The sequence below is a fragment of the Canis lupus genome, chromosome 23 (genome assembly GCF_003254725.2).
Source record: "Canis lupus dingo isolate Sandy chromosome 23, ASM325472v2, whole genome shotgun sequence".
Classification (NCBI taxonomy): domain Eukaryota; kingdom Metazoa; phylum Chordata; class Mammalia; order Carnivora; family Canidae; genus Canis; species Canis lupus.
Window position 1 is genome coordinate 4,633,579 of NC_064265.1, and position 144,179 is coordinate 4,777,757.

The 144,179-nt window shown below is 39.7% G+C and overlaps 2 long non-coding RNA genes across 7 annotated transcripts; one reads left to right on the plus strand and one right to left on the minus strand.

Annotated features, from left to right (window-relative positions):
• Positions 1 to 14,860: 14,860 nt before the first annotated feature.
• Positions 14,861 to 27,689, minus strand: LOC112668794 (uncharacterized). Of its 3 annotated transcripts, none has more exons than XR_003141880.3 (4): positions 27,631 to 27,689; positions 18,035 to 18,148; positions 15,732 to 16,410; positions 14,861 to 15,079 (listed from the first exon to the last, which is right to left on the minus strand). It is a non-coding gene; the product is annotated as an uncharacterized LOC112668794 (long non-coding RNA). The 3 variants fall into 3 exon arrangements; XR_007405162.1 differs by lacking the exon at positions 27,631 to 27,689 and adding an exon at positions 19,801 to 19,857; XR_007405163.1 differs by lacking the exon at positions 27,631 to 27,689 and adding an exon at positions 19,435 to 19,794.
• LOC112668795 (uncharacterized) lies at positions 19,815 to 105,294 on the plus strand. 4 transcript variants are annotated; one of them, XR_004808641.2, is made up of 7 exons: positions 19,815 to 20,288; positions 50,818 to 50,891; positions 51,583 to 51,645; positions 56,623 to 56,694; positions 65,799 to 66,015; positions 101,515 to 101,608; positions 102,895 to 105,294. It is a non-coding gene; the product is annotated as an uncharacterized LOC112668795 (long non-coding RNA). The 4 variants fall into 4 exon arrangements; XR_007405164.1 differs by having other exon boundaries at positions 19,819 to 20,288; positions 65,799 to 65,890; XR_004808642.2 differs by lacking the exon at positions 19,815 to 20,288 and adding an exon at positions 45,679 to 46,067.
• The last annotated feature ends 38,885 nt before the right edge of the window (positions 105,295 to 144,179 follow it).

Genomic DNA, 144,179 nt, shown 5'->3' on the forward strand with positions numbered 1-144,179 from the left:
GAAACCCTGCGCCTTTTGATGGGGTCATTAAGCCCGTTCACGTTCAGAGTTACTATTGAGAGATATGAATTTAGTTCATATCAATTCCCCATCATGATAACTATTCAGTCCTTGTTTTTGTGGAATGTTCCAGTGAACTTTTTCTTAAAGGGGAATTTTAAGAGTCCCCCTTAAAATTTCTTGCAGAGCTGGTTTGGAGGTCACATATTCTTTTAGTTGCTGCCTGTCTTGGAAGCTCTTTATCTCTCCTTCCATTTTGAATGAGAGCCTTGCTGGATAAAGTATTCTTGGTTGCATGTTCTTCTCATTTAGGACCCTGAATATATCCTGCCAGCCCTTTCTGGCCTGCCAGGTCTCTGTGGAGAGGTCTGTTGTTACCCTAATACTCCTCCCCATAAAAGTCAGGGATTTCTTGTCTCTTGCTGCTTTAAGGATCTTCTCTTTATCTTTGGAATTTGCAAGCTTCACTATTAAATGTCGAGGTGTTGAACGGTTTTTATTGATTTTAGGGGGGGATCTCTCTATTTCCTCGATCTGAATGCCTGTTTCCCTTCCCAGATTAGGAAAGTTTTCAGCTAGAATTTGTTCAAATACATATTCTGGACCTCTGTCCCTTTTGGCGCCCTTGGGAACCCCAATTAAACGTAGGTTTTTCTTCCTCAAGTTGTCGTTTATTTCCCTTAATCTATCTTCATGGTCTTTTAATTGTTTGTCTCTTTTTTCCTCAGTTTCCCTCTTTGCCATCAACTTGTCTTCTATGTCACTCACTCGTTCTTCCACCTCGTTAACCCTCGTCGTTAGGACTTCTAGTTTGGATTGCATCTCATTCAATTGATTTTTAATTTCTGCCTGATTGGATCTAAATTCTGCAGTCATGAAGTCTCTTGAGTCCTTTATGCTTTTTTCTAGAGCCACCAGTAGCTGTATAATAGTGCTTCTGAATTGGCTCTCTGACATTGAATGTAATCCAGATTTTGTAACTCTGTGGGAGAGAGGACTGTTTCTGATTCTTTCTTTTGAGGTGAGGTTTTCCTTCTAGTCATTTTGCTCAGTGCAGAGTGGCCAAAAGCAAGTTGTACTGGGAAAAGGAGAAAAAGAGGAGAGAAAGAAGGAAAGAAAAGAGAAAGAGAAAAAAAAAGGAAGAAAAAAAAAAAAGAAGAAAAAGAGAAAGAAAAAGAAAGAAAGGAGAAAAAAGGGGGGTGGGGGAAGGAAACAAATCAAAAAGCAAAAAAAAAAAAAGTACCACGGGGGAGAATCTTCTGATTCTGTGTACTTTAAGTCCCCTTGGCTTCCCCTGGAAGTTGTCAGTCTGTCTAGCTGGTCTTCTGGGGGAGGGGCCTGCTGTGCTGATTTTCAGGTGTTAGCACTTGGGGGAGCTGCTCTGCCCCTGCCTGGTGCAGGGCTCAGTGGGGGTTGTTTACCCCGTGAGGCCGCAGGAGCAACAGCCCCAGTGGCGGGGCCGCTCTGGAAACCTGCATTCAGCCCCCGCAGGAACTCCGGAGCTCTCGGTCTGCAGGGCCTGGAGGCTCCGGGGCGGGGCCGCTGATCTGCTCAGCTCGGGGCAGGAGCGTCCTTGCTGTCCTGGGCCCTCCCGGCCTCTGCCTGTCCCGAGGAGGCCGCATCCTGGGCTGTGTCCCGGCGCCCTGAGCTCCGGGGCCTGCGCTGTTGGATTCGCTCCCGCCCCGCAGCCCCCTCCGCGGAGCCGCCCCCGAGCCCCCCAAGCTGCTCCGGGTCCCCCGTGCGCGCTGCAGCCCTTAGGGAGCTCGGCGCACTCTCCCGGGGCGCAGGTGTCTGTTAGTGTCCCCGGGAGCCCGAGGGCATCCCCGCCCTCCTGGGTCCTGCTCCACCTCCCTGGAGCCCCTTTCTGCCCGGGAAGGTCGGTGCAGCTCCTGCTTCTCCGGGACGGGGCTCTCCTGTCCTGGGGACACTCGCCCCGGCCTCAGCCCGGCTCCTCGCGGGCCCCTCCCCCTTGGAGGCCTTTTGCTTCTTTATTTCTTTTTCCCCGTCTTCCTACCGTGATAGAAGCGCGAGGTCTTCTCACCTTAGCATTCCAGCTGGTCTCTCTTTAAATCTCAGGCCGAATTCGTAGATTTTCAGGATAGTTTGAAGGTTTTCTAGGTAATTTGGTGGAGACAGGTGATTTGGGGACCCTACTCTTGCGCCATCCTGCCCCTCCCTCCTACCTTTCCTCTTTAATAGCAGCACCATTTGTGAAGACTGATAGGGACTGTTCATACATCTTGAAGGCCATAACCAAGAGAAATGGGAAGAGAAAGGAGGCTTTCATTGCAGAAAAAGAGAATGAGAGGGAGGGTCTGGGAGGTACCATCTGCTCTTGAGAGGGATGGCTACCTCAGTCTCATGGAGTCTGAGATCTTGTATCAGATGAGTTAATTTGGCACCAAGGGATAGAAATCCCCAACACAAATGATGAGGGAAGAAGGAACACTTATTTCATGTAGATGCAGTTTGTGATGCATTTGAGATTGGCTCCAGCTTCCCCAGACTTCCTAGTTTATGCCTCCCTCCATGTGTCAGCTTTGTTCTAGGATGAGCGGCTTAGCGGCCTCAGTAGCTTCAGGTTATCTAGACATTAAAGCAACAGAGGGAGAAGAAGAATGGCCTTTTCTGTGGGTTTCTCTTTACTTTAAGACTTTTCCCATTACATTATTTCTTTTTTTTTAATATTTTTTTTCAATTTTTATTTATTTATGATAGTCACAGAGAGAGAGAGAGAGAGAGAGAGAGAGAGAGAGAGAGAGGCAGAGACACAGGCCGAGGGAGAAGCAGGCTCCATGCACCGGGAGCCCGACGTGGGACTCGATCCCGGGTCTCCAGGATCGCGCCCTGGGCCAAAGGCAGGCGCCAAACCGCTGCGCCACCCAGGGATTCCGCCATTACATTATTTCTTATTGGTTACTTGCCCATTCCTCAACCAATAACCTTTAAGAGGTGGAATTACCATGATTGGCTTTGACTATTTGGAGTAAAGACAATACTGGGGGATTTGTCACCATGACATCAAAGATTCCCTACTTGTCATGGTATAAGACTGCAATCTCTTACTTTATTATCTCTTATATATTATCTTAATAATTAGATTAATAATACTAAGATATTTAAAGCATTTAATAACTGGTATGTAATATAAAATAGAAGTCTAACTGGTCACTTTTATTTCTAGAACTACACTATATATACTGTATATATAAAATATTATATTGATATATACTATACAGGTATATTTATATTACATATTAATATACTTATGTACTATGGTGTATATTATATATGCTATACTGTTACTATATATAGAATGTGTGTGTGTGTGTATATATGTATATATGTGTGTGTATACACATATATACACTATATATAAACTACACTTATACATGGAATATAAGAAATAGTGAGACGGATTATAAGGGAAAGGAGGGGAACTGAGTGGGAAAAATTAGAGAGGGAGACAAACCATGAGAGACTCCTAACTCTGGGAAACAAACAAAGGGTTGCAGAAGGGGAGATGGATGGGGGGTTGGGGTAGCCGGGTGATGGGCATTGAGGCGGGCACTTGATGGGATGCGCACTGGGTGTTATACTGTATGTTGGCAAATCAAACTTAAATAAAAACAAATGTAAAATAAATAAATAAAACTGGTGCTATAAAAGGAAAAAAATAAACTGTAAACAATCTAAAAACTTCTTTCAAAGTGCTATATCTTATAATACAAATCCTTCATCACATCAGTCTAATAATTTACTAGTTGTTTGTTAATGTTTGAAGCTGTGGTTATGTTCTTTTGGAGGATCCAGCATTCACTTGCTAAATGGTGCTCTGTCAGAGCCGTGGTTTGACAAGTGCATCAAACTCTTGCAACACCTTTCCCATTACACTGATAGCCACTGGGGGCTGGTCTTGTTAGAACCTGAGCAGGGTTCATGACTTTGCCCCATCTTACCATAGAGCTCTCTAATGGTCTCCAGGCCTCGACTCCTGTCCTTCCATCCTCTCTTCCCTGCAATTAGCCAGGTCGCTACCTGGGTGCTGCCTCTGGGGAAGAGTCCAAAGGGACAGGCAGAGGACAAGGCAGGAGTAGGGGATGGCAGGCAAGGGGCAAATTGGCCCCTCCTGGCTGCCCAGGACTTGGATCTTTGGTTTATCTTTCTGTTGGTGGGAAATAAGTATAGGCCCTGCCCAAGCCAGTTCCTGGAGAGGGTGCTCTGTTGAGAAGGAGGTGGCTGGTCCGATTGCTCTCCAGGGAGTGGAACAAAGGCAGAGGGGGAGAGACAAGAAGGGAACAGGAACAAAGAAGAAGGATGAATTGTGGCTGTCAACAGCCTGTTTGGGTGGGTTCAGCCATCTGGGAAGCATGTGGTATGAAAGGTGAGGGGTACATGATGCAAGACTCCTCTTTCCAGAGGTCACTTGAGGAAGCACAGGTGATATATAAAGACACTTACTGGGATATTTGGGCAGAATTCTCCTTAAAACTTGTTCAGCTCTCTCCTGGGGTACAGCTTGTCAAATACAGCAGAGCTCCTCAAGCTCACCCTGGGGGCCCCGGCTCTGATATCCAGGTAGATCCATTGGCCCTGACTGTTATTCAGCCCCTCCCTGAGCCTAGTAGAGTTAGATATGTCTTTGGGATGCCTGCAGATGATCCTTACCAGCTTGGCTGAGTGGCCTCTTTTTTCTACCCAAAGGCTTTTAAACCCGGCAACAAATTTTCAACTCATTAAAAAAGTAACAGTGGACTATAGCAGATCCAGTATCCAAAGTAGAAAAGCATCTTGACATTGCAGAGATGTGTGGTTTCTGAGATAAACCACATGCACTAGAATTTACATTATTAATTAATCCTACTATTTATGGCAATTTTGCTGTTTACTGGCCAATATGGAGGTATCTAAATATTTGAATAGCTTATAATGGTGTGTACCCGCTGAATATTAGCTGTGGTTACATTTCTCCCTGTCCCTAAAAGGTGGCTTCTGGAAGGGATTGCTGAATTATGTTACAGCATAATTATGTTCAAACCTGAATAAAAACCGTATTGATTCTTTTGGGGGCTGTGTGGTTTTTTTGTTTGAGGGAGGGGATAGGCCACCTTCTCAGTGTTTAGGAATGTAGCCTCTCAGTTGTTTCGGGTGTGGAAGGTGAATGCGGAGCTTGACCTCTGACCAGTAAACAGATGTTTCCTGAGGGTCCCACTCCCTTCCCCTCCATACTGAGGGGAGCACAGGGAACATATCATTCATCATTTGGTTACACTTTTTTTTTTTTTTTTTTTTAAGTAACATACTCTCCTCCGCTAGGGAACTCAGAAGTAGATGCTCTGTAGAAATGTGAACTGTAAAAGTGTATCCCGTAATTTATGGTCAATGTGCTTTGAAGGTGAAAAATACCCTCTAGTCATACAACATAACTTGTAGCTTCTGTCTGTCCTTTTATCCATTTTCCCCCTACTTTGCTAGCTGACTTTAGTAACCTGTAAAAGAGATCTGAAGAAGGAAGGAGAAATGAAGAAGCACACTGGAAAAATTCTTCATTTATTATTAAGTTAAAACTCCAATTGACTTGCTTCCCCCAGGCCTGGAGACTACAATGAGAGCACGGAATTGGTCCAGTTAGCCTCAAAAATTCAGAGAAATATGGGTGTTGTGGAAAGATCAGTGAACTGGGAGAGAAGAGCTGAATGCCAGCTATGGTTTTCTGAGTCCCTTCAGTTCTCGGTGACTCAGTTCATACTCTGAACACAGTTCTTTCTCCCTGCTGGCTCCTATTTCTACTCCATTCTGTGGGTTTCTTTTCTACTTCCTAGATAGCTTAGAAACATCACAGAAAATGCCTTAGGACTGTGTATAGGTTAACTTTTCTTGCATAAGAAATCATCCCATAAAAAAAAATCATCCCATAATATTGTGGCTTGAAACAGAAACCATTTTATTTAGTTTATAATTCCCAAGTTCTGGCTTGGCGTGGGCCAGCTGGTCAGCTGGCAGGTCTGCGGGATGATCTAGAATGGCCTCCCCGCAGGTCTAGTAGTTGGTAGGTTGGCAGCAGGGTCTTCCATCCTTCGGCAGGTTAGGTTGTGCTGAATCATATGGTGGTGTCAGGGCTCTCAGCTCAGCAGGTGGGCAGACCAGAATGCTGAAGCGATTTCAAGCCTCTGACTGCGTCACATTTGCTGATGTCCAATTGGTCAATGCAAATCAAATGGCCAATTAAGATTCTTAGTGGGAGGAGAGGAATTTATTGCCATTTTTTGCTGTCTAGCACAGACTGCATTTGGAGATGCCTAAAAAAGAAATAAATGATCGTGTAGATAACAATTTTGGGTATTGACTAAGTGCTGGATATTATACTAATCATTGAATTTACATGAAGTCATAACACATAATCTCATGGGTCCTACATCTTTGGTGCTTTTGTTAAAAAGGGAAAATGGCTATGTGAGAACTCTGTTCTGCTTTATCCAGCAGATATAGAGAAGTGTTTCTTGTAAATAGAAATTTTGTAGCTTAAATTATATTTTCAGCAGGATAGGGGAGTTGGCTATTTCAAGGAACCCTTTTGTGAATCCTTTTGTAACATCCCAAATCACATCCTGGTTTAGCTGCTTGGCAAGTCAAAGCACAGGGATTTCAAATTTTAGATGATGTAGAAAGGGCTCCAATCTTGGATTTGAACTTCATGGGTTCAAATCTTACTGGCTGTGTTATCTTGGGAAAGTTGCTTAATTTTCCTAAGCCTTAGTTTCTTTTTATGTTTATAAAATAAATTAATAGCTATTTCCACTGCTTTGTTGGAAGGATTATATGAACCTATACGTAAGGGGTCTAATATTTCACAGAAGTTCAATAAGTGAATACAATGTATTCTTCCAATTTTCAGATACTAGATTTTGTAACTACCTGTTCTGTCATTTTCCACCATGGACAAGAACCTTATGAAATATTTGTTTCCAGTTTGGGAATTAACTTGGCTTGGGTCCCTTTGTTTGTTCTTATAAAGTCTTGCAATAAAGCTTTACAGCCATTTTCACTCCTTGATCAAATTCAAGAGGATAGACGAGGAAATGAATTCATAGCTCTGTAGACATTACTGGCTAAACAGTCTGTACTAAGCCAATTTAAAATAAATTAGTTGCGAATAAGGCAGGTGCTGCCTAACACAGTCTACAAAGTTATCTTTTAACCCAATCAGCAGAGAACAGGAAAACAATGAAATCAGAAGCCATTGTAGGGTGTGAGGGCCACCCAGCACAAGGTGGCCGAGAGATTGCTACTGATTTACGGTCACTGGGTGGATGAACCTGCAGTGTCAACACAAAACCTTGACTTGGGGTGGCCAATCTCCCAGTGCTGGGAGAGCATTGGAAGGAATTTATAGCTGGTGAATTACAAAAGCAGCTCTAATTAGCCCCAAGTGACAATTGCATAAGAACTACAGAGAACATTGCAGCCTCATATTTGCTTCCTTCTCAGGATTTCATATGAGAGCCTGGTAATGAATGTTCCTTAACAATAGGAGCAGAGAGACCTTAGCTCTAATAGTACTCCTGAGGATACAGCCTCCTTTATTTGCAATCCTGCAAAGATCAGTTGGATACTATTGCTAAACCTTGAAATTGCCCACCATTTTGCATTGTGGTTTAAATCAGAAGGGAGGACCACGGAGGAAGAATTTTTTCTTGAATGCCACCCCTTCTCCCTATGCAATAATGAACAGTAAATAATCTAGCACTAAAATAGATTCCTGGACCCAATTTCAATGTGTGTGTGTGTGTGTGTGTGTGTGTGTGTGTGTGTGTGTGTAGGGGCTCAGCGCTGCTGTTTTCAAGACCAATAATCAACTCTTGGACACCAGCAGGGTGTCCTATGATTCAACTCAATTCAATTTAGTTCTGATACTATCTATCCAGAGATGGTGTCAGATCCTTCAGGTTAAGAGCTCAGTCTACAAGACTGCTCCCCATCCTTCAGAGACCAGTTGCCAGGTTGTTACCTGTGCTTCTGACCCACTGACTATAAATCAGAGGTTCCCACAACCCTCTCCTTGGGGTTAATTAATTTGCTAGAATGGCTCACAGAACTCAGAGAAATATCTTACTTACTAGATCACTGTTTTATCATAAAAGGATATAAGTCAGAAACAATCACATGGAAAAGAGCCATAGGGCAAGGTATGTGGAAAGGAGCTCAGGGCTTCCATGCTCTTCTTTTTTTTTTTTTTTTAAAGATTTTTTTATTTTTATTTATTTATGATAGTCACAGAGAGAGAGAGAGAGAGAGAGAGAGAGAGGGGCAGAGACACAGGCAGAGGGAGAAGCAGGCTCCATGCACCGGGAGCCCGACATGGGATTCGATCCCGGGTCTCCAGGATCGTGCCCTGGGCCAAAGGCAGGCGCCAAACCACTGCGCCACCCAGGGATCCCCCATGCTCTTCTAAATCTATTTTCACCAACACAGAAGTTCTCCAAATCCGGTCCTTTTGAGTTTTTATAGTGGCTTCAATACATAGGCACCATTGATTAAATAAATCACTGGCCATGGGTGATCAATTCAACCTCCTGCCCATCCTTAGGTGACGTCTAATGGCGTTAGGAAAACTCATTAGCATAATAAAAACACCTTTATCTCTCTTACCACTTAAGAAATTCCAGTGGTTTTTGAAGGTGAGAAATGAGGGTGAAGACCTAATATGTGTTTCTCATATAATTCACAAATATCACAAGCCCTCAAAGGTTTTAGAATTATTTTTTAAAGAACTAGCACATTTTTAAAAGTTTTAGGCACGAAGAGTTTTTTTTAATTTGTTAATTTGTTTATAATGCTAAAGAGTAATAGCACCTCTCTGGAATCCACACGTTAAAATATTGTTTCTCAAGTAAGTAGCTAATTTGGCCAATTGTAGTCATTGGTTCCCTTGATCCGCAATCCCTAGGTCTCAGTGAAAAGGTACTCAGTAGATTAATTCTCTAGTCAGATTTTGGAGGGTGGCTCAGAAAATTCCTACCTTCCTCCTTCCCTCCATTCAACGAATACATGGAGAACCTAATGTCCTGTTCTAGGTGCTGGACATACAACAGGAAACCCAATAGGTTTGGGTGCAAGATTATTCCTGGGTCTTCCCTGAAATCAGAGCTCTCTGGTGTTCCTGGTTATGGCTAGAAATCCAGCTGGGTAGCTGTCAGGATTTTCATAGGTAACAGTGGAGAGTCAGCCATATTCCCGATGCTGAATCAAGAGACATACTAGAATGAGGCAAATACAGAGATAAATTCGGCCCTGTTTTCCTTGAGTCTTACAATATTTTTATTATAGATTTAAATATAGGCATTTAAAAAAAGATAGAAGGAAGTACCTGGCTGGCTTAGTTGGTAGAGCATGTAGCTCTTGATCTTGGGGCTGTAAGTTCAAGCTCCATGTAGGGGATGGAGATTACTTAAAAATAAAGTCTTTAAAGAGAAAAGATAGAAAAAATTATCTTTTTCAAGGCAATTTTTAAGCCCATCTTAAATTTTTTCAGCCCATGGTGGCTGATATGGAACTTGAATGGCAGATCTCATCCAGGAGGTGGTCCAGCTCCACTGACCTTCTCTTGGTAGAGCCACTTAGGAGCTTATTAAGATACTGATTCCAGAGCTCCAGCCAGGGACTTCTGAGTCATTGTATCCAGGGAAGAGGGCGAATTTCTGCCTTTTTAATGAGAAGTACTCTGATGGAGCTCTTGGCTAAAAATCTCAGGCAGGCCCATGTGGCTTATGGGCCCCATATTGGGACCTGAGGACCCATTGTTCCTCCATTCCTCTGGCAAGAGTGTCTCACTTTCTTTTACAGAACTACTTTGCTCATCCTGTGGAGTAGAGACCTGTGCAATAGTTGATCTGATGCCCTTAGCTCATCCAATCAGATGCTATTTTTCCCAGAGTGAAGTAAGAATAGGAAAAATCTGTTGGAGCGCATTGGTTCTACAGTGGTATTCTGACCCGCTGCTATTAACGTCTGCTATCTAAACCCTTGAAGAAGCTCTTGTCCCAGCTTTTAACCAAGTTCAAACCTTCAGCCATTCCTTAGATTCTGTGAAACATCACAGACTCTTCAAAGAGATTATTTTTTGGCCTCAGCAAACCAGAATTATTCTGTTGATACAACCAAAGAAGCAGAGAAGGACATGAAATCTCATCAAGTGGTTGGTGTTTGGCTTTGGGTGGATATTGTGTCTAGGAAGGAGATGAGGGTCTTTCAAAGTCTACCATGCCCTCTACCTCCACCCCCAGAGGGTACAGCATGTCTCTGCACTCTTCTTGAGTTTGGGTAACTCTGTTATCTTTGCCCAATCTTTTTCTGTCTTTATGTCCTTCTTTGTAGGTTCTTAGGACAAGAACTTTGTCTTAATTCTATCATTCTGTAGACTAGGGAGGAGTTTGTAATCTTGAAGGTTACATGGGTGGCTGTGAAATGGATTATATTCTAAACTTGAGCAGTGATGTAGAAGCTGGTCCTTGCTTGAGACCCATCCTATATTGTGAGCCCCACCTATTTCTTTCTACCTTTGACCATCTCTGTGTTTCCTAAGTAAAGATAACCACTTTTCAGCTGCTTTCGACATGGTCTTTGAAGTCCAGAGGTCTCTAATTTGTTTAAGGATTGGTGTATTTCTTAGGATTATTTTCTCCTATTTAGGACCACATTTTATTTCCTGTCCCTCTTGAGTTTATTCTGTGCTAATGGCATGATAGACAAAAGAAACATATCCATCTCTAAACTCCCCAGGACCTCGAGTCTTAAAAGTTTCCAATTAGCATTGTTTCCTTGGCAGACCAACTTCCTGATTAAAGGGCTTCATTGGCTTTGGAAAGTTTGAGAATTTAAAACTGACTTCTAACAGAGACCCAGGGGCAAGACCTTATGAATAGAGGCCAGAAAGCAGGAAAGCAGATGGAGCCAATGAAAAGGGCGAGGGAGGCCACTGTTTCTGGAAAGGCGAAGAAGGACAAAAATAGCCTGTGGAGATAATTTGCTCTCCCACAAGCAGAGTCTGTGGTGAGTTCCATAGAAGTAATGTGGTCTGAGAATCAGGAAATTCCAGGGGGCTCGTCTTTGTTCCTGCTTTGTGAAATGCCAGTGAATAAATCAAGGAATCTTGCTTTGTAACTTCTTCCTCTTTAAACTTACTTCATGGCCTAGATGTGCTCTGAAATATCACATTTAAAGAAGCCATGGAGGATATCAGAGTTCAGCTTAATAGTATGGAGAGGTGATCGGCTAGATGGCAGGAGATGGGATTCTGTCCCCAGTCTGCCTACATAGTTTATATCATACCATACTATGGTCACCCCTCTGCTCCATTCCAATAGAATACAGCTATTCTGTATTGTACTGTGCTTTCTCACATTTATACCTTTACACACATTATTCTGTCTGCCTAGAACATCCTTCCTCTTTGGCTTAGGTAGGATTCCCAGAAAACAAAGAGGAAGATGAGATTCCTATGATTTCTTAAAGGAATAGTCTCAGGAGAAGGGAAGAAAAAGAAACACAATAGGGTAGGGGAAGGAACTAAGCAAGAATGTAATCTCAACTGATCCAACAGGGAGCTCTGAATGTTAATTGCACCATAGAGATTGTCCCAATTTCAGGAAGAGCCTCTGATGCCCTGGTTTCAGTCAGTCATTGGAAAGGGGCTATTCCTGTGGATACGGCATATAACCTCTCGATTAGGTGTCTCCCAATGGCCCAGGAGTAATTGTTTCAATAAGGGGGCAGGTGTGAAACACACAGCTGGGCAATGGGGATGCTACCCTGGTAAAGGAGATCTTGGTGGAGCACCAACAGCATCCCTCTTCCCCTATTCTTCACTTTGGTAAATTCTAGTCACTGGGATCCCTGGGTGGCTCAGCGGTTGAGCATCTGCCTTTGGCCCAGGGTATGATCCCGGACTTCCGGAATCGAGTCCCATGTCAGGTTCCCCTGCATGGAGCCTGCTTCTCCCTCTGTGTCTCTGCCATTCTCTCTCTGTCATAAATAAATAAATAAATAAATAAATAAATAAATAAATAAATAAATCTAGTCACTAATTTTTCAAGACTTGGCTTTGGCCACATGTTCTTTGAGGACTTATTTCCTTTCGAGCAGGTTAGGAGTCCCTTATCTCTGTACAATAGCCTCCTGGACTTATCAACCTCTGTCTTATCTCACTGTATTAATGGGCCTACATGAATATCTCTTCCTCCATTCTTTGTCGTTGGTGACATGGGATTACTTTTCTAACCTCTATTTACCATGCTTACCACAGTATGCACAACAAAATAGTGTTCCATAACATTGTGTTGAGTGGGTAAATGAAATCTTGGATCCTCCATTAGTTTGCTGTGTGATCAAGATCACCTACCTAACTTCTGTGAGCCTAAAGTTCCACTTTTTAAATTAGTCCACTGGTCCCTTACTGTTGTTGACGAGGTGAGGCTACCCAGCACTGTTGTAGCCATAAGCATGAGGCATGGTAGGAAAAGCAGATCTAGTTTTATCTTGCTCACCTCGTGCAGAATCTGGGTGAAATTGCCCATAAGAAAGTGATATGTAACCTAGACAGGAGTGTCCCTCCTGCCCTTTCCCTCAGTTGGCACTTTGGACAGCTCCCAAAGATGTTTTCAGTGGGCTGAAATCTGTCTACCAGTAACTTTTTCTTTTGAGTCTTAATTCTGCCTGCTGGAACCACTCAGAACAAGTCTGCTCTGCATTTCACATGACAGTCCTTACAGATTGATTATTTCAGGGAGTGTTGCTGTCTCATCTGCTGTTCTCACCTCTTGCTGACAACTGTATCCAAACCTTTGAAGTTTGAGTATTGCTTTCTCCCTCCTTCCCTCCTCAGTTGTCATCAGCTCCCTCCTGTTACCCAGATGAGATGGAGAGAGTTGGAGGTTCACTGTTTGCTAAGTTCCCAGGAGACTGGTCCTCAGGAAGGTCTTTTCAGGACACACTTGGAATCTTATTTCCGTTTTTCTAAACCTGCAAACTCAAGCACATTCCTGCGTAAGGGATCTTACATGCCCCTATTCTTCCTCAACAATATCTTGATGACAGATGATATAGATCCATAATTAATGTCTGGCTCTTCTGGATAAAGTATGGTTGTATTAGGGTGACAAGGAAACACCAGTGCACCAGGGTCCAGCATGTCTGGTGGTCATTAATTTGCCTATGTCATCTTAGGCAAATTCTTTCTTTGTTCTGCAGATGGCTCCTGCAACTCTCCACAAGTTAAAGACATAATTCCAGCAGTGGACAGAATAATCAAATATCACAGGGCCCAAATGAACCTATTTAGTCATGTTTTTGATGGGGGTAAGGGAGAGAGAATAATCAAGAGTGATCCTCAGAGCTTGTAGGAACTCTAGCATGTTGGTTGGGGAGGAGGAGCTTACAAAGGAAATAGAGGAGCCAAGGAGGTGGGAGGAAAACCAGGTGACAGAGTCCTGAGATTCCAGATGATTCCAGGTAAGGGGAGTAGTCCTCACTATGAGGTGCAAATAAGATGAGGACTGAAAATTGTCCTTGGATTTCAGCAACAGAGAGGTCACCTGATAATCACAGAGGCTATTTTAAGCCTGCAATAGGGGGTGGAAAACAGAGTGGAATGAATTGAGGAGTAAGTGGGAGGGAAGCATATGGAGACTACAAGGATAGACAACTTTCTGGAAAACTGTGTGTGAGGAGGAGGAGAGAGGGCTATAGCTGCAGGAAACATGGAGTGGAAGGAAGATATTTTTAAGGTGGGAGAGACTTGATTTGGGGAAAATGTGATTGAGAGGGTAGGGTTGACTCCATAGAAGAAGGATTGATGCCTTGGTACCCTGAAAAGACTAGGGAGGAGAGCCAGCATGTAGGAAGAGGGACCTTGCAGAGAACAGCTCTGCCTTGAATGTCAATCAGGGATCTCTGTGTTGCTGTGGACATCATGTTCTAATTTGCCAGGCCACTGCTATTTCTCCTTCCCTCACCTGAGGCCAAACCACTTGCTCAATACCTGTTACCCAGACAGCAGCCTGAACTCCAGATGCGTGTATCAGATGGGGGGAGGAGAACGTCTCAGGACTTCATAGGCTCATCCTTAGTGCTTAGACCAGCAGGACATAATGGTCTCATTTCCCCTGGTCTGGCCCAACTCCTCTGCGCCTGGGTCCAGACTGAGTCAGCATCCTCTAAAGTTCTTGGCCAAGTCTATTCTTATAAATGAAGTGATTGGCCCCATTTGCCTAGTATATAGAGAAGACTAAGGAGTCCATTGGCCTCACCTGTGTGGCTAAATGGCTTGGGTGTCATTTAATCTAACTTCAAGATGTGTGACTAATTTCTATAAGTGTTAATAAAATGCTGGCCATATAAAAAAATATCCAAGTGGGACATTTAAAAAAAATCCAAGAAGCAAGTATTAGAAACGCCAATTAACTAAGAGCTTTAATATGCTTATATGTGTTTGTGCATAACTAGCTTTCTAAAGGCCTTGAGACAGAACCACAGGCTTTTTTAAAGCACCAAGAAACTGCAAGTCAATAAACATTCTATCCCCATGCCACCCTATACTCATCCAACCCAATGATGATGAAATGCACATGGACAAGAGCAATAAGAAAAATAATAACATTATCACAGGATCAATGTCTATTGCTGGCTTCATAAATAAAGGACTTGGCTTCCCATTGAAGTTTAATTTTTGTAAATGCCTCTGGAAATTTAAGTAGCAGTAGGAAAACATTATCCTGAGATAATGTTCAATTTCTCCTAACATAAGCTCTTAAACCTTGGACGTGTGCAGTTTTCAGTCTGGGACAAATTCAGGAGAACAAATCTCTTTTGAACAGACTGTGGGAGATTTATTTTAAATAGGCTGGCTTTAGGGGTACAGGTCTAGGGGACATGAGAGTAGATGGTGGTTAGAACAACAGAGGCAGAGAAATCCCAGAAGCCTGCTTTTTCTGTGACTCGTTCTGAGGTATCCCTCTGCAAAACAGGGAATCTCTTTCTCCTCTTTCCATGTCCCATGGCTGGTGCTATATAGCATGTCCCGCATCTGTATTAGGGGACAAGTGTGGAGGCTCAGAAGGGTTCACCTGTTTCTGTAGGACATTACGATATCTTAATGTTTTGTTATCCCTTCTTGTCTCTCAACTGCTCTGGCAATGACTCAAATAAATCCCTGGGGCTGTATAATCAGCACCTGGCTTGAATAACAAATGAACTCTTGCTAGCTGTACCCTAGGAGAAGCATTAGAGTACTTTGAAGCTCTAGAATCACAGATATTAAAGCTGAAAGAGAGCCTCCTCCAGAGATCTAATCTAGGATTCCTCAGCCCCCATTACTCAGAAGAAATTCTGAAGATCCAGCTCAGAGGAGTGGGAAGTAACATCCAAGTCTACTCTTTGATAAGTGTTCCTCTGACTTAAGCTTGCACAGAACCATCTGGGGCTCATTAAAACAGAGATTGCCTGACCCCATCCCTAGTTTCTGATTCTGTAAATCTAGGGGTGAGGACCAGAAATTTGCATTTCTAATAAACTCCAAGGTCATGTCTAAGCTTTTGATCTTAGTCCGGAGACTACACTTTGAAAGTCGCTGAGCTGGAGTTCACTTCTTTTGATTTCATGATCCATAAGGTGGGTTGTTTTGAGCTAACAGTGAGTCTCTACAACCTATGGGGCCAAAGAGGGGCAGAAATACCCACATTTCCGAAGAGAAGCTTATTCCTTTATAGGAGATTCTGCATAGTTTTTGCCCAAGTAAGAGAAAGCTGCATTCCTTGCCACAACCTCAGGGCCTGGTTCCAGCTACTCCAAAGCCAACATGGGCCTGGAAAAAGACAAGGATTTCTCATGTGTCCTGGCTTCTGACCTGAAGTGTTTTAACTTGGGAGAAGAACTATCACCTTTCTGGGAATCTGAAATGAAGACAACTTGCCTATCTGATGTCTGAACAGTGGATTTGCACTTGCTGTGGCGATCTCTCAGTGCAACAGAGACCTGACAATGATGAACGATGCTGGATTGCACTAAAATTCCGTCAGAGCTCACAGGGTGGAGACCCCAGCCACTGAGCCCAGGGCCTCTGGCCTTTCCTGTGAAGGCATTTGTGGGACAGGGAGACAGTTGAAAAACTGATGGTTAAGCAGCAAGGAGGGAGGTGGAGGGAAAGAGGCAGCCAGGTGGGCATGGCAAGGTGGATATTTAGCAGACTGAGGCAGTAATGAGGTAAGGGGTCAGTGGGAGAGGAGGGAATGGCGGAGAACAGTGGGAGGATTTCCTTCGGTTCTGAGAATTTTAGACTCTTATTTGACCTCTCTCCTTTCCTGATTGAAGAATCTCAGGAAAAACTCCATTTGCCTCAGAATGTAGTACCAGCTCCACCTGAAACAAGCAGAGAGAACAATTAAGATCTTTGTAGGGCTAAGCATTCTAAATATTCTTGATTACACTCTTTCTCACATGAAATTTAGAAAACAAAAATGCTATGATTGTCAAGTCACTGTCCTGCTTCTCTCAGTCCATTTCTAGTCTGCAGCCTTTCTAAGTATTTTTTCCCCTTTGTTTTAATTCTTACATCATTTTCCTTTTGTATTCTTTCTCACTGACTTGTCTTTGTTCCTTTTTGAGGAATTCAGACTTCTGCTCCTCCATTCACCTTTCTTTCTAGTCTTTGGCTTTTAAAAGCAGACTGTATAGGTGATTATGAAATACAAGGTTTGTGGAGCCAACTTCTCTCCATGCAACTTTCATTTCAGGCAAAATGAACCCCCCTTGCTTCTCTTTTGCTTAATGTAAATGTTACTGAGGTGTAATCTGCATACAGGAAAACATACAAATTATATATTTTCAGCTTGATGGATCTTCACAGAATGAACCCATGTAGTGACCAGCACCCAGATCAAGAAACAGAACAAGGCCAGCCCCCTTCAAAATCCCTAGAGCCCCCTTTCAGTAATCCCCTGCCCCCAGAATATCTGACATTCTGATTTATAACATCATACATTAACTGTGACTGGTTTTTAACTTTATGTAAAGGGAATCTGATGTAGGAAAAACGTAAGGGTTTGAAGCCAACAGCCAAGAAAGAATTCTTGACGTCTTTGGTGCAAAAAGGTGATTTTATTAAAGCACGAGGACTGGACCCATGGGCAGAAAGAGCTGTACTGAGATCATGAGGAGGGGCCTATTATATACTTTCCAGTTGGGAGGGGGTTAGGGATAACAAAGTCTCTAGGGGATGTTGGAAACAAGGTTTCCAGGACCTTGAGGGGGCTAGCTATTGTTAGGAAAGTCACTTATTACTGTATAACAAAACCTGAGTCATGAGACCCTTCAGATGTCTATCAGTGGGTCATATGCTTGGGGGATGATCACCAACGTGTATCCTGGGGAGGGTAGAGATAAAGGAAGTTTCCAAATGAATTTTTATATGTTGAAGTAGACTTACAGGATCCTGGGTGTTGGGCTAAGATTACCTGTTTTCCTTAGGAAAGTATTAACATCGAGGCAGCTGAGTCCTTAGAGAAAGGTCACTCTGCCTGTTTCAAGGACTTGTCACTGGGCTGTAGGTAGTAAGGGAATTTAATAATTTTTCTTCGGCATCTGTTTCCCATGTCACAATAATTCAATACATACTATTTATGGCTGTCTATTTTTCTCATATGATGTTTGTGAAATTTATTTATATTGTGACATGTCCTTGTAGTCAATTCCTGTTTTTATTGTTTTCTCTCTCTTGCCCTCTCTGTATAATTAATGTATCACACTTTTATTCATTCTACTCTTGATGGACATTAGGTTTTCCAATTTGGGACTATTAGGAATTTTGTTGCTGTTAACATTTTTTTCATGTTTTTTTTTTTTTTCATGTTTTTCTGTAAACACACATTCTCCTTTGGATTTGTATGACTAGAACTGCTGCCACAGATTGGCATTTAACAGTTTTAGTAGATACTACTAAATGGTTTTCTAGGGCAGCCCTAATGGCTCAGCGGTTTAGTGCTACCTGCAGCCTGGGGTGTGATCCTGGAGACCTGGGATGGAGTCCCACGTTGGGCTCCCTGCATGGGGCCTGCTTCTCCCTCTGCCTGTGTCTCTGCCTCTCTCTCTCTCTCTCTGCCTGTCATGAATAAATAAATGAAATCTTTGAAAAAAATTTAAAAAATAAATGGTTTTCTACAGTTGCTTTACCAATTTATAGTCCCACTAGAAAAGTTTAAGAGTTCTGTTTGCTCTGCAGCCCCATTTGAGACTTTTAATTTTAGTCATTCTGGTGGGTGTGTGTTGATGGAGGATTGTGGACTTAATTTGCATTTCTTCAATAGCTAGTACAATTGAGCACCTTTTAATGTCTTTGCTGGCCATTTAAGTACCTTTTTGGTGAAGTACCTGTTAAGTATTTCATCCATTTACAGAATCAGATTATTTGCTTTTCCTTATTGCTTTGTAGGAGTTCTTTATAATCAGTGGATATGAATTCTTAGATGGATGTTCTAGAGAAAGTGTCTTCTCCCAGCCAGTGGCTTACCTTCCCATTCTCTTCATTAAACTTCCTACTTTACAACTGTCAAACTCATACTTTAAACTATAGCTCAAATGTGACATTTCTGGTGACTGTTTCCCCATCCTCTACCTCCCAGGGTCATTGCCTACCCCTCGGCCTCCTACAGTAACTGCCTAAAACCCTCTCATAGCAATCGTCATTTTAGCTACAAACAATCCATTTTCTTACTTCTTTCCTTCCAGCCCATGAACCCCTCAGGGACAGACTACTCTAAATGGAACAGTGGCTGCTATTTCATTGAACATCTGGGTATTTTGTTTGTTTTTTTGCTTTTTAATTATCTGTGTTCCAACTTTCTACTATGTGTATTACCTTCATAATGATTAAAAATATATATTTTATCTTGAAGAACAGAAATAAATATAATATTGTACCCTTAACCCTGCCTCATTTCCAACACTGTGTGTTCAACATCTGTCTAACAGAAATTTCAACCAGCAGAGTAAAAAATGAGTTCTCCATGTTGTCTTTCCAACCCAGCTCAGTTTCTTTACTGTCCTTTATGCCAGGAGTGAGATGGCAGTATTAGAGCCTAGAAGCTAAGGATAGTGGAGATTTGCTTTAACTTTTAAATTTGCTTTTACTCTCTTCTCCAACATCCAAACCATGCTTTCTAGCTCTACTGTCTTTGCTTTTTTCTGTTCTCTTGGAAAATTATAACAGCTTCTAAATGGCTTCTTTGCCCACCTTTGTCAGGGAAAAGAAAGAATCACACTTGATGAAGTTAAACAGGTCAGGAAGATTTCATTCAGGACTACTGTAATAAAGATCAAAATTATTGCCATAGGGGAGAAAGATTAAATTCAATTTCACAGATACGAAAGATGGAAGTTTTTAAGTACCGGGTAGAAAAATACTGGAGGACATTAGGTGGCAGTTTGGTCAATGTGATTAGGCTGTCTGTATTTGCTAATTGGTGTTTATCAGAGTTAGGCTTCTATCCTGCCAGCAGAGACTGGGAGATGACTTTAATCTTCTCTTGAGGATTGCATTTCAAAGAGATGACTTCCAGGTCCTTCAGAAGAACAATATCCCTGGTTGTAATTGGCTGGGAGAAGAGTTAGCTCTCAAAGGAGCAGAGAAAGAATTTCCAGTCACAAATGTTCTAAAAATAAATGCTCTAAGGAAAGGGAGATCAGGGCCAATAGTCAGAAGTCTGTCTAAAGTTTAGTCAAACTAAGGGGAGTGTTAATCTTGGTTATACTCACTCCAATTTAAGTCAGAATTTAAACTTGGTCTTAACGTTCTATTTCTTTGTTTAAAAACCTTCCATGGCTCCATAGTAACAACCAATGGAGCTCTAAACTCATGCGTGCTTAGGAGAGTCTCTATGATCTCACCCCAACCTTCCCTGAGTCTCACTCCTGCCATACCAGATGTGGCACTAGTGTGAGCATTCTGGGAATGGTCACAGCTCCGTGTGCTGAGGAAGAGTCTCTCCCTGGGTCACTAGACCAGCCCCTAGGAGCCCAGAGGAGGATCATAAATGAGCAACATTCTCTGGGGCTGGGGCAAGAGGTCCCTGCATCTCTCTGTAAACTCTGCCTGGTGGTGGGAGCTGTGGTAGACGCAGTCATTGCTCCTGGTCTTCTCCCCACCTCTCTGAAGATAGGGAGGGAGAGGTGAGGCAAAGCCATGAGGGTCAAGTCAGTAAAGACTGCTGCACATGCCACCTGGACCCTCAGCCTGCTTTCTGGTAAGTGAGGGCAAAGATACAATTAGTTGTACTTAGTGATCTTTTTAAAAATTAAAAAAATTAATCTTTAAATATAAGATTACGACTAACCATTTTACATTGTCTTAGTATTTTATAGATACTGTATTTAATACTCTCACTCTGTTAGATACAATGACCCAGTGGGATGATATGACTCTGAGGTTGGTTGAGGGTGGAGTGAGAGAAACAAGACCAGATAAATTCTAAAGTCCTTAGACTGCTGGCCAGATGTGTTTCCAGGAAGATAGGCATCTCCCCTCAGGCAGGTGCTCAGAGAGTGACCTGCCCCAATGTCTAATTAGTGACCTGGCTGTTCCTTAAGGGCTATCTGACAGCTGCATGTCAGGGTCAGTTTGGCAAAATTACGGGACTTTTCCTCATTTGGAAACCATCTGTGCCCCATCAGGATCAAGGCTGTGAGCCAATCATGTCCTGTGCTTTTCCTGTGAAGGTCAAGGATTGGATATGGTTCTCTTTAATGTCTCCTGAACGACAAGGAAAATCTAAGATTCTCTACTTTCCTGTTCCACTGAAGATACAGAACTCAATTGAAAGGCCGTAACATATTAAAGTGTCTGAAATTCGATCTGGAGTTGAAGCAGCAGCATCTAATGCACTTTTGGAGTAGTCACTGTTTTACCTCTGCGTGTGGAGGGCAGAACTGCCTCCCTACTTCCTCCAGACCCTGGAAAATGACAAGGACTTTTCACTCTGCCTGCCCATCAGACTTGGGGCTGCCTTCAACTTCTACTGTATCTAGAGCGTGGGTCATATTTAATTCTTCGGGCTGCTTTTTTTTTTTTTTTGGTCCCACTGTTCATGGCTCTCAGCTGTACTTTTCTTAATAAAGGGACAAGAGGCTGAGAGATTAGTAACTATAGTTACCATTTATTAAGGACTTTATCAGTTAAGACTTTTAATAGCAAACAATCAAAACTGGCTTGAGCAGAAAGGTAATTTATTAAAAGATATTAGCTTATGCACAGAATCTCCAGCGAGGCTAAAGAACAGTTTGGAAGCTGTGTAGCCAGGAACAATACCCCAAATCTCACTATAGAATTTGAGGTAATGAGGATGTTGCAGCTGCCACCCCTGACCACAGCACCACAGCTTGAACTAATGCTGAATACTAGAAGCTGCATCTAATTTTCCCTGCAACAACAATGAAAGATAAATATCATTATTGTCATTTTACAGGGAGAAGTGATGTTCAGAAATGTTAGCTAGCTTGTTTCCAAAGTCAGCTAGACTCTCTCAACTGTAAGTTCAGTGTGGGTGGGGACTATATTGAATTTGTTCATCATTGCAAGCTTGGAGCCTAGTACCATGCCTGGTCCATAGAAGGTACTGAATATACTTATAGAATGAATATGTGGGGAAATTGGTAGAGATAGATGTGGTTACTTTCTCTTCTTCCTTTGGTATCCCATGTTCCTGGTCAAAGAAAGGGTTGGGCAAATCACTCAGCTTCAGGCAACCATAATGTTGTATGTTCCTGGCTGTGGTGATTGGTTCCAAGGTTTGAAGGATGTGAATTTGGCCAGATGCCCCATTATATGGGGCAAGACTGAAAGCCAACATTCAGACAGAAGTGAAAACAGGATTTATGATTAAATTATCTTGTATGACGTTAATATTGACTCTTTTATGAGTAAGTACTATTGCTCTAGTCAAGAAGGGCAGGTTGAAAGGTGATTGGAAGGTCATAGGAAGAGAGTTTTATTTTGAATGTTAACTCCATTGCCCCCATTAGATGTTGTGCTATAAGAAATATTCCAGAACGGTCAAAATGTCTGTCTGTCTTTTCAGTCTATCTCTCTCCTTGGCAAGCCCCCAGTCATCTTAACTTACCTATGTTTAAATGGAGTCTTTATTACTTGCAGTTTTTCTATTTCCAAACCCTTGCTCAATGAATATCTCTGAGATCTGTTTTTTGGGACACCTGATGGGTCAAGGATGTGATGGTGATGACGGATAGAGGAAAGCAACCTTCAAGGTAGAGGGTGCAGGTTCTGGTGGCCATGGCTGGTTTCATGCCATGTAAGAACCCTTCTATTGGAAGCAATCTGTTGTGAAGCGTTCTTACATGGCCAGGAAAAGAGCCCTCATTCCGGCTACCTCTAGTACTGGGACTGTTGTGAAGTTGTCTGTGAGTTGCCCTGAAGGCCTCTTGCAGAAGCAGGGCAATAGCATGGAGGTCTGTGAATACTAGAATGTAATTTGGGAATTAGATGCTTGCTCTACCCAAGGCAGCTCTTGCCTCAGACCATCTTGATACATCCTTGTAGTACGGAGGCTCCTTCATTATCAGGACTCAATCATTCTCCTTTTGTTTCTACTCTAGCTCCAGCATTGACAGCATAACTCTGTCCCTCATTGCTGCCATGGTCTAGTGGCTAGCCTACGGATTAGCTTCTTAGGGAATGGTATCATTCCTAATCCAAACAGTTCTTGCAAGGGGATGGATGTTGTATGGTGTGGGCCTAGTTTTGCAAATAACCCTTGGGCTGATTCCTCTGTAGGGTAGACCTGGGTGGGAAAGGAAAATATTCTAAAGCTTGAATTCTGCCTTAGAAATTATTTGTTTATGATTTTACTCCAAAAAGCAGCTTAAGATACTATATAAAGAATTGCTCTAAAAGCTCATGAATATAGTGGCTGAGTTGGTTAAACATTTGCTTTGGCTCAGGTCATGATGCTGGAGTTGTGGGATTGAGCTTCATGTTGGGCTCCCTGCTCAGCATGGAGTCTACTTCTCTCTTTCCCTCTACCTGCTGCTCCACCTGCTTGTGCTCTCTCTTTCCTACCCACAAAAAAAAAAAAAAAATCTTAAAAAGAGGATTCATGAATGGACCAGGTACTAGTCATACACCAAACCACTTCCTCTCTCTAACCCCTCTGATGCTTGTATGTTTCTGGCACTTTGCATTAAGCTTACACCTCTGTGTCTCTCTGCTTTGTTGCTTCAGGAATTTCTCTGAAGCCAAGGACACTCCTCAGTTACAACCAGAGTGGTGGAGGAATTAGTGAGTCACTTCCCCAGAGCAACCTTTAACCAATTGGGGAGGAGGATGAGTGGAGGAGTTCCTTGACCTCCCCGTCTTTGCAGATGTGTTCTCTGTGGTTCTTTCACACATCCCTAGCAGTACTGACCCTTAGTTGCCACAGAGATAACCAGAAATTACTGCATTCTATATCAGCTTTTCTCTCTTCTCTGTCTCAATCCTTACTTTTTCTTCTTGCCTCCTAATAAATTGCCTGCACCCACACTTTTGTCTTAACCTTCTCTGTTTTGATACCAATTCTCTGATACCAACTGGGTTCAATTCAGACTCCAACTACCTGGTATTAACATAGATCCCACAAGTTAAGGACAAAGTCCTTCACCATACTGCTCCCCTTAGATGTCACCTGCAAGCCTCAGGGTCACCTGCTTCTGACCTACTGGCTGTAAATTCAGAGACTTCCATGACCCCCTCGGTTTTGATAATTTACTAGAAAATCCCATTAGAACTCACGGAATGCACTATAGTTATGATTATAGTTTTACTATAAAGGATATAACTCAGGAACAGCCATATATGGAAGAGATGGATAGGGCAACTTCTAAAAGGAGGACCAGAGCTTCCATGTCTTCTTGTGTAATCTGGGTGCATCATTTATCCTGCACATCAGTGTGTTCAACCAGGCCTTAACTGAGCCTTGGTATCCAGAGTTATTACTGGAGTTTCATTACATATGCATGATTATTATTATGGATTAACAATTATTATTGATTAACTCATGATTGAATTTAATCTCCAGCTTGGTTCCCTTCCCCAGGGGTTGGGCTGGTTCATAATTCCAATTCTCTAATTATGTGGCTAGTCTTTCTGGTGACTAGCTCCCATCTTGAAGTCATATAGGGACTTCTGCCATGAGTCACCTCATTAGCATACCAAAGACACTCCTGTCACTAAGAAAGATCCAAGAGTTTTTGAAAATCTGCCAAGAACTGGGGACAATGACCAAATATATTAATTATGCTCTAGCTTTACTTTGGGAGTAATTCGAACTGAGACAAAAAGTTTTTATATTCACACCCAATACCTGGAAAAAGCACTTGTTAGCAGGTTCCAACTTTCCCTCATAGGGTGAGGGAGAGGAAGTCACAGAAGTTTGATGGGACAATATCATGGGAATCCTTATGTGCCATGCTTGTAGTGAAAACAAATGACAAGCACTTCAATTTCCTGAGTAAAGAGTACGTGAATGAGTAGATTGGCCTTGTAGGCCAATGAGAATCATATGCAAAGCTGGGCATCCTGAAGAAGACTTTTTGGAGTACTGTGTGGGCATCTGTCATTCAGAACAGCAGTCATGACTGAGACCCAGGTCGCTGGGGGCTTTGCGAGCCCCATCCATGTTAATCAGCAAAAGATTCAACTTAACATCTGTTTGTAGGGAAAGCTCACTCCTAAGACTTGTGATCCTGCCCATTCCAGCATGCTTCGTAGCCTCTGAAACACTCCGGCTCCATGTATCTCCATGTAGACCCCACTGGTTTCAGAGCCTTTCTCATCTCTGTACTTGATTGATAGAGCTGCTTGTCCCACAGGCATTCCCCATCCACCACTGGACCCAGCTCCTTACCAGCCCTCTCACCTCCAGAGTTTTCATCAGTTTCCATTTCCCGGGCTCAAGTATATTCCCTGAGGATCTCTTCTACTTTCCCAGGATGCCCAGTCTCTGGGCTTTTGTCGTTCTCCCTGTGATGCTGGCCTTTCTTTCCTTCCAAATCATAAAGAAAGCAGTCTGCTGCTGCTCTGGCCCATCCCTGCTTATCTTAGTAACTTTACTTTTCATAATGAGGCTTAATTGCAAGTTTTATTGACAGACTTCTGTTATGCCACAGGAACCCATCTTGAATCAATTAAAATCAATTAATCACACTGTGATTAACTTTAATGGTTGAATGTTTCCTACACATGGCAAATAACCATTCACATATGTTTCAATTAATATTTTTACCCCCGTTTGTTGACAAATGATCTATTGTACTTAAAATTAATTAAATGTTAGCGTGGTCCCAATTAACACTGCATTAACAATAAAAAATGCCTTGATTGTCAATACTGAGCAAAATCTGTGACAATCTGCTACTTATATTGTGCAGCTTATATTATTTAAACACACGGGGCTTAACCTTTGACCAAATATAGCAGATGATATGGTCAAAATGTGAGGCCATTTTTAAAGCCATTGAAAATCTTGACGGTTTTGGCTCTGACTTGAGATAATCAGGAAAAATAAAACCTTGTTCGCCTATCCTCTTATGTCTCTATTTTGCTAAACCAAGATTTAATGTCTTTCAATTGGCATTGCTTCATAGTCTCTTTTTATCTTATTCAATATTTTATATTTGTTTCTAATACTCTTATCTCCTAATACTGTCTCAGTCTCCTCTATCTTGAGTGTTTCTTTACCTAAATGATACTGTACTATAAATTCCAAGCTGTATTTTTCATTTTTCCCTCAACCTTTTGTCTTTGAGACCCATCTAAGTAGGTACACGGGTCCTTTTCATATGGAAACATTATTGATCTATGCCCACATTTATAAGCTTATTTTTTTAAAAGATTTTATTTATTCATGAGAGACAGACACAGAGGGAGAGAGGCAGAGACACAGGCAGAGAGAGAAGCAGGCTCCATACAGAGAGCCTGATGTGGGACTTGATCCTGGGACCCCAGGATCATGCCCTGGGATAAAGGCAGGTGCCAAACCACTGAGCCACTCCCCATTTATAAGCTTTCAAATTATTTCCAGGTCTCTGCTTTTATAATGGTGGGCATATATGATGCTGGGGTGAATATCTTTGTGTGTCTTAAGCTGGGTACCTGTCTGAGATATATTCCTTGGAGAAAGCAATAATTAGGTCATAGAGTACACTGTACCGCAGAATCAATTCACTTTTTGTATAGGAAGAAATGAAGGTCTCAAGATGGTAAGCAATTTTTCAAGGTAGATTTGAAGCTAGGCTTGATTTCAGATCTTCTAAATCTTAGTGAAATATTTATTTCATAGTGTGTAACTCCACCTCAATTTCTCAATGTTCCCTGGAAATATCTAGAAAAAAAATCTTTGGTATGATAATTTCATTGTGTTATAGCCTGGAGTCTTCCTCATTTTGGTTACCTTAAGTAGAGACAAAATTCAAATATGTAAGTTTCAGTTCACACAGAGACATTGTTATCAGGTAGTAGCACTGGGAATGTAAGCCCAAAACTGTTTTCTTAAAAAGATTGGCCACTTTTTGGCAAAGGCCTATAAAACCAGCCAAATATTTTAGAATTGGTGATAGAGATATAACAGTTTTCAATCTATCTACTGTCAAAATTCATCTTACGAGGCTTGACTGCTAAAATGCCATCCTGAGATACAGTATTCTCCCTCCCTATTTCCCTTGCCTCAGTTCACATTCATTCCTTAAGGGTTAATTGAGCAACTATGAATTCAAGCAGCAGAGGACAAGAATGATACACATTCCTTGTCCTTGTAATACAAGGCAGAGGGAAATAAGTGACAGATTTGTGTGCTAAGCCAAGTGCTGTGGGTGCCCTGAGGGGGAAGCCATGAATCAGTGAGAGTGAGTGGTGAGCAGGGAGATGGTACCTGAGCTGGACTTTAACAGGTGTGTAGGAGGTGGTCAGGCAGGGGAAGGAAGGTAGGCATCACAAGTACAGGAGACGGCAGAGCTCTTCTTCCACCCCCTGCACTGACACCCTCACCCCCTTCTCCTGTCCCTACAGTAGCCATGTTCAGAAATAATCCAGCATCCCTGAGGGAAGAGGAACAAATGTTCTACATTGCACCATGCTAAGCATACCCCTCCAGTACTTGTGCCTGTGAAATGCATTTCACGCCTCGTCTGTTCTCTAAATGAGATGTGAAGGCAGTTTACACCTCGTTTACATTTGTGCTGTTTTACCAAACAGCATAGATACAGCTCCATCCAAAGTAATGAAATGAGGTCAGTCACCCCTTTCTTTCCTTGGATTGAATCCATCCAGCTCTTCAGGTCCTTCCCAGGCTCCGGTGGCTCCTAGGCAACCAGGAATCTACTAAGTTTTGGGAGAGAAGGTGCTAGGCTTAGAGGTGTAGGCAGCCACTGGTGTTCCATCCCTTATAGGTGGGGTAAATGGCCTTTGTTCCAAGCCAACAATTTATAATTTCTTTAAGTAAAATGTAGAAATCATAAATGGAGAGTTAGAAGAATTTTAACTTTTGCATATACCTATGTAACCAACACTCAGATTAAGATATAGAACATTTCTCTTACCCATGAACATTTTCTCATGTCCCTTCCCAGGCAATAGCCCCCTCCACAAAGATATCCTCTATTTTGTCATTTATCACCATAGATACATTGTCCCTGTTCTAGAACTTCAAATACAAGAAAGCATGTAGTGTGTACTCTTCTGTTCAAATTATGTCTGTGACGTTCACATGTGTTTTTATATCAGTGATTTGTTCCTTTGCATTTTTGAGTGGTATCCCATTACCTGCATGAACCAGTTTAGTTACGTTCCTATTGATATTTAGGTTGTGTTCTGTTTTTGTTTATTATACCTAAAACTGCTGTGAATATTCCTGTACAAGATTTTATGGACATTGAGTTCTTTCAGGTACATAATTAGGAGTGGAATTTCTGGGGTATAGTGTCAATGTATTTTAACTTTATTAGAAACTCCCAAACAGTTCTTCAAAGTGATTGTACTGTTTCATACACCCACTAGTAGTGGATGAAAAATTCTGGTTGCTTTTGGTGATTCAAAGTAATGAGATTTTGTTGGAAATTACTGTAAAGTAATACAAATTCATTTAAGGAACTTGAGAGAAGAGACAAGATTAAAAATTTGGGAAGAGAACTAGAACATGAAAAGAATTCTATCCATAGAATATGTATTACCCCCACTCATATCTCTTCATTGTCCTGATTCAATATAGTAAAACTCACTATATTGAAAAAAGCACAGTACATTTTGTCTCCTCCAAACTGCATGCCTGTAGAGTATAAGGAGTCCTAGGAGCCATTCACCAAACATAGACTGATAATGTTTCTCATTTGTGTCAATCTGATAAATGAATATTTATATTTTATTTCCATCTAATTTTTGTGCTTGAAAATTAATGAAGTAGAGCATTTTGTTCATTTGCTTACCAATATTTGTATTTTTTCTTCGTGAATTGACTTCATGTCCTGTGCCAATATCCTATAGTGTTTTCTTCCTCCTGGTGATGTTTATATAGCTGTGTATCGGCTATTGCTTGTCATATATGTTGCAAATATTTCTCTCATTTTGTTATCATTCTTTGAGAAAAATGACTTTTGTTATTTAAAAATGCTACTTACTCATCATAAAACATTCAAGCAATGGAGAAAGGATTATGGAAAGATAAAAATTCTTCCAAATTCCACTCTCCAGAGACAAAACAAAAAACAAAACCCAGAGATAATCAATAAAGTTTTGGTGAAAATCACTTCAGATATCTCTCTATGCACATGATAGAGAAAAAACTGGGTATGTAAGGTAGAAGTTTAGAAAAATTGCCTAAGGATACAACATAAATTGTAATTACAATGGTTATACTTAAGATAAGTGTGTCTTTATTAAAAATGTATTAGTCTTCAAAGATTCTTTAGTATGAAAAAATTTATGAGTTTGGAATAATATTTGAACCATATAATTTAATTTTGTAATATAGTTTTGGAAATCTTTGCCATAAAAGTTGAAGAAATAGCAAACATACTTTTTTCTCTTATTTCCTTAACACTGCTGATTTTATTAGTTATCTTATTTTAATGTTGCCAAGTTTTATAACATTTACAGCCTTTTCTTTGTGGTCAATTTTTTTCCTATTTTTAAAACACACCATCAGCATTTCTTTTACCTTGGCATTGCATTTATATTTTCTTTACCTTGGTTTATTGCTATTTATGTTCATTTTATTATTCTAATAATTTTCTTCATGAAAGACTCACAGTGTTAGATTTCCTGAGTTCTTTCATCTTTTGGAATATTTCTCAGTTGCATTTGTACTTGGAAAGTGACTTGGCTAGGTATCTAATTAATGTATATGTCTTCTTTTTACTCAGAGCTTTATGGAAATTGCACCATTGTCTACTGGTATTAAATGTTGCTTGGATAATGCTGAGCTCGACAAGAACCTCACCAAATTCCTCCCCAACACACAATTACACCCTCCATAATCCTGTTGATGATTTTCTTTTTCTGCCTTGATGCCCACCTGATTTTTCTCTTTTTAAATACTTACATTTTGTTATTTTATACAGGAAGCACTCATTTTGGTTGACTTACATATTTGCCTTTTTGTTGCTTTTCATTCCTTCCTGCATCTCCAAGCTCTCACGAGCTTTCATGTGGGGTCATTTTTTTTCTGCCTGCAGAAGATTCTTTGTTCTTTCCCTAAGTGTGGTTTGGATATGCAGCTTATAATTCTTTCCATTTTTTATTTGTATTTGTTTCATCTCCATTCTCCAGGTGTATTTTGCTGAGTATTGAATTCTAGATTGATACTATTGTGCTTTCTGCACATTGAAGGTACGAGTTCACTGTCTTCTGTTTGATTCCATTGTTTCTGAAGGGAAGTCAGTCACCAAACAGTCTGATTGTTCTTTGTAATGAGAAGTCTGACTTCAGACAGCTTTTGAGACTTCCCATACCCTCTTCCTTCTGCCCACATCTGGAGAAGCTGATAAGAAAGCCTTTGTGTTCCTTCCTTTGGTGCCAGTTGGAGATTCAAACCACAGGAATTCAAACCTACCTGCAGGAGGGGACCCTCACTCTGGCCCTACCCCTTAGCCACAGTGACAGCCAGGAGGGTTTGCTTTCCTTGCCCTCTGACGTCATTTCAGACCTGCTGGAGACACCTGCCCTGCTCTCCCCAGAGACCTCCGTTAGGTAAGTAATCAACCATTCCACAGCCTCTGGTTATCTTCAACTTTGGCTGGGGATCCACCTGCCTCTTTAGAGGACCATAACACTTATTTCATTAATTTTACCCTGAAGTGTTTAATTGTTCTTTGTTTTATTTTGTTTTGTTTTCTAACTCTGCTTAGGCCTTTTTGGACCTATAGCTCGATGCTTTTATCATCAGTTTTGAAAAATTCTCAGCCATAATCTTGCCAAGTATTGCTCCAGTGCAGTTCTCTGTGACCTCTCTTTTTGGGATTCCATTAAATACATGTCAGTCTTTCTCACTTTTTTCTGACTCTTTTTCTATATTTTTATCCTTTTCTCTCTCATGTTTCACTTTGGATATTTTCTTCTGTTCTTGCTTCCAGTTCAATAATTCTTTTTCATCAGTGTCTAAGCCTTAAGTTCTTGATTTTACCAATTAAAATTTTCAGTTTAAGAATTTTGACTTAGTTCTATTTTATACTTTCTAGTTTTCTTCTCAAATCCTCAATCTTGTATTTTATCTCCTTGAATATATTAGGATGGTTATTTTGAAGTTTGTGTTTGGGAACTCAATGATCTTAAACCCTTCTAGGCTGTTCAAGTACTTCTTATTTCTCTAGGCTTAGGTTTCTTCCTTCTTCACTTCCGTATGCTTTAAGTTCTTGTGTGCCCTGTGGAAGAATTGGCTTGAATTACCTAATCTATAAAAGTGGAAGACTGAGTCTCTGATGATTATTTTATCTTCATCCCTAATGTTCAGTGACTCCATTGGAATAGAATTTACTGATGAATATTTTGCAATCAACTCCTCCCTAGCCCAATATTCCTCAGGGCATAGTATTTCTTTATTCCAGGCAAGTTTACTTTTACTATTGTTATATACTATTCTACCATTGTGAGTGTGTGTGCATATATATATTCAATACACACACTTGTACATACATATAAAAAGGTTCTATTCTGTGTTACCTATATTATAATTATTACTAATATTAACCTGTATAATAACAGTGGCAGAAGTGAACTCTCTTTATATAAAATATACACAGAAAGTAAATAGATACATATTTGGCTCATTTTTTTCTCTCTCAGAATATTAATTATGTATATATTGATTCTTACTTGTTTTTTATTTTATCATCCCCTTCATCATCCTTTAAATATCTATTTTCTTTTTAAAAGATTTTATTTATTTGACAGAGAGAGAGAGAGTGAGCACAAGCAGGGGAAGTGGCAGGCAGGGGGAGAGGGAGAATCAGACTCCGTGCTAAGTAGGGAGCCTGATGTAGGGCTCGATTCCAGGACCCTGGACTCATGACCTGAGTGGAAGTGGTACGTTTAACTAAGCCACCCTATTGCCCCTATCTGTTGTCTTTCTTACTGCTTGAGCAATTACCCAAGCTTTGCCATCCAGAGACTTGGCTATATTTTAGTTATAGATATTCAATAGTTTTCTACTTCTGATATGACTTGAATTCTGTACTGTTTTCATTTTCTTCTTCCATTTCTACCTTGCTAGCTCACTTTATTGCTCCTATTATAATCTCTTTTGATGCTTTTTGAGCACTTAGTTTTTTATATGAGGTCTTATTTATTTTTTTTATGAAGTCTTTTTTAAAAGAAAGTTACCTGCAATTCTTTGCGACTGAAGAAACATTTGCATTTTTATGTATGCTTTTCATCTTGTGTTGTTCGCCCCCTTTTTTTGGTTTGTTTGTTTTATGTATGAAATTGGTCCCTTTTCATTTATGGATCATCTTTACATGAAGTCATCTAATTCTTGTATAGGGAGAGACTTGCAGTAAGGGTTGAGCCAAATATATCTATGGCTTAGATTTGCGAATTTTGACTTTAAACATGCTGCAATTTAATCTGTCCTCTGCCTCATCCTGGGCTTAATTCTCCCCAGGGTTGTTGATGGTCAATGGCTAGTGTGGCACAGAGCTAATCCTATTACTTCACTGATTTTCTGAGATACCATCTGGCCTTTGTTTTCTTCCTACTTGTCTTCTCTCTTTCTCTCCCTCAATTAATTAATTAATTAGTTACTGAAATATATAGTTGACATACAGTGTTATATTAGTTTTAGGTGTACAACATAGTGATTCAACAATTCTATACATTACTCAGTGCTCACCAGGATAAGTGTAGTCACCATCTGTCACCGTACAATGTTATTACAATGTTATTGACTGTATTCTCTATGCTGTACTTTTCATTCCTGGGATTTATTCATTTTACAACTGGAAGTTGGTATCTCTTAATCCTCTTTATCCATTCATCAGCCAGTGGATGCTTGATCTGCTTCTATGCCTTGGCTATTGTAAATAATGCTGCAATAAACATAGGGGTGCATGTATACATCTGAGTTAGTGTTTTTGTTTTGAGTAAATAACCAGTGGTGTGATTGCTGGATTGTAGAATAATCCTATATTTAAGTTTTTGGGGAAACTCGATTCTGTTTTCCACAATGGCTGCACCACTTTACATATCCAACAAGAGTGCAAGAGGGTTCCTTTCTCTCCACATCCTTGCCATCACCTATTGTTTCTTGTGGTTTTGATTTTAGCCATTCTGATAGATGTGAGGTGATATCTCATTGCTGTTTTGATTTGCATTTTCCTGATGATGAATGATATTGAGTATCTCTCTATGTATCTGTTCGCCATCTTTATGTTTTCTTTGAAAAAATGTCTGTTCAGGTCCTCTGCTCATGTGTTAATTGGATTATTTGTGGTTTTGGTTTTTGAGTTTTATCAATTCTTTATGTATTTTGGATATTAACCCCTTACTGGATGTATCATTTGCATATATCATCTAATCATAGATTGCCTTTTGTTTTTGTTGGTGGTTACACCTCCCTTTTCTTTGCTTTATGTCTGGATGTCTCATTGCATTAGGAATCTTAGGAAGCACAGACTTGAAAAAAAGAAAATTAGTTTGCTGTTTCTGCAACAGCATACCAATTAGGATTACAATTTAGGCAGGGCCTAGGTAGGAGCATAGTGCAGACCTAAAGGCAGAGTTGTTTCCTGGGCTGGTGACCAGGTGCAAGTGATGGGCATTCCATCACAGGCCTCAACCAGTGTCTCAAGGTTGGGTTTATTTTGGAGTCCTGCATGTCACAGGAACTTTACTGAGGGTTGAGGACCCTTGGAAAGTTTCTTCTTCTTCAGGCCCAAATTGGCAACTTGAGCTGACTTTTTAAAATCCAATCCCTCAAAGATCTATCCAGATTTTTTTTCATCAATAATAGCCACTTCCTACTGCAACTCTGGGGTTTTGTATTCCAGAGACTGTGGCTGTCCTGAACAAATGCTCAAACCTTTCTGTTTTAAGAGTTTAATTATTTACTCTTTTAGGCAGAAGGTACCTCAGTGCTAAGAGAATAGGAGAGCAATAAAGCCTATAGAGCTGTGAGATTCTTTTTTTGTGTGTGTGTACTTTTTTATTTTTAAATTTATATTTATAATGTATTTAAATTCAATTTGCCAACGTATAGTATAATACTTTGTGCTCATCACATCACGTGCCCTCCTAATGCCCATCCTCTAGTTACCCCATCCCCCCACCCAACTCCCCTTCAGCTACCCTCAGTTTGTTTCCTGGAGTTAGGAGCCTCTCATGGTTTGTCTTCCTCTCTAATTTTTCCCTACTAAGTTTCCCCTCCTTATGGTCCCTTTCACTATTTCTCATATTCCATATATGAGTGAAACCATATGATAATTGTCTTTCTCTGATTGACTTATTTCACTTAACATAATACTCTCCAGTTCCATCCATGTGGCTGAGTAATATTCTGTCATATATATATATGCCACATCTTCTTTATCCATTCATCTGTCAGAGGACACTGAGGCTCCTTCCACCGTTTTGTCTATTGTGGACAATGCTGCTATAGACATTGGGGTGCAGGTGTCCTGGCATTTCACTGCATCTGTATCTTTGGGGTAAAGCCCCAGCAGTGCAATTGCTGGGTCGTTGGGCAGATCTATTTTTAACTCTTTGAGGAACCTCCACACAATTTTCCAGAGTGGCTGTACCAGTTCACATTCCCCCCAACAGTGCAAGAGGGTTCCTCTTTCTCCACAGCCTCTCCAACATTGGTTGTTTCCTGCCTTGTTCATTTTCACCATTCTTACTGGTGTGAGGTGGTATTTCATTGTGGTTTTGGTTTGTATTTCCCTGATGGCCAGTGATGCGGAGCATTTTGTCATATGCTTGTTGGCCATGTGTATGTCTTCTTTGGAGAAATGTCTGTTCATGTCTTCTGCCCATTTCTTGACTGGCTTGTTTGTTTTTTGGGTGTTGAGTTTGATAAGTTCTTTATAGATTTTGGATACTAGCCCTTTATCTGATATATCATTTGCAAATATCTTCTCCCATTCTGTAGGTTGCCTTTTAGTTTTGTTGATTGTTTCCTTTGCTGTGCAGATGCTTTTTATCTTGATGAAGTCCCAATAGTTCATTATTGTTTTTATTTCTCTTGCCTTTATAGTCTATGGCTATACCACCCTGAACGTGCCTGATCTTGTCTGATCTTGGAAGCTATGCAGAGTCAGGCTTGTTTAGTCCTTTGATGGGAGAACTGTTGGGTTTTTTTTTTTTTTTGATGTCTACTCTTTTTTTTTAATTTTTTTTTATTTATTTATGATAGTCAGAGAGAGAGAGAGAGAGAGAGAGAGAGAGAGAGAGAGAGAGGCAGAGAGAGAAGCAGGCTCCATGCACCGGGAGCCTGACGTGGGATTCGATCCCGGGTCTCCAGGATCGTGCTCTGGGCCAAAGGCAGGCACCAAACCGCTGCGCCACCCAGGGATCCCTTGATTTCAGGTTTATAATCCCTGACTTCTTTCTGCGGTAGAGTAATATAAGGCCTTTGACATTACTGTAGATTAGTATATTGGGCAAGAAGCTGGGTTTTAGATTCAAACTCTAGTTCTACTACTTACCAATTTTTATGATTCAGGCAGGGTACTTTGCCTTGTTTTTTAGTTTCATCCCTGTTAAATGTATATGATAATTCACCTACCTCCTGGGATTTTTGTAAGGATTAAATTAGCTAGTATTGTAAAGGGAGTCAGGCTTGCTTGGTACATAGTACCAATGTACATTTGCTATTATTAGGTTCCTTGCTTTTATTCTTATGCATGGAATCCTCACATCTCCCACTCTTCTTAGAAAGGTCATATGAAGAAGAGTTCTGGTAGAGGAATAGTCATTAGCCTAGGAAACAAAACTCATATAGGCTTTTCACTGAGGGAACTCTCCCTCATGAGTATTCTTCTCCTGTAAGGATCCTAAAACAGGGAGAACTCTTTCTCCAATTAAAATCCTTCCCTATGAAGACTTTTGTTCATGAGGACATTTTCCCTTTAAGGACCCTTATTTCATGAAGATCCTTCACTAGAACCTTTCTTCCATTAGGATCCTACCCCTAAAAAGGTCTTTTTCCCTTGAAGACCAATACTAATCCTCCCGAGAGTACATATTTCCTATTAAATATTCCTCTATGCATACCTTTCTACATGAAGATCTTTACCTTAATAGGACTACTCCTTTTTCAGACCTCTTGCTTCTCAAGGATTCTTACTCTTAGAAGTAGCCTCAGGAGACCCCAGAAAAATTAGCACTAAATTTTTGGACAATTTCTCTTCCTGAGACCCTTCAGCCAGGTTATTAGAACTTAATCCTAAGACAAGCATAGCCTCTCTTGGCATTGTGCATAACTGGTTGAGGGCCTTCTCTTTATTTTGGATATATATCTGGCTTTTGGGAGATGACCCGTGGTGGAAGGTTGACATGGACCAGATTCTCATTGTATTGATGACTCTGATTATTTCCCTCCAGCTGAATATGCAGTGACTGGAAAATGAGGTGTGTGGGCCACATGCCCATTAGCTCAGGGGGCTCTGACAGCAGACTTGTTTATGGGATATCACAGTACAGGGGGCGTAACAGGGTAAGCATTCTTCTAAAGGAAGATATTTGACATAGATGTGGTGTTCTATGGTTTCTGGAACTAATCATCTAGAGGAATTAGAAGAATAAATTTTGGAATATAAACAAAGTGGAGAGAATAGGTATTGAATTCAACATTGTTTTGTTCACTTGCACTCAATTAACTATGTTGCTTCAAATTATGATAATTTAAAAAGAAAAGCATAGTATTCTGAAGAGAGGAATCGGTATCTATTAAGATCTAGGGCATTAAAAGGAGAACAACAGGCATGGCTTTTTTTTTTTTTTTTCTGGAAAAGTCTGGCAGGCCCTAGTGCCAGCAGTACATACTTGGCAAAACAAATCATAGGAGATGAGGCTAGAGAAGCATTTTACATTCATATCCTAAGAGCCTAAGGATTTTTAATGAGATTCTGTAAGCAATGAGAATCTAGAATAGTATTCAGGAAGAGAGTGATCCAAATCACTTGGGAGGAAGATAAACCTAATGGGAGCATACAGAATTGGAAAAGTGAGAGTCTGAGAGAAAGGAGTGCATTAAGGTGCCATGGTAGGAAACCAGATACCAAATGCTGAAGGCCTGAACTTGGTTAATCCCTCCTCAGTGGTCAGAGGAATGAGATAGAGCCAAATCAAAGAAGGCTCAAAGATTTCTAGCATAGGAGATTTGGAAATTAAATATCAGTCTTATGAAATGAAGTCTCACATGCCTACCAAAACCATCATGGGCAAACATCTTTGATTGTAGAGTAATGTGGAGAAGGATATAAGGTGAGGATGAGGACACTGGGTGGAAATTGGAACACACATGTCCAACGTCTACCCCTTCCATGAACTGGTTACCTAACTGAGAATAGAGAGATTAGACTCTTTAGGCTTTAATCTCTTCAGTATTAACATGCATGACTTGCTGATTTTTTTGAGTAAGGATAGGCTGTTTTGAAGGACTACACACTTCTGCTTCCTACTGAAAATGCAAATTACACTTTGCTTTTCTTCTGATTTCTTGTATGTCCAAAATAGAAGAAAGACACCTGGATGAAGCATTTTCCCAGACTTTGCAATTTTCTTAAAGGGATCCCAGAGACCTTAAGCTTCTCTTAGGTTCCTTTGAGGTCTCTCAGTCCAAGGACTGTCACCACATGTCCTCCCTCTTGTCCACACTTTCAGCAGGTGTGTGTAGGTGGAGCTCAAAGTTAAAAGTAACTCAAGTAAACTCACACATCTTTTTTTGAAGCTTGCTGTTCAGTTGAAGCTCTTAAATTGTCAGTATTTTTCTTAGTAGTTAAACAGAACTAAAAATAAAGGCAATAGCCACTAATAACCATACTATGCCTCCTATTTGCACCCCTAAACCAACTGCCTCAACAGACATAGCAGCAATGTGATAAGAATTGCTACATAAAGTACTCCAAGGATAATGTTCATGATATAATCCTCATTGACAGTGATTCCAAAGTTGAATCACAGGCAAACAAAGGGTTATAACACAAACGAGTTGTTTAGAGCACACATTCAAACAATTGTGGCTTCAGTACCTTAAATAAAAGGGCACTTGCTTCCAGTGCCAGGGTAAAATTTAGAGGGGAGTACTCAGTACTGCCACATTGGGAACGCCAATTCAGTTACTTAGTGTTGTCTACTTATTGATTCCATAGTGATTGAATTGTTGGTGACCTTGGAGATATGAGACAGAGCTCTAGAAAGAAGGAATGTCTGCCAAAAGTCTCAAATAAGAGACCATTTTGTCATCTCATGTGATTGAGGAAGTTTCCATTGGGTTGCTTTGGAACTCACTGAAATATCTGCATGCTGTAGTGGATTGAACCTATGATAATGGAATAGAATAATGAATTTCTCCCAACTTCTGTTCCAAATAGCCATCTTAGCCCACAGGACCAGTTCTTTGTAGTTTTCCACATCTCTATGGATATGACCTAATAACAAAGAAATCCCTATGTCATGGCTATGAATTAGCAAGTGGTGTCATTTTAGAATTTCAAGGATTTTTGAATGTAGAGACAAGAAGGAGGGACTGATAAGTTCCCATTCTTTCTATTGAGGGAATAACTTACCTAAGAGATTAAGAAGACCTCTGGCAAACAAAACAAATAACTCAGTAAATTCCTCTTAACTGAATTGAGAATGAGAACTGGTTATCAGCAATGGATATGTGTGTATGGGTGGGGGTGGGCAAATTTATGATCATATTAGACTTACCAACCAGGCTTTGCAAGGATCTACACAGAATGGGAATATCCCAAGATGGCACCCCAAATGGCTTGGAATGTAGATGATAAGCTAAGGGTCATGCGGGCTTCCTTCTGTTGGATTAGGGGGACTGTGTGTGTGCAGAGAGAAAGGATTCAAGAGGTGGAGAGAATGTTTAGCCCAAAAAGATTTTTCTGCCCAAGCCTGCCTTGTTTTGCCTGTATTTACTAAAATACCCCATGCTCTGAAGACTATTGTTTTTTCAATAAATTAAAACCTTTCCTTTTTCTCTTGATACTTTCCTAAAGATTTGAACACTAATATATTTGAGCCATAGAAACTTCAGTAGCACCTGGGTTAACTCCTAAAACTGAACATAGACTTCCTACTACCATGAAGGAACAAGTAAACATTTAAAAACTTTCCCAATATATGTATATATAGAATCTGCAACTATTTCTAAATTTCTGTCTTTCCATCTATCTACCTATAAAATCAGTAATAAAAAATTTAGAATGCCAATATGGACCTGTAGTTCCTTTTCAACAAATTTACTGCTATTAATAGATAAATAATAATAGAATACAATGAAATCAGAGGGGGTGTTACATCAATAAAATGTAAGTAGAGAATCATGAAAGAATTATCTTTCATGGAAACAAAAGAGTTCTTAGAAATAAAAAAATGATAGAAATATTTTTAAAAATCCTTAATGAAGGATATCACAGTATGACTTCTAGACTAACCCAAATAATTTACTGACTGCATATTTCACTTTCCACAAACATTCCTGGAAGTTTATCCAGATAACATAGATAAAATATAAACTCAGCAAAAGAAAAAAGAATCCCGATTGTTCACTGTTGTGAACATAGAAGGAAGATGTGTCCCAGTTTCTGGCTAGACAAATACCACAGAATGCAAATACTTTCTCTACTGATGCAATGGATATGGTTTGGTGATGGATATGCTCCATTAGAACCCTACTTTTCCCCATCTTCAGAAACCAGCAAAGTGTGGATGCATTAATCAAATGCAGCAATCCAATTCTTTGCCTGTAGATTAGCTTTTCTTGTAATACTTCTCTTCTCTGCTCTTATTCATCGAAACAGGTCCAGATCTGCACTGGTTAATTGTCTTCGAGGATGTAACATCAGAAGCGAGAGATTGTTTTTTAATGACTTAGATCCTCCTAAGGATAGTCAGAGGGGTGGGGCCTAATTATTCTTAATATCTTTGTCTTTATAAGGAGACAAAAGTTGATTAATGATTAGGGTAATAATATAATTTCTATTCCAAACCACGATCCTTCTGGGAATGAAAATAGGAGCTATTGATAATTGTCCTAGAAAAATGGACAAAATGGGATTAAAGGGCCCCTACTTGTAATCAAAATAAAAACATATATTAGCTGGGTTTCAGTGATTTGTTGCACATTTAAAACTAGGGCAGCCCCGGGGGGATCAGTGGTTTAGCGCCGCCTTCCGCCCAGGGCATGATCCTGGAGTCCCGGGATCAAGTCCCATGTTGGGCTCCCTATATGGAGCCTGCTTCTCCCTCTACCTGTGTCTCTGCATCTCTCTCTCTCTCTCTCTCTGTCTCTCTCTGGCTCTCATTAATAAATAAATAAAAATCTTAAAAAAACCCTAAACACACTTAATGGTTAACAGAGACATAATCACATGATTTTTATTTTAATTCCACCTTGAGGGGAAAAAATACAATAACTTATTGAAAAATGACTTATACAGTCTGACACCTGATTTCTTTATTTTTGATCATCTATTATATAAAACAGTGAACACTGCTGACCCTCACAGAAAGTAGATCTAGGAGTCTGGTAGCTATTGTAGTAATATTCTTAGAGCTCAGAGAAAAGTGAAGATATTCAAAGTTTGTAAGAAGAGATAAGCTAGGTGGGGAATAGACACAAGATATTAATTATACTTGTAATAAGACTTAACAGAAAGAACAAAGCAGAGTGTAAAAGCAAAAATAAGGAAAAGGATAGAAGTACATTTCCCTAAGATTGAAAACAAAACAAAACAAAAAAAATTCCACCAAAAACGTAAGAGATAAAATATTCACTAAGGACCAGACTAGATGACTGAATAGAGATATTAGATTCACAATCTAATGTTTTTGTTAAACTCCATCTTCAGATACAGTCTAATGATATACTGAATTTTTAGGAATAAAGAAAAAATCCAGTAGGGGTCCAGGCAGGGAGAAAAATAAAACAATTGTATTTATTCAACAAGTATTTGTCAAGTCCCATGATGTGTTATTGTTCTGAATTTGTTGTCCTGTCTATAAGAAGATTAATACATTCCTACTTGTTCTATGTGACCTGACATGCCTGCCTATGGAGGGAGCATACCTCCCTTTTGATGTCAGCCTTGGCCATGTAACTTCCTTTGGGTAATGGAATATAAGTTGAGGTTATGTGCTGCACTTTAGTAGAAGATTTAAAAGCAAGATTTATATGTAGTTCTGCCATTGTCCTTTCCTTTCTGTGAGGAAAAAATATCCAGATAGGATCTGCTCTATCAACCTGGATTGTGGGATAAAAAAGATGTAAGGAGAGCTATAGCTATGAGTGGAGCCTCAGCCTGCCTGCAGCTGACACATAATGTGATTGAGAAATAGACTTTCATTGTTTGGAACTATTAGACTTATCTGTTACAGCAGCAGAACTAAACAAAAGCTGACTAATGAAAGTGCCTATGACATTCCAGTTACTCTGCTTTGTGCTTGAAAGGTAGCCAATGTAGATCCATGCCCTCATGGAACTTACAGTCTAGTAAGACATCCTCTGAAACTTTAGATACCCAAAGATAATGGGTCAATATTTATTGGGTTTTAAGACAAAGGCAAAACAAGTATATTATCAAATATGTAATAACTGAGACAACATAGCGTTCATATGTTCTTATGGAAAAATTACTTGGAGACATTAATAAGACAACTGAAATATGAATTAAATGTGCTCTAAAGAATGAAGAAATTTGGTTTAAATAGGACTAGTGAAAAGCATTGAAAATATAGGGGCAACTCAGTTCACTCATTCATTCAATAAATATTTATTAAATGCAGGTAACATTTTCCTAAAAAATTCAAGAAAATCAGCTACAAAGTTATTAGAACTAATAAAGGAGTTTCCTACAGTGGCCAGTTACAAAAATATACAAAAAAGACATCATCAACTTTTTTGGTATACTTCTGAATACAGTTAGGAACAAGATATCTGGCATCAAAGTAACAAAATTATATAATACCCAGGAATGCAGTTAACAAGAAATGTGATGCAAAGAAAACTTCACTGAGGTGTATAAAATGAATGAGAAGATTTAGTACTAAGGAGGTATTCATTTTCTCCAAATTAACTTATACATTTAATGTAAGGAAGAAATTGAAGTTCAGAGATCCCAAATAACTTGCCAGAGGCAGCAGTGCCAGCAGAAGGGAAATCAGAATGTGAAACTTAGTCTCTCAAACTGTGTTCCCCTTATGATTTTATATAGAAGCAAACTACTAAGAAGCAAAACATGTATAGTTTTGACTAAATATAACTTTGGACAGTCAAATTCTATGAGGATAGCTGGTGTATGCATCCTGGCTATGTAGGAGAATCATTAGCACAATTCAGGCTTTCCAAGTGGTTTCTTCTCCATCAGTGGCTTCTCCTACTGATAATCCTAAGTTTATCCATCCACACCATTTAGGTGTTGGTAGCACCGCTGAAATAAATGCATAAATAAAAGGACCCTTAATCAAAGTTTCAAGCAGTACCCTGACTGGATCTCCAGACTTGAATGCCTTCCCTGATAGATCCCAGGGCAACCACTGCTTCCTTGAGGGATGTTGCTGATTTTTTGCCCTTGTTCTTGGCATTAGCTTTTATTATACAGCTTCAGCAACCCCACCCTCCCTCTTCTATGGTTGGCTCTTGATCTTGTAGGATAATCTTGTCTTAATTCACATGCTTATTTAGCCTCACTCTTTGCATTGTCCCCAGTATTTATGTGACCTGGGTTACTTTTAGGCCCAAAAGATGAGAGATTTTGATGCCTGGCATTCTAAATATATTTTGTACATCTCAAACTGGAGAGTTTAGTTTTCACTGGCTTAATCTTGACTTGAATATAGCTTTCCCCTCACTAAATGTGGAGGCTGAGTTAAAAGAATATGTAAGTGATATCCTTCTCTCTCCCCTTCTACAATAATTTTTAATTAGACACATTTCCTCACTTCCCTTGTGTCTAGGTTTGTGTATGTAATTAAGATCTGGACAATGGGTTGTGTGCCATTTCTGAGATATGTCATTGAAGTGAGGGGTATATTCCCCTTTCTTTCTTCTTCTATGCTGCTGCTTAGAGTATGGATTTAATGATAAGCCATCTTTTATTATGTGAACAAAACATCCTAGGAATGTGGGAGCAATAAGATAGTAGGAGCCTGGGTCACCGATGGATTTGCAAGAACAGAAATTTCTTACCAGCTTGGGCTTTTATATAAAAGAAAAATAAACTGTTTAGTTTAAGCCTCTGTTATTTTTGTTGCTACATGTAGGCACATTTGTATGTAAACATAACCTCTCTTTCATGTGCATTATGCAGACCTAGCTCATTCACCCCTCAACACTAAGATTCTTTCCCTTCTGGAATACTGCCTTGAAGTATATGTTTGGTTTACTTGATATTCTTGGTTTGGAGAGCTAGCACATCAGTTTCCATCCATCCGTTCTTCACTGACATGCCTAGTCTGCATTTCCAAGATGAGCATGTGCAGAAGATGCTTCCTTATCTCTCTGGGACTTGTGCTACAGGAGTATCTTCCCTCTCCTACACTGTAAGTGCACCCTCTTTCTTCCTATTGCTGTAGCTTTGTGTCTACCACACTGCCCGACTTATGACAGACACTCAAGAAGTGTGTGCTGATATATGAACACCATAGAGGACAAATAAGCAAAACTTGTAATTATGACTCCCATCTCTTTTCTTCATATTTTACTGGTCCACAGAAACCTGCATGGGAGTATAGTCCTCTGGGGTCAGGGCAAGTGTCACTGCTACTTGTTGGGTGGCTTGAAAAACCCTCAATGTTGTAACTAATGATGGAGGAAGTGTCAGAATTCATCTTTGGACAAGAGAAGAAAAGCAGCAACGGCCACATTCTGACCAGTTAGCATTGGGCTCAATAAATGAGCTTTTTATTATGGCTTCATTAACATAGAATCTAGTCTTATGATTAGTAAATCACTCTCTGTATAATCTCATGCCATGCTGAATCCAATACAGTGTGTCCCACACTGAATAATAATAATTGAGTTAGTTCTAAATTTTGAGACCTTTTAGAACATATGGTTTATTCATGAAGCAACATAACCAAAGCTTACTTAATAATTAAAAGCAGGCATCTGTATTTCAAATAAAAATTTAGCTATTTTTAAGTATATCTAGATCAATGATTTCTCACTGGGTGAAACCCTAAATCTTTAGAAGCACTTAGAATACTATTCCCTATAATCTACCAAATCTAGTTAAATGTAAAAGCCCAAGTCTCAGTCACTCTTGGACACAACCTGGGCACTAAAATTTGTGTTTACATAATTTCTGAGTTAAAAGATCCATGGCTTTAATCAGATTTTAGAAGTTCCTGAGTCACTGACTTAAGATAGTTTAGCAGCCCTAGATGTGAATCCACATGTGATGTTTACCAGAGCCATAGATGTGAACAAAGCCTCCCTGCTGCCCTACCAGAGCTCGTTGTCTGAGAAGAGGTCCCAGAAATTATAAAATTGAAATTTGGAGTCAGATGATTTGGGCTTAATGCCTTTTGAAGTTAGTCATTTGCATGGACAAGTCCTACCAAGAGAGAATTGAACCAAAAAAGCCAGGTCCAAGGAAGAAGGAGTTCAAACCCTCATCGTTTTTCACTGGGTGTATGTGGACACTTTCTAACTGCTTCTATGCCTTTAGTCTCTTCCCTTACTGTTCATACTCTGCAGTCTTTTCAGAGTGAACATTTCAAAAGGCAACACTGAAAATGTTCCTGGGGTTTATAATTTGATTTTCTCTGCCTTTGTCAGGTGCTTGTACCCTGTGGTCAAGGCTGGCTGTATTTTGCCTTTCAAACTCTTGAGCATAGTCTTGAGTGCCCTTCTGACCTTGCCTGCCTGAGAAATTCATTCATCCTTCAACTTCCTGCCCAGTTCCTATCTTCCTTGGGTGCATTTCAGAATGCCCACAGATAGATATAGGATGCATCAGTGTGGATCCCACAGTGCCTTGTACAAATCTTAATTAGAGCTGTAATCAGATTTCTGTTATGGTTCATTCTGTCTCCCTTGGATTCTATGACTGTTTTCTGTTCATCATTGTATCTTCAGCACATGAGTGAATGGAAAGATCACTGGATAGGGAACTACAGCTAAGTTATTTTGATTTTATTAAATCAGGATTTGTGGAACTTTTGTGGATTGACTATATGGAGCTCCAGAAGGGATGGGGCACATTAAAGCCTTTCTCCTTTTCCCCAGGTACAGTTGCTGTGCTTGAAACATCATAGATACCTAAAAAGAGCATGATTCTTTGTCAGAATTGATGGAAGACATAAAGTTGCAGGAAGGTTCTTTAACTACTAAAGACAAAAGTGGTTTTAAACACTTCTGTCCTTCTGAAACTTTTTCTTAGTTAAATCACTATTTTGATTATGTACAATACATACCAGTTTGTTACAGTATGTCTACAAGGCTTTATCGACATTCTTTTGACCATTCTTCATAATTTGAAGTGATGCTTCATTATGTCTTGAAAAATGGTCTATATTTCAGAGGTTTTTTTTCTTATTCAGTTTTCTTTCATTTTCTTATTCAGAAATGATAAGGGCCTATGCTCCCTTGAGAGAAATTTTAAGTCTAGGACTTTGAGTTTAACATGGCATAGGAAGGAGTCACAACGGTAATTCACATTTTTTCCTAAGTATTTTCTCCTACCCTCTTTCATTATCATAATGAATAATATGCATAGGCTGTGGAGCAGTATCCACCAATCTGCTGCAAAATGAGAAAACAATTGTCATTTATTCTGAAGGTGCTTATACTTAATTGAGGAACTGCTAGCAAATTTTAAGCAAGGGAATGAGAAAAATCAGAGTTACATTTTTGGAAAGGTTATCTGGCAGTGCTGTTCAGGTGGAATCCCATCAGGCCTAGAGTCTGTTATGCCTCCACAACCTGGCCCAGGTCTTGCTCTGGCCTATGGGCCACGACTACAACCTCTATCTTCTCTCTTCATTTAGTGAACAGTTAGACATTTCCCCACACATGTCATACTCTCTCTTCCTGGAGTACCTTTTTCTGTACTTGGCAATCATCTGTCAGGTTTATTTCACCTCTTGGGGGAGCACCACCCCCAGGCTTCCCCAGACTGGACAATGCCCACTATGAGGGTGATTGCTTTCCGCTCTTCTATCACACTGTGTCATAAACATCTCTTGCTGACTCTTCTTGTGGGACTGTAGCCCGGCTGATGCCAGGAGATTCATTCACATGGCCAGCTCTGTGCCCTCTCATGGTAGATTCCATAAGCGAACTAAAAAAATGAATGTGTTGAGATTCCAGGTAAGACAGCCAGTGTGGATGCTAGAGAATCCAGACTTGACTTTAGTGACAATAGGAATGTATGCATTGGAGGCTACCCGATTTTTCAGAGGTAGAGTCATGATAGACACCCCTGACTGGATGTCATGCACAATGCAGAAAAGAACAAAAGTACCAGAAGTTCTGGCCTGCTTCAGAAGACTGCATTTGTTAGGAGTGGAAATATGGGGGACGAAATAACTTTAGAGTGGCATTATAGAAGTGGAATTTAATAAAGTAAATAGTACTGCAACCATTTTAAGATAGGTTTGATTTCTTTTTATCTGAAGCTTCTTTCTTCTGTTGAACCTAAATTTTCAATGTGTAATTTAAACCCAGCTTGATACAAAATTTTCTTCTTTTCTTATTTTAGACTCCTGAATAAATATGTTTGCTTTAAAGGGAGAAATAAAAATTTAAAAGAGTAAACAGTTGAAAAATTAAAATATGAATAATTTACATGCTGACTGTCAGTTATTTTGTTGATTGCTAAATTATGTGTTTATCGAATGCTATGTTTAAATATATCCTTCAGTGTTGCTAAGGGAAACATACTTTCTTAACTGACTTGTGTGTAGAGACTTTATTTTTGTTTATATTGTTCCCACTTTATTTTTTATTTTTTGAAAGAATAATTGTTATTTTTAATAAACATAAAAGTTCATTTTTTAAAATAAAAATGCAGTAAAATGGAGCATGCACAAAGGAAAAAATAATGACCCGAAACCCCATTACCAAGAACAACTGTTTTTAACACTTGGCAAACATAATTTCAGATATCCTTTGATAGATAGATAGATAGATAGATAGATAGATAGAAGGAGAGATAGATACAGAGATGGAGAGAGAGAGAGAGAAAGACAGAAATAAAAGATTAGGTTCATAGAACACATGCTATTTTTACTGACAATATTAAACATAATCCTTCTCTAATATAGTAGAGATAAATTCACAGTGAAATTAAAGGAGGCAGTTATCTTTTAATTCTCAAGTTGCTTAGACTAAGTTTTATATATAAATGAATACAGTGCCAACTATTGGTCCTTGTTTTACTCTCTTCTCCTTTCATTTTGTGTATAGCTGTCTTTGCTACCAGAAATTCATCCTATAATAATTTTTGTAAGAGAGGCTCACAGGCCCTGGATTTTCTAAGTTACTGTGTACTAAAGAATGTCTATTTATTGCTTTTATACTTTCTACTTGAAGGTATGCTTGTGGAGTATTTTTCTTTCAGAACATTTGAACTACTTGTCTACAGTTTTCTCACTTTGTATTGCTTTGGCTAAATCTGAAATCAACTCTTGTTTTTTTGTTGTTGTTTTCCTGTTGCAATGCTGGTTTGATATTTCCATTTTAACCATTGTATTTTGAGCTACAACTCACATATAGAAAATTCCAGAATACACAAAAGGAGTTCTAATACATCCCTTACCTGGATCAAGAAATAGAACATAGCCAGCGCTCTCCATTGTCTTCTCTGTATTTGCAAAATTCTTACATGGAAAGTGGCTTCTCATGGAAGGCTTACCTCCATGTATTTTTTTCACTTTTCTCAGATCTTGTGATAGTAATTCTTTTTTCTTTTTTTCTTTTTTTTAGATTTTATTTATTTTATTCATGAGAGACACACAGAGAGAGGCAGATACATAGGCAGAGGGAAAAGCAGGCTCCCTGTGGAGAGCCTATTTTGCTTTATTGTACTCAACAGTACATAAATGAATTCTATCCATGTTGCCATTATGTGGTTGTTTATGTAGTATGGATACAGCATGATACTCCTCTGTATATTACAATTTATTAACTTCTGTTTGATGGATTGAGAAGTGTTTCTAGTTGGGGCTATTGTGAATGATGGTGCTGTCATAAACATTCTAGTACATGTCTTTTAGTGAACATTTTATATATTTATTTGGTATACTTTCCTATGAGTGGGATTGCTGGGTCATAGAATAGACACGTGTGCAACTTTACAGCTATTGTGAAGCAGTTTTCAGAAGTGGTTACACCTACAAGCAGCATATGCTATGAAGGTTTCAGTTTTCCCACAATGTTATCTTTATTTGGTGATAGTTCTGTTTTTCATTTTAGCCATGTTGGTGAATGGGTTTTTAACTAATTTTATTAATTTATTTCCAGTTTCTAAGGGTTTTAAGTCTGGATTTCTAAGGGCTTTAAGTCTGTATCCCTTAGTATAAGACCTCTTTTTTTTCTGGACCTTGGTATCCCATCCTGAATGTTGAAATAGTAGCAAACACATTTCAAGTGGCATATTTCCACTTTTCACTATACATCTAAAATTCTCTTTATATGTTTCTCTAATAGCATGAGTGCATGTGTGTGTCATTAAGGATCATGATGCAACTTCCCTTCCAAGGAAACTCAACCTTTAGTCTCTGACTTCTTTCTCAAGACAACATGGGGAAGATGGCAAGCAGCACTGCAGGTGGCACAGAACACAGAGCATTTTGTTGGATCATTCTAGAAACACTGATTACTCAGTATCATTAAACAAACTTTAAGTGTGCTATTTTCTTTGATTCAAATTTGACCTAAAAAAATTGCTGGCAAGAGCAGAGTGTCAATGTTAGAGTTTGAATTCACACTATTGCAAATGCCTCCCATTTTCTTTCTGTGCCTTTTATAACACTGAGCATTTTGATTTCCTGAATACTGAGGTGCATAGGGCTATGTGTAGTATCATTTTATACCTTCTGGTTAACCCTCACAGAGGAGCTGTGTATATAAAATACAACTAAGCTATAGAGAGAGCCCATTTGAGGCTCCAAAGAACTGTGTAATGATTATCCTACAGATCCTTCTCAAACGGAAAGAATGCCTCCCAAAGGCAAGCAATCAATCTTCTCCTTGGCACATCCGGAAGCCCTGGGGTTGCACAATGTCAGAAGATTGTTGTTTGATTGTTTCTTGGCTGAAAATGACTCTGGCTATTTATATTTTCCTGCATTCACGTTACTTTCAATGCTCACTCATTGCTATACTGCTACTGACATAGTAACAATAAAGAAGAGTCTACTAAGTTTTTGCTTTTTTCCCCCTAAGTAGCAAAATTTATACAGTGATCTCTTTCATGCCTGAAACAAGGAATATTAGTGACTATAGTGACTCAAGATTTCATTCATGGAGGTTCCCTTCCAGAGGTAATTTTGAGTGATGGACTCTAACAATGGGGAGGGCCCAGATCATAAATGCTCACTATCTTGGTCTCTGTATGAAGGAAATGTTCCATCCTTCAAGACCAGAGGGGTAGTAAAACTTTTTATTAGCTGTTTTAGTTACCTGAATGCTAGTTCACTTTTATTTGACCTACCTATGTTGCTCCATCTTCGTCCCTTAGCCAACATGAAGAAATGGGCTACATGGAGAAATTGATGGGTTCATTGTAGGTGTGCACATTGGTAGTGTCCTATTGCAGGGACATTGATGTTGAAGTATTTGAATCCTCTGACTGATTTAGGAATGTTCTCCTGAAGTTTCTATGCTAAATACCCATATGAAAAATTTTTACAAGTCTTAGGCACCTGAACCAGCAGTCTCTCTTGACATTCCTCAGAGGTGGGGATGGAGGTACTATTGACCCCTTTGGCCTGGTCCTCTAATGAACCAGAGGTGGCAGAATGGATGAGAGAAATGGCTATGTGTATTTCCTATGGGGGCCCAGCTTTCTCATGCGATCTCTATGTGTCATATTGACCCCCCTCATGTATTTTTAAAGATGCACTTATTTATTTGAGAGGAGAGAGAGAGGGACAGAGAGCACCTGCAAGCAGAGGGAGGGGCAAAGGTAGAGGGAGACAAACAGACTCCCTGCTGAGAAAGGACCCTGACATGGGGCTCCATTTCAGAATCCTGAGATCATGACTTGAGTCGGATGCTTAACCAACTGAGCCACTCAGGTGCCCCTCAAACTGACCTCTATGTTTCAAAGCTGAGACAAAGCTACATGTCAGGATTGTCCAGGAGCTGGGGTACAAGGAAGCAAGGAAGGCTTTGTCTAGCTCTGAGTGGGCTCTGTGTGACTTCAGAAGAGGGATGAGAATACAAACACATGCAGCTAATTAGGCTTTGTGTGAAACATTTGGCTGTGTCATTGTCTGCACTTTTAATATATGGAGTTGCTACTCATGACCTCGCTGGAGAAAGCACAAAAGAGAGTGTCTCTTTGGCTACTTTCCTGGAAAAGCACAAGCCCTTCTTTCTCCGGGGCCTGTTAACCAGGCAGCATTAGGGAACACACATGTGACTTCTCATTCCTTTCTATTTTGTGAATGTGGGTGTAGGGGAGCCATAAAAATCTGCTGAGGGAGAAAGTAATGCATCTAAACCTCTTTAATGGGTTGGTTTTATTGTGCTTTGATGAGACCTGCATTGAACACCTGTGCCTCATTCAGTCTTTGTTTATCATATTTCTTAGTTTTCATATTGACTGCATTGTGTATATAATAAACAATTAAGAAAAAAGAGACTGGTATGTAAAATAGTTCTTGATAGAGTATATTGGGGACCTTTTGGAGCTGGACCATAGTAGGATGATAACGCCCTTTGGCTGCCAAGAACATGAAGCAGGTGAGATGGACCAGTGCCAATGTGGGTCCACCCTTAGATTGCCAGGTCACCTGTCAAGAAGTTCACAGTGTACTCCAGGGGAGGAATTGCCCTCAGGAGGCCACAGGTGTGTGAGGATGGCTCTTTATTCATGATGCTCTCTCCCTAGATGCCCATTTCCATCTGAAATGTATTGAAGCATTTTTTCTTCCTGATACCCATGACTACAGGCTGATTGAGCAGGTGAGCCCAACTTACAGACCATAAAAAGCAGAAGAGAGGATGCCTAAGAAATGCAAATGATTTCTAATGAGGGCAGTGGATTAAAGTCACTTTCAAAAACCTGTGTGAATATCCCAAGGCTGTATTAAAATGTCATCCTTTAAAAGAGACATATTTTTAAACTTTGCTGGAGAAAAAAAAATCATAGTTCTTTTGGATCTATTTTTGAATAAATGAGTAAAGAGCAAGTGTGTTCTAGCTTCTAATCTCTCTACGGTTATGGGTAACTGGCCTCCTTCTCTCAGGAAGGGGAGAAAATTCCTCCATGGAATAGTGAATTCCCAAACAACATTTTTCAGTAACACATTCCAGAGAACCAGATTTTGCCTCTTCTCTTTGGTAGGCCATGATCTTTGCCACTTTTGCTAAAAACAGAAGATTGATCCAGCCCAGTCATAAGGTGCAGGCAGTGGGCCAAGACCCTCTTGGGTCTCCACCTCTGATGAATTAGGTAGCTCACTTGGAACAGGTGAGAGGAATACTTGGAGGGGAGGGTACTACGGGGCTCAGGCAGTCCAGAGAGGTAGCCAGCATGAGCCTCTAAATGTAGGCAAATTATTCTGAGATTCTGAAAGGAGTTGATAGAAATATCACAGCACTGCTATAAATTTGATTATTCAAAGACTCAGGCAAATTGTAATTGTTTCCTCAGATACTACCATAGAGACTGATATAGACAAGGATATAAAGCAACATTCTGCCGTTCCTGGAAGAGGTACCCTGTCATTAAGTCCCAATTTCATCCTTTTATTTAAATTAGCTTTCACCTGTCCTCCTGAATCTTTTGAGCTTGTCTCCCCATGCTGCCCAGATGTCTCTGCCATCAGAGGAAATATGACAGTGCACCATGTTTTATGGTTTCTGGCTACAGCTGCTATGTGGGGCTGCAATTTTGAGATCCAGTTCAGTTTTTTTTACTGGACTTTGTTAGTCTGTTGTGGTCATCTTTTGGTCTCTTCAGCTTCAGATGAACACATGTTACATGAATGCACACATATACACACATATACACAACTGCACACATACATGTATGTGCTTTCCCATTCTCATTTTAATTGGCATTTCCCACATTTAAAGATTGTCTTGCAAGATAAGAAAGGAAAGAGATAGTTAGGAACATTAGACCTACTTGTTATGTAAATGAGAAAAACACTAGAGTAACATGAAATCCAGCTAACATGCATTTATCAGTAGGCACCCCTAAACAAAATTAAAGAATAAAGCTTGCATACCTGTCAGAATAGCTAACATAAAAAAGATAAGAAACAACAAGTATTGGTGAGGTTGTGGAGAAAAAGGAACCCCTGTGCAGTGTGGGTGGGAATGTAAATTGGTGCAGCCACTGTGGAAGAACTTTCATACTTGAAAGTTCCTCAAAAAATTAAGAGAAATACCCTATGATTCAGTACTTCCACTACTGAGTATTTACTCAAAGAAAATGGAAACACTAATTAGAAAAGATACATACACCTCTATGTTTATTTACAATAGCCAAGACATGGAAGCAAGTGAAGTGTCTGCCAATGAATGAATGAAGATGTGATATCTATTTATCTATCTATCATCTATCTATCTATCTATCTATCTATCTATCTATCATCTATCTATCTATCATCTATCAATAGAGAGGGAGAGAGAGAGAGAACGGAATATTGCTCAGATATAAAAAATAATGAAAAAAATAATGAAATCTTGCCATTTTCTACAACATAGGTGGAGCTAGAGGATATTATGCTAAGTGAAGTAAGTCAGAGAAAGACATAATACCATACAATTTCACTTATAAGGGGAACCTGTAAAGCAAACAAACAGAAACAGACTCATAAATACAGAAAACAAACTGGTGGTTGCCTGAGTGGAGGGTGGGGAGATGAGCAAAATAGGTGAAGAGGATTAAGAGTTACAAACTTCCAGTTATAAAATAAATAAACCACAGAGAGGGAAAGTTCAGCATAGGAAATGTCATCAAGAACACTGTAATAAAGTTGTATGGTGACAGATTGTAACTATACTTTTCATGGTGAGCATTGTATGATGTATAGAATTGTCAAACCACTAGTCCTATATCTGAAACTAATATTAAATTGCATGTCAACTATAATTCAATTAAAAACAAAACAAAACAAAAACTTGAAAATGAGGGGATGAAGGTGTACTTACATGTGATTTTAAACAGAAGAAATCAGGGTTGATGCCAAGAGAAGTAAAATTACATGAAAATATTAAAGGTGCAAAAGGGAACAGTTTAAATGCTAATGGTAAAATACAAAGAAAAATGTAATCAAAATTTTAGGTATAAAATTACAAAAATGTACAAATTAAAAAACAGGGAAGTCAAAAACTCAAATAGCAGGAAGCAATATTTTAAATATTAAGTAGGTAACAGAAGGTAGAGAAATCAATAATATCCTTGGACTTTATTTATGGTTGTATGTGGAATTGTGTCCTATCCAAGGAAGAGTGAATGAAAATATGAATAGAAATTAATATGTATGAAAATAATATAAATTGGGCAGCCTGGGTGGCTCAGCTGTTTAGCGCCACCTTCAGCCCAGGGCCTGCTCCTGGAGACCTGGGATCGAGTCCCATGTCGGGCTCCCTGCATGGAGCCTGCTTCTCCCTCTGCCTGTGTCTCTGCCTCTCTCTTTCTGTGTGTCTCTCATGAATAAATAAATAAAATCTTAAAAAAAAATATAAATGATAAACACTGGAGATCTCTTTCTTCTTTCTTTCTTTCTTTCTTTCTTTCTTTCTTTCTTTCTTTCTTTCTTTCTTTCTTCTTTCTTTCTTCTTTCTTCCGTTTGAATTAAAGCCAATAAAAGGGACAAAACTTTCAGAAAGGTGACTAGAGAAATAAAAAGAAATAGCTATATACTTTATTAAGAATGATCAAGGGAGTGTAATTAAATAGTTATTTATATATGCTTATATACAAATATCAGAAAAAGTAGAATTCAATATCCATACATGCCAATACAGATACATACGTGGATGAAAAAATAATTTTATAAAATAAATAAAATAATTTTGTAAAAAACAACTGAGTGTAGGAGAAATATGGAAAACTGAATAGAACCTGAAAGAAATTATGAAAAACATCTAAAAATAACCTCTGGAAAGATGTCAGACCCATATGGTTTGAGGAATGAGTTCTTTCAAACCATTTTAGAACACGCAATTTTTGTGCCATCTGAAATATTTAAGCACAAAAAGGCAAGTTTCCCATTCTTTTACTTATAACTAGCATAACCGTAGAGAACTGCAGACCAATCTTTCTTAGAAATGTAAAATTCTAAATGCATGATGGCTGCAAGAAATCAAGTATAATAAAGAAATTATGTACTATGAATAAGTAGGTTTAGTCCAGGAATTTGATGATGGCTCATTGATAAAAATATGTATTATGATAACCCATTATGTCAGTAACAGAAAAAGGAATGACTATTCCTGATGTAAAGTTATAGTAAAATAGGACTTGAAGAATAGCTCTTGTATGTAATGAAAACATATGTGACTGAAACATGTGCATTATGCTTAAAAGGCAAACATTAGAACCATTCTAGCTAAGACAAGCTAAGATTGTCTGCTCTCCCCATTATACCACAGCTGATCCTACATATATAATAAAGTGCTTTAAATCAACAGGATAAAGCATAGATATTTGTTAATATTATTGGGAAACTGAAAAATAAAAACACTTAGGAAAATGAAATTAAGGAGGATGCAAAGTCTTTTGTAAGCATAACTCTTAAGCAGACAAAGGATGTCAAGGTAAAATAAATGAAAGTATTAGCATACATGGGAAAAATAATCACATATTTATGTTAGTTTGGAGTAAACAAGAACTTTACAACCATGATGGAAATAAGAATGGAAATTTTGTTTCTTAAATATTTTATTTACTTATTCATGAGAGACACACCGAGAGAGGCAGAGACATAGGCAGAAGGAGAAACAGGCCCTGCAGGGAACCTGATCTGGGACTCCATCCCAGGATCCCAGGATCACGACCTGAACTATAGGCAGATGCTCAACCACTGAGCCACCCAGGTTCCCTATAAAGGAAAATTTTGAAGGAAATGAAGTCACCTTAAATTAAAAGAAAAATGAAGACTGAATAAATATTTGTGAACAAATAGGACAGGTGCAAGGTTAATATCTTTTAAGATATTTTAAATTTAAATTAATTTGAAGAGCTCTTACAAATCAATAAATAGATAAAAAATATCCTTAAAGAAACCAGGCAGCCACAGAAAATGAAACACAAGTTGTCAGGAAACAAAACGACATCATATCACTAATCTTAGTGAAACGTTTGGTTTTGGAAAAGGTGACTGAGTGAATGGAAGATAATCAATTAAGGCAGTAGACAGAGTGCTAAATCAGATGCAGACTCTGGAATAGGACTATTTGAGTTAAAACACTTTCTAACTGCTAATTTCAGTCTACCTTTCAGTATCCAATGCCAACATTTATAAATCGTCAAGGGTGGCCTTTCCACTCAATCACTGGTTGAAGTAAATGTGGAAGCCACACCCACCTGCAACTTTTAGGAGTCCATCTAAGCATTATATCTGGCTGTTCCTCTATTTATCTGTATCTGTCACTCACCATTTATATCTTTCTTTCTAATTATATTTTTATGTTTCTATGTTCAGGAAGTAGAGGTAGGTGGAGAGAAAGAGACAGAATTATGTTCTAAGATAGTGCAGTAGTTAAAACTTGTGCAATTTTAAGTCTACATTTTTACAAAGATAGTTAACCCAAAATATAAAACATCTATAATCAGATTGATAAAACTTAATTTAAAAAATGACAAATGGCGTGGTGGAGGCACTTTGTTAGCCAGTGTATTATTCATCCAGGCAATCAATACTCACTCTCACACTAGGTAAACCCCAAAATCTCAGTGGCTTAGCAAGATTAAACTTTATTTTTCGCTCATGTCATGGCTAGATGTAGCCATGCCATCTGGAACATATGGCCTCTTACGTTGCCATAGCAAGGGAAGAAAGTTATGTTGGAGGGTTGCTTTGGACATTTTAATGGCTTATATTATTTTTTGTCTCCATTCCTTTGGTTAGAACTTAGTCATATAGCCTAACTTCACTGCAAAGGAGATTGAAAAATAGAGAAGCCCATGAAGATCTGATGAGCATGATTTGTCCCTGCCTTTGATAGAGTATGGATAGGACCAAGGTCTTCAAGATGATAAGGTGCACTATGAACTTTTTAGAACCGTTACAGAGTTTCAGAGTTTGTTCCATTGCAGTAATATCTTTGCAGTAATACCTTTATCTGGGAGTTGGTTGGAGAGTATCAAACTTATTCCACCCTTCTCATAAAAAGTTGTCAATCTGGAATAATAATAATACCCAAAGTAGAGCTGCATTCTAGAACAGAGAATTAAAAAAAAAAAAAGATGTCTGCTTTCCTTCTTTTTTTAAAAAAAAATTACTTAAATTCTAGTTAGTTAACATATAGTGTAATATTGCCTTCAAAAAGCCAGATTTCCAATTTCTTACCTAAAGGTTAGTTGAACTAAGGAATATATGGAAAGGGGTATGCAAGAGTTCTTGAAAATTTTATAATTCTTAGATCAAGCAAGACAAATATACATGCTCTGTAGATTTTCTATATTATTCCATCCTCTACCTATTCATTACTTCTCTCTCTTTTCCTACCCCTCCAGACTGCTTTGAGAGGACTGCCCTCTGGTTTCATGGCTGAGGGATCCTAATGAAACCCATCACTGCATTTGCAGGTGAGTTACTAGCACGCTATTGCTTAGTGGTTCGTATATGACCCTCCAAGTGAGAAATTTCTTTCAATACTGAGTTTTAAGGAAAGCTTGAGTTATTTTGAAGGATACTCTGTTGTATTCATTTATTTATTTGTTTGTGTTAGTGCTTTCTCCTTTGCTTTGACAAGCAGGAAGCTCAGTTAAATTGTTGGTTTGACCAGTACAATTAGGACTTTAAGGGTTGCAAATATGTACTGCACCACCCTCTCTCCTATGCTGATCTTTCATTTAGATTTATGTTTCTGAGTTCTCAATATTTGTTTCTATTTCTATTTAAGTATTGTAATATGTGTTTTAAATCACTTTAAATCCTATGTGCTAAATTTGTCCTGGGGAATTGGTCAGCACAGGAACTTCCAAGAATGATTATTGGAAGAAATTTTTGATATATGAAGTTGGGACACATTTGCTTCCAAGGCCAAACTTTACAGAAAAGCATCAATTTCTTGGGTGTTCTTGCATGCATATTTTGTTAAAGAGCAGGCTTGGAAGATAGGATGTTTATGGGAAGTAAAGAGAAATATGACAGCCAATTTAATAAGGAACAAAAATAAATTATAGAGAGTCCTTTTAGGATTCACAAAAGGTTTTTGCATTCTTCTGTTCTAGAGGACATACCTCCTATCTCATTTATGCATTGCTTCACTAATGGGTGGGGAGATGAAGTACCTAGACTAGACTGTTAATATCTATAAAGGTAATATTCCTGAGTGAATCAAATAGGATTTGCCCATTTCTCAGAATATTGAATGTGATAGAACAGTATTAGATTATAGACTATGATCTGGTTTCCAAGGCAACAGCATTCATTAGTTTATTCTTTCCTAAGTCACCCAGTTTAACTGCCCTATCCCTTTTATCACACCTCCCCCTCATTAAACACTTACCAGATCCTTTTCTGTTGCTACGTAGGCAGTATAATAGCTTTCACAGCTGCCTGCTGAATGAAATGGGAAAACACACACAAAGTTTGGGAGTGTATGTGGGGAGAGAAATTTCAGCAGTATTTCAGGATCAAGGGATGCAAGTGGCAGGTATGTGTTATACACACACACACACACACACACACACACACACACACGGGGCATCCCCTGGCACATTTTTGCACAGCAATATGCCCTATTTTGGCACCCAGAGCAGCCATGTGTGTCGATTTGATGGAGTCTGGGTTCTCCTGACAGTGTGACAGGCTATTAATCACATGTGACTAAAATAGCACACAGAAGAGGGCACTCCCCTTTCTTTCCTTCCCTGGGTGGGAATGGGTAATTTGCTGAAACTCCTTGTCTTTGTGCCATCCTTTATCCTTACTGGAGGACTTCTCATTTACAACTGTGTGTTGTCTTGGGCGAGTGAGGTCATGTGGACCAAGTCAGTGGAATAGAGACAGCTTAAAAAAATAGATACTTGTTTCACATTGACTTGTTTCCTCCTAAGACCCATTGAGAAAATCATGTAGCCTCATAATTAACATCATAATGGTTTTGTCTTACTTAGGAGAATAAAACAGGTAATATTTAAGTTTTAAAACATTTTTAATGGCTGGGTCATGCTGATAGTTAATACTTATCTTTGTATGGTTTACAGTTATATAATATTGACATACTTATCATGTTTTTACATGTTCTATTTTGAAGTGAGGTGATTGTGTATTCTTCTGTGGGAAATTTCTAATATGAGACAGTGAGACTTTAGTGTCAGAGTCTGCTGTCACATGACTTGCCTTGGACAGAAATGTATCCAGTTTTCTTGGGTATTCATCTGTGTCCAGATGGCCAACAAAGAAGAGTTGAACTTATTGTTCCCTCTAGCCCAAGGACTTATGTTGGCTTCACCAGTCACTGTGCCTGAGGTTGGAGTACAGATATCTAGAAATGAGTCTGTAATAGGGAGGTTATGGAAGCAGGGGGCAAGATCAAAGCCAGAAGAGCAGAGTTCAACCATATTCTTAAGCAGGAGTCAGCAAACAATTTTTTTTTTTTTTTTTTTTTTTATAAAAGGCCAGATAGCCTTTGCAGGAAATACAGCTTGAGTTGCAACTATGCCGCTCTGTTGTTGCACAGTGGCAATCACAGATCATAGAGAAATGCATGGACATGGCTCTTCTCCAATAATTTAGTTATAAAAATAGGCAGTTGTTCCTATTTGGCCCATGGGCCATAGTTTACTGATCCCTATTTTTAAGAATGGTACCAATTAGATAGTAGTCACTATAATATGGGTTCAAACAAGAAGGATGTGTTGATCAACAAATGTTGCAAGAAGAAAAATGAGAAGAAATGGTAAAAATTGACAGGGCAGCTGGGTGGCTCAGCTGATTGAGCATCTGATTCTTGGTTTCAGCTCAGGTCATGATCTCAGTGTCCTGGGATCTAGCCCTGCATTGGAATCTGTGCTGGGCGTAAAGTTGGCTTGAGGATTTTCTCTCTCCTTTTCCTTCTGCCCCCATCCCCACCCCACCCTTTGTCTAAAATAAATAAATAAATCTTCAAGTAAATGGTAAAAATTGACAATTGACTAATATGTACTGTATGCTAGTCACTCTACTAAGTGTTTTATATGCATAACAATGTTGCGTCTTCATAATAATATCCCTTGAGGTAAGTACTAAATTACTGGCTGGAATACATGGAAGCTATATAATGTTCCACTATAACACAGATAATGAGTGGTAGGACTAGGATTCAAACCTGGGTTCTGAAGTTCAAATCAGGTTTCAAAATTCACATCAAAATAAAAAATCCATGCTCTAAGCCATCTTAGTTTGTTACTTTGTATTGTGGAGCTGACAAATGGTGGTCAGGAGGAATTCAGAGGATGGAGTTCATATGGCTGCAGTAAACTTTATGTTGTCTCAGAGCATGTATGAGGCTGCATTTGAAAGACCAGAGAGTGTTGGACAGGCCACACTGACTACCCTTAGTACAAAACAGTAGTTGGATGGGACTGCAGAAAGTCTGTGATGTCAACTTTCTTTGCATGTGAAGTAAGTCATATACATAAAAGAACATATATGACACATATTATGTAGTATAAGGTGTAACAATCAAATACCCTCGACCCCACTACCCCTCTTAGAAACAGATCATTTTCCAGATCATAGAAACTCCATTGAGCCTCCCATTGCATTCCATTCAAGTCTCCCTCTAAAAAAACCCATTATTTTCCATTTGAATTAATATTTATCTTACTTCTCTTTATAATTTTATGACATAATGCATGCATGCTGTATAGTATGTTATTTAGTTTTTGCCTTTTATAGGAATGCAATAATACTGCTTTGGTAACTTAATGTTTTCTGTCAGCATCAAAACTTTGAAGTTCATACATCTTGCTCAATCTAAGTGTGATTCATTTGTTTCTATTGCTCTATAATATTCCATTGAATGAATATAACCCAATTTATGTATTCATCCTGTTAATGGCCATTAGGTTTGCTTGAAGTGTTAGTTGGCTAAGGGCAGCATTCTACTGTAAACATTTCTATATGTGTTGCAGATTATGAGCACAGATTAATTTCTTTAAAAAATATTTTTATACTGAGTAGAATTTCTTGCTCATAAATTGTGAACACTCTTAACTTTCAGAGGTATTGGCAAGTTACTTTTCAAAATGGTTTTACCAATTACACATCCACCAACAGTATCTGAGAGGTGGAGAGGCTCTCCATCCTTGCCAACCCTTCCTGTTGCTGGACTGGTGGATGTAAAAGAGTATCTCAAAGTAGTTTTGACTTGTATTCCCCTGATAACACTTGAAAACTTTCAAGTTTTAATATTACAGCCTTAGATTCTTCCTAATTACTATGTGTGAACACCAAATAGACTCCTAACATAGAACCTCACTATTAGGCCTTACCTGTCTCATGCTGGCATCGTTGGTGGGTATGCAGCAATACATGCATAGAAAGTCCTCTCAAGATTCAGGTGGACAAAATTATGTCTCCATATCCATCAAAATTCCATTTATCCTCTTGGATTTTGGAGGAAGAGAGACTCGGGCTTATTCATATGCTGTTCTTACTGCAATCTGGCAGTGGGAACTTAGGCAAAATTATTCCACTTCTTGGAACTGCAGTTGCTTCAGTAATAACAAGAGCACAATAGTACCTCTCTTTGTAGGATGTTGCCTGTTGGTTACTTAGTTTTCTCTTGTTTTGTGGAGGCTTAAAGGCTGAAAACTACATTATCCAGATCCCTCTGATTTAGATCATGCCAGACATGCAAGGCATTCATGCAGACTTGAGGGCGGAGAGGAAGAGAATCATTTTTGCCCTCTGACCTGATGGTAGCCATGCAAACATAAAGTGGGTATGATGGTTTGCAGTGGCTTTCCAGGTGAGCTCTGGTATGCGGGTGAGGTCCCTGGCAGGGGCTTCCTATGATCCAAGTATTTTCTGATTTCTTCAAAGCTAGAAGTCGTTCTCACAGGTTTTTGCTCACCTGTCTCAGGTTTAGTAATCTCTGTATTAATACCCCCCTCTCTGCTGAAGTACCTATAGTGGTTTCTATGTTCCTGAGCAAACTTTGACAGACTCTACACTGCCTAACTACTTCAGAGTGTGTGAGGATTAAATGAAATACTTCATCTGGAGTATCTAGAATGAATCTGGAACATATAGTGGGTTCTCTCTAAGCATACACTTTTCCTACTTCCTTTAAGGAAGAGGATCATTTCTCATGTTGGAATATGGAAATGGATGGAGAAGAGTGAGCAACCTCACATCACACAGTAGGTTAGGAGACTGGATGAATCTTCCTATAAAACTATATCCATGACACCTGGGCCAGGGCTCTAATGCAGCTGCTATAGAAAACTGTGGGATCTGGGCAGCCCGGGTGGCTCGGCGGTTTAGTGCAGCCTTCAGCCCAGGGCCTGATCCTGGAGACCCAGAACCAAGTCCCATGTCGGGCTCCTTGCATGGGGCCTGCTTCTGCCTCTGCCTGTGCCTCTGCCACGTGTTCTCTTTCTCTCTGTGTCTCTCATGAATAAATAAATAAAATCTTAAAAAAATAAAAAGAACTGTGGGATCTTTGATGAGTCTCCCACATGGTGCAAGGCAGCTTTGTGTATTGCTGGCGAGGTTGAGTCTCCACCAGGTATGCTCGAATGCCAGCATCCCACCCCAGCTGTGGTGATGACTTTCTTTATGGTTTTTACTCTGAAGCTCATCAAGACATTCCTACCTAGAGTTATCCCTGGATCAAGCCATGAGATTTTCTAAAGTTTTAGAAAATTTTCTAAAGTTTTCTGAGTTAGTGAATAGAAACTACCTTGTTCCACACTGTGGAAGCTTCATCTGGAAGGTAACCAGTGGAGCTATGACTTTCTGTTAATTTCTCCAGTGGCCTCAAACAGCCTTCAAATAAACCACACCATGACTGGCTAAAAATCAGAAATGTTACCAGACTTGGGCTCATTTCTAAAGCTTCTTTGCTTTAGAGTGTTGACATTTTCAGAGGCCTTCGTGAACCACCTCAGAAAAGCTAGGCTACGAGTCCGATTCTGCCGGACTTCAAGGTTCTTAATTTTTGTAACTATAGGAAGAAATGCTCCAGAATGTGTCCTATTCTCTCCCTTCCTCAGTACTACCTAAGCAGATTTTGCTCTGTCCCTCTCTCTCCAGGCTAAGATATGTGAATTGAGCAAAGCATGTCTTTGCTGTACTCCTATTTCTCCTCCTCTGGGAGTCTCCTTCTTTTACACTTCAGAGACTCAATATTCTTGAGTGAATTTATATCACTGTATCCCCTTTCCAAGGGACATCTTCATGTTAAGGCCTATTGCCCCCTGGTGTGGAAAGATCTGTCTTATGTGTAATTGGCACTATAGCCAGCCGTGAGGACAGGAATGAACCAGCTTTCCTGTTTTCAAGAAGTCTGACAGGAAAGACATTGCCATGTGATGCCAGCTTGGTGTGGGGGTTCAGACTTGGGGAGGGTCATGGGTTATAGGGAATGGGCTTGAGGGGTGATATGGGCCAAGCAGGGAGATAGGCAGTCTGCATGAAAGGTGAGGAGCAATGTGCTTTCTGGTGAGATATTTGTGAGACTTTCCTGATCACTGGACATGTTGGCAGCAAATGTAGGGTGGCTCTGTCTGAGTCCAGCTGCAAGATGACCTTATCCTTCAGGAGCTAAGAGCTGGGCTCTATGGAACCACTTGGGTCATGGTGGGGACAGGGTCTAATGCAAGGAGGCTAAAAGAAGAGGAGCTGGGAACAGCTGGGTAAGGCAGCCATTTGTGGGTAATTTCTTTGCTCTAGAACAAAGAAGTTTCCTCTTAGACACACACCATACTGACAGAGGGTACCAGTGGCCAGAGGCCTATCAGTTTGTCTATCTGCTTGTTTGCAGTTACAGAAAAGCAGATTACCAGAGCCAGCTAGTGGGCTTCCCCAGGGGCTCCCAGACCCCAGGCCAGGCAGCTCCATAGCCTCTGAGATGTACTGGAGATATGTTGCTGGCTGAACACCTGTTTTGTTTCAGTGTTGCCCTGGATGTGTGACAGAATTCCTAGTGTAGGCCACCTGGGGACACAGAGAGTAGACAGATGAAGCACAGAGGAGGGAGCCATGATTTCCTCTGGAACTGGCTGGGAAACAGGGCCCAGGACATCTAATAAGACAGAGATGTTGGGGGCTGGAGACCTGGTTTGGAAGCATTAAAATTGGGAACTAGTTTGGGTCCCCTACTTGTATACCCTGAAATAGGGATTTGAGTGAGAAGTTTGCTTGGGCAATGACCTTGGGCAGCAGAGTAAGGGAGTGAGGGGGAGTCAGACAGGCCCTGAGTGGGAAGGCCAGTAAGGGTATATCGATTGGCAGACACTTGCCAGGGGTGACTAGGGCCCAGTCCTAAAGAGAGGTTGTGTAAAGTACACCCAGACCTTGTCTATCAGTGGGTGAAGAAGCTGACGTGTTTGTCCACGAGCTCCAACATATTCAGTGTTGAGGGCACTCTTAGGGCATCATCTCTCTGGAACTTCTGACCTTCCCTGAGCCTGGGATGAGCACACTCCCTTAACCTCCTATGTATGGCTTACATAGGAGCCGCCTGTAGATGACTGAAGAGGATATGCAGGGAAGAGGGCACTGGCACCTTCTGCTGTGGCACCCAATAGAAAAAATAGGGTGGGTCAGGAAGCTCATGGGTGTCAAGGGTGTTGGCCATGAAATGCAGTACACTCCAGGTCTCATTTCACTTTTTAACTCTTATTTACTGTCTTCAGTGGAGGGTGAGAGGGTCAGATTATCCAGAGAATCCTCCTTCTCACTTTCTGACTGGTGGCACCTGTGCTAGAACAAAATGTCTGGTCCTTGTTAATTGGGATATGTGTATGTGTGTAAATGTACGTGTTTATACGGATATAAATACATGCACATATGCGTGTTTGTACATCTTATGTATTTATATATGTATCAGTTATGTAATTTCGCAGAAAAAAAAAAACTAACCAAAAGGGAAAAGGGTTATTCTTTCAACATATGCCAGGGTCCTGTTATTTCACTTGGTATCAATGGGCCTAGTTTACTTCTCTTCAGTACAAGACAAAAGCAAATGACATCTGCTATGTCTTCTGTGTTTTATCTTTGGAATTGGTGTTTATGGCTTAGTGTTTTGAGAATACCTACTTTATGGGTTATTTACAGAGGAAACTAGTTATACAATTTTTTTTTAAAGAGCCATCTCATTTCCTGGCAAAATACCTACATCTTTCCCACTACTTTTTGATGCAGTAATTAAGGGTAGTCTGTTTTTTATACCAGGGAAAATATTAGAATTGTATTAAAAGAAATGGAATACATTTGGTCTCACCTTCCAAATCCCTTTGTGGTTTTCCTGATTTGTTAAATGGGGATAATACTGTCTATTTCAGAGGGTGATTGTCAATACATATTGAGATCATAGACATAAGAAGACTATTAGGCTCCAAGGTTAGGCTGACTTCAAGGAGAGACTCAGAGGTCCCCTGATTCCAGGAACAGGCAAGAACTTTGTGCAGTGGGTGTGCTGGAACAGGGAGTTAAGGCAGTGAGCAGCTTTACTCCAAATGACACAGCCCAAGGACACCCCAGTGCAAAGAAAAAGCACATTGCAAGTAATCCAAATCAGTCGATTGTGTGATCAAAGCCTGTTCTAGAAAGAAGGGGAAAGAAGTAAGCCTGATAGAGGGTGGAAGTTCTAGTGATGTTTGGAAAGCCTGCTGCCAGATGTCATTCTTATGTTCCTACACACAGCATTGTCCTTCATCTGCAGGCTGTTTCCTATGATAACCATTGTTATTCTCATTCTAGAGAAACTGTGGCTTCAAGAGCAACTTGCCCAGTACTGGTGGAATAAGCATTTGAGGCCCAGTGTATCTGATGCTCAAGCCCCCCACTTCTGTGTGGTGCTGAAACAGTGGCCATTGATATGATGCTCCCTTCTGTCATGAAAGCAGGAAACTAAGGAGGCCTTGCTTATTGGTTGAGGGTCACAAACACCTGGCTCACATCTCTGGCAACACCCTGGGGTACAGACTTCCTCCAGATGCCTGGCAAGGACTCTAGGTTCAAGTACACCATTATCGTAGCCCTCAAATTTCCCTTCTAGGGAAGCCCCGGTGGCCCAGTGGTTTAGTACCACCTTCGGCCTGGGGTGTGATCCTGGGGACCTGGGATTGAGTCCCATGTCGGGCTCCCTGCATGGATCCTGCTTCTCCCTCTGCCTGTGTCTCTGCCTCTCTCTCTCTCTCTTTATGAATAAATACATAAAATCTTAAAAAAAAATTTTCCCCCTAACCTCAAGATTAGGTCCCACTCACTCTAGTGTGCTGCTTCTAGGCCTGCACTTGAAATCATCCCACATGATCCATTCACCATCTTTCTGACCTTGAAGTTCATTGTAACTATAGTGTAACTATAGCATAAAGGAAGGCCACCTATCCTGTGTTTGGTTGTGGTGTGAGCACAAAATAAACTTGTATTAAATCACTGAAGTGTTGGGTCTGTGGGGGAATCTGGCATTAATTACTTTGATTAATATATCATCTGTTTTTTCCTGTTACTTGTGAGTTTCTTGCAGATAAGGACCATTTTTCTATATATCTTGAAATTCTTGACACCTAGTGAAGGTACAGTGGCCAAGAAGGACAAGTGAGGACATCACATGAAAGGGTAGGTCATCTACAGCTACAGCCTTCAAGGAGCATAGACCTTTTCACCTTCACTGACAGTGGGATGAGAAGCCCTTAGTGCCTGGTGCTTTATCACCCTGGTAGGCACCAAAGTCAAGTACTCAGGTATTGGCTGATAGTTTTCTGCTTTACTTTTCTACTCCCTTCCTGGAAGGTTTTTGTTTGTTTTGTTTTGTTTTGTTTTGCTATAGAAAGATATTGGCAGAACACTTGGCTTTTGTGTTCAAAGTTAAAATGTAATTATTCCTGCTTCCTGTTCCTTCATTAACTCCATCACTCTGATTCTGAGAAGGAAAAAGGGGGCAGGCGGGCCTGTCTTCCCACTGAAGAACAAGATCTTACCACAAACCTAATGCTAGGCATACAGCACAGTGTTTGTCATTATTTTACAGAGAGAATGAATAAATTCATGGATGTGTGGCTGGATGTTCACGTGGATTGCAAGTATCATAATTGACTGACTATATTTTTTGGCATAAACCTTGAGAAGTTCTCTAAAAATATTAATTTCCTAAGGCAATGGCCAAAGGGTATACTGTGGATTGGAGAGAGAACCAACAGTCATGTCAACTATGTGTCAAGTGTTTTATGAACATAATTTCATTTCATTCTAGAACAACCTTGAGGAGCTCTGAGTCCATTTGTCAGATGAAATAAAGAGACTCAGATAGGCTTGTTAAGTATGTACAAATCCTAGAGTTAGCACAAATCACAAACTGTCTCGCTGCCATGTCCTTATTCCTTCTTCTCTACCATGATCTGTAATCTGTCTCCTTGACCTCATTGAGTACCATTTAACTGCATGGTATCCCAGGGCATAGCCTTGGCTCCTCATTTCCTACTGGCAGGGGTGGGCACATCTTACTTTTCTTCTGTGATCTCCATGTCCTCCCTCATAGAAAGCTGATCCTATGAAACTGAAAGGGAAGATTGTGCCACAGAGAAAGCATATTATCTTTCTCCTCTCTTGATCTTCTCTCTTCCTCCTCTCTCACTGCAGCAGGGTCTGGTCACCCTAGGAATCATCTACTGCTCTTCTGGCTGGAAGGTGGGAAATAGGGGCTGCTGTGCACTTTTCATCCCACTGTGACCGAAAATAGTTATCTCAAGTTAACTGAAGCTCCACAATGATTGGTCATCCAGGAGGTCCTGGGCCACTCCCACAGCAGAGTCTTTACCTCTTGTCCTTGGAAAAGGAAAGTTTAAGTCTCTGGAGTTTTATTTAGGAAGAACAGTTTAGGCTTCTTTAAGGTGGTAAAACATTACTGTGAAGAGTCATGTTGTATCCTGCAACCTAAACAGATCCCATGTGAAGGAAAAGGTGGTAGTAAGAACCTACCCAAAGTGGGAGTGGGCTTTTATCTCCATACAGCTCCTTTCTAGCTTTCTGTCCACCAGATTCATGATTTTACTATAGTCAAAATTTCGACTTGGCATGATAGTGAAATAAAATAATAGGTTTTAGAATCTGGACAACTTGAATTCCCACTCCAGCTCAGTTATTCCTTAGCTTACTATTTGTATGTGTTGGGTAAGTCAGTTCACTTCTGTGGTCCCAGTTGTTTTACATGTACATAACCAGTACTTTGAAGAATCATGACACTTGGGGTGTGATAAAAAAGTGCTCCACTCCTTCTTTGTCTTCACCTTCATTTTCTTCTTATCTTCCATTGTCCTCTTAAACTTTACTCATTGGAGAAAACATTTTTTCCTACCACTTGATTAAAGCTCAGGAGTCCCCATGACTTTTCTGTTCATTCTTAGGAAACCTAACCTACTTAAGTACTTTAGAGAATAAGGGCAGCCCGGTGGCGCAGCAGTTTAGCCCCGTCTGCAGCCCGGGGCGTACATCAGGCTCCCTGCATGGGGCCTGCTTCTCCCTCTGCCTGTGTCTCTGCCTCTCTCTCTCTCTCTCTGTCTCTCATGAATAAATAAAAAATGAAATCTTAAAAAAAAGTACTTTAAAGAATAAAAACAAATTAAAAACTACAATTGTAATTCTGTGGGAAAAAATATGCAGTCCCAGGCATTAATTGATACTTCAATCTTCAAGAAAATGTAAGCCTTTTCCCATTTAGCTAAAACCTGTATTCAGTGGCCACCTGCCTTTTGGGGGAATAGGATATGATGGCTTGGTTCTTCTTTCCTGTATCAGCATTTACCCTTTCCCTAGGTTACACACAGGTTTTGCCGTTGCCTGGGTTAAAGTTCTTAAAGGGTGGAGGGGAAAAGAGGTCACAGGAAAATTCTTATATAACTGAAATGGGGTGGTCTTCTTTCTGACTCCTTGCTCTCTGAGACTTGCAGTTTTGAGCACACTCGCTCTCAAACGTCACGTTGATGAACTATTTGGAAATTCCTTTTGCTTGGATTCCTCTTTTCCAAAATTCTTGACCTCCAAAAGATGATTGTTAGCTACCTGGCACTCATTTTCATCTATCACCTGCCGGGTCCCCTTGCCCTTCTGGTTTTCGGACAGTATCTCTGGTAGACAGAATCCTAGGATGACTCTCAAGGATCTTCACCCTTGTGTAATTCCTTCCCCTTGAATGTGGGTGGAGTTTGAGAATGATAGGTAAAACTTCTGTGATTATTACATGAGAGATTTGCATATGCAGTTGATGTTTTTAATTAATCAGTTGACTTTTTTCTTAAGTACTAATTACTTAAGAAATTAGTGGATTCCGAGTTAATCAAAAGGGAGATTAGTCAGGTTGCCCTAAACTAATCACACATGTCCTTTAAATCTGGGTCAAGAGGTCAGAGACAGAAGCCACAGGCAACATGTTAGAGCAGTTCTTTATTGCTGGTTTTTGAGATGGATGAGGCCATGTAACAAGGAACGTGGGGAGCCTCTAGTTGATCAGAGTGGCCCCAGTAGACAACCAGCAAAAAAATGGGGGCCTGAGTCCTAGAGCATCAAGAAACTGAATTTGGCCAACAATCTGAATGAGCTTGGAAGCAAATCTTTCCCCAGAGCTTCTGGAAATGAATGCAGCCCTGAGTAGAGAACCCACTCACACCATGCCTGAATTTCTGCCTACAGAACTGTGAACTCTAATACATGGGCAATGTTTTAAGCCACTAAAACTTTGTTTCAGTTTATTACACAGCATTAGAAAATGAGTAGAGGTTCTAAGAAGAGATATGCTGGCTTTTTATGCAGGCCATATACCTTGGGCCCATGGAAAACATTCACATATCCTTTCTGCTGATAAAATCTGGGAATGCACCCCTAGACCAATGCAATCAACTTTAAAGGGCACTAAATCAGCTTGCTAGATCATGCTTCCTGCACTCCATAATTTGAGGGACAGGGGTCATATTTCAGTCCACTGAGTTTCACAAACCCCAGGAGATACATATTAGACTGAGCTGTCCAGACAAAGTCATTCCTCATCAGTGAACTTGAGTCTGCATGCTTGAGTGATGGAGGGAAACCAGGCTGTCAGTTTATTTTCTCAGGTCCTTTTAGGGACTTCCCCAAGAGGTCCCTTGTTTTTTCAGGGATTAGAAAAGCGTTAGTGTGGCTAACTCTATCAGGGCATAGAAATGAAGGGAGGTTGGCTCAGGGTCTTGACTTTTCCCCAGTCTAAGTGTCTTTAGTAAATTCAGAAATTTTCTCATAAACAACCTGGTCTTCCCTAAACTTTCTGCCTTGGGAAACAATGGCACCTAAGTGGCTTGGAAATTGGCTGACAATGAGGCATCTCCTGGTTAAATTGATTCTGATTCCCTGGATGGTCTCAAATAATGCTCCTAGCAGTCTAGGGAATTTTCCTGGGGTATTTAGAACATAGCTTTATCTGAACTAGTGGTTCTCAAACTCTGACCTGCATCAGAATCACCTGAAGGTTTATTAGAACAGAGATTATTGGACCCACTCCCAGAGGTTCTGATTCAGTGGGTCTGGGGCAGAGCCTGATAATTCATATTTCTAAGTTCGCAAGTTGCTGATGTGAGTCTGGAAACCAGATTTTGAATACTATTGCTCTGAAGACATATTTCTCATGAAATCCTCTTTTCTTTCCATATCTTTTTTTTTTTTTTTTTTAATCAGACAACTTTTTTTTTATTTATTTATGATAGCCACACACAGAGAGAGAGGCAGAGACACAGGCAGAGGGAGAAGCAGGCTCCATGCACCGGGAGCCCGACGTGGGACTCGATCCCGGGTCTCCAGGACCGCGCCCTGGGCCAAAGGCAGGCGCCAAACCGCTGCGCCACCCAGGGATCCCTTTCTTTCCATATCTTAACCTCTTTTCACATCTGTGATTCTCTGCCAGAGCCAAGCAATGTGGATATGGTTCTCAAACATTCCTTTTAAAAAATGTAGCATTTTGTCTGGTATCTAACTTTGACAGGCACACCTGTTATATCTTGGTGACTTACTCAAAATTTAATTTTAACATCTTGTTTTTTGTTAAAAAGCAGAAAACATTAACTACTGTTCAGGGATATTGTGATCACTACATAAGTCACTCTATGCAGAATAGAAAACAATGCACATGGGTGTTCTTCACTGTGCTCCCTGGCCCCACCACTTGTTACAGACATTTTGGGTGGGATCTGAGAAGTTAAAAACCTCTTGAAACACCAACTAAGAGAAATTTTTGAAAGAATTAATACTGGGGAGGTTAGATGATTGAATCTTTTGAGAAGGTGTTGAGAAGATATCAGAAGATATTTCAGTGATATTTCATGGCACTTAGCCTGTGCCATAACCAACCTGATTCTGAGAAATGACTGCAAAGTTCTAAAAGTTCTTTTGGATTATGTATCATTAACTCCAAAAAGATCTCCCAAGAGATACTCTCAAAGGGCCCTACTTAATGGCTTGTGCTGTCCTCCTCTGAGCTCATAAGATTTTTAGAGGGTAGATAAAAATCAAGCACTTATCTGAGACCCCAGAAGCCATGACATGGTTTCAAGGCAGTCAACCATCTGTAAAATGTCTAGAAAGGCAAGTGTGTGCCATCTTCTTTCTTTCTGGCCTCTAATTTATTGGCAGAGAAATGTTAAGTGGATTTTTTTAGAGAGTCACCATATTGCAGAAACAGATTGAAGCAAGATGGATTGGAGAGAATAAAGTTTGCTGTAGGATAGAATCAGGTCCAGAAAGGGAAGGCATATGGCTGATGCCACAGCCTAGACAGCCTCCCTGAGTGAAGTGAAAGCTTCTTAATTGTAAAGAGCCGCAACACTAGTAATATTTATTGAGCAATTACTTTGTGCTTGCTTTTTATGAATTGTTTCAATGATTTCTTAACAAACATATGAGTTAATTACTATAATTTCATTTTTTTTTCAAGTGAGAAAATCTAGGCAACCTTCCTGAGGTTGTATAGCTATTAAGTGGTAGAGTCAAAATTTGAACTCATGGTCAATCAGACTCCAAGTTATGGAAAAACTTAAAATGAAACTAGGCATTATTATTCAGAAAAATTCACCGACCCCGTGTTATAGATTTAATTTTGTCTACCCCGAAATCCAGATGTTGAAGCCCTAACCTCCAATGTGATATATTTAAAGACAGGGCCTTTAAAGAGGTAATTAAGTCAAATAAGGTCATGAAGGTGGGGCCCTTATAGAATAGGACAAGTGTCCTTAGAAGAAGAGGAAGAAACGCAAAGGGTAATGCACATGTACAGAGGAAAGGTCATGTGAGGATACAGTGAGAAGGTGGGTATCTACTAACCAAGGATAGAGGCCTCAGGAGAAATCAAACCAGCCAACACCTTGATCTTGAATTTCTAGCTTCCAGAACTGTGAGAAAAAATAAATTTCTGTTGCTTAAGCTACTCAATCTGTGGCATTTTGTTATGGCAGCCGATGCAAACCAATACACCTCACCACCTTTATGGGTGGAGAATACTTTGCCATCCCTTGATTTTGAGTTTATTGGTGTGATTTACTTTGGTCAATGGAATGTTAGCAGACCTGATATGAGTAGAGGCTTAAGCAACAGCTAGGGGTTTGGGCTTGCTGTCTTGTGCCTCTTCTAGTGTTGTGAGAAGGACACGCTCCATCCAGCTGGTCCAAGGAAGATGAGAGACAGTGGAATAGGGCCTTGCAGCTTGAAGCAGAGCCACCAGGCAGAACTTGGCCTAAGTCAGGCAATGCTAACCTGCTGTAGTTTGAAGTCAAGTCACCCTAACTCATCCCTATATTTGTGACAGTGAATGATAACTATTTTAAACTTCTGCATTTTTTTTTAGGCAGCACCACTGTAATGATAGCTAATGGATGCATTAATCAAAGGTTAGAATAGGGAACTTTACATAATTTGTGCACAATGCTATTCTCTGGCTGCTCACAAAGGGTAGGCATGGAGCAATATTTGGAGAAAAGGTAGACAAATGGTTGCTCTAATATTTTTCTCAAGTTTTAGGTTAGGAGGATAAACTTCATTCCTCTAAAAATATGTATAGGGTGGAATTGAACCAGTATTTTCTTTTAGGACAATACTTAAATGGAAAGAAAGAGACACAAATACAGAGACAGATGAACAGAGAACAGGCATTTTGGACTGAGTTATGCTGAGCTCAAATGTCCTGACTTTGTCATTAGCTATGTGTGATCTAGCACAAGTCATACAACCTCACTGAATTTCAGCTTTTCTATTGTAAAATGGGAATGCTAATAATATTATCCTTCACATCCACATACAATTTTATCTCCCCACACATGGGTTCTGCCTGCCTAACTGGAAACATCTGACTCAGAGCAGGTACTCTTTATTCTGCCTCTTTACAGTCAAGAAATCTTAAAGGGATGGGGCATGGTGGGGAAGATTTGAGAACCACAAATTTAGGTGGTTCTTAGGGGATTATTTTTGCTTCTTAGGTTCATGGAGATATTTAGCTCAGAGGGGCCAGCAGGATAGGATGAGGCTGCTTTCCTTGCTAACTTAGGTTGATTGTAAAGCCTTAAATCTTAAGTTTGTGGTCCAATGGAGGAAGATGTTGATTCTCAGACCACCAGAGCTGAAAGAGCCCATTGAGGTATTATAGTATGTAGCTTTCTCAGCCTTGAAAAATGTATAAACTCTGCTTTGACAAGCTGGACAAGCAAGAGTTACTTAGCCTTTTTGAGTCTTTGTTTCATTATCTATAAAAAGAGAGTAATAGTAGTGTATGTCCCTTTTTGTGTAAAGGTTTCTATTATTATGGAAATCACATTAAACCAAGGAAAGCTAAAGCTCATAGCACAGCAGATAAAGGCTCATAAATATGATCTTGGGATATTTAATTTATTAACTTCAGTCCCTTTCTTTTGCAGATAAATAAACTGAGGCTCCCTAAGGTGAGCTGAACTTTTCCAAAGTCACAAAGCTATGAAGTGCCAAAGTAGAACTAGACAGGGGAAAATTTTGCAAGTGACGGATATCTGAAGAGGAGCTATCCCCACTTGTTCAGATTTTAAGCTATAGGTGTAGTCTGGAGATGTAAGAGAGGAGGTTAAAACTATGAATTCTCACTATTGAAAACAATTCAGCATCTAGACTGTTACTGTTGTAAGAATACTCTCTAAAGTTACTAGCTTTGCTTAACCTGTTATACTGCCAGTGACAGGAAGCTCATTACCTACCATATTACTGCATTCCATCTTGAGCAATTTGTTAGAAAACTTTTCCTTATGATGTGTCTTAATGTAATTCCACTTCTGGAACTGCACAGAATGAATCAAATACTTTCTTCATAGCATAATCTTTAAATATTTGAAGACAGCTCTTGTGTCTCCTGCTCTGACTCTTCCATCCACACATACATTCAGCAAGCATGTATTGGAACTACATATCAGGATTCTTTAGTAGTAATATATAGAAAACTCAAACTGACTTAAGCTTTGCATTTTTTATTTATACATTCATTCACTCATCTATTTATCTGACAAATTTTTATTGAGTACATTTTTATGTTTCCGTCTCTGTTCTACATGTGGAGGATAGAACAGTAAATATAATAGTCCTAACTCACATGGAGCTTGCATTCTAGTGTGAGAAGGTAGACAATGAATAAATAAATATGTTTGTCTCAATAAATAAACATAGAGTTGTGGTACTTTGGGGGAAAGATGATGTGGGGACACTGAGTCATTTAACTGAAAACTATAGAGGCAGGGCACAATTCAGCTCTCTGTAATCTTTTATCGGTGGTTCTCTTAGATCTGCTTTGTGCTAGACCAACTTCTCCTATGTTAGCAATTCAGCTGCTGGTGGACCAGGGCTATGTGGTTTCTCATTTATATTCAGAAGGAAATGGGCATTAGTTTCCACAAGGCAATACAAATTGTGAGCTTCATTCAGGTAGAACCACTATGAATCCTGTGTCTAGGGAAATGCCATTTATTGATTATCCAAAGCCTTGGTATATTCCCATATGAACTTTTAGAGGGATATGCCACTAAAAATTAGAGTATGCTCATTGCCACCCAAAGCATATAATCACTATGCAGCAGGGGAGGATGGTCTTTATGATTGTGAGGCAATATAATATCCACTATAAATACTACGTGTAGGCACTGGGAGTTTAGAAAGCTAAAGAGAATACGGTCCCTGACTTTAAGGAGGTCATAGCTTTAATGGAAGAATACAGATGAACAGATAATTCCATAATGCAGTTAAACATTCCAATTGGCCTAAGATAATCATTAGCCTCAGGATGGCATATGAGAATGAGGGCTTAAAACGGTCTTTCTAAAATAGTCAATATTCAAAATTTCTGCTCATGTCTTCTCTCCCTTATCAGTAACAACCTTACCTGCATAACTTTGCACAGCTCTCTCATTTGAAGTGGATATATTTCTCCACTCCATGTGATTCACTTTTGCCAATGGGCTATTAACAGAGCTGAAGCTGGCAGAGGCATGAAACATTTGGGCTTTCTTTCTGTGCTCTTTCATTTCCTTTGGGAGAAGAATGTTAGCCTGTTTGTCCAGGAGAGGAGACAGAAACAAGTGGAGCAGAATCACCCCAGCTGAGCTATCTTGGTGGAACCTAGCCTCAACCAGCTGACCCCTAATCAACCTCCAGACCCATGAGCCTCATAATGCTTATTGAGAGTAACACTGAGGTTTTACGGTTGTTTGTTAGGCAGCATTATTGTAGCAATTGCTAACAGACACAGGCTTGAAGGACTGTCTTTGTGGAGATAAGTCAGAAACACAGTAAGAGGTAGTTCTGGTAGACTTGGTCAAATAATTTTGAATTCAGAAGTATGCAAATCAACGAGGGACAGGGAGAAAAACCCACTCTTCCTAGTCCTGACTAGATGTGGGAAGAAGACAGGAAATGGAGATATAGTCAGATGGGACAAATGGCCAGAGAAGTGGATGGGCTTCAGTTGACATCCCTGAGTCCCTTTAGTTCCCCAGAGTCATGGTTGGGAATCAGGGATGGAGGGTACATGTCCTGAGACAAGGGGCCAACATAGGGTGGCCCTGGAGGGGATGCAAGGTGACCTTACAGCAAGGGTAGATTTAGACACGGCAGAGACTCTCAGGGTCTATGAGAGTAGTAGTGAGAGCCTAAGTGAGGACCAGGCAGCCAGAGAGCACCACCAGATGCTGAAGAAGCTGAGAAAGGCCAGTCCACAGCTCCATCCAACCAGACCTGTAGCAGCAGGTACTGGCAGGATTCCTGGGGTGGGACAGGCATCTCCGCAAGAGATACCACTTCAAGGCCTGGCCAGCTCCGCCTCTCCACAGCTGAAGCTGGAGAGGACTCAGAGGGCACCCGGTTAGTTCAGGGACACTTCACTTTCCCCACTCACCACGCACAGCCCACTCACCAATGGCATACCACGAGGGGATGGGATGGAGCATGTGAGAGGGGCTTCAGAAGTCTGAGAGTCTGGGCACCATCATCTAAATAGATCAAATGCTTAATTCAACAGTTTCTTTAAATTTAGAATCAGACCCAAGAATAACACCTTAAAACAAATTTAGTTTTCTTTTCCTGCTTACCATTATTGACAGAATGAAGAAACCACATTGTCTTTGTATGCAGAAGAGTAATGTGGATGGATTTTCTACCCCACCACAATGATAATTCAGTGTGGTGAAGTCTGGAGGGATGTTAAGCTCCAGTGTGCTGGGAAGCTTAAGGCAAAGGCAGCTCTGACTTGGAATGAAGAGAGGAGGCCCGTTATTTATATTCCCCAAATGAATGAGAACATATAATGTTTGTCCTTCTCCGATTGACTCATTTCACTCAGCATAATACCCTCCAGTTCCATCCACATTGAAGCAAATGGTGGGTATTTGTCATTTCTAATGGCTGAGTAATATTCCATTGTATACATAGACCACATCTTCTTTATCCATTCATCTTTCGATGGACACCGAGGCTCCTTCCACAGTTTGGCTATTGTGGACATTGCTGCTAGAAACATCGGGGTGCAGGTGTCCCGGCGTTTCATTGCATCTGTATCTTTGGGGTAAATCCCCAACAGTGCAATTGCTGGGTCGTAGGGCAGATCTATTTTTAACTCTTTGAGGAACCTCCACACAGTTTTCCAGAGTGGCTGCATGGGTAGGAAATATCAGAAAGGGAGACAGAACAGAAAGACTCCTAACTCTGGGAAACGAACTAGGGGTGGTGGAAGGAGAGGAGTGCGGGGGGTGGGGGTGAATGGGTGATGGGCACTGAGGGGGGCACTTGACGGGATGAGCACTGGGTGTTATTCTGTATGTTGGCAAATTGAACACCAATAGAAAATAAATTTATTATTAAAAAAAAAGAAAAAAGAAAAGAAGAGAGGAGGCCCGGAGGAAGCTCCTGAAAATTCAGCACTCAGGATAAGTTGAATCTTATAGGACTTGTAGTGGGTATTCAGATGAAGAACCAAGGCAAAAGAGGATTGATAGTGGGGAGTGGCATATGCAAAGGCCTAGGTGGGGGAAAATACCTGTCATCCCTCTAGGGGACCCTTGTGGATTATTTGGGAGTCTCCTTTCAGCCAGGGCTCCCCTCTAGGTCATGGAGGGCCTTGGCAACATGGTGGCAGGGAAAGTGGGCATGCACATGCTTGCTGAAATAGGGACCCTTCTCCCATCTCTTCTCTCTACTGAGCCCAAAAGATTGTGTGAATTCTCCAGAGGTTTTGCTTTACTTGGAAGAAATAGTAGAGTATGGGGCAGAGGTCGGCTGAGAATATGGCAGTGTGCAAGGCCCTTTGCACACAGGTTTCCTTTTATTTTCCTAACACAGCCTTGGCTCTGCCTCTTATCTGCTTGTTGAAAAGTGTATTTTCCAAAAGTTGACAGCATCCATATATATCTCATCCCATATGGTATTTCACAATAAAATGTCTCTACTGAGCAGTGGCATCTCTTTCCTTTCTTTGGATCTGGGTGAGCCATGACTGTGGTGGGAGTGATGCTCTGAGACTTCTTAGGATGTCATAAAACGATGACACAGCTTCTGCCTGGTCCTTTTGGGGCCCCAGTCACCATGGTTTGAGGGAGCCATGTGGTCACAGGAAAGGCTGTGTGTATTCATTTCAGCCTGAGTCCTGGGGGAGATTTTGACCAATGGCCAGCATCAACTACCAGATTATGAGGATGAGAAACTTCTGACAAGAAGCCCCAGCCTCTGTGTGGCTCTAGTTGCTACCACGTGGAACAGAGGTGCATTGTCTTTTTCAGCTTCTGCCCAAATTGTAGATTCATGAGCAAAATCAATGTCATGTTTCAAGCTGGCCAGTTGTCTGTGGAGGGGTTTGTCACTCAGCAATAGATAACTGGAATGGTGTGAAGTCAGCAAAAGTGTGACGTCCCTACTGTGCCCAGCCTTATGAAGAGAGTGCAACCTTAAGAAATATATATTAAATGGATAGATTAATCAAATTAACATTTCTTGTAAAGTGAATTGAGGCAGACTTAATTATAATTTCTTACCAGTCTCACCAATGAAATGGCCATTACCACGGATATTATAGGTAGATTTTATAGGATACAAAGAACTGACTTACCTTAGGTAAGGGGACCAGTTTTCACATTCTATATTGCTAACCCATTAGTTGTAGCCCATGCTGGTTGTAGGGCAGCTGTAGTTCAGTGCACAACACTTCTTCAGAGGAGAGGGCTCCAATACTCACATAAGTTTAGATGGGAACACAGCCTGGTAAAGGATGCTGGGTGGAATCAACAGCATCCATTACAATGGTGAGTTATGAATCTGCCATAGGTACTTTCTGTCCTCCTCCTTCCATTCAACTTTCTCATCACCAAAGGAGTTCTCTTGTGAGAATGGATTGTGAGCTGAAAGTCTCTAGAAAGAAAAATAAAATCACTTGCTCTCATAATTAATCTCACTTTTTTTGTGTCAGTAACATCTTAAGAACCAATATTTAAATGCCCTAAACCTTTTATATCTATATCTATATATCTATATCTATCTATATCTATGTCTATATCTACTATTTTTTTCCCCAGAAAGTGAGCTACAAGGGCTGAGAATTAGAAAATTTGGAAGTGGCATTGTAAGGGTAGTCCTTTAGAGCTCAGGCCTGTGTTCACACGTGCACAACTGGACACCAAACAATGAGTATCGAGTTTAGAACCCTTGTCTGAATGATGATCTTAGTGAAGTAATTTCTCTTCCAGTAAACAAAGTCAAAAGTTGCATTTGAAAATAACTTCTCTCCCCAATTATGCCACACTCCACCTCTAAATGATGTATAGTAATAGAGAAACAATATCATTAAATATATAGAGTAAAAATTTCATCAAAGAGAAAAAAAGAGAATAAAAATCACTGATGAAGCCAAGTAAGACTTCTGAGTCAGTTGGATTCTTCTGGAAACAGGAGCTGAAGCAGAGTCAAGAGTGTAAGAGATTTGCTGGGTTGGAGTGTAAAGTCTGTGAAAGAGTAAAGGACAAGAAGACTCTGACCCTAGTGCAGATCTTATAGCATCTTAGCCAACCCAAAATGTAGCTCAGGAACAAGGATTGTGCACTAGAGGAGGTCATGTTTGGACTACAATGCCCAAGGCCTGGGACACTTACTATACCTGGAGCTACTTTGGAAGAGCATGGCCTTGGTTCAAAAACTGAGGTGGAATTAGAAGGCTCTGCAGCTGCAGGCCAGCAGATGATTACATTTCTTTCCACCAAAAGGCAAATCCTTTCTAGAAGGTATAGCTAGTTCTGAACCTGCCCTGTTGACACAGCCTCCAACAGAGATAGTTCTTCAGAGCTGAAGGAGCCTGGTGGGAGGCAGAGCCTTAAAAATTTAGCCTTAACACTCCAGCAGCACCCTGCTATGCCCTCCTGCCCTCCCCTTCCAACCAATTCCTGCCAATAGGGAGGTAAGCCTCCAATCAGGAGACTGACCAGCAAGGGCTAAGCTTGCTGGGACTCCTGATCAACCCTTCATGAGACACATTTAACATCTTGAAGCAGGCCAGAGTAGGCAGCCAGGAGGAGCAGGGCAGAGCAAGGTCTTTCTTCCCTTCCTGTCTTCATACTCATCCTCTTGGCCTCACCCACTATCAAGGAGAGCTCTAGTGGGCAGAAACTGCCAGTGCCTTCCTTTTGTCCATGGGATCTGGCCATGGGGCTGCTTCCATAGGACAGAAGATCATGCAACTTAGAAGGCTCTGAAAACAGAAAACAGTGCCTGCAGTCCCAGGGTCCATGGCAGCAGGAGTGAGCCATGCTCACAGCCTTTCATTTCATGACTCGTTCATCTGGAATCGTACACTAGAAACAATTATGGGATTGGGTATGTCTGGCACTTCGAAAGCTATAGGATTTTTCTGAGAAATGTTTTGATGAGTTTCTGCTGACTGGTGAGATCAACACACTTTTTGCCTCTCAAGCTGAGGAAGTGCAGGATGAAACCAGGTGAAAAGCCTTGGCCCAGCTATAGGTCAAGGGAATTTTCCTTCTTGGTTTATCTTTTTTAAAAAAGTGCCCATGTCATTTTCCAGGACAACTGAAGAAAAAGTGACTGAAACTTCTGTGGCATAGGGGCAAATGCTGGTCATTTGAAATCTGAGCATGGGAATTGCAGTTTCTAACTGTGGGATCTGGGCAAATTTTGCATTTCTCTGAATGTTTTTTTTTTTTAATTAGAATGTTTTTTTTTAAGATTTTATTTATTTATTCATGAGAGACTGAGAGAGAGAGGGGGAGAGAGGGAGAGAGAGAGAGAGAGAGAGACAGGCAGAGAGAGAAGCAGGCTCCATGCAGGGAGCCCGATGCGGGACTCAATCCTGGGACTCCACGACCACGCCCTGGGCCGATGGCAGGCACTAAACCACTGAGCCATCCAGGGATCCCCCAGAATGGTTTTGAAGATAAAATGTTTCCTCCTTCCTTCCCTCTTTCCTTCTCTTCCCCCTTCCTTCCTTCCTTCCTTCCTTCCTTCCTTCCTTCCTTCCTTCCTTCCTACCTTCCTTCCATTAGTCAATACACATTTACTGAGCTGCGTACTAGGCACTAGGAAAACACACATAAACAAAAAAATTGATGACTTCAAAACCCTAGTACAAGAGAAAAATGGCAGTGTAGAATGTTTATGCAGTTATACATGTCTGTATTTGTTGAAGCAGGGTATTAAAGAGTAGGTGATGATCTCTTGCAAGGATTACAGAGAATATATCTAAGTTTGCAAAGGGAATAGTTCATGAAATGGACTTATTGGGGCTACAGGTCCTCCTGACAACTGGACAGCCAGAGTTTGATCAGTAGGGACTGAATGATCAAGTTGGAGGCTGTGAGGGAACCTTGGCATAGGCACAACAGGGAAACCAGCAAAACGGTTTGGAGATCTCACAGGAAAGAGGGCTGCGACAGAGCCTTGGGGAGTACCAAAACTTGAGTATGTTGAGAAAGAGACACCTATTGAGGCCCGGCAAGGAGAATGATGGGGAGAAAATGGATAGAATCACATTACTGAGTGCACAGCAGAGAACATGTCTGGAAAAAGTGTGGGAGAGCTTCAAATGCAGCAGGTAGGCCAAAATCAGGGAAAACCCAGACTGTCCATGGAATTTAGGGATTAGGAGGTCAGTTGTGAGGGAAGGAACCATGTGAAGCAAATTAAGGCATATGAAAAGGCTTTGAAAATTGTGAAGAGCCATGGGAAAGCAATGTAAGTTCCTGACAGAGGCAAGAATTCACTACCTTAGGCTGGTCAATTCAGAATGTGCAGTGAGAATTTAACGGGAAATTCATCGTTCCAGATTTATAGCCTCTCAATTACATCATGTGGGTAATAGAACATCAGCATTTTAAATAGACACCCCTGTGCTCATAATGAATGTGTTTTAACACTTTTACATCCTTTTCTCAAAATTAGCTTCTTGTTGGCTCCAGAAGATTGCCTGAAATATGTCACCTAGGAGCAAAAATAAAATTAGGAGCATAAGAAAGAATGAGAGAGAGAAAATGCAAGTTATGGGGTCACTGTTATGTAGGAATAAATAATCTTGGTGACGGGGTAGCAGTTCAGAGTTATGGAATTTATTTTCTGAAGAAAGTCGTTTTAATCTTAAAGTCTGATTTGGATAATGCCAATAGGGAAATGGCTTCAGCAGAACAAAAACGAGTTTTCAACTAATAGTTTTATCCTGTAAAAAAAGAAAAGGAAACCAATAAAAAGTATGTGTGCTGAGGAGACCATGTCTAGAGGCTACATAGGCTTTCAGTAGTTCAGTGTAGATTTCAGGGTTTATTGCTGCAGGTGACCCATGGCTGTATGCAGCAAGGAGACAGCTGGAAGGAGGCACATGGGACCCTGAATCTAGTTGATTTGTAATATTTTCTTACGATATTAGCTGAGCTCCCTGCAAATATCTAGAGAGGAGTCTCGTATAAGTGATGTGCACTGTATCCCTGGCAGATGTGCCTGAATTGGGGTTTGAACATGCCTGGCACATTCCTGCCTTGGCAATTATTTCCTCAAGGCCATTACTTTTCTTATTCTCAGACCTTTACTTAAGCACTACCTGCTCAATGAAGCCTTCTCTGACAATCCTTTTAAAATGACACCAGCATCCATCCACAGGCTCTCCCTTGCTTCTGCTTTATGTTTTCTCCTTAACACTGATTACTTTACGATACATATTTTACGAGAATGTTAACTGCTCAAAGCAATGATATTTGACTATTTCGATCACTGTTAGGTGTCCAATACTTTTTTTTTTTTTTTAGGTGTCCAATACTAACAGAGTGCTTGGCATAAAACAGGTACTCAGTAAATATCTTCCGAATGAGTGAAGGAATGGGCCATGGTAGCCTATTGGGTTTTCAGCTCCAGAGAGGGATTGTCAAGTTTCTAGAAAAGCACTTCCTTCAGAAACGTCACCATTAAGTTACCACTTGGCCTTATTTCTTTAAAAGGCTCTGTGATTCCTGCTTCTACATTTGGCTCATAGCAGCATTGTTCAAGATTCCCACAAGCTTTCAGAATATTCCCTCTGGGCCTTTTCTGCCATTGTACAAACTTGTCCTTTCAAATGCCTGGCAGGTCACGGACTGGAGCCATTCCTGAGGCCTTTCAGTATTTAGAACATCAGAGCCCAAAGGAACCTGGGGATTCCATTAGTCCAGGCTGCACTTTTACAAACGAAGAGCCTAGGGCAGCCCCGGTGGCGCAGCGGTTTAGCACTGCCTGCGGCCCGGGGTGTGAACCTGGAGTACCGGGATCGAGTCCCACGTCGGGCTCCCTGTGTGGAGCCTGCTTCTCCCTCTGCCTGTGTCTCTGCCTCCCTCCCTCTCTCTAAATAAATAAATAAATAAATAAATAAATAAATAAATAAATCTTTTAAAAAAATGAAGAGCCTAGAACTTGGAAAAGAGTCATCAGTTCCCTAATGCCACAGAGCCTGTGCAGGAAGGGAGAAAGTTAAAGGTGTATGTTCGGGCTTTGCTATGTTTTCAACATGTGATCTTCACAAGCAGTGTGGGTCTGGGATCACGATTCCATGTCCAGGCTGGAAAACAGATGATCAGAAGTGTTAAATTACTTTCCTAACAGTGCTCAGTTACCGCGTGTGAAAGTCAGAATCAGAACCCAGATTCATGCTTATTCTAAATTCATGCTCTGTCCTCTGGATTCTATTTGTGCTATAATTTGTGAGGATAAGTCATATGCTGGGTCACTGCACAAGACAGTGGGAAAATGGATGTGTGCCACATCTTTCTTTTTTGTTGGTCACCTTTACTGTTCTGAAAGATGGTTTCCTGCTTTCTTCTTGTCCTGTTTCCCGTCTAGGGGCCAGTCCTCCATAATTTTCCTTTCTCTCTTTGCTCAGTCTTCATCTACCATTTCTCTTCCTTGGTGTCTCCTACCAAATCGTAAAAATGTTTAATTTTGTGTATGTCCCATAGAGCAAAGGGACAAACTCTCCAGTTGTCCTATGTTCTGCTCTTCCTTCTTCCCTAAGATGAGGCTCCCTGCAGAAGGAGTCCTCGGCATGTATCTCTTGCCCATTTCCAACTCAACCCTCTGCAGTGCTGCCTCCACCAGTGTCGAAGCTGTTCCTGTTCCTCTAGCCCCATTCCTACTTCTCCTGGTAACTACCATTCTATTCAGCTCCTGTACTTTTGAGTTTATTTTTCTTTTGTATTGAGTGAGGTCCCTCCCCTGTTATTCCATCAATTTTCTGCTATTATTTTGGAAGTTTTCCGTTCTATTTGGATTATTTAATAGGTTACTCTAGAAATTTTTACTACATATTTAACAAAGTTTAAAATTAGTAAGTTTGATTTCCCCTCCCTAAATATAAGAAAGTTAGAATACATAATTCCAGATATCTTTCAGAATTTATATAATATTATTACTTAATAACCTTTTGTATCTTGTTTATATTTTATGACACAAATGGATCACTGTTATCATTGTTTTATAAGTTAAATGCTGTTAGCTTTACCTGATATTTACCATTTTCTTTGCTCAATATTTTGATTAAATATCAAATCTTCTGTCTGAAATAATTTTTCTTTTATTTCTAAAGTAGATACTTCAGAAGTAAAGGTCTGTTGGAGACTAACCCAGTTTTTATTTGTCTGCAACTGTCTTCATCTAACCCTTTTTCTTTAAATATTGCCTTGATGGTAATAAAATTCCCAATTGAAAGCTCTTTTACCTCAGTACTTTAAATGGATCCCATTATGGCTGCTTGGAGTCATTCATTAGCCTAAGTGCTATGACACTAGAGGTAAGCTGTTTTTCTCTGGGTGCCTTGAAAGGCTTTGTCTTACTACTTGGTGTTTGGCAGATTCATTATACGGTATCTCAGTGTGTGGTTCTTTTTTAATTATCCCACTCAGATTAGGGATGAGAGAACTCATGCTTTCCCTCAATTCTGGAAAGTATTGAGTCATTATCTCCTTAAATATTATCCATCTACCAAGCCATTATCTTCTTTTAAAATTTGAAGTAGGCATGCCTTCAATCTCATTGCTCCATTTTCTATATCTCTTAATCTCTGATCCATACTTTTAATCTTTTGCTATATTGTCATTGTTATTTTAATATTTATTTATTTATTTATTTATTTATTTATTTATTTAAGTAGGTTCCATACAAAGCCTGGAGCCAGTGTGGGACTTGAACTCACCACTTTGAGATCAAGACCTGAACTGAGATCGAGAGTTGAATGCTGAACCAACTGAGCCACCCAGACATCCCTATTTTTATTTTTTTAGAAACTTTTTTACATTCATCTTCCTGTTGTTATTCTCTTTTCATTATGGAACTATTTTCAGTTCAATAATTATTGCTTCAGCTGTGTCTAATCTGTGAGTTTTTATCTTGAGTTTTTACTTTCATTTATTATTTTTCATTTGAATAAATTCTCATTGAATCTTTCTTCAAAATTCCTGGTTATTTTTGAGATTTATAATTTTAAGCACTTGCTTCTTTAAATGTAATAAATATTTTGGATTCTAATGCTAATCATTCTAAAATCTGAGGACATTGTGCTTTATTTTACTCATCTGGAACATGGGCTTAAAAGCAATTACTACTCAATGGATTGCTTTAAGGATTAAATGATTTAGTATATGTAAAGTTCTTGGGATATCTTGCACACAGTAACATACACAAGTGTTAGCTGTTATTAGTATTATTACTGCTATTACTTGTAGAACTGATTTTGTACTTTGCTGAGTATCTCTAAACTTTTCTGATTTGTTAAATGATTTTTGATTATGAGCTCATGTTCCTTTAAACATTGTCACTGGACATTTAAGATTCTAACTAAGATTGTAAGTAAGGTACATTTTTTCCAGAGAGGACACACATCAGCTTTTTCTAAATCATGGGAATATTCCAGTCCCAACTAGTTTAAATTCTTGCCCTGGGTATTTTCATGCCACAAAGTGAGTATGAATTCTAGCCTCAGATTTGCCTGAAGGTTGGTTGTGGTTATGAATTCTCAGGAGATACTTGTTTCCCTTTCCCAGAAAAAAGGCTAATAGAGGCTAAGTTCATACTTTGGGGGTTAGATTCTTTGCTGGTCTGCCTGGTGGAGGATTTTGTGGGAGTCATTGATTATAGATCCTACTGAATGATGATCCTTTATCTTCAGAGAGAAGGGAATGACCTTGGATCGTGTACTGGCTTAAGTGTTTACTTATTTTTGTGAGTTTATTTTTTTCTGGTCAGTTCTGGCTAACTTTCTTGCAATATCATCCCTTCTTTAGAAATATATTTTGAATATTTTATCCAGGATTTGCCCATGTTTTGAACTTGGAGATTTTTTCTACAAAGGGCTAGATAGTGAATATTTGTGGGTAACATGCTTTGTGGGTAACATGGTTTACTTTGTCACTACTAGCTCTGCACTTGTAGCATAAAAACAGTCATAGACTATTCACAAGAAAATGATAATGATGGTGTTTCTTTTTTTTTTTAATTAGTTTTTATTTAAGGTCGATTTGCCAACATATAGTATAACACCCCATACTGACTCATCCCACAGGTGCCCTCAATGCCTGTCTCCCAGTTTTCTCCAACTTCCTGCCCACCTTGCCTTCTGCAACCCTTTGTTTCCCAGAGTTAGGAGTCTCTCGTGTTTTGTCACCCTCTCTAATTTTTCCAACTCATTTTCTCTCCTTTCCCCTATAATTCCCCTCACTAATTTTTATATTCCCTGTGTGAGTGAAACCATATAATTGTCCCTCTCCGATTGACTTACTTCAATCAGCGTAATACCCTCCAGTTCCATCCACATTGAAGCAAAAGTTGGGTAGTCATCATTTCTAATAGCTGAGTAATATCGTATTGTATATATAGACCACATCTTCTTTATCCGTTCATCTTTCAATGGACACCGAGGCTCCTTCCACAGTTTGGCTATTGTGGACTTTGATGCACCACCAATAGTGCAGGAAGGTTCCCCTTTCTCCACATCCTCTCCAACATTTGTTGTTTCCTGTCTTGTTATTTTTCACCATTCTCACTGGTGTGACGTGGTATCTCATTGAGGTTTTGATATTTTTTTTTTGTATTTAGCTTTTTTTATTTTTTTATTTTTTTTAATAATAAATTTATTTTTTATTGGTGTTCAATTTGCCAACATACAGAATAACACCCAGTGCTCATCCCATCAAGTGCCCCCCTCAGTGCCCGTCACCCATTCACCCCCAACCCCCGCCCTCCTCCCCATCCACCACCCCAATTCGTTTCCCAGAGTTAGGAGTCTTCATGTTCTGTCTCCCTTTCTGATATTTCCTACCCATTTCTTCTCCCTTCCCTTAAATTCCCTTTCACTATTATTTATATTCCCCAAATGAATGAGAACATATAATGTTTGTCCTTCTCCGGTTGACTCATTTCACTCAGCATAATACCCTCCAGTTCCATCCACATTGAAGCAAATGGGTATTTGTCGTTTCTAATGGCTGAGGAATATTCCATTGTATACATAGACCACATCTTCTTTATCCATTCATCTTTCAATGGGCACCGAGGCTCCTTCCACAGTTTGGCTATTGTGGACATTGCTGCTAGAAACATCGGGGTGCAGGTGTCCCGGCGTTTCATTGCATCTGTATCTTTTGGGTAAGTCTCCAACAGTGCAATTGCTGGGTCATAGGGCAGGTTTATTTTTAACTCACTGAGGAACCTCCACACAGCTTTCCAGAGTGGCTGCACCAGTTCACATTCCCACCAACAGTGGAAGAGGGTTCCCTTTTCTCCGCATCCTCTCCAACATTTGTGGTTTCCTGTCTTGTTAATTTTCCCCATTCTCACTGGTGTGAGGTGGGATCTCATTGTGGTTTTGATTTGTATTTCCCTGATGGCAAGTGATGCAGAGCATTTTCTCATGTGTGCGTTGGCCATGTCTAGGTCTTCCTCTGTGAGATTTCTCTTCATGTCTTTTGCCCATTTCATGATTGGATTGTTTGTTTCTTTGCTGTTGAGTTTAGTAAGTTCTTTATAGATCTTGGAAACTAGCCCTTTATCTGATACGACATTTGCAAATAGCTTCTCCCATTCTGTAGGTTGTCTTTTAGTTTTGTTGACTGTATCCTTTGCTGTGCAAAAGCTTCTTATCTTGATGAAGTCCCAATAGTTCATTTTTGCTTTTGTTTCTTTTGCCTTCGTGGATGTATCTTGCAAGAAGTTACTGTGGCCGAGTTCAAAAAGGGTGTTGCCTGTGTTCTCCTCTAGGATTTTGATGGAATCTTGTCTCACATTTAGATCTTTCATCCATTTTGAATTTATCTTTGTGTCTGGTGCAAGAGAGTGGTCTAGTTTCATTCTTCTGCATGTGGATGTCCAATTTGTATTTCCCTGATGGCAAGTGATGCGGAGCATTTTCTCATGAGCTTGTTGGCCAAGTGTGTGTCTTCTTTGGTGAAATTTCTGTTCATGTCTTTTGCCCATTTCATGATTGGATTGTTTGTTTCTTGGATGTTGAGTTTAATAAGTTCTTTATAGATCTTGGATGCTAGCCCTTTATTTGATGTCATTTACAAATATCTTCTCCCATTCTGTAGGTTGTCTTTTATTTTGTTGACTGTTTCTTTTGCTGTGCAGAAGCTTTTTATCTTGGTTAAGTCCCAATAATTCATTTTTGCTCTTGTTTCCCTTGCCTTCATAGATGTATCTTGCAAGAAGTTGCTGTGGCCAAGTTCAAAAAGGATGTTGCCTGTGTTCTCTAGGATTTTGGTGGATTCTTGTCTCAAATTTAGATCTTTCAACCATTTTGAGTTTATCTTTGTGTCTGGTGTAAGAGATTGGTCCAGTTTCATTCTTGTGCACATGGCTGTCCAAATTTCCGGCCATTTATTGAAGAGACAAAGCAGATAGTCTTATCTGCTTTGTTGAATATTAGTTGAACCTAGAGTTGAGGGCCAATTTCTGGGTTCTCTATTCTGTTTCATTGATCTATGTGTCTGTTTTTGTGCCAGTACCATACTGTCTTGATGATCACAGCTTTGTAATACAACCTAGCATTGTGATGGCCCCAGCTATGGTTTTCTTTTTAAAATTCCCCTGGCTATTCAGGGTCTTTTCTGATTCCACACAAATCTTAAAGTAATTTGTTCCAATATCTGAAGAAAGTCCAATGGTATTTTGATAGGGATTGCATTAAACATGTACATTGCCCTGGATAACATTGACATTTTCACAGTATTAATTCTTCGAATCCATGAGCATGGAATATTTTTCCATCTCTTTGTGTCTTCCTCAATTTATTTCAGAAGTGTTCTATAGTTTTTAGGGTATAGATCCTTTACCTCTTTGGTTAGGTTTATTCCTAGGTATCTTATGCTTTTGGGTGCAATTGTAAATGGGATTACTCCTTAATTTCTCCTCCTTCAGTCTCATTGCCAGTGTATAGAAATGCCACTGACTTCTGGGCATTGATTTTGTATCCTGCCACACTGCCAAATTGCTATATGAGTTCTAGCAATCTTGGGATGGAGTCTTTTGGGTTTTCTATGTAGAGTGTCATGTCATCAGCAAAGAGGGAGAGTTTGACTTCTTCTTTGCCAATTTGAATGCCTTTAATGTCTTTTTGTTGTCTGATTGCTGAGGCTAGGACTTCCAGTACTATGTTGAATAGCAGTGGTGAGAGTGGACATCCCTGTCGTGTTCCTGATCTTAGGGGAAAGGCTCCCAGTGCTTCCCCATTGAGAATGGTATTTGCTGTGGATTTTTCATAGATGGCTTTTAAGATGTTGAAGAATGTTCCCTCTATCCCTACACATTGAAGAGTTTTGATCAGGAATGGATGCTATATTTTGTCAAATGCTTTCTCTGCATCTATTGAGAGGATCATATGGTTCTTGGTTTTTCTCTTGCTGATATGATGAATCACATTGATGGTTTTACGAATGTTGAACCAGCCTTGTGTCCCGGGAATAAATCCCACTTGGTCATGGTGAATAATTTTCTTAATGTATTGTTGGATCCCAGGGCTAGTATCTTGTTGAGAATTTTTCCATCCATGTTCATCAGGGATATTGGTCTGTAATTCTCCTTTTTAGTGGGGTCTTTGTCTGGTTTTGGAATTAAGGTGATGCTGGCCTCATAGAACGAGTTTGGAAGCATTCCATCTCTTTTTCTCTTTCCAAACAGCTTTAGGAGAATAGGTATGATTTCTTCTTTAAATGTTTGATAGAATTCCCCAGGGAAGCCATCTGACCCTGGACTTTTGTGTCTTGGGAAGTTTTTGATGACTGCTTCGATTTCCTCCCTGGTTATTGGCCTGTTCAGGTTTTCTGTTTCTTCCTGTTCCAGTTTTGGTAATTTGTGGTTTTCCAGAAATGCGTCCATTTCTTCTAATTTGCCTAATTTATTGGCGTATAGCTGTTCATAATATGTTTTTAAAATCGTTTGTATTTCCTTGGTGTTGGTAGTGATCTCTCCTTTCTCATTCATGATTTTATTAATTTGAGTCTTCTCTCTCTTCTTTTTAATAAGGCTGGCTAATGGTTTATCTATCTTGTTAATTCTTTCAAAGAACCAACTCCTGGTTTTGTTGATCTGTTCCACAGTTCTTCTGGTCTCGATTTTGTTGAGTTCTGCTCGATATCTTTATTAACTCTCTTCTTCTGCTGGGTGTAGGATATATTTGCTGTTTTTTTCCCCAGCTCCTTTAAGGTTAGCTTTTGTATTTGAGTTCTTTCCAGTTTCTGGATGGATACTTGTATTGGGATGTATTTCCCCCTCAGGACTGCTTTTGCTGCATCCCAAAGATTTTGAACAGTTGTATCTTCATTCTCATTAGTTTCCATGAATCTTTTTAATTCTTCCTTAATTTCCTGGTTGACCCTTTCATCTTTTAGCAAGGTGGTCCTTAACCTCCATGTATTTGAGGTCCTTCTAAACTTCTTGTGATTTAGTTCTAATTTCAAGGCATTATGATCTGAGAATATGCAGGGGACTATCCCAATCTTTTGGTATCGGTTAAGACCTGATTTGTGACCCAGTATGTGGTCTATTCTGGAGAAAGTTCCATGTGCACTTGAGAAGAATGTGTATTCAGTTGAGTTTGGATGTAAAATTCTGTAGATATCTGTGAAATCCATCTGGTCCAGTGTATCATTTAAAGCTCTTGTTTCTTTGCAGATGTTGTGCTTAGGAGACCTATCGGGTGTAGAAAGCGCTAGATTGAAGTCACCAAGTATATGTGTATTACTATCTAAGTATGTCTTCACTTTGGTTATTAATTGATATATTTGGCAGCTCCCACATTCGGGGCATATATATTGATTATTGTTATGTCCTCTTGTTGGATAGATCCTTTAAGTATGATATAGTGTCCCTCTTCATCTCTCACTACAGTCTTTAGGATAAATTTTAGTTTATCTGATATAAGGATGGGTACCCCTGCTTTCTTTTGAGGACCATTTGAATGGTAAATTGTTCTCCAACCTTTTATTTTCAGGCTGTAGGTGTCCTTTTTTCTCTGTAGGTGTCTTCTATTCTGAATGAGAGCCTTGCTGGATAAAGTATTCTTGGCTGCATGTTTTTCTCATTAAGACCCTGAATATATCCTTTCTGGCCTGCCAGGTCTCTGTGGAGAGGTCTGCTGTTAATCTGATATTCATCCCCATATAAGTTAGGGATTTCTTGTCTCTTGCTGCTTTAAGGATCTTCTCTTTATCTTTGGAATTTGCAAGTTTCACTATTAAATGTGAGGTGTTGAGAGGTTTTTATTGATTTTAGCAGGGGTGGGTGGGGTGGGTGGGATCTATTTCCTGGATCTTAATGCCTGTTTCCATTCCCAGATTAGGAAAGTTTTCAGCTATGATTTGTTCAAATATGTATTCTGGACCTCTGTCCCTTTCCGCGCCCTCGGGAACTCCAATTTAAAGTAGATTTTTCTTCCTCAGGCTGTCACTTATTTCCCTTAATCTATCCTCATGATCTTTTGTCTCTTTTTTCCTCAGTTTCCCTCTTTGCCATCAACTTGTCTTCTATGTCACTCACTCATTCTTCCACCTTGTTAACCCTCGTTGTTAGGACCTCTAGTTTGGATTGCTTCTCATTTAATAGATTTTTAATTTCTGCCTGATTGGATCTAAATTCTGCAGTCATGAAGTCTCTTGAGTCCTTTATGCTTTTTTTGTAGAGCCACCAGTAGCTGTATAATAGTGCTTCTGAATTGGCTTTCTGACATTGAATTGTAATCCAGATTTTGTAACTCTGTGGGAGAGAGGACTATTTCTGATTCTTTCTTTTGATGTGAGGTTTTCCTTCTAGTCATTTTGTTCAGTGCAGAGTGGCCAAAAACAAGTTGTTTTGGGAAAAGGAGAAAAAGAGAGAAGAGAAAGAAGAAAAGAAAAAGAAAAAAAAAAAAGAAAGAAAAAAGAAAAAAAAAGAGAAGAAAGAAAAATGCGGGGGTGGGGGAAGCAAACATATATCAAAAACCAAAAAACAAGGGGGAGTATCCTCTGATTCTGTATACTGTAAATCCCTTGAGTTCCCCTGGAACTTTCCAGTGCTGCTTGGTCAATAATTTGTTTTTCCCCTGTCTGTCTAGCTGGTCTTCTGGGGGAGGGGCCTGTTGTGCTGATTTTCAGGTGTTAGTACTTGGGGGAGCTGCTCTGCCCCTGCCTGGTGCAGGGCTCAGTGGGGGTTGTTTACCCCGTGAAGCCCCAGGAGGAACCACCGCAGTGGCAGGGCCAGCTCTGGAGCCCTGGAGTCAGCTCCCGCAGTAGCTCCGGAGCTCTCAGTCTGCAGGACCTGGAGGCTCCGGGCGGGGCCGCTGATCTGCTCAGCTCGGGGCAGGAGCGTCCTCGCTGTCCTGGGCCCTCCCGGCCTCTGCCTGTCCCGGGGGAGGCCGGATCCTGGGCTGTGTCCCGGCGCCCTGTGCTCTGGGGCCTGCGGTGTTGGATTCCCGCTCCCGCCCCGCAGCCCCCTCCGCGGAGCCTCTTCCTCTGCCCGAGCCCCCCGAGCTGTTCCCGCCCCGCAGCCCCCTCCGCGGAGCCGCCCCCGAGCCCCCCGAGCTGCTCCGGGTCCCGCCGTGCGCGCTGCAGCCCTTAGGGAGCTCGGCGCACTCTCCCGGGGCGCAGGTGTCTGTTAGTGTCCCCGGAGCCCGAGGGCATCCCCGCCCTCCTGGGGTCCTGCTCTAACTCCCTGCGAGCCCCTTTCCGCCCGGGAAGGTCGGTGCAGCTCCTGCTCCTCCGGGACGGGGCTCTCCTGTCCTGGGGACACTTGCCCCGGCCTCAGCCCGGCTCCTCGCGGGGGCCCCTCCTCATTGGAGGCCTTTTGCTTCTTTATTTCTTTTTCCCCGTCTTCCTACCTTGATAGAAGCGCGAACTCTTCTCACTGTATCATTCCAGCTGGTCTCTCTTTAAATCTCAGGCCGAATTCGTAGATATTCAGGACGATTTGAAGGTTATCTAGGTAATTTGGTGGGGACAGGTGACTTGGGGACCCTACTCTTCCGCCATCCTGTCCCCTCTCTCTTCAGTTCTATTTAGATGGAAAGTTCTGTATATATCTGTGAAATCTATTTGGTCCAGTGTATCATTTAAGGCCCTTTTTTCTTTGGTGATGTGCTGCTTAGAAGATCTGTCATTGGCTGAGAGCGTTATTTTGAAGTCTCCTATTATTAGTTTATTATCATCTAAGTATGTCTTTACTTTGGTTATTAATTGATCGATATCTTTGGCGGCTCCCACATTAGGAGCATAAATATTCATTTTTGTTAGGTCTTCTTGTTGGATAGACCCTTTAAGCCCCTCTTCATCTCTTACCTCAGTCTTTGGTATAAACTCTAATTTATCTTATATGAGGATTGCTACCCTGGCTTTCTTTTGAGGACTATTTGAATGGTAAATGATTCTCCACTCCTTCATTTTCAGGCTGGAGGTGTCCTTAGGTCTAAAATAAGTCTCGTAGACAGCATATAGATGGGTTTTGATTTTTTTATTCAGCCTGATATTCTGTGTCTTTTGTTGGGATCATTTAGCCTATTGGCAGTCAGAGTTACTATGGAAAGATATGAATTTAGTGTCATTGTATTATCTATTCAATCCCTGTTTTTGTGGATTGTTTCTTTGGGATCCCTCTTTGTTTTAATTGTACCCCTTAATATTTCTTGCAGAGCTGGTTTGGTGGTGACATATTCTTTCAGTTTCTGCCTATCTTGAAAGTTCTTTATCTCTCCTTCTATTCTGAATGAGATAAAGTATTCTTGGCTGCATGTTTTTCTCATTAAGACCCTGAATATATCCTTTCTGGCCTGCCAGGTCTCTGTGGAGAGGTCTGCTTTTAATCTGATATTTCTTCCCATTTAAGTTAAGAATCTCTTGTCTCACACTGCTTTAAGAATTTTCCCTTTATCTTTGAAATTTGCAAGTTTCACTATTAAATATTGAGGTGTTTAATTTTTTTTATTGATTTTTGGGGGGCCGTCTCTACTTCTTGGATCTGAATGCCTGTTGCCTTCCCCAGATTAGAGAAGTTCTCAGCTATGATTTGTTCAAATTTACTTTATGTTCCTCTCTCTCTCAGCCTCTTCTGGAATCCCAATTAGACATATAGTCATCCTTCTCAAGCTATCATTTATTTCTCTAAGCATTTCCTCCTGGGCTCTTAGTTGTTTTTCTCTTTTTTACTCAGCTTCTTTCCTTACCATCAACTTGTCTTCTACATCACTTGCTCTCCTTCCACCTCATTAACCCCAGCAGTTAGAGCATCCAGTTTGGACTGCATCTCATTTAATCTGTTTTTAATTTTGGCCTGATTAGATCCCAATTCTGTAGTAACAAAGTCTCTAGAGTCCTTTATGCTTTTTTCCAGAGCCACCAGTAGCTTTATAATTGTACTTCTGAATTGTATTTCTGACATCGTATTGAAATCCAAATTCTGTAATTCTTTGTTTCTGGTTCTTTCTTTTGTAGTGAATTCTTTCTAGCCATTTTGTCCAATGTAGAGTGGCTGTATGAGCAGGTTGAGTCAAAAATATCAACCATGACCTAAGTAAAATACCCCCTGGGTGATTCCAAAGAGGTCAGAGACCAGAAAACGAAAGAAAAAGAAGAACAGAACAAGATAAAACAAATGAACCACTAAAGGGGAAAATAAAATTTAAAACAAAGTAGTAAAAATAAACAGCCCCAAACCAAAAACAAAGAGTAGAAAAAATAAAAAGAAAGAAAAAGTAAGGAAAGAGAAAAAATGGGGGGATCATGGTGGTGAGGAAGTGGTAGTGGAGAGAGAATGTAGTCTACCTGAGGGGTCCTAGAGGGTGATCCCCTTGTTTCTGAGTGTGTTTTTTTTTTTCTGTATGTTGGAAGGTGCTCAATCCCAAATATATGTAACAATATACAATATTAATATGTATATTAATACCTATATAAAGCTCCAACCTTGACCATAAAAACATATCTTTTAAAGATAAAAGAAGGGGGCAGAATGGGAAGGAAGAGCAAATATAATTTCACAGAATGAACCAACACAGTATTCCACTTGGTTCTGGGTATATGTTGGTCGTGTGTTAGAAGGTACTAACTTCCACTATTGTAAAACAAAACAAGGCAGAAAAAACAGACAAAAACAAAAACCTGTATCTCATATATCTACCAATATTAAATTGAATACATTGAAGGGAATCCAGATGTGAAAAATATGTCTAAGACATTTAGTTGTAGAAATATGGAAGTCAAAAAGGAAAAAACTGAAAAATTAAGAGTTGGTAAAATATAGTTAAGGTAGGAAAAGAGAAAACATATTGGAAATTTTTAGTCTGATATAAAAATGAGTTGTAATGGGAAAAGAAAAAACGAAAAAAAAAAGAACCTTTTATTTCTATATACTATTTTCCCTCAGTCCTGGAGCTTCACAGTGCTACTTGGTCAATAAAATTGCTCTTCCTTGTTCTTCCAGCAGTTCTTCTGGGGAAGTCAGTCTACTGTACTGATTATCAGGTGTCTGTGCCTGTTTGGAGATGCCCCACCCCCTGCTGGGTGCTGGGCTCAGCATGAGCTATTTATCCTATGGCACCTTTGTTCCCTAGAGGTCTCACCTCTCCCAGGCACAAGGTGAAACAAAGAAGAAAATAAAAATGGTGATGGCTAGATTTCCAGCTCTGAATTTGAGGTCCCCGTGAGTAACTAACCACAGTCTCCCGGTCTGCACTGGCCTAGATGCTCCCAGTGGCAGGTGTGGATGCACTGATCTGCACAGCGTGTGGGGTGCTCAGCAGCAGGAGACTTCTCACTTTCTTGTGCCCTCCCCACTTCTGCCTGTTTGAGGGGACATGGAGGATCGCTGGCTTTGTCTGCTTGGGCACCCTGGGATCCAGGTCCCTATGCTGCTGGACCCACACTCTCAGGGACCTCCTGTCCTGAAGGGAATGGGGTACAGCTACCTTCTTCTGCTAGGCTTTTGGGTAAAGGGAGCTCGGAGCTGGCCTGCCTATAGGACTGTGTTCTCCCAAATGCCCCAGAGGGCTGTGGTGCTCCATCCCTTTACTGATATGGCTCCACAGTTTGGGGTGAGCTTTTCCTCATGCACCCCTCCTCTTATAGTGACTCCAGGAATCTTGAGGCTTCACTGCCCCTCCTGGGATTTTGCCCAATTTCCCTACTAAGCAGGGTAAAACTAGTGCAGATTTTTAAAGTTCCTGCTTCTCCAGGGCTGGGCTTTCCTGCCCTGGGGTCTCTTGCTGCTCGGTTTTAGTCCTGCTAGTCATGGTTCCCCTCCCTCACTTTATTCTTTTTTCTTTTTTTGTCTTCTTACTTTGTTAGAAGTGAAAACTTTTCTCTCTGTAGCATTCCAGTTGTTCTCTCTTTAAATCTCAGATTGAATTCATAGGTGTTCAGGATGTTTTGAGTTATCTAGGTAAGTTTGTGGGGCCGGGTGAGTTGAGGACCCCTTCTCTTCCACCATTTTGCCCCTCCCTCAATGATGGTGTCTCTATTAAACTTCATTTACAGAAGTAGATATCAGGCTTGATATGACCCATTGGTTTTAGTTTTTATTTCTTTTTCTTTTTTAAAAAATTTATTTATTTATTTATTCATGAGAGAGAGAGAAGGAGGCAGAGACAGAGGGAGAGGCAGGCTCCCGGTGGAGCAGGGAGCCCAATGTGGTTCTCAATCCCAGGACACTGGGATCATGACCTGAGCCAAAGGCAGATGCTTAACCCACTGAGCCACCCAGGTGCCCTGGCTTTAGTTTTTCAACCTCTGTTCTTACTTAACTATCCATAGAAGACACCAAGATAATCTTTCTGAAAATGTTGCCTGTAAGAATCCTAGAAGCCATAGCAAAAAGGGAACTGGGATTGCTGTCTCAGAGAAAATTTCCTTTCTTTTGGGAGCTTACAGTCTTATAGGAGAAAATCCTATAGGGGCTCCCATGGGAACAACCTGTAGGAAGAGGCATGGGGGTTTGGGCACAATCTAGAGTTAAGACGTGGTAGAAACTTGAATTATTTGTTAGCCTTTCAGGTTCTTTTTGATAGGGTCTCCTGCCTGATGGTTGTAATGAATCCTGCTGGATCACAGAGCGGAAATCCCAAAGTTTCTTCTATCCTCCCCATTGTTCATTAATGTCTGTACAACCTCTAAGCATGCATACTCCTCCTCCACTGAGAGAGCATTTTTTCATGTCTTTGGTCTAGACCAACATAATTGCTTTTTTTTTTTAAACTTATGTCTTCATTGTGAAGTAATGCTATGCTTTTTATTGATTCTTTGCACCTAAAGAATAACATTATTTGTCCCATGATCTGAAAAGGGGATAGAAATGCAGAGGTGGATATATTTCATAATTTCCTAAAATCTGAGTACTAGAAATCTCACTTTAACAACAAAGGTGACTTCAATACAATTTTCAGAAACATGAAGCTTTCTGTTGAGTTGTTTTGAAGTCTTATTGGTTGATTTTAATGGCACAGGTGGTAGAAGTTGTAAGTAGGAAAGCAAAAATAGAGTCTGAGGCTACAGGTGCAAACAGATTTATATGGAGATGCCTGCTCTAAATGTAGTTGCTCAGTAGCTGGGCTTTTCCACTCTGTTATATGAAGTACTCTGAAAAGCTGGCATTTCTACAGGCATCTTTGTTAGTGGTGAGCTGGGAGGGCCCATCTGCTCAGAGGTTAATCTTACCAATTAACAGAGAGGACACTGGCCTCAGAAAGCATCTCAGCGGACTGGCAGACTTTCCCTATATTTCATTAGGGTGACTTTGAAAAGGTTGCAGGCAAATGGCACCTTTTGTTTTAAAAATCAGAACTATGGCTTTTTAATCATTTTTAAAATTAGAGTTTGAGAAGACTGCAGTGATGAGGATATGGACAAGTCAGCATTATTCAGAAACTTGTCCATGAGAAGTCTGGAGTAAAGGAGAAGCTGTATTTTTAAGTGCGTCCTTGTTCTTCACTCCTTCATGCCTAGCTTCTTCTTTTTTTTTACACTTATTTTGAAGCCCTGCTCCCTCCTCCTCCCAGTGAAAGCCCACGCCATATCCCTGAGTCTGTTGTGGAAGAACAGACTGGAAGACATCTGCCTCTTGCCTTATTTTTTTTTAATTCCTCAAATGATAGAGCCAAGTCTCCACACCAGAGCTCCCGTTCCCTGAACAAACCAAATGGCGGCTGTTGGCGGCGTATTGACAGCTTGTTAATGGAGGAATCCTTGACAGTGTGACAACCTGTGTGGGCTGCCTTGGGAAGCCAAATCCGCCCCCACACAAACCCCAGTAATTAACAGGTGGGGAGAAATAGCAACTAACTGCTGCTGAGGAGGGGAAAAATACTCAGCCAAATGAATTATGTATATTAAAAAAATAACTCCAATCTTGTCATCTCTTTCCTAGTTCTTTTTAGTGGTTCCGCTGGAAAGTGCATTGTCTTTGGGGTCAGATGAACCTGGATTTGAATCTAAGTTTGGCCACCTACAGCTATGTGACTTTGTGAAAACCCCCTCACTGAATCTCTATTTGTGAACAGTAATTTGGTCAGATACTATTTCAGGAGGCACAATCATAGATGTCATATACTGGTACTCAATTGTTAGAATCTCTTTTTATGATGATGGATTTGCCAAATTGTTCTTGTGGTTCTGTCAGGTTTTGTATTGTGAGACTACGTGTTTTCAATGCATTAAGTTTGAAATTGCTATGTCTTTTTGATGAATTGGGACTTTTATCATTAGAAAGTGACCCCCTTTACCTCTAGTCATGCTTTTTGGTCTTAAAATTATTTTGTGTGATGTTATTTTGTGTGCTGGTAGCTCAGTATATATATATATGGCTATATTCCATTTGTTTTACAATATTTCTGTGCTGTCATGTTTCTTGGGACCAAGAGTGAAAGATAAAAGGTGAAGAGAAAGGGCAGGCTTGGTATAGCTGTTGTGTGGTTAACACATCCATACTGGCTGGACTGACCTCCTAGATGTCCTTCCTTTTCTAGGTCCTTGAAGCCCCCAATACATACATTCTCTGAGAGAAAGTATGTTGGAGCTGCATGTGGAGGACCACACACACCAGGCCTGAACGTCTCCCTCTCAGCTCTGACCTATATTAGAAAGGCTGTACAGGAAATTTCTCAAAACTTTTATCTGTCGTTGTGGTATGTTTCTAAGGGCTAACCTTAATTTAGGAAACATCCAAGATTGTTTAAAATAATGGTTTCCAAGCTTTCTCAGGTATTGGATGCCTCTGTCAATGTGATAAAAGCCACAGACTTTCTCCTCAGGGCAAAAAACCACAAACACAAAGCCTTCAAACCATTTCGCCCAGGCTTATGTACCTCATAAAGTTCCAGAGGCTCCGGGTAAAGGAACCTTTATTTAAATACTTATGTCATAAAAATCACAGGACGAAAGGCAGGATGCAAAATTTAGATGAACACAGATATACTTGTCAGAATGGGAGACTGTGCGAGACTGTGCAGCCTTGGCAAAGTGTGCTGCCTGCTCTGGGCTGACGTCACGTCAGGTTCACCTGGGAGCCCAGGCCCTGAGCTTGCACTGCCTGGGACAAGTGTTTACACCACGTTTGAGGAAGTCCGAGTGGAGGATTAGAGGAGCAGGCTTAGAACCAGTGACCCCTATGGCTGCAGCTAAGGCACTCAGGAAACACCTTTCAAGGGAAGTGTCTACAACCCGGGGCCTATCCCAGGCTCCCAATGAAGAGACTCCTAATTGGACTTAAGCTGAGGAGAAAACATCACAAAACATTGGAGAAATGTTACCATAAGAGGTATTCAGTAGGTGTAACAAATGGAAAAATTGATGCCTAAGAAAGCAGAAGTAATAAAGTCAGCTGGAAAAGCACTTTAAGTGTGTTTAAAATATTCAACGTTAAAAAATGATAGAATCCATAAACTGGAAATAATGGAAGAATATAGACAAACCTGAAATAAAGAAATAGCTAGTTTTGGGAATGAAAAGTATTACCATAGGTGGAAGAAACCTTTAAGGATAGTTTAAATAGAAGATAAGACGTGACTGAAGAGTGAATACATAAAATGGAATAATTGCTGGGGGAAATAAAGCAGACTACAACAAAGAGGGATATGGAGTTGGGAATATGGAGTTGGGAACTATGAAAGAGAAGTTGAAAATTAGAGGATAGCACATGAAATTTGACCCTGGACATAGCATAATGAAACCACAGTGCTTAGGAGGAATGAGAAAATCTGAAAGTTACCAGGCAGAAAACACAAGTGACTTAATGAACTCACTGTCTGACAAAAGCCAGGCTCTCACTATCAGTGATACGTTCAGCAAATAAAAAAGAAAGAAAAAGATCTCCAAGGCACTGAGACAAAATTGCATCTATATGTATCTTACTAATGTCAATGATGAAAAAAAAAAAAAGCAACACCACAAAAACACAAAAACCAAACTAAAAAACATAAAACCACACCTAGAGAAAATGTGCACAAGTTCGAGTTTATTCTGGTTGGTAAAATTAAAAATGACTGCTATTTTTATTTATTTATTTTTAAAGATTTTATCTATTTATTCATAAGAGACACACAGAGAGGGAGGCAGAGACATAGGCAGAGGGAGAAGCAGGCTCCTCGCAGGGACCCTGGGAGCCAGGACCCTGGGATCACAACCTGAGCCAAAGGTAGACACTCAACCACTGAGCCATGCAGGTGCCTCATGACTTATTTTTATCTTAATATTTCTGTGGTGTTCACATTTCCCACAATAAAAATGATTTACTTATGTAATAAAAATTAATGTTAAAAAACAATAATTGGTGTTGAAAAGAGAAGAGTATGTCTGTGTCTGTTCAAATTAAGCCCATTCTTTAAGAATTAGTGCCAATGACACATCATCCACAGGCCTTCCTGTTATTCCTTCGCCTCTACAAGACAGACTCTTTCATTAGCAGAGGCAGCAGAGTGCCTAGGGCCATGATAATTTTTAAATTTTAAAACCTTTTAAAATCAGAACAAAAAGCTGAAAATGATAATAATTAACATATAATTTACAGCCTGACTTATATTACATATTTATCTTTATACCAATGCAGTGGTAAAATATAATTTAAATATATATATATATATATATATATATATATATATATATATATATTTTTTTTTTTTTTAATGAAGAAGAAGCCCATAATGGCAAAAGTGCCCAGGGCCCATCAAAGTCACAAAGTAGCCCTGCACTTCTGACTTCCTGTCTTAATTTTGGTTTCCCCGGAGTCACAGTTTGAGATAAGCCTCCATGGGCAGTTTTTTTGGGAAATGATCTCAGCAAGCAGATGTGAGGGAGTAGACTGAGAGAAGGACAGGGAGGGCAGAAAAGTCAACAGAAGCATGTGTTCTCAAGGTCATTGTTGTGAGCACCGGGGCTTAGTTTCTCTAGACCTCCATTCCTAAAGACAAACAGAATACCTCTCAGTATTCCCCACCTGAAGGATAGGTGGCCGGGGTGTTTATCTACTGACTACAGTCCTTCATTTTTTTGAGCGCTGTCCTTGAGGCTATTCACTACGTTCCATGGGGCTTGTATAAATGCTGGGTGGCTCCTGGCACTGGAGCAGAAAACAGCAAGTGCTTGGTCAAGGTGAGACACTTAGCAGGAGAGCAAGATTATAGGCTATCTCTGCCTGACTTATCTCACTTAGCATCATATGCTCTAGGCCCATCCATGTTGTCACAAATGGCAGGATCTCATTCTTTTTTTTTTTTTTTGGCTCAGTACATAACATTGTACATCAACTATACTTCCATTGGACAAAAGAAAAAGATAGCATGGCTAAACACAGCTGCAGCTGAAACTCATGGGAGCCAAGGTGAGGGGATTCAAAATACAAAAGTGTCTGCTACAGTTCCCCTGGAATCAATATGACACCAACCCCTTATTCCTGTGTTATTTCATTTGTACGCTTGTTAGAACTCACTTTATATTCAAAGATATTTCATGCATTCCACAGTTCCTTTTGTACTTGAGACATAAATTCCCTGAAGTCATAAGGAATGCTCATGGCATAGAACCTTGCACTTAGTAGGTACTTGATATTTATTATTGACTTACGTTAACTAAGGCAGTCCTAGATCATGATTTGGTAGAACCAAATTCCAGCCCCTGCTCTATGACTAATATGCTGTGTGAAGTTGGGCAACCCCTCAGTCCCGTTGGGTCTCATGGCTCCGTCTATGAAATGAGGTGCATGTATAGGATCTTCTCCAAGGACCCTTCTGGATCTGTTTGATTATTCCTATCCATGCAACCCCTCTGAGCATTAAGGAGCTCCAACTATACTCTAAGCCTAGTGCTACTTGCTGGAATTATGGAGAGAAACACAATACGATCTTACTGTACAGGAATAAAGTGGTTTTTCAAGAGAGACAAATGAAGAATGATAGCACATTATAGTGTGACAGAAGTAAGCATAGAGAGCCGAGGGTACAGAGTGGGGATTTGTAATAAAACCCGGGATATGTCAGGAGGAACTCTTGCAGAGATGACAATGAAGGTGATTCTTTCAAGATGAATGGTGAGTAATGGAAGGATGTGGGGAGGACAAGGGAGGACTCTCCATACAGCTCTGGTCCAGGGAAGGGAGGCATCTTTCTTAAGACTGAGGATTGCTTGCCTAAGACAGAAAAGAGATATTCCTAAGGCTCTCTGACTCTTGGGCCTGTGCTTTTCCCATATCTCATTTTGCCTTTCCCAGGGCAATTGTTCCATACCGTCACATAAAAGTTTTAATGTGTGTGCTGCCCCTAAGATTAGGAAAGGAGAACTAGTTATATGGACAAACTACAGCTTCTAAGGTGGGAGACAAGACATATTTTTCTATGTTTGGTAGGAAAGGAGAATCACTTTCACTTTATTTTATATTTATTATTAAGCAGCACTGTGGAAATGGATTTTTTTTTTAAAAAAAAACGCAGTAATAGACTAATGGAGAGAAGAGGATATATGAGCTACTAGACAGGTCTTTAGTCAGTTTATATATGTTCAATCAGTCCAATGTTTTGCTCTTTGATAGTAATGAGTACATTTCTTTCCAGAAGTCAAAGTCTCTGTTATTTTCTCCCTATTTATGGTGATCAGGTATTTGTGTTACTCCAGGTAAAATACCTTGGAAATGGCTTGAAGAAGCAGCCCTTCATGCTAAGTGCACCGTGGGAAAGATGCATTATAGAAACTCCAGTCCTCTGGATATAACTGCTGACATTTTCCCCTTCCTGCTCGGCATGAGTATGAGATCACCCCATAATTTTACCTCATGGAGTCATTTGCTGTTTTAGGAAGAAATGCTCTTTGCTGATAAACATTCTCCTACACATAAGTGTCATGGTGAAAAGGTTTCTCTTTTTGGAGAAATGGCCAAAAGCCCCCAATTTCAATAAGTTGCTTCATTACAGAAGAGGAATAAGTGATAAAACTTGCTGAAGTATGGGCTGGAGCTCACAGTCTTCTCAACATTTCCCTGAAAGAAGAAGCAGGAGAATGCTGGAGGGACATGTGATTACTTGCAGAGAAGCTTGTTTCTTAGAAGAGTTAGGTTCAGAATCTGAAATGTGGTGTTGATTGCAGGTATGAACACGGATTCATTGGTGCTAATTCCAATTCTAAATGTGTAGTAATTGCTCAAGGCTGAATCTGGCTGTCACTAGTTTTCAATTGTATTGTGGAGTTTTTTAGTCTTAGTACAAGCTGACTCCATAACCTTATAACAGAGGAGAATAGTAGAATGAATCAAAGGATTTATCTGTTGAGACTCCACAAAGTGTACCGGTTATTTCATTAGTTCTTCTACTAATGACTGGACAAAGTATTTCACATATGTTATCAATTCAATTAACACACATTAATGAAAAACATGGAATGAGTCCTTTACTGGGAGGATTAAAAAATCATATCATGCCATCTTCACTGCAATATCAAGAAGTTAGGCATTTCATTATCCAATGTTTGTAGATGAGCAATGAAGCTCAGAGAGTTTAAATCAATCACCTAAGGTTACACAACTTGCAAATGGCAAAGCTGGAATCTGAACCTGGGTTTGTCTGCTCATGCTTAAGACCTCAAAGATCACACTGTAGTCCCCCAGTAAAGGCTTGTAAAACTGAACTTTGATGGAAACAATGATGGCAGTCTCATTGAGACTGGGACCAGGGCATGAGGGAATTACCAGCCTCAGTATTTCACTCTTTTTCTTTACATTGATTCATTTATCAAACACTTCCTAAGTCTATATCCCTGTCATTACATTACGTTACGAAATTCAGAGTCCCTGGACTGCCTAGTAGGGAAAACAGAAAGGCAGAAAAATAATTACAATGCAGTAGCCTATATACCAATTCAAGTATAGCTCTGGTGCTGAAGGGCTGAGTAACAATCAATTGAAAACTTAGTATCTTAAAACGACAATTTTACTGTAACCTCCAATGGTTCCTGTAGGTTGTTGGACACAGCTTGAGTTCTCTTGTGTTTTTGATGATAGTTGAGATTGTGGTCATCTGGTCATTTGAGGGGTTCTTTATATTCGTGCCAGGTTTCTGGGATGGGTGGGTTAGTTGATGATGATCTGACAGGGGTCTCTTTCTTCAACATGAATTCTCCACATGGCTAGCTTGGGATTCCTCATAGCACAAAATCCATGACAGAGGGATTTCTTCTTGATCACTGGCATCCTTGAAGTGAACCTTCCAAGAGACAAAGTTGGAAGCTGCAAAACTTTTTTGGACTAAGCCTCAGATATCAGTGTCACTTTGGCTGCATTTTATTGGTTATAAGCAAGTCTTCAGTCCGGCTCTGATTCAAGAGGTGGGGATATGCTGGAGCATGGATACTGAGAAGCATAATTCATTGTGGGGAGACATCTTTGGAGACTAGCTATTTCATGTATCAAGTGCTTTGAGAACCCCATAGAGACCTAGGCCAAGTTTACTCCAGGGCAGAGGATGCTCAGCCTGAGAAGACACGTGATAAAGATGAAATAGTTCTTATACTCCAAGAGGGCAGAGCCTGGGAAGCCCAAGTAATGTGGTTGAACAGTAGTGTATGAGTGGGAAGAAGTATATGGAGACTGGCACGTGAGTATGGAGGTTAACAACAGTCAGTTTCTTCCTGGCCATTCAGGGATTGTGGGCTTGAATAAACAGGAGAGGAACCATTAAAGGACTTAAAGAACCAAAGGGTACCAAGATGAGATTTGCATTTAGAAAGACCATGCAGGTTGCAGTGTAGAATACAGATTCGAGAAGGCAATATAGAGTCAGGGAAACTCTTGACTTGGCATAAGGAAGAGATTCTAGTTGCTGGAATCCACCTTCTTTAGAAGAAGGCAGCACTTGGGGACGCCTGGGTGGCTCAGCAGTTGAGCATCTGCCTTTGGCTCAGGGCGTGATCCCAGAGTTCTGGGATCAAGTCCCATATCAGGCTTCTTGCATGGAGCCTGCTTCTCTCTCTCCCTGTGTCTCTGCTTCTCTCTCTGTGTCTCTGATGAATAAATAAATAAAATCTTAAAAAAAAAGAAAGCAGCACTTGTGAGTTTTATGTTATAAACTGATTCACTGAAAAGGATTTAGGGGATGAAGGAGATAGAGAACAAGGGACTGGGTGGGGGGCTTCTGCATTGGCTAATTCTATGGAAGGCAGTGATATTTAATGTAGGGGGGAATACAGAAGCAGGTGTGCTGATGCATCTAGTCTTGAACTTGTTGATTCAAGTTGAAATATGTGCAGGAAGATCAGATGAAGATGCTATATATATATTTATATTGTAGTGCAAACCATCGATGTCCTGCCCAAATTTCCTTTACTAGACCAGTGCATACCCCCCACCTTAGGGGCAGTGATGGCTGGTCGTTAACAGCTCACACTTGCACCCTCATTCTGGAGATTTCTCTCACCTGGGAGGTTGCCTGGGAGGTTACATATCCACTCCCTGGAGTCAATCTGCAGCCAATGATGGACTAATACAGGGATGCAAATAATCATCCCCCTTCCTACCACGTGGGACCACTCTGTGGTGCCATGTATGCTCCGAGGTTCCCTGGGAGTTCATCTGGGTTCACATCTTTACACAGTTTCTTCCTTCCCCTCACTGCTGCCTATAAGCTTTCTCTCTCAGGAAGTCACCTGCACAAGAACCTCAGAGAGATCCACCTCAGGACACCTAAGATAGGCCTTTATAGATGATGTACCTAGTGGTACGTTGTTTGGAAGCAATGTAAGTTCTTTTGTGGTAAAAATCCTTTCTCAACAATAATACAAGGGCCTTCTTGTAAACTGGAGTAAGAATCATGACACATGAAGCATTTAAGCATGGGTGTGGAAGTGGAGCTCATAGTAAAGTGCATGAACTCTGAACTCTGGAATGATACAACCTGGTTTTAATCCCAGCTCCACTACTTATGAAGTATATCATCTTCTGTGTCTGTTTCCTCCTCTATAAAATGCAGAGAATAATAGTCCCTATACAAAAAAGTTATTGTGAAGATTTAATGAATCTAAATATTAGCAAATATATCTAAATATGTATCTAAAACACAAAAGTGCCACAAGAAAAATTTTATTATGTTCATTGTAATTATATTCTCAGTACCTAGAATAATGCTTGTCACATACTAGATTCTCAATAAATATTTGTTGAGTGATTACTTGTAAAGCGATTTGAAGAGCACAATTTCACTCTTAGGAGTTTATCCAAAAATATTCACATGAATATAAACCAACATAAGTAAAAGATTATGAATTACAGAAGTAGTAATAGCTTTTCTGAAACAACAAAAGATTTGAAAAATATATACAAATATTTCTATATCTGTATACATATACAGATATATACATATAATTATTGAAAAGACATAAATTATGGTTCATTCAGACAATGGAATACTATGCAGTCACTTAAAAAATGAGATACCTTGAAGTGTACAGGTATGGGATGATCATTAACATATATTGTGAAAAAGGAAATTGCAGAAAAAAGCAACGTATAGTGTACATAGTATATTATCATCTGGGGAAGAATGTATACATGTATATGTACTACATACAGACACACACACAATCTACGGTAGAGTTCATCAGAATTGCCTCTGGTGAAGAGATCTGGCTGTCAGACTCAGGAATGGGAAGGAGACTAGAGGTACACAGCATTGATTTTTGTTCCATATGCAAGGCAAGTATATCCTATTTATAAACGAATCAAGCAATTCACATTTTTTAAAAAAGAATTTATATTAGCCAAGACTTGGCTGCCTAGGGGCAGGTAAGAGGGTGGGTGTACTTTCAAACGTCCAAGAGCCACAGGACATCTTGCTGAAAGCACATGTGTGGGCAACAGGCTGATTAAGACAGCAGCACTTCTCTGCACAAGGGGGCGCCAAGCCCTTTACCTGGTAAATCCCCTGTGAGTTGACCTCTAAAGATTGATTACAGCTCAGCCTTCCACTCCTCTGGTTTGGAAAATTGGATTGAATACCATTATTAATTTTGATTACCAGACCTGAATTCTCTGTAAGCTCACTTCGCAGGCTAGGCAGACTCTAGCCTTTCATAAACATTACCTTCAATATCTGCCTTTTGGAGAGCGCTGAGAATAGGCCAGAAGCACCTACTATGTGTCAACTCTCCCTGCTGGGTGCATCACCTTACTTGCTCTCTCACCTCCTCTCTGAGTAGGCATCATTATCTTCGTTTAAATAGAAAACAGGCGGGATCCCTGGGTGGCGCAGCGGTTTGGCGCCTGCCTTTGGCCCAGGGCGCGATCCTGGAGACCCGGGATCGAATCCCATGTCGGGCTCCCGGTGCATGGAGCCTGCTTCTCCCTCTGCCTGTGTCTCTGCCTCTCTCTCTCTCCCTGTGTGACTATCATAAATAAATAAAAATTTAAAAAAATAAAATAAAATAAATAGAAAACAGGCTTAGGTTAAATGACTTGCCCCTGGACTTAGAAGAGTAAAGAAAAGAGGAAGCACATGTCATATGCCATCATATGAGCTCACAAATAATATTTTGTTTGACAGGGAAACACACAAGAGACCCCCCCCCCCAAAAAAAAAACCCACAAAGAAGGGGAAAGATGTTGGCCTGCCAAAATGTTCCTAACTATGAGGAAAAAGGTGCTTCCTCTAGCAGAACACCTTCCCTTGATTCCCTGCATGCAGGATTACATGATTTGAGAGGCAAGATGTGTCACTCTAGGAATCTCAGGGGTGCCGAGGGCTCCAGACCCTTCCATGCTGTCTACAAAACCAGAACACTTTTTAAAGGTGGGACAGCTTTAGATATCACCAGAACTTGGGAAGATCACCCTTATTTTACAGATGAGGGTACTGTGACCTATCAAGGGAAGAGAGCTATTCAGGTCACACAAGGGAATGGTGCAAATTAGGGCCACATTCTAGGTCTTTGGATGCTTTCTCTAGTGTCTTTTTTTTCTTTTTCTTCCAGTTCTTCCTAAAGCTGGATCCTGAAACTTTATAGAGGCTGCATTCCTCTTGGATCTAGTCTTATAGATCATGAATGGACCCTTTGTTTTTTCTGGGTCCCCTCCTTTTTGATGCCCCATTTTGTTCATTGGTGATTAAGCCTGTATGGAAGGGACCTACCAATATTTATGACTATAATTTTTAGGTGTTAATTTTTTAAGTAGTAATTTCCACTTCTCTTTAAAGTATACTGGAAGTATACTTTGAGATGGAACTGAGTCTTTTATTTGTTTTGGCTTTTCTAGACAGTTCTGTGCCAGGCATGCAGCAGGAACTCATCCTGGCTTACCTAGTTGAGTAATGATCTGGCATCCATTTAAAAGACCTGCACAGAATCCAGGGATATTGTCACATTGATGTATGGATTACTAGTAGAATATCAAACACTAACCCAAGTGCAGCAGTTTGGAAAGCGCTATTGCTTCTGAGGTAGGCAGAGTTTGAAAATGGCCCCAAGATTCCCATCCCATGGTGTCTGTTCCATGTATAATCCCTTCTGTTTGATTGTGGGCAGGACCTATGAGAATCATGGATGCCAGCCCCATGGTAATATTACATCATATGGCAAATTGATGGGATTTTAAAGATTTAATCAATGTTCCTAATTAGTTTGATTTTGTGTTAATCAAAGGAGACTATCCGGGTGGGCCTGACCTAATTAAGTCAGCTCTTTCAAAGAGGGCCTAGGCCTTCCTTGAAGTTAGAGGGATTCTCCTACTGGCTTTGGGTTGTCCAACCTCAAGGAAATAAGTTCTGCCAACCGTCATGTGAGTTTGGAAGAAGGCCCTGAGCTTCAAATGAGCCCCAGCCAACACCTTACATACAGTCTTGTGAGACCCCAAGCAGAGAACTCAGTTAAGCTGCATCCAGACATCTGCCCTATAGAAACTGTGGGATAACAAATGGGTTTTGAACTGTTAAATGTGTGGCCCAGGGCAGCCCTGGTGGCTCAGCGGTTTAGTGCCGCCTACAGCCTGGGGCATGATCCTGGAGACCCGGGATCGAGTCCCACGTCAGGCTCCCTGCATGGAGCCTGCTTCTCCCTCTGCCTGTGTCTCTGCCTCTCTCTCTCTCCTCTCTGTGTATTCTCATGAATAAATAAATAAAATATTTAAAAAAATAAATGTGTAGCCCATTAAATAGCCAAAAATACTAATTGGCTTTTGTGATTGTGGCGGAGGGTCTAGACCCTACCTTGAATGGTGCATGAGTTGTCCTACACATAATTTCTTCCTTTTTTTGTTCCTCTACTTGTATTGCATATATTTTTCTCATGTAGCAATATTTAAGGGCAAGAATATATGTAACTTTAGGCACCTTTGCATAATATTTTAAGTTACACTTAATTTCCTTATGTCCCCTTTCCTTCATCTGTGAAGCAAGAGTGACTCTGTGGTTGCATGTCAGTTGGCCCATTAGGAGAACTCACCAGAAAGTTGGGCTGGTAAGAAGCTTCTACAAACAGAACTATAATCTATGGACTTTTTGGAAATATAAGCATCTCTGGTGGATTGGAAAGAGAACTGGATTTGCAGTCCAAATAGCAACATTTACATTCTTATGCTACTATCTTAGTGATATGACCTTAGGCAAACCGTTTAACTGTCTTGATCCTCAGTTTTATTTATCTGTAGAGCAAGGGATAATAACAGGTTGGTGGCAAAGACTAAATGAGCAATTGTATTTGATTTGTGTTGCCATCTTCTGGGTTTTTTTTTTTTTTTTAAATCTTGTCTAGGTCAGTTCCTCTTTTATAGACTGTGGAGTGTCCTCAGCACCTTGATCACTTGGATTCTTCAGGTAGCCCTGGAAGGAAACTCTGCATATGATATTTTATTGGGGTTGGGAAAATGTCAGGTGACAAAGACAAGGGAAAATTCCTATTTTCATTTAGAGCAAAATGTCACCCTATTCTGTTTCAATGAAGAATAAAGGAATTTAGACAAAATGCCAGTTTTCCTCTGAACTAATTTGGGAATTATAATGACATGCATAGTCTCAGTTGAGTGCATGAATATTCATAATTAAAAATGAAATTGTCATTTTTTCAGATTGTGAAAATGAACAGAAATCCCCAGGGGTGTCCAGGGCCAGAAGAGCTGTTCATTTTAAGAAAAATTCTAAGGGGCAAAAAAACCATATATATATTTATATATAGAAAGAGAATATTGCAGAGGATGCCATCTGAGGGTGAGTGAAGCTCTGTGAGACTAGTAGTGTCACTTCCATCCTCTCCACATGGCATACAATCAGAGGACATAGGAGGTGCTCACCTCGGGAGGAAAAGAACTTGGAAGACAAGTCCTGGCTACTCACTCCCCTATCCCACTCCACTCCCCTGCTGCTGGCCAACTCTTTAGCTCACACACACATTCTGTTTTCCAGAAATATTGAGCTTCTACTTGTTCAAAGTTCAATAAAGTAGGATAAGCATGCATTAAATAAATATAATAGACTATGATATATACACAGAAGGAGAACATAGTGCTCTTTAAGGGTTTAGCCTTTAGTTAGTAGTTACTATATCCATGTTCTAGATGAGCAAACTGGGCTATAAAACATTGTACATGCCAGTTCTTTTTTTTTTTTTTTTTTTTTTTTTTTTTTACATGCCAGTTCTTGGTGACATATTAGAAAATTTATTCTCTTAATTAGAATTTTTATTTATATTTTCTACTTGAAGAGTCTTTTCAGGATATTTCCTATATGTAGCACCAAAAGAAACCCAGGCTGCTGTTCAGGGAGAAATGGATAGGCTCTAGGTGTGAGGTCTGGACTATGTGGCCTTACATAAGGCTCCAAGTTCTAGATCCTCACTCTTGCTGGGACAAATTTGTACTTGAACTGGATAGCCATTAAAATAATTCTTCAAGCCCTACATTCTGTGACTGTGATTTCCCTCCCTCTTATGTTCCAGTTTTTCAGACATTATGAAGCTGCTGTAGTTCATTTCTCTGGGCCCAACAGAGGAGATCATTTTTGGGAAGAAAGGCCAAGAGCTGTGCCAGAGCCTTTAACTTTCAATAATCTGCTGTACTTTCTGCTCAAATCCAGGGAAGCAACTATTTCTGTTTTGCCATGGTAAAATAGGGGAACTGCTAAGTAACCTATTCTAGATTATTGACCTTAATTGAGATACATTTTCCTTGATTGAGAGGGTACAGAGATTTAACAAGCTCTGTAGTTTCTCCCAGATACCTTGGGAGGCATGGATTTTTCTTTCTTTTGTATTCACTTGCTTCTTTGGAGTTAATAGTTTCTTCCTGTAACAGTACCATGATTGTCTTTCCTGGATGCCACCCACATCCATTATCCTAGTTGCAGTTCCTTAATTGAAATGACATCTTAGAATTATTTTTTTAAAATTCATTGTTTAATTCAGTAAATTTAGCATTAATTAATGCCAACTGCCCTGATGTTTTGTTCCCCCATTTGTCACTCTCTCAGCTCATGGAAAGTACAGGAAATAATAGGTCTGTTTGATTTTATGGGACTTATTTTACTTTACAATTCAGTTTTACTAGTGTAGCAAGAATGGGAATTCAAAATGGCTTGGTATTTTGTAATGATTATGCACTTGGAAAAGAGAAAGGGAAGGAAGAGAGGAGGAGAGGAAGGGAAAGAGGAGGAAGACTGGTTGCCAGATGCCACGCATCAGGGGAAGAGCCTTGATGCTGGGGTCAAGATAAGGGTACAGTGGCTGTTAGTTAGGAGCTCCTCCTAGGGTAACAGCAGATAGCCATATACTTCAAAAGCCTTGTTCCATTTGTGTAGCATTCAAAATGAGATGTATGTGTGTGTATGCAAACATAGTTATAGCTCTGTGGGAAAATGGTATGTCTAGTTAATCAAATAATGTTGTAACAAAGAATAATCATGCATCTTGTTAATCCAATACAAATTTGTAAGAATTAGGCTATGCTGGGAATGTAATTTTGAGTCTTAGTGATTAAATACAGACTTAGGTTGGGTTCTCCTGGAGGACTCTTGAGTTTAGGATTTGAGAGCAAGTAGCTTGCTTGAGAGGTGATCAGAAGAAGCACCCAAAGATGAGGCATAAGAGGGAAGACAGCTAAAAATGTGTACATTCTTTGCTCAGTTCCCACACAGGCAACTGGGGCCCAGCCTTGCTGGAAAGCTCTGGAGGATGATGCAGACTGTATCTCTGGGTGGTAGGCAACAGTATTCTCTAGACCCCATCTGTTATCCCTGAGGGATGTTCCTAGAGGTACTATCCCCTGGCACTTCTAACTTGCCCAGTGCATGTGGGCCAAAATAAAGCCTCTGGGCAGAGAGGAACAGGTACTTCCTTTAGGTTGCAAAAGATTTATACTGAAGGATGGGTGCCAAAGGGGTATAGGGGGAGTACTAACAGTGTCTGTTGTGTTTAATAATTCATGTCTAGTCAGGCTCAAATGTCTGAGGTTAGAATTGGGGGCTTTCAGTTCCTGGGACAGACTGCTTTGGGGTTATGATTACCATTAGGGGTACAAGTATGTATTATACTGTAATACTTCTCAGTCTGTACAATTTATCTGTGTGGTGAGTGTTCTGACCAGCTCCACTATACCGGTTCAGTATAGCTATCTCTGGTTGCCATGAGTGTTGGCTGCTAATGGGTTATAGCTGCCCCCACTTCTCTAGAAGATTGCCCTTGGTTAATGGGAGCTAACTGTCCAAGGAGGTTATACCCCTGAAGATGCAGCCCACAGCCCATGACTCAGAGCCCTGACTTATTCTGTATATCATCCAAGTGGATTGCTTGTTCTATCTATAACAGCAATCATCCATTTATGCCCTAAGTGATATTGATGCCCTGTCTGTGCCTCTTAGCTTCATATACCAATGTTTGGCTACTCCATGAAAATGCCTCTTTACTATACCATAATAATAATTTCACAAGCCTTAAGATTATTAGATACCTAGCAGAGTAAAGTGGGTGGGTGGATGGAATTTATGTGTCCATATTTGGGTTCAGAGTAGGTGATATTAATATACTTCAAGCCAGGGACAGAAGGCAGTGAACATCGTTTTACATGAGGAAAATCTTATTATGCCCATTTTAGAGACAAGGCAACTGAAGCCCCGTTATTTCACTAACTTGCACAAGCTCACACAACTTGGTCAAGGTAGAGTTGGGATTTATTTTATTTATTTATTTATTTATTTTTTATTTATTTATGATAGTCACAGAGAGAGAGAGAGAGAGAGAGAGAGAGAGGCAGAGACACAAGCAGAGGGAGAAGCAGGCTCCATGCACTGGGAGCCCGACATGGGATTCGATCCTGGGTCTCCAGGATCGCGCCCTGGGCTAAAGGCAGGCGCTAAACCACTGCGCCACCCAGGGATCCCAGAGTTGGGATTTAAATCATGCCCACATGGATTATACTTCCTCTACCAAACCACATTGTTTCTTAAAAGTAAGATGTCACAGATCTATTTGACTGGAACCTTGTCAATAAGGGAAGAAATTATGGCAGTGGTGGTATCCTAATTTCCAAAGGTCCTAAAAGATCAAGAGTCAATGGATCTAGCCAGTGGAGGTGGGCTCTGATTCTTCCTTGATCATATGATGTCCAGGTCACATAAGAGCCTCCCAGACTTGGCATTGCTTTCTGATTGGCAGGCCTGGCAGTCTAGGTGGGGGGGGGGTCCTAGACTCCTTGTTCATAGAGACTATTCACCCTGATTCTCATGCTGAGTGCAATTAAATCTGCTCTTATTTATAACTTAGAAAGGGCTCATAATGTCTCGTGGTCAGTGCAATCCATGCCCTAACTATCAGTATAGTATTGAGAAAGATTCCTTTGCCCTGTGGCCTGTTGAACATACACAGTCATGCAAGAAACACCATCTCCATATGAGATGTCTGCTTCTGAACCAGGAGGGCTCTAGTCTACAGATCATTTGAAAAAGTGATTCTATTTGTTCTACACTTCTTACCTGACTTTCATTTAAGTTGTACAAACATCTGCTGAACGCTTACCAAGTGCCAGGCTCCACTGAAGACCCTGGGGAGACTACAAAGGTCAAGAAGATGCTGTCTTGCCTTCATGCTTGTAGAGAAGACTAGCAAATAAACAACCAAGCATTATACATGGTAGAAAAATTAAAGGCTAATTAGTCATTTCTGCATCCAGCCGTGTGAGCCCAGAAGGGCAAGTGGTTAATTCTGACTGCAGGGGATTTGGAAGTGACGTTGAAGGATGAGCATAATGTTGAAAGACAAGGAAGGGGCCTGGATCTCTTTACCATTGCAGGCAACAATAGAAAAGAGGAAACAGGAGTTTTTAAATTGTTTTCTTACAATAGAGCTAATCTGTAAGTTACCATGCATAGTTCTTTTCTGTGTGTGTGTTGAGGGAGATTCAGTGAGATGCAAGGGAGAGAAATACCTCACATAGGGCAGGACCCCAACCATAGATGAATTATTGAGTTTATCCCAAGTTTTCCATGACTTACTCTTAAAGGCCAGACTCCCGCCCACATGACATAGACAAAGCCATGACAGCATGATTGTATTAATATTTCTGATCATCTGCATAACTTATCATGTGGCAATTATTTGGACCCAATATGTCCTGGTGCAATTTGGTTGTTAGGCAGCTGGAATAGACTGCCTGCATTTGTTTTAGTTTAACAGACCCAGGCTGTGTTTCTGTTGAGCAGATAAATAATTTTTTCCCATTAAAATGATTTATAAAAACTGTCACTCTGCACTTCTGCAGGTTCATTTTAAAGGAATTTGGTAGGATTCTGTTTGTTAGAGGGAAAGGAAGAAAACAATATTGCCCTAGTTTTCACCACAGGGAGTAATGGGAAGTGACAGCCTAGAGGCAGGCTGAAAAGGTGACAACAGAAATAGTTCAGCACAAAATGAGGAGGAGAATGATATTTATTGAACACCTGCTATGTTCCAGGCACAGTTCTAAGCATGCTTTGTGTATTGTTTCATGAATTGTGTAAAGATCAAATGGAATCATGCATCTGAAAGTGCTTTCTTTATAGCATGCTTTACAAATGTTAGGCATAATTAATATTTCCCTTTATTGTAAAGCCTCCTAAGATTCATCCGAGACCATTCCCTGCTTTCTGTCATCAGATATTAATTTATGTTGAAGAAATAGAAGGTCAGTTTTCTCTTATTTATAACATCTAAGCAGGAAAAGGATATGGAAGAAGCAGGTGGATTGACTCATGGGACAATGAAAATGTATTCTGGAAGGGGTATTTATTTAGATTCTTGTTTTCAGTTCCTTCTTAATTTTGACCTTATGAGCTACTGGTACACTAGTCAATGGTGCTATCAGAGATGAACAGTCACTTTCTCCCTTCCATGTGACCTCATCCTGTGCTGGAGAGGGAGTAGTGGTAGGAGATTGGACTTGCCCTTCTAGTGTATGATCTTTTGGTCCTCTATTCACCTTGTTTCACCCTGCTACTAATTCTTTTAAGTGAGTGGAATTGAGATTGTTGTCACTAAAAAGGAAAGAAAATTTGAAAAAAAATAGAGAAAGATTTAAAAGAAGAAAATCCCTGCACTTTAAGAATGTATGTTCCTGTGTTTTTTTTCTAACCCATTTATAATCAGTCACAAAGGGCCAAGACAGTCTTAATGTATAATTTATATCAGAGACAATAGGATTTCTCTCATTTTCCTATAGTTGTAAATTAACATTTATCAGGTGCTTACTTTTTGCAGAGGCTTGTGCAGCATTAGGCTCTCATGGTATCTGCACTTTCTTGACTGATTACCAGCCTCTAATTCCTATTACTCACACAGAGAATGCCTATCCTACTCAGGGGAGATCCCATCCCAACCTCCTATCTATGGTGCTGAGTGACATGCATATTAGAATTAACACAACCAGCGTAACAACTGTATCCAAAATATGCATGCATGCATGACAGCATAAAGGCAGTTAATTAGAGTAAGATTTTTTAATATAAAGAATGATTTCTAGAACTCTCCAACCATCTCATTTATTCATCTTTCATCCAAATATTTATTGATACAGTTTTCTGTACCAGATACTCTCCTAGGTGCTAGAGAAAATGTCCCTTGTGTTGAGGGTGGCCTCAGTCTAGTGGGGGAAGACAAACACACACTTATGAAAGAGAAAAGCTGGTGTTAAAGCAGAGAGATTGGATTATCAAGAACGGTGGGTCATAACCAAAGAAGCATAAAAAACCTGGCATGTGTTATGTTCATTCATTCATTTGTTCATGTCATCACTCATTCATTCCTTCATTTGGTATTAATCACCCTGTACAGTAGTAAGCTTTCAGCTTTTATGGGAGATTGAGCCCTGGAAACAAGAGTTCATTTTCTCATGAAGTACTGTCTGCCACATTTGGACATTTAACATTGATGGTATATTATTCTGTTAGAGTTCCAAGATTCTAGACTTCCATAACATAAAGAAAAAAAAAAAAAAAAGAAAGAAAGAAAGAAAGAAAGAAAGAAAGAAAGAAAGAAAGAAACAAGATCAAAGAAGGAAAGGCGATTAACATCTACTATGCTACACTCCTATTAATGTTATTTCATCTAATTTTCCCAACAAGTCTATAGAATCTGGTAGTATTGTCAATACGCCCTTAACAGTAAGATAGAAAACACTAAGAAAGATTAAGTAGCTTTCTCAAGGTCACATAGCAAATGGAGGAGTTGAGATTGCAACAATCCTTGTTTGAATTCAAAACCTAAAGATATCCTAAAATTTCCTCATACATGCAATCAGACTAGAGGTGCATTTTATGTACTGTGATATAGGTGAGGCTGGGATATAGGGAGGTCATTCTTTTACCTTAATTACAAACCCCCTTTGGTTTGTGTACAGGATAATGTCCTTGTGAGTTGTGACATATTGAGACCACTGTAGATGTTTCTGCCAAATAACTGGAATGTCCCTATATGCTGGCAGCCCAGGGGTTAGAGGGAGAGGATTGACTGTGTTAGCTTTTTCTCTGGGAGAGGACCTGGTATCAATCTCTGGTTTCAGTGACAGCTGTCCTAAGTTGTAACTCTCTTTGGTTTTTACTGAAATAACTCATCATGATGTTCTATTTGTCACTTGTCAAGGAAATCAATATAGTCTAGACTTGTTACCTTGCCAAGATCTGTATCAAACAATTTATGGTCAAAGTTAAGTTTAGCAATGGAGCGAGGAGCAGAGCTGATAAAAGAATTTGGATCTCCTTCCCTTACACTGAGGATTGAGCACCTTCCTCTAATGGTGTGGGGTGGTGGTGGGGATGTTGAAATACACTTGGCAAAACTAAGGAAGGGAGGACATTTATAAAAATAAGAAATCTGAGAAGAGGAAAAAGGTTTTCTTTAAAATAGGGACAATCATATTTGTTTGCCAGTGTTGCTGTAAGTATTCAATGATATACTTAATATTATATAGTGTCCAGCATAGAGCCTAGCATGAAGCAGACAGTGAATTATAGGAGCCAGGGAGGAAGAAAGAGAAAAATATCATGAGTAAAAATAACATCCACAGAAGCAGCACAGAACTCTTCATTGTCAGGACAGAAAAGAGCAAATTGTCAAATGAGGGGTAGAAATGGTATGTTTCATATTCTTTGGTCAATTAAGTTATTTCATTCATTCAAATATTAATCAAGCAGCAAATACTGTGCCAAGTACTGGAGAAATGGAAACAAAGAAGAAATGATGTTGTCCTGTAGGCCGTCAGAGTCTAGTTGAGGAGACAGTTATAAACACAATTGCACTGTAGGTTGATGGAGGCTGGAAGGGAGGTGGGAAAAGTGCAGTGACAGAGGTGGTGTACACTCCATGAGCATATGGTTCACATGCCTGTTTGCTCTATGACCATCACGTAAGAGATAGATGGAAAACCCTCAACAATACTAGTTAAATGAGGGCATACTGGGTGAAAGAATGAAGAAATCTGCTGGGGTGGCAATGAAAGACTTCATGGAGACAAAAAAGTTTGAGCAAAATAGTTGGTGTTTGGAGGTTAAGAGTTTTGAGGGGCAGATGAGGGTGTGTGTGTGTGTGTGTGTGTGTGTGTGTGTGTGTAGTGGGAAGTGGGGTAAGGTGCGAGAGATGCCAAATTAATAGAGAAAGTGTGCGAAAGACACAGGAGCATGAAACTGCAAGGACCACTAGCAAGCACTTGGGTGTGGTTGGAGTGGGGGTGTGGATACTGGAAGATGAGGCTGGCATGGCAGATAGGGGTAGAATAAAATATGAGCTGATTCTACTGGTTCATTCATTTTTTTTCTCCTTAAAAGTATTTGCTGAGTGTGTATCATGTGTTGAGATCTGTCATAGGCCTTGGAGATACAACACTGACCAAACGAAGCAAAAATTCTCAGCTCATGGAGTGTGCATGGAGAGACACAGTAAAAAGCATTTAAAGTGATATATAGTATCTTCAACTGTAATTAGTATTATGGAGAAAAGTAAATCCCGGAAGAGAGGTGCAAGTGAGTGCTAGTTGTTGTATACCTTGCTGTTCTTTGTCTTAGGACCTGAATTTGTAAAGTTGAGTTACATTTCCTGCCAAGTACTATGACTTCACTTGAGCTTGTGGCTTCCATGTGCAATCTCGTCCCTGGAGTTCATAACTGCATTGGTAATTTTATAAAATTCACTGGACCTCTTTAACCAGCCTGCATAATATCATAGGCAATTAGTTTTTCCTGTTGAAAAAAGAATAATAGTTGGTTTATTACTAATTGTAACTTATAGACTTTGTCATATGTGTCCTGGAACTAGATTTTAAGACACACAAACTCTTCTATTAAAGCTTTCATGTCAGCTTAACTGAACCCTGGATTTTTCTCATCTCTTAGGAAAATGGGTAGTGCTTCTTCTGTTCCTACTTCTGGCACAGGAAAGCCTTAGTTGTGTTCTCCAAGTAGTCTTCTGGTGACAGACTTAGGGGTGTAATATCTTTAAACTCCTTTATACACACACACATACAGACACACACACATTTAGTGCTATAATGTTTTAGCATTAAATCCTTATATGAAGAAAGGAATGAAATAGCTAGATCATTATTATTTTTTATTAATCACCTTACGTCCTTTTGGGTCAAAGTAGGCATAAATAAATGAGAGTCTCCTTTTTAGGATTGCTGTCTGATCTGTTCTTTGATGTACAGTGAGAAGTTTCAGGTTAGCAAATGGAAATAGAAATTACATTTTATTTATGCAATGTGTGAATTGAGCAATTTGCTCATTTTCATAATTACAGGTAGTGATGCTGAGTGACATAAAATCAATTCTGCATGTTCTTCAAAGAGCCTTTCAAAACCAACCACTTTGCATTGTTCTTCAGGCTCCCAGATGCTAGAGGAATGGGTTCCACCATCTCCTCATCCCTCCAAAATATCCTGACAAGAATAGGACTGGCAATGTTGAGCATTTGGGGTTCTTAGCTCATTCTTCACCTCCTGCCTTTCCATCACCCTGTCTTCCTTGTTTTTCAACACTTCCCTTATTGACTCCTTCCCCTGAACCGGCTAGTTTATCCCATATTTTAAAAACAAGAAAGAAAGAAGAAAGGAAAGGATGAAAGGAGAGGAAGGACCGGAGGAATGAAGGAAGGAAGGAAGGAAAAGAAAAAGAAAAGAAATCCTTTAACCACCATCTTCCATCAAAGCCATAACTTTCTCTTCCCTTACACACACACACACACACACACACACACACACACCATGTCTTGAAAGAATTGTGTGTACTTCTTTTCCCTCCCTTTCTTACCATGCTGCAGCCTGTGTCCAGCTTCATTCTTTCTTCTGCACACTCTACAGTGTTCCTGGGTGTTTCAAGGAAGATGTCATTTAATTCCTTGATAGAATGGACAGAAGCAACAGGTTACTTCCTCCTTTGCTGTTTGGTATATCCTCACTCTGCTTTTCTCCTGCTCACCAGCCACCATACCCACCTCCCCCGCCCCTAGCAATTCCTAATCATAATATCCTCTCCTTCTCTTCTTCATTGTCCTATTCTCACTCTACCTGGTCTTACACCTCCATGACTTCAATTACTATCTTTAATCATTAAGCCAATAATGATTAGATCCATATCTACAGCCTAAATGTATCTCCTAATCCAAGATTCACTCACTTAATTGCTTGCTGATCATCTCCACAGTGGCCCTTACTTCATTCAGCAAACATTTGGCTACATTCACATTGGAATGATAGCTCTTTTTCCTTTTAAAGTTTTTATTATAGGGACACCTGAGTGGCTCAGTGGTTGAGCATCTGCCTTTGGCTCAGGGTGTGGTCCCGGAATTCCCAGATCAAGTCCCACATCAGACTCCCTGCTTGGAGCTTGCTTTTCCCTCTGCCTATGACTCTACTTTCTCTCTGTGTCTCTCATAAATAAATAAATAAATAAAATCTTTAAAGAATAAAGTTTTTATTATTGACGTATAGTTGACATACAGTGTTATATTAGTTTCAGGTATGCAGCACAGTGATTTGACAATTCTATACATTATAATATGCTCACTATGATAAGTGTAGTTACCACCTGTCACCATATAAAGTCATTATGATATTTTTGACTATATTCCCTATGCTGTGCTTTTAATTTCTGTGAATTTTTGTTTTGTAACTATAAATTTGTACCTTTTAAAACCATTTCACCTATTTTGCCCATTCCTCACCACCTCCCCTCTGGCGACAACCAGTTTGTTGTCTATTTGTGAGTCTATTTCTGTTGTTTGTTTTTTAATATCTACATATAAGTGGACATTATGGTATTTGTCTTTCTCTGACTTATTTCACTTAACATTATACCCTCTCGGTTTATGCATGTTCCACAGTCCGAGCTTCCAGTTTATCCCAAGCAGCATATAGTCTGGGCTGTACAAATATCCAGTTCAGACTCCTGTCTCCTCTGGAAGTCTTTCACAAGGTAACCACAGTATTCCTTGGTATGAACAATTCATCTTACAAAAAGAGCCAGTAGTCCCTGGAATATCACCCTCTATGCTGACCCTTGGCTCCTTGTGGCAGAGACTGCCTAGCTTTTCACCAAATCCATTTTTGGGGGTGTGGGGCTGCATATTTAGACCACATTTACCAGCCTGCTTTGCAGTGTCTGAATGGAATGTGATAGAAATAATTTCTAGACCTGACCCATAAAAGCTTCCTTAGGGATTTTCCACTTCTTCTGCCTCCTTATGGATACATGGAAAGGACTCAGAGGCCCTTGGGAAGGATGGAGACAAAAACAATTAGATTTTCTTTTTTTTTTTCTGACTCTAATTGAACTTTTCACAGCAAGAAATAAGCACATCATATTAAGCCAGAAAAATTGAGACTTGGGATGTTATAGAATTTAGCTTATCTTAACTAATACACTTTTATTTCCTGAGGGTTAATGATTACATAGCACTTAATATGCCCAGTCACTTTCTTTATAAATTCATTTAATATTTTCAAAAACTAGATAAGGTGTGTATGGATTATTAACACTCTTTTAAAGATGAAGAAACTGAGGCCAGGGAGGTTAAGCAACTTAATTTTGACCATACAGCTCATAATTGGCATATCTGGGATTTGAACCTGCATTATTTGCCTCTAGAGTACACATTCCTAACGACTACATGCAGATTCAAAAGAGATGTGTAGAAGGTATAATAATGGACCCCCAAGGATGTCAATGTGCTAATCCCCAGAACCGTCAATGTGCTAATCCCCAGAACCTGTGAATATGTTCCTTTATATGATGAAAGGGACTCTAAGATGTGATCAAATTAAGGATCTTGAGATGGGGAGATAATCCTGGATTATCTGGGCATTCTCTATGTAATCACAAGGGTCTTTAAAAGTTGAAGGGGGAAGGTTGCCTTGGTGGCCTACTTACGTGTCTGACTCTTGATTTCAGCTCAGGTCATGATCTAAGCCTTCTGGGATTGAGCCCCCTGTTGGGCTCCATGCTCAGCTGGGAGTCTGCTTGGGAATCTTTCTCTCCCTCTGCCCCTCCCCACTGTTCTCACATATGCATGTATTCTCTCTCTCTAAAATAAATAAATTTTTTTTTAAAAAATTGAAGAAGGAGGTAGAAGAGAAGGTCAGAGTGATCCAATGTGGGAAGCGCTCAAACTACTGTTGCTGCCTCTGAAGCTGGAAGGGGACCATGGGCCAAAGAATGCAAGCAGCCTCTAGAAGTCAGAAAGGACACAGACACGGATGCTCCCTGGAATGTCCAGGAGAAACACAGCCATACTGACATCTTGATTTTAGCCCATTGAGACCAGTATCAGTTTTATATGACTTAAATAATAAATTGTGTTGTTTTAAGTTATTAAGTTTGTGGTAATTTGTTACAGCAGCAATAAGAAAGCAATATAAAATGTAACAGAGGAAAATGTTCCCTCACTTTCGATAGCATTCACATTTCTTACAAGTTTTTGAAAAGTAAGCTTGCCATTAAGATAATCCTACTTAAATTAGGAAACTATCAATACCTACTGTGGCCCATTTCTTTTGTTTTTTATTCAGTCATTTTCAGTTTAAAGCAGGAGTATATTTCCATTTAATTATTCATAAAATGTACATGTTAGGAATGAATAATCATGAACATTAAAATTTGATTAGAAACTTTCACATAGTGATTTTATTTTAAATAAATAAACCCACTCTATAATCTTTATTTTTAATATCCTGTGTTGAGCTACTAACAACTCCTCGACCAATTGCTACCTCTATTAAAAGTCTTATGATATGTCATGAATAACCAGATAAAAGCCAGCATGTAGAGAATGCCATGTTTTTTATGACATTCTCAGTATTAAGAAGATCAAGCAGCTAAACCTTGAATCCATAAGGAAAATATCCCCTAGACTTTAAATACATAGGTCAGAATTATCTTGCTCACCTGAATACCACCAAATACTTTCTTCCTTTTTTCTTATACACCCAACCAAACATCCCTTTCTACTGCTGGTTTTTACCTACATCTCTATTAATCTTTCTTAATATTCTCAGTAATGTTTAATGACATTGTTTTCTTTCTATGTAAAATACAGCTTTGAGAAATTGATAAATGAAAGATGAATATTGATCCTGATGGGAAGGATGAAGAAAACTGCCAAGATCATTTGGTTAGTTAGAGCTGGCATTGAGGTCCAAACCCATCAGCTGATTCTGGTGCCATGCCTGGCCATCATATAGCACTGCCTATGCCTGCATACTCTGGCGGGTAAGATATACACCTGCTTCCAGATGTCTTCCTGAGACCAGAGATCATTGTTTCTACTCAGACAAGGATGCTGAGGACCATACGGGAAAAGTCACTTACCCAAGGCCACATTACTGGTCTAAGGGCATAGAATCTAACTTCCTATTACACTGAACCAAGTTGGCTGGAGTTTCTTTAGAAAAACGTACACAGGACTTATATCACAATTCTATTTGTCTTTTAGTGCAAAACCAGTAAGTGACTGGGGGATCCCAGAGGTACTTGCTCAACCCTGTCTCTAGTAAGACATACTTTTACTGTTTTCCTGCTTGGTTGCAGCCCTGAAAAAGTGAGGTTGAATGCTGATTATGAGCTTTTATAAAGCTTTGGAAACTTAGGGAAACCAGTGGCTGATTGTTCATTCATTTATTCTTCAATGAAAATACATTTTAGCACTTAGGCACTGAGGACACAACAGTGAGTAAGACACAGCCATCTTGAAGAGCAGCCTGTAAATAAAATATTCCTTCAGCCTGTTACGGTGGTGAAGGCACAACTATGAAGACAGACATTCCCAGGTTTGTATTCTGGCTCTGCTGCTCATTAGCTGTGTGAACTTGGGCAAAGTTGTTAAAAACGCTCTCCAAGAATCCTCCAAACCTCTGATTCCTTTAAAAATGAGAGTAAAACTATCTAAGTGAATGGTTGTGAGACATAAGTGAAATGTGACATCTCAAGAATGTAGCCCAAAATTAGATTTCAGTAAGTGGTAGGTAGATGCATCAAAACTTAGGTATGATATGTTCTGTAATAGAGGAATGTACAAAATGCTGGGAAGGCCTTAGAGGCAGTGAAAATTCTTTCTGGCCTCAGTTATAGTAAAAAGAATCTTCAGACTCAATGAGTTTAACATAACTCCTTTAAGATTAAGTGATCATAAGCTCATTTTGTGAAATCTTAGAAACATGGGATGTGTGGATGTGTTAACATTGGTGGTGGGTATGATGGGGAGGGAAGTGTGGGAGGGAAGTCTTGAGTTCGGGGACACCTGAAAAATCGCATCGCTCTGTGTTTTGCTATGCAAGTAAAGAGAAAGCATTTCTTTTTTCCAAGTACTGGCCTTTTGTTAATACATTGCCTTCATTTTCTTCTCTGTACTTTTCAGCATATATCATTGAATTCTTATGACAACTCTGAAAAGTAGAGATTGTACTGACTTTTGCAGATGATGAAGAATAAATGACTTGTTTGAACTCAGGGCTATGGACCATGCATGAAATACTCAAAATAAATGCAACTCACTTTGTTAGTTTTTTGGGGGAGAGAGGGGGTAACTTTAGGTTTGTATCTGCAGTTGGGCTTCAGGACCTCTGACCAGACTGCCTATTCTTTGCAAGAGCAGCAGAGACCATTGTGATGGAATCTGGCTTTATGTAGTGTCACATAGGGATGATCTTGATCTTCTCATCTCCTATCCCATGGTGTCTGTTTGACACAGCATCCCATGGTCCAAGTTCTGGAGTAATACGTTTTGAGCTTGTGATATGAGGATCTCACTGGACTATGAAGAGGCCTTCACCAGGCAGACTTCCTTCACTCACTTTCCAACTAAGTATAAAACAAAATACACTTTCATATTCATAGGTCATAACACAACCAACATATGCAATGTTTTTTTTTACCCTTGGCAATAGAACTTACCAAAAGAAGTCTATGATGAGGTGTTACTGTTAGTAATTTGGAGTTCAATGAAAGGGATACATAATGCACATTTTACATTATTTATATTTTACAATCATCCATTTAGTGCTTACTGTGTGCTAGGCTCTGAGTATATAAATTTAAAGAAGATATAATTGTTCCCCTCAAAATCTGAGTCTACTTCTCAGTAGGCAGAAGACAAATTACTCTGAACCACGTAGAACTGTTGATATCTTACCATTTCTGACTTCCAAAAACAAATGGACATTTTGTGTGATTCAAAGTGCTACATGTAAAAGGTAAGGTAGGGAGGTGAAGCTCTGTGGCTTGAAGTCATAACCGTACTGAGTCCTTACCATACTCTGGGAGCTTGTGTGAACAATTTTACTTTGTACATCAACCAACAGAGGTGGACATTAGAATTATTCCCATTTTGAAGTGAGCAAACTGAGATTTAGGAAGATCAAGATCTGCGAGTGTTAAGTGGCTTGGCCAGAGTTCCACTTAGGTTTACCTAACTCTGAAACCTTTGCTCTTCATGTTTCAGTCTTATGAGAGAAAATACAGCATCTTTCTTCCAGTATTTTGCAGCCACATTGAATTTTATTATGAAATGACACCAGTTTAAATAGCACATCTAAATCCTCAAAAATCTGTATGTAATTAAAGCATAAGAAAAGTACACTTCTGAGGGAAAATTAATATTGCACTTCTGGAGAAAAAGCCCTATGTATATGCAAACTCTAATTTTATTTTTGGTTGGTTAGAGGAGGAATGATTTACAGTACCATGTAGGGGTAAAAAATTGAGAGACCTCACAATGTAGAGCAAGATTGCTAACAATAGCAAATGGACTGATCGATACCGAATCCATTTTAGAGAGCTCACTCATGGAGAATATTGATATCCAACTTGGTCATTCTGCCTGTGAAATAAACAGGCACCTCTTCTCTCTTCGAGAAAAACCACATACAAGAGCCTGGGTAATGTTTCTAAACAATTAATTGGATTATTATCAAGGCTTAATGGATTGGTTCATATATTCACACAAAACCATCAAGAGAATTGGGCTAGCAGTTTCCTTATAGCTGTCATCAAAATATATGACAGGATGTAGAGTTTTAAATTATTATTACTTTTTACAGCATTCTGTGTGCATCATTTACATTATAAATAGGGCCTATTGAAAGTCATTGACTGGGTCTTTGGCTTTGTTTCAAATAGCAGATATGGTAGATAGTGTGGCATACTCCGTTTGCTAAGGAATATGATATAGCTATTTAAGCTGTAAATGAAAACATCACAACTTCCTGATTCTTTTTTTTTAAAGTTATTACTGTTATTTTTATTTAGGTTGTATAAAGTATTAAAAAACAATGATAATGATACCAATGCACATTTATTAAATGCTTTAGATGTGCTAGAAAATAAGCGTATCATTACATGCCCTATAGCCCTGATCTTTATAAGGCCTCTTTGAGATAGGTAGTGTTTTTTTTTTTTAACTTTTTGAATTGTGAAATAAATACACAGAGAAAAGTGCATAAACATAAATGCAGAGATCAATACATTGTTACCAAGTGGATGTCCATGCAACCAGTAAATACATCAAGAACTACAATACTTTCTGATTCTTATATTCATGCAAAATGTTTGTAATGCAAAGTTTCATGCCAGAGGTATGAGAAAGACCCTACAATATATGTGTCAGTTCAACCTTGCCACTGGGAATATATTTTATTCCAGTATGAAGTATATATAAAAAAAAAATATATATATATATATATAAGAAAATACATTTTCTTCATGGTGAAGGAATGAAAGAAGAGGAATATCATAATGTTTGACTTGCCCTCAGGAATAATCTGTCCTAGATATGGACCAAAAAAAAGTTTCCAAGTTAAACATTCCTTGCCTTGAGAAATCACAGATATAGAAGGAATATTATGATTCAGTGAAAATTGATTACTCTGAATGCACAGGTATTTCACACACACACTGTCTCATTAATCCTCAAGGCAACCCCTTGAAGTGAGGCCTATATGAAGATTGAGGCAATGGTATTTTAAATAATTTGTATGGATTACTCAAGGTCATATGATAATTAGATAGGAAAGTGACATGATCAGAACTTGAGTCTTTTGATGACCTCAATCTCTTTTTTTTCATGATTGCTATGACTATTATTGTTATTTCAATACATTGTTTGAAAGGGTGATGCAAACTAATGGAAGGAAGTCCTTAGGGTTGTTCAAATGATTATAATGAAACTATAAAACTCACTTTCTGTTCAGGTTAGAGTTTAGGATGTGAGTACTTTCTTCCCTAATAGAGTCCCCATATCCAGTGCTCCAATATCTCAATGCACAGATTAACAGGAAGTTTTACCTATTCCTTTGTCATCCTTTATGTAGCTCCAAGTTCTTACTCTGACTTTTGGGTGGTGGTGTGCCAGCTTAGCCTGCCCGTCTGGTGTTTAGATACATATGCCTTGGTCAGTGCTGGTGCTGTAGACAAGTTGAGGGAAGTTTAAAGCAGCTGGCCTCTTACAGGTTGAATAACATGGCCTTTAGCATTGGGCTTGGCCCAGAGTGATCCACACCCAAGACCTAGATGAAATTCCAATGGAGAACCCTTTTAAGCACCTTTAATGGGTTTCAGGATATGTTGTGAGTGGGATGGTCTTTTGATGGCAATTGGTCACAGTTCTCTTTGTTACACTTTAATTTCAAGATTTCAGTTCTTAAATCACAGTCATGTTCCCAAGACATTTAGGCCAGACATCTAGTATCTGCTATATTAGGGGGCCAGAGTAACTATATCTCTTAGCCTGTTGGCTTGATGAAGGGATGGGTCAATTATGTTTCTGCTGCTGATGATATTTTAAAAAATCAAGATTTTTTTTTGGCATAAAGAAAAGAGATACAAGTCAAATGCAAATTAAATAAAAACAGATATAAAATTTCAAACAGAACTATCTTATGATTTCCTCATTGTCTTATCTTGATAATATCAATTTCTTAGTCTATCCATTCATCTGTCTGAGCTTCTATAGAGTCCTAGAATCAATGACAATAGAATAGTAATGAACATTCCTAGGGTGCAGATTGTGGTTGGCATCTAAACACAATTCCCCACTAAATAGAATCAAAATTCTCCAGACAAGGTTGATTCCAGATTTGAAACAGAAAATATAGAAGGTGAGTCTGAGCATTTTGTTGTAATAGAAAGCAAGAGACTATCAAAGACTAATAAGATCAGGTAAAACAAAACTGGGGTCAATTTAAGGAAGCTTCTATTGGCTCCAGATGGAACAATTTGGGAATCATAAAAATGATTGGCTGCAAAGGATTGAAACACATCAAATACATAAAAATCCATGAGTCCCTAATAACACAAAAACCAAAAACTGATTTCAAAAATATTTCATTGGAGACTCTTAACTATAGGAAACAAACTGAGGGTTACTGGAGGGGGTTAGTGAAGGGATAGTGTAATAGGGTGAAGGGCACATGATGTGATGAGCACTGGGCGTTACATGTAACTGATAAATTATTGACCATTACATCTGAAACTACTGATGTACTGTATGTTGGCTAATTTAATTTAAGTTAAAAAATAAAAAAAAAATAAAAAATATTTCATTGACCATCATAGGAATTTACTGGGACACCTACTCATTACTCTTAAATTTGTTATGAAGAGGAAATAAACATTTACTCAAGCTTTTCTACACCAACTACACTTAAGGTTAATAACATTATTGATAAAGGAGATTTCTCTAGAGAAGAATTCCTGCTAGTATTTACAGAAGAAATGATAGAATCAGAGAAATCAGCATTTGCAATGAATTAACAGTTTCAAATGAATAGGTAAGAGACCATTAGGAGAAAGTAGATGAGGGACTTTATGAAGAGGAACCAGGCTGAACACACATGCCCACTGATCAATGTTAGTATCATTGAAATTGGAAAAGACAAGTCATTACATGGCTGTGATATGAAATGAAATATTCAGCATAATTTAACACAGAAGTGTTCCTTTTTAAAAAAAAGTATTTATTTTAATCATGTAGTGCTCATCACAATAAGTGGACTCCTTAATCTCTATGACCTAAACCCCTAACCACCTCCCCTCTGGTAACCATCATTTTCTTCTCTAGAGCAAGGAGTTTGTTTCTTGGTTTGTCTCTCTTTCTTTGCTCATTTGTTTCGCTTTTTAAATTCCACATATGAGTGACATCATATGATATTTGTCTTTCTCTAACATTTCACTTAGCATTCTACTCTCTAGTTTACCTTTGAAGTATTCTTAACTAAAAATAAAACCTAAAATTTAATCAGGACTGTATCAAACTCCAGCTTATAGAAAATTTGGGAGATAGATGAACAATGTAAAATATACCTAAAAATATAAAATCGGGGGGATAAATGACTTTATTTCTCTGCAAATCAATGCCATAAAAAGGAAAGGTAAATATTACTGGAGAATAAAGAAGATTTAAGAGAATGTGCTGGATAGATGGCAATAATGGTCATTTTTTTTTCCTTTTTGGTGTGATTTTGCATCTCATCCTATCAAGAGCTGGAGTTTATTGTTCTACCTTTTGAAGGTGGGTTGCCCTTATGACCTACTTTGACAGATAGAACACTGCAGAGTTGGCAGTATGCAAGCTCAGAAGCCTACACCTGAAGGAGTCTTCTAGATTCTGTCCTTGCATACTTGGAGTCCTAAGAGTGTTTTGTGAGGGAGGCCAGGCTTGTTTCCTTGAAGAGTGTAAATGTGGAGAGAAAGACCCAGCTGACAGCCAACAGTAGTAGTCATGAGACACAATGAGGCCATTGTGGACCATCCAGTCTTCACGAAAGCCACCAGCTGACTACTGCCACATAGAGGCCCCCAGGCAAGACCTGCAGAAAACCACTCAGCTGACTCTAGGATAAAATTGTTGATCTGTGGAATCTGGAACTAACAAATTATGTAACCATTAGGTATTGAGGTGTTTGTTACATAGTAACAGATTGCTGGAGAGTCATAACAACTAAATGCAATGTGTGGACACTATTTGGATCTACATCCAAACCTGAAAAAAGGATCTTTTGAGGACAAGTAAGGAAATTTGAAGATAGATTGTGTATTAGAGGATATTAAGAAATCACTACTTTTTGTTAGTTGTTTCATCATGTAAACAAAAAATGATTTAGAGACACATTGTAGTTTTATCATGGAAATAACCTGATACATGGGATTTGTTTCAACATAACTAAGCAAATAAAAAAGTGAGGGGGAGTAGGTAAAAAGAAATTGGTAAAATATTAATAATTATTGAAGTTGAGTGATACGTTGATGATAGTTTTTATATTATTCTCTCGATTTCTGATTTTGTTTCTTGTATTAATGTTTTTTGTTTTTTCTTTTTGTTTTTTGTTTTGTTTTGTTTTGTTTTAAAGAAAATATCAATTGTCCTTTGTGGCTTCTCAATAAGGATTCATTTCTCTGCCTTTTCCGGTTGAGTGGTGGTTGGCTTATCTGGAAATATCTTTGGGCAGAGCCACTTGTGCAGACTGTGTTAATTGTGTTGATGTACTTTGAGAACCACTATGACTGTCACGCAGTAGTTGGATAAGGCCAAGGTCTAGTTGCTATTGTGAGTGGGCAGTCCAAGATGCCTGGGCAATGGTTTGCAATGCAGAGGAGAGGTTCCTCCTACTGACTATGCCAAACTTCTGCCTATACCTCTCTCACTGCCTGTCCCCAATCCCCATTCTCATTTGTGGTAGAAAGATACAAGATCAGTTGTGTTATGACAGGATCTCCTTCGTCTCTAGGCAGAACCGTCTCCCACCTCCAGCTCCCCATACACATCTTCATCCCCAAAATGACATCTATGTGGTTCGGAGTCAAGATTCAGATCAATGTTGGTGGTAGGAGAGGAGGGGCCAGTGGAGAGCATCAGTATAGGTTACTCTGATGTTGGTTTACCCCCAGATTCTTATCCTTTTTGTACCCTTAACTCAAATACCTGAACTCCAAAGGCAAATGTCAGCTCCTTCCTTGGACTTCCAGCCCAGTGTTATCCTAACCAGGAGCCCTAGTATCCCTCTGTACCAAGCTCTGATGCCTCTCTATATCCTTCACCCCATATCATCGGGACCACTTCTCTACATTTTGAGAGTGAGAGATATAAAATCAGGGAAAGCTTCATGGTAGAAGCTGCATATGAGTTGGGACTTGAAGAATAGATAAGATTTCCACAGGGAAGGATAGTGAGAAGGAGGAAAAAAATAAAACAACCTTCCATGCAGTAGAAGCTTCTAGTTCTGTATTAACTTGAACAGGAATACTGAGGCCCTTTACATGGGAGCTGTCTCTAAACCTGACAGTCCCGGGATCCCTGGGTGGTGCAGCGGTTTAGCGCCTGCCTTTGGCCCAGGGCCCAATCCTGGAGACCCGGGATAGAGTCCCACCTCGGGGTCCTGGTGCATGGAGGCCGTTTCTCCCTCTGCCTGTGTCTCTGCCTCTCTCTCTCTCTCTCTGTGTGACTATCATAAATAAATAAAAATTAAAACTGACAGTCCCATTGCCCATGTGCTTTTTATTTAAGAAGAAGTTTTATTTGGCATTGCAGGAGAAAACATAATGTGACTTATCTTCAGTCACTAGGGTAGGATAACCCCTCACTTGACTCTCTTTCCTTGGACATCATGATGCTCAGACAATTTCCATACCACTTTCCATACTTGAAGCTAGTTGTTAGCTAGCTAACAGTCCAGCTGTTCCAGGTGGCTAAAGTCCTTATACTTGCTGATTGAGCAGAGAAATAGCCGCAATGAACTGTCTAAAGGTACAAGAGCTCTGAGTATGAATCATGTCATGTAAGCAAAAACAGGCTTGGAAATCCCATTGAAGGAAAGTGTGCATACATGCAAAGTGGCCACTTTGGTTTAGACAGTTTCTCTGGTATGGAAAGTGTCTGAGCATCATGATGAGCTACATCATCAATAGCTATGAGCTATTCGAAGACAGAGAGACTATATAGCTGTCCCAAATCTTCTGTAGTCCTCTACTACTTCCTAAATACAGAGTGGGTTCTGAGCTGAGCCATCTTGCAAAAATCAGAGAACATATTTATTTGATGAGAAACCATAAAATCTAGATCCAATTTTTTGACCTATCACAACAAACAAGAAGTCGTTATTACACTTGGCTGAGGAGGGTTGGTTTGGTTGCAGTGTATAAATTCATCTAGATTTTAATTAAAATGTACTATAGTATCATATCTAAGTTTTTTTTTAAAAGACTGCTTCTTTCACATGTTTGAAGTTCACATTGTTTCTAAAAGATAATGCAGAGACAAAAAAATGTAAAGTTGGCTGCATTTCTTACTAAATGAGTTCTAATAATAATTGAGTAAAATTTGTAAAAAAAAGATTTTTACTTTTGGCTTACCTGTGGGTCAGGTTATTGTAGGAAAAAGTGGCTTTTGAACCAGAGGAAGCTGAGATTCAATTCCAGCTATGTCCCTTATCAACAGTGGTACTTTGACATTAATATCTCTGAGCTTTGGTTTCCTTATCTGTCAAATAAAAATAATGATGTTTGCAGCCCATCAAGAGGGAAATTAGATTATATAGTAAAGCTTCCAGTGCAGGATCTGACAAAGAACTTTCCTCCCTTTGAATGGAAGCATATGCTTTTGTATGTATTTTATCTAGTCCATGTTCTATATATTCTTTTTAAAGTTCTTTACAATCCAATCACCATTAGTAATAATAAGGTTATTGCCAATGAAGTTAGACTGAGAGATGTCAGTGAAAGAGTCTTTTATGGAATGTTTTGACTCCCATTATTGGAGATACGGTAAAACAGTGAAAATTTCTGGGGAGTGGCTACCCATGTTGTGCCACCCGTTTCAGGCATCTGAAGTTGTTTTGTCTTTTTCCAGTCCAGTGTTCCTTCAAGGAAGCCAGCCATACAAGGCAAGGTAGAGGGCATGACTTATCACCTGTACCAATGGGCCATCAGGCAGAGATGCACAGGCACAAATGTGTTACTTACTATCTGTCACATTCTTTCTCTGGTTGATGTCATTTTTTAATGATAATCCTTTTCCAAACTTCTCCTCTGACTTTCTCCTAAGAAGGAGCCAAATAGAACACATATGGCCCTGCTTATTTTTTTAAACACTTTATTTGCTTCTGATGATTCTCATAATGCCATTGAATTTTGACTAAGACCTTTAGCTCTATTTTGTTAGATCTCTACTACATTCTTGGCTTCCGTCAATGTTGCAATTTACATCAGTGCAAACCTTTTCATTTCTGTATGTTTTCGGTACTTACTTGTCTTTTTCTCCTACAAGGTCTGAGTCTCTTCCTTGCCAACAAGATCAGCAGTTTCTCTTTAACTTGAGATTTCCCCATTTTCCAGAAAATAGATCCTATGAGTTCTGCTCAACACTTCCCACTCAGTATTATCTGGCTAGAGAACCTAGGAAAACCCAAATCCTTAGCTGCCCTTATTCACTGTGAGATTCCTAAAAAAGATCTTTGCAAAACTTAGGCAAAGCTTGCAAGCAAATCATAACTTTATTGTTATCCAAGGACATGTTCTCACACTCCATTCCAGAGGTCCTGGGAGTTAGATAGGGCCTTGGCCTCCCGACTTGGTACCTTCAGTTAAGTCTGGCTCACCACTCAAGTTCAAAAATTGAGATGACTAGGAACATGCTTGCAGGGCACCAGAGGAAAAAGAGAAAGATATATAGACAACAAGCACAAAAGAGTTTTCCCTTATGGCCTAGAGAGGAATGGCCTAGGACATTCAGCCCAAGTCTTCTCAGGAGTGAATGAAGGTGGAAGAGGCCCTGTTCATAGCAGAAAGAAACCGCATTCCTGATCCTGTATGCTTTTTTTTCTACATCCTTTGGAGCTTTCACTTTTAAAAAACATGGTCCACAGAGCAACTTTATACTTAACCCCTAAACCCAACCTATGACATGTAAAGGAGGGAATGGGTAGAAAGAAGGAGGCTCTCAGCCTCCTAGAGGCTAGTAGCTATCATCCCTGCTTAACTGCAACCTGATTCTGAGCTTTGATATTATATTCAATCCTTTTATTACAATAGCCTGATCATAAAATATTGACTTTACCTTTTGGTTTCATGATTAAGCTGAGTTCTTAGAAATTTGGCGGGGGGTTGGGTCTGGAAAGTTTTAATGCAAATGGATAAGTGGCTTTAAGATTAAACTGTGAATCTGGAATAGGATTTTAAAAAATGTGTTCAGATTAGTAATTTGTGTGTGTATTATACAGTCTTAATTTCAAAACACTTCAATCATAAAGTCATTTATTCATGCAATGAACATTTTTAAGGCACCACTAAGGTTAAGTACTAAGAGTTTGAAATAGAAATATGTATGGTACCTATTGCATTGTTGATCTCTTGCCAACCCTGGAAATTAGGGAATCAACGTTAATACATCACTAAATGAGATTGGAATCTTATGAAAGTTTTTGCATTTGCCTGAGGTCCCCCAAAGATAAATTACGGAGCTGACACTGAAATCTATGACTTCTGTCATTCAATGTACTGCACTATAATCAGTGTCCTAAATGATTGTCTTTTAGTTTCCTTTTTTCTTCCTTCCTTCCTTCCTTCCTTCCTTCCTTCCTTCCTTCCTTCCTTCCTTCCTTCCTTCCTTCCTTCCTTTTTAGAGAGGGTGAGGAGGGACAAAGGGAAGAGAGACAGAATCTTAAGCAGGCTCCATACCCAGCCCGTGAGCCCTACACGGGGCTCCTTCTGGCAGCCCTGAGATTATGACTTGGGCCAAAACCAAGAGTTGAAAAGTTAACCAACTGAGCCATCCAGGCACTCCCTGTTCTTTAGTTTTCTAAATAAAGTATTATGGCTTACTTGTGACTTGAAATCCATAGTTTCTCTTCCTTGAAATGAGTCTGTCATTGTAGTTCTATGATCGTGGCAGATGGGACCAGGGCAGCTCTCATTCTCTTTCTCCTGGCAAAGAGACAGCTGAAAATCATGACTAAAATAGTTCTGATTTCTGCAAAATGACGATTCGTCTTTACCACTCTTCCTACTACCTGGGCTCGTAAGGAAGGGAGGAAAGGAAGGGAGAAGACTGGGAATGCAGAGACTTACTTTCTGACCCTGGTTCACATGGGTGATTAGCTATTTGTGAGCATGTCACTTTATTCTCTGAACCTCAGTTTCCTCATCTGCCAAACTGGTTGAGCCAAACATTTTTTAAGGTCGCTCTGCTCCTTATATTCCATCCCTCTAAGAGGGGGAAAGTAAAGGAGGGGAATATAAAGGAAATACAGAAATGAATGGGGCTTCACTGAAGAATAGAGGGTATTCTTCATCTAAAGAAAGCATATGACTTAGGATAACCTTTTGAGAAGCAGTTTGACATTATCTTGTAAAGTAGAAAATTCACATTAAATTCATTCTAAATCCCAGCAATCCTCCTTCATGTGAGTTATTTCTCACATGCACATCAGGAAACATATGTAAGAATGTTCCTAGTACTAAAATGTAGGAAAGACTTGGGAACCACTTAAATGCCCATTAAAGGAGAGTGGATGAATGAATTGTCCTGAAGTAATAATAATGCTTCCTGCTTTCCATCGTGATCTAATTGGCTGAATTTGTTCACGCTGCCAATATGTATTGAGTATATTCTTCTTGTTCATGACTGTGTCATCTTTGAGTACTGTGTTCAGTATTGAGATGGCTAATGCACATTCCTGCCCTTGTAGAATTCTAACATCTTTCTGCTTTTTCTCAGAGTATTGACACACCAGTCCACTAAATCAATTTTCTCATTATTGTGGAAATGGCACAAGAACATATCTATATATTCTCTAATCTTGATGACTAACACTATAAAATACATTATTATGTTTTTTCCTTAATGAATTTTTTATTCCCTTCTTTTATTTCCATCTACTTTCTGCTTCTATGTATTAATCTAGCCTGAACATTTTTACATAAATGGAGCTATATAATATGTGGCCTTTTGTGACTGGTTTCTTTTACTTAGAACTAGTGTTTCCAAGGTTCATCCAATTTGTAGCATATTTTACTCCTTTTCATGACTGAGTAATATGTCATTATACAGCTATGCCATATTTTGTTAATCTATCAGTTGATGGTCATTTTTATTATTTTCATTTTTTGGTTATTATGAATAATACTGCTATAAATATTTGTGTGCAATATTTTGTGGACTTATGTTTTCAATTCTCTTGGATATATACCTAGGAGTAGAAAAGCTAGGTCATATAGTAACTGCATGTTTAATTCTTAAGAAACTGCCAAATTGTTTTCTAAATTGGTCACATCGTTTTACAACCCTACTAAAACTATATAAGGGATCCAATTTTCCATATCTTCTGTAACACTTGTTATTGTCAGTCTTTATTTTAATCAACCTCATGGGTGTGAAGGGGTATCCTATTATAGTTTTGATTTGCATTCTTTAATGGCTAATGATGTTGAACATATTTTGCTTATTGGACATTTAAAAACTCTTCTTTGGAGAAATGTTCATTTACTTCCTTTGCCTATTCTAATTGGATTGTTTGTCTTTCAGTTGTTGAGTTATTTTTATAGAGTTCTTTATATATAGAGTTTATATATGAGTTCTTTATATATTCTGAATATAAACCTTTATCAAACATATGATTTGCAAATATTTTCTCACATTCAGTGGGGGAATCTTTCTACTTCTGTGGAGTCCCTGAAAGCATACAAATTTTTAATTTTAAGTCCAATTTATTTATTTATTTTTTTCTTTTGTTGGTTATGCTTTTGGTGTTATATTTAATAAACTAATGTCTAATTTATGGCCATGATTACTCCTAGGTTTTATTCTAAGAATTTTATAATCTTAGTTCTTATATTTAGTCTATCATTATTCTGAGTTAATTTTTGCATGTGGGGTGAAGTAGGGGAATGCTTCAATATTTTGCATGTAGGTATCCAGTACTATTTATTAAAAAGACTATTCTTTCCTCATTTAATCATCTTGGGGCCTTTGCTGAAATACAATTGACCATTAATGTAAGGGTTTATTTTTGGATTCTCAATTTTATTCAATTTATTTATGTTTCTATCCTTATGCCAGGATTGCAATGTTGTAATTATTGCTGCTTTGTGATAAGTTTTGAAATTAGAAACTGTAATTCCTACAATTTTGTTTTTATTTATTAAGGTTGTTTTGTTATTCTGAATCCCTTGCATTACCATATGAAATTATGCACTGCTTATACCAATATATTAAATCATTAAGAATATTATAAAGTTACATTATACATGCACTTACTAAACATATATTCTTCTAAGTTTATACATAAATACAAAAAGAAAAGAGGGAGAAAACAGATTCTTCCCACACTACGTTTAGAGGCCCCACTGTGTGTTGAGATGATGGAATGAATCTGAGGTCTTAGCAATTGTTCTCAGTTCTCATTTACTTCTCAAAGTTTGAACATTTTACTGAGATACATACTTCTAATGTTTAAGGTTGCAGGGAGTATACTAAGGATTAATTTTGGAGATACAAAATTTGTACCATGTGTGCTTACATTATAACCTAATTCTTACTGAATGTCAACTTTTCCATAAGCTTCTTGAGGGCAAAGAGTGTATCATCAATGCCATTTATAACTTTTTATATTATGCTGGAGAGTTGTAGACATCCTGATAATCTTCTATTTCTACTCTACTGCTATTTATACAATCTTTGCTCTCTAATATTGTGCAGATTGGTGGAATCCATTGCTTAATAGATACTGGGTGAAAGGAGTATTATTTGCAGTTCCTGAAGTAATCAAACAAAATATAACAAAGGAGAGTAGATAGAATAATAGATTATACTGGTTGAACCCATTAGAAAATATAGGGAACAGGAAAGTTGAATGACAACTTGAGAACTTATTTCATAATAGCTGGTTTTATGCATATTTCAGGACTCATAGTTTTGCTCCAGGCCATGGAGGCACTTATAGTTACACTATTTCTTAGTAAAGACACAAAGTAGATTCCACAATAGCTTTCTTAAAACTTTTATGTTATAAATTTTATACCATAACTAATTTGATCCAAAGATATAAAGGAGAATCAACCTAGTGCTTACTAACATTTTGAATAATTTTTAAGAGATTTTTATCAACTACATTGACATATTGCCAAAAGCAGATGAAAATAGCAGCTCCCTGGTAAATAGGGTCACAACCTGAAAATTAGGTCTCTGTTAAAAGCTAAAACGTGTATTTTTCTAAATTCTTTATTTTGACTTCTACATAATTCTCTATGTTGACTTATTATACAAAAACAAACCTCATTTGCTTTGGTCATAACAGAGGACAAAAACATCAATATTTGAACATAACCCAGTCACAGTCATTAGATCATTTGTTCAGATTTTGGACCGCTCTATGGTGTATCTACTCCTCTCAACGCTAGTCTTGTGCTTGTTGCCCAAACTTGGAATTACAGAATTTAAACATTACATTTAGGACAAACCTCTTCAATATTAAAAGTCTCTTGCAAGATGGCGCTTAGATTGTACTTGACCACTTTTGTTAATGAGGAACTTACTGATTACCCAAGCCATTCATTTTACTTCTGTAGAGCTCTAAACAATGAATGAAAATATACCTTTAATCATTAGTTTATTTTACTCTCTAGGTACATATCTTTCAGATATTCAAGACAGCCATGATCTTCCTTCAAGATCTCATTTGTATCCTAAGTAAATGTCACTATTTTAAGAATTTGTAAATTTTAAATTTTTTAATGTAAAAATTAACCCCTTATAACTGAAACCCAAATTTCCATGAAAAATGTAACCATAGCCCAGTTACACAATTATAATACTAGAATTTTCATCTAGGAAATTTTCACAGGTCTTTAGATAAATCCAGGCAAGATATTCTCACCCCTTGATAATAGATTGCAGTGTCTTGTTGCTTTTATTTTCTGATGCGACAAAATATGATCTCCACATTCTCACTGCATGGAGCTGGGGGAATTGACTGTGCTCCCAGATTTGCAGACTCATGAAGAGAGGATCCTGGCTTCTGGAACTTCATTCACTACTACTTCAGTGAGTAGAAAGTTGTACTTTCACTTTGGCCCTATTCCAGATGTAGTTACAACTCCAATTCCACTACCTTTTATGAAAGTGATGGATCTCAGAGATATGCAAGCCTGCCCTTATCATCTATGTGGGTTAGAAGAAGCAGCTGGGCTCATAAGCCCTATTCTTCATTAGCCACTTCTTTTGTCATGTTTCAGCCCATTTAGCCTTCTAGCATGTATGCACATCACAGTCACACTATTACAAGAGCTAAAGCAACATAACAATTATAGAGCTATATCATGACAAAATGACTCAAGAGCTCAGTGACTCTATTAAAATTTTAAAGAAGTTAATCCTCTGGGAAGTGTTCCCATTAATTAAACAAAGGTGAAAGAAAATGGGTTTTATGTTTATTCACTGCAAGGAAGAAGATGGGCCATAGCCTGAATGCAAAGGAGCTATATGATCACAGGTAAATGCATGCACTTGAAGGGTGAAAATTTCAGATCATTTATCTGCAAAATACCTGGGCCAATATTTGCTCACTCATTACTGGAGAAGAGGGGATTTTTTTGTCAGATAAGTTTTCTAGAAGTCCATGAGAATTTAATCCAAATCTATTGTGCAGCATAAGAGGTTAAGCCTCAACTGTTACTGAGATCGGTGATAGTACATCATTAAATGTATCACAGAACGGAAAATTAGTGGAGTAGATTAATGGCCACAGAAAAGTCAGAGACTTTTCTTCTACTTCTTGCCCTCACCATACCTATCCCATATAAGCACATGAATGCTATGCATCCAACTTATGCATTTATGGTTTAATTGAGTTTATATACAGTGGAGGAATCTAGGGTACATGGTTTTCCAAACATACCTATAAACAGAACGCTTTGCCAAGGTGTACCATACATGAACCAGATCCTGTGTGGACCCCAGAGAGGCACAAAGTAGAATGTTGGCTAAGAGTGTATCAGAGTCTTGAGACCCTGGAGTCTAGGAGGGCATTTGTTGCTGGAAGGAACAAAAATGATGGCGCCACATTACAGGAAGATTGTCTTTCCTCTAGTGGCCATTATGATCAAGGAGCCTTGTGGATGGTCCCTAAAAGGTGACAAGTTCAGATTTGAAAACCCATTTGGGTATTTATGTTAGTTATGTTTCTTGATAAACTTCTTATATTTATTTGTTGATCAAGCAAGATTAACTAGATAGCAGGGTAAAACATGTGCATTTTAGAGGTGCCTAAAAATTGTAGAAAACTTTCAAGAGAGAAAGCCTCCAAATAAAGATTATTTATTTTTTCTATTTAGCATTGGTATCTGGAATGAGGAAATGTGTGTTCCTCTGGATATAAGATAAAAGTCAGAGGACAAAATGAAATGTGGAACAGTGAAGGGAAAGGGTTAATAAGGGAGAGAGGTTGATGGAAAATGTTTTAATTCAACTTCCCTAAAAATAGCCGAGACAGGAATTCTTATACAATTGATTTATTGAGGTGGTGATTTCAGATGGAAATTGTAAGGGAATGAGGGAAGCAGGATATGACAAGGAAGAAGCTAGCCGAGGATGTACATATAGCTGAAATGTAGACTAAACCTGATCCATGGTGAATCAGGTGAAGGAGAGCTGGCCCTCCTTTAGACAAGGACACTAGTCTTTGATTCTCTGTATCAGCCTGTCTTTGGGTGAAAAGACCTAAAAGCTTTGGGAGCAAGTTTGATACTTGCATGGTCACAAAGAAAGAAGGCAGAATGGCAGTCAGACAGAAGAGATACATAGGGCAAAATATGGGGAAAGGGCACAGACCTTCCTGCTATTTTCAGGGTGCCATTCTTCCAGCACTTCCACATGTTCACCAACCTGGAAGCTCTCAAATCTCTCTCTCTCTGGGTTTTTATGGAGGCTTCATTACAAAGGAATTATTGATTACTTCATTGGCCATCAACAACGGAACTCAATCTCCAGCCCCTTTCCACTCCCTGGAGGTGGAGGTGGGGGTGGGAGGGTGGGACTGGAAGGCCCCCCCTCTAATCACAGGGTTAATTCTCTTGGCAAATAGCTCCCACCCTCTGGTTACCTAAGGGCTATCCCAAAGTCACCAAATTAATGTAACCAAAGGCATCTTTATGGCTTTTATCACAAGAAATTCCAAGAGTTTGGGAGACTATGAGCAAGGAAGATGTGCACATTTGGAGGATGACTTAATGTGTGTGTGTGTGTATATATATATACATTAATATATAAGTATTATGTATACTTATATATATATATAAATCACAGTATCACAGACCCAGATTTCTAAGTCTTTTCCCACAGCAAATGTTATATATGTATTAGTACTAATAAAAATGTGGTATGCATGGCAACTCTTTACCAGCAATTACAAACGGCTTCAAGGACATGAACTTATTAACCCTTTTCTTCATGTCTAACCCCAGTACACAAGACACATTTTATGATGATAGTTAGCTTCTGTTCTGGTTTCAAATGAAATAAGAAGAAAAATAAACACAGAAAATTACAAATATGATCCTGAGATTTATTTTATATTGCTTACCTAATACTGGATTAGAGAAACGAACATCTCATAAAGTTCAAAGGACTGACTGAAAAGGAGTTAATTTGGACACCAAGTATGTCCAGAACTAAGCTACATGCTTTCAAACTTCATCTCATTTAACCCCTGAAATCACTGCCTCTATCTTACAGATGAGAAAACTGAGTTGCTCTGAAGCTCTCTAACTTGTCTTAGGGCACCTCTCTAGCAGTAAAAACACAGAGCCTCATGTAAACACACTTCTAACTCCAAATCTTATCATCGCTCTACTCTCTTAATAATTTATAAATTTTTTGATTGTTCGCCCTTATAATAATTAATCTCCACACCCATTGTATGAAGTTCCAATTATTCTAGTAAATAGGAAATCTAGTAAGGATAATGTTTTTCTGAATTCTGCAAAATGCTCTAGCAAATTAATGACACACAAGGAGGGGGTCTTGGGAACCTCTCATTTTTAGCAAGTATGTCAGAAGCACAGGTGACAACTTGGGCTTTGTCTGGTGTCTGAAGTGGGTTGGGTGGCAGTTTTATAGGACTGAACCATTAATCTCTGCAATGTGATTCTAACTCTGGGTAGATAGTGTCAGAATTGAGTTGAATTGTACCTGCTGTCCTGAAAATTGTTTATTGGTTTGGGAACACCCTTCCCTCACCATTAGAATTGGTGCCAGAACTATTTAGCATCTCAGGCTGTTTTCTCTAGAAGCAGAGCCAACACAAGAATTTAGGGCTCTCTAGTTTACTGAGAGTATCTTCACACACACACACACACACACACACGGGAAAGAAAAGAAAAGAAAAAAGAAAACAAACCCAAAAAATCTCCTCCAACCAACCAAACAAACAGGAGAAAGCTCCCACAATCATAGGGGAAAGAGCTAAGCAGGATAGGCAAGGGAAGGGGCTGAGCAAGTTAAGTCTAAGCTTGGCTTATCCAAGAGGGGCATTGAAAACAGCACCACAAATTCATGTGCCCTCGAGGCAAACAGATTGGCTTTTAACCACTAAATAAAGCATGAGTTACTATTGGCTTCAGTAGGGGCAGGGAGGTGAGAGAAGATAATAGTTTCCTCGTTAGGTGGCACCTACCAGCCCAGAAGAATATTCTAGAGAACAGGTCCTGCTGTGAACTGTTAGCCATTTACGCTCTACAGCTGAGAGCTGTGGCCAGGCCTGTTAAACAGGTGTGTGGGTAGACACAGAGTGACTTCTATTCACCATGAGGTGGGCAGATTCAGTTTTTCTGGAGAACATTTTTGCTGTCTTATGGCATATACCAGCAATATCATGTCAGTTGTTTGTCTACCAATAATAGTAAGTGTTCTGTTTATACCCCAGAGCAAAGCTGCCCAACAGAAAAAATTTTTCATATATAGATTTATTGGAATTAAATTTGCCAACGTATAGTACAACACCCAGTGCTCATCCAGTCATGTGCCCCCTCAGTGCCCTTCATCCAGTCACCCCATCTCTCTACCTACCTTCCCTTCTGTAACCCTTTGTTTGTTTCCCAGAGTTAGGAGTCTCTCATGGTTTGTCTCCCTCTCCAATTTTTCCCACTCAGTTTCCCTCCTTTCCCCTACAATTCCTTTTACTATTTCTTATATTCCCCATATGAGTGAAACCATATAATGCTTGTCCTTCTCTGATTGACTTAGTTCACTCACCATAATACCCTCCAGTTCCATCCACATCGAAGCAAATGGTGGGTATTTATCGTTTTTAATGGCTGAGTATTATCCCATTGTATATATATAGCACATCTTCTTTATCCATTCATCTTTCGATGGACACCGAGGCTCCTTCCATAGCTTGGCTATTGTGGACATTGGTGCTATAAACATTGGGGTGCAGGTCTCTTGGCTTTTCACCGCATCTGAACCTTTGGGGTAAATCCCCAGCAGTGCAATTGCTGGGTCATAGGGCAGCTCTATTTTTAACTCTTTGAGGAACCTCCACACAGTTTTCCAGAGTGGCTGCACCAGTTCACATTCCCACCAACAGTGTAAGAGGGTTCCCCTTTCTCCACATCCTCTCCAACATTTGTGGTTTCCAGTCTTGTTAATTTTCACCATTATCACTGGTGTGACATGGTGTCTTATTGTGGTTTTGATTTGTATTTCCCTGATGGCAAGTGATGCAGAGCATTTTCTCATGTGCATGTTGGCCATGTCTATGTCTTCTTTGGTGAAATTTCTATTCATGTCTTCTGCCCATTTCATGATTGGAATGTTTTTGTTTCTTGGGTGTTGAGTTGAATAAGTTCTTTATAGATCTTGGATACTAGCCCTTTATCTGATATGTCATTTGCAAATATCTTCTCCCATTCTGTAGGTTGTCTTTTAGTTTTGTTGACTCT